This window comes from Peromyscus californicus, unplaced genomic scaffold, assembly GCF_007827085.1.
Source record: "Peromyscus californicus insignis strain IS unplaced genomic scaffold, ASM782708v3 Scaffold_18__1_contigs__length_77618521, whole genome shotgun sequence".
NCBI lineage: Eukaryota > Metazoa > Chordata > Mammalia > Rodentia > Cricetidae > Peromyscus > Peromyscus californicus.
The window spans coordinates 68,140,881-68,285,059 of NW_026294480.1; the positions used below are offsets into that span (position 1 = coordinate 68,140,881).

General features: G+C 39.1%; 1 long non-coding RNA gene, 1 other non-coding gene and 1 pseudogene across 5 annotated transcripts; all 3 read right to left on the bottom strand.

Annotated features, from left to right (window-relative positions):
- Positions 1-14,396: 14,396 nt before the first annotated feature.
- Positions 14,397-14,469, bottom strand: Trnat-agu (transfer RNA threonine (anticodon AGU)). The gene has a single exon. It is a non-coding gene; the product is annotated as a tRNA-Thr (tRNA).
- Positions 14,470-25,730: 11,261 nt separating this feature from the next.
- Positions 25,731-111,994, bottom strand: LOC128113745 (uncharacterized). Of its 4 annotated transcripts, none has more exons than XR_008219617.1 (6): positions 111,774-111,994; positions 110,117-110,617; positions 105,968-106,712; positions 96,833-97,050; positions 84,166-84,243; positions 25,731-28,284 (listed from the first exon to the last, which is right to left on the bottom strand). It is a non-coding gene; the product is annotated as an uncharacterized LOC128113745 (long non-coding RNA). The 4 variants fall into 4 exon arrangements; XR_008219616.1 differs by lacking the exon at positions 25,731-28,284 and adding an exon at positions 79,879-80,211; XR_008219614.1 differs by lacking the exon at positions 25,731-28,284 and adding an exon at positions 79,879-81,537.
- Positions 111,995-130,956: 18,962 nt separating this feature from the next.
- Positions 130,957-131,837, bottom strand: LOC128113290 (60S ribosomal protein L5-like; annotated as a pseudogene).
- Between the last annotated feature and the right edge of the window lie 12,342 nt (positions 131,838-144,179).

Sequence of the window (144,179 nt, forward strand, 5' to 3'; positions counted from 1 at the left end):
AGGAACAAATTCAGAAAATACTTAGTATACAGAGCTGGCAAGGCACATGGATATAGTGGAAGTTGTGAGTAGTGTTTAGTTTAGGAGGTGTGCTGTCTAGGTTTCTGTAAACTTGACACAGACAAGAGTCATTTGAGAAGAGGGAACCTTAATTAAGAGCTGCTTCCTTCAGATTTCCTGGAGGTGAGTCTGTGGAGGCACTTCCCTTGATTAACTACCGTTGTGTGAGGGCCCAGCCTGCTATGGACAGTACCAACTCCGGGAGAGTAGTACAGAATGGTATAAAAAAGCTGGTTGCCAAAAAAAAAAAAAAAAAAAAAAAAAAAAAAGCTGGTTGAGCAAGCCATGGGAAACAAGTCAGCAGGCATCTTTCTTCCACGGTCTCTGCCTCCGCCCCTGCTGTACATAGTTCCTGCCCTTGCTTCCCTTAATAGTGGATTGCAACTGAGACATGCAAGCCAAATAAACCGTATCCTCCCCAAGTTGCTTTTGGTCATGGTATTTTAAGTGGTTTAAATGCAAATTGCCCCAATAGGCTCACATACCGAATGCTTGGTCTCTAGTTGGTGGAATTGTTTGGTAAGGATCTGGAGATGTAGCCCTGCTGGTGGAGATGTGTCGCTGGGAGCCTACTCTGAGATTTCAAAAGCACATACCATTTTTTCCTTTTTTTTTTTTGGTGGGGAAAGGGTCTCAGTATGGAGCTCTGGCTGTCCTGGAACTCACTATGTAGACAAGGTTGGTCTTGAAAACATAAACAGAGGTATCCACCTTCCTTTGCCTCTCGAGTGTCGTGATTAAAGACATGCCCCACCACAGCCAGCTGCTCATGCCAGGTGTGTTAGCTCCCTCACACTCTGCCTGGTGGTTTTCCTCTCAACATGTAAACTTTCCACTGCTGCTCCAGCACCATGCCGGCCTGCCTGCTGCCATGCTCCCCGCCATGATAATCATGGACTCACCTTCTGAAACCAAAAGTAAGCCCCCAAATTAAATGCTTTCTTTTCTAAGTTTCCTTGGTTATGGTTTGTCTTCACAGCAATAGAAAAGTAACTGAAATTATGTTTGTCATATTGCTAGAAAGCAAACGAGGATTGGGGGTAGAGAGCACTGTTTACCTCAGTCAATCTATAGAACTGGTGGAATCTCAGAGTAACCCTTTGACATATGGAGATATCAAATAGCATGCTCTCATTGAAGCCTGTGAAACCATGACCGTCTTGAAGGCAGTTGGTCTTCCACCTGAAGATCTGTCAGGGGATAAAAGAGTCATAGGACCCTTCTGTGAAGGCAGCGAATAATAATAATAATAATAACTAGTGAATAATAATGCTTGTAAGTGGATAAACAGGAGACAGAGACAGAAGAAACAAATAACATTCTTATGAAGATCATTATTTTGCAAACAATGTAAGAGAGACTTCCTCATTTTAAAATTTTGAATGTCTGTCTTTATCCCACCTCAGACTTTCACTATGTCCTCCGGCAACTGACAATTTTAATTATAGCAAGAAAACAACAACAACAACAAAAAACCCCAAATTTAAAAATTTATTACACTTGATAGGTAAAATTGAAAGTATTCTCTTAGAGTATGATGCTAGCTATATCTTATTTGAATTATCAGGAACCATCACACATGTAGACATTGCAGAGAAGGAAATCCGTACCAGAAAATTGACAGCTTTGTGACTGGCTTGAAAGGTAGAAGTAAGATATATTTTTTAAAATACCAGAAAGTGGAGTGAAGCTTCCCAGATGCGGAAACTCGGTGATTAAGCATGCTGTCGATAGCTTCTGACAGTAAGCATGGGATGACAGCTTGGGCATCACTTGCACAGACATCATTGTGCCAGACAGATAAACACACACTGTCCAATTTCCCCACCAGGTTCGATGAGTTTGCCCAGCCCTTCCATAATCACTAAGATGAGGACTTTAATGGTATTTATTGTTAATTTAACTGGGAACGTCTACCTAGCATACAGCTGATTTTATAGTGAGAGATAAATCAGTGTGTGATACAGACATTGAAACTGTGGAAGTTAAGATATTAGCTTTGCATTGTGTAAACTTCTTAGCTTGTTTTTTTTGTATGATAGGGCTGAAATATTCTTTGCAACATTAGAAATTAACAACCCGAAAGGGAACTAATGAATGAAATAACAGAGATTGCTTGGGAACACTCAAGTTTTTATTCCCTGTTCTAACCACAATTATTTGTGTGGGAAGCCTCTCCAGATAAAGCATTTTCAAATAGCATCTGAGATTAGGCTCCAACCTCTTAACTGGAGCAAGGTTTGCAGGGGAGAACAGGGTAACAGCTGTAACCAGTGGTTGTCAGTCAGGTCCTGTGTCTTAAGATCACTGAGTGTTTGAGCAGCTCTGACACACACTTATCGCTGTTCTTCATATCTCAAGGTGTAGAAACCGAAGATCAGTAGAATCTGGGACAAGTAAGGCCACAGGGGGAACGGGGACTCAGACTCATCCTGCTCCGTGCTGTTCCCATGCTCTCCTCCCAGCGGTAGCGGGAGGCTGGGTCTCTCCCACTAGTTAGGGAAAACGGCCACACAGCTGGAACAATTCAGTGAACCGGAGAAACATCTATCTATTAAGAAATTTAAGCAAAATGAACTTTCTCGGGTGTTTGGGGGATCTCTCCTATTTGTAAGAATCATATGAATCTAAGACAGTATTTTAAATTAATCACGAGATTAATAATTAGGGATAAAATTTTATCATGCAATCCAACTTATAAAAGGGGAGTTGGGGGAGGAACATATAATTACATATTAACATGTTCTATAATAGCAATTGTGAATGACATTAAGGACAGATGAGCAATGATAAGACACTGACCCCTTCCCCTGTGAGCAGAATCACCACAGTTGAAGCTGTGAGGACTAAAGCCTGGGCTCCACTGCGAACACCACCTTCCTCCATACTGGACTTGTGCACTTCTCAGTCAACAAAAGAACTTCCCTCTTCTCTTTCAAACTTTCTTTCTTTTCTTTTCTTTCCTTTTTTTTTTTTGAGTGAATGTATGTGGGATCATTTTATTTAATACTTTTTTTATTCATTTTATGTACCAATCACAGATTCCCTTCTCATCCCTCCTCCTGCTACCACCCAGCTTTCTCCCCCAACCCCCTCCCATCCCCTTCTCCAAAAGGGTAGGGGCTCCCATAGGGAGTCAGCAAAGCCTGGTACATTCAGTTGAGGCAAGACCAAGCTCCTCCCCCCTGCATCTAGGCTGAGCAAGGTGTCCCACCATAGGTAATGGGCTCCAGGGAGCCAGCTCATGCACCAGGGATAGATCCTGAGCCCAGTGCCAGGGGTCCCTCAAACAGACCAAGTTACCCAACTGTCTCCCATATACAGAGGGTCTAGTCTGGTCCCATGCAGTTTCCACAGTTGTTGGTCTAAAGTTCATGAGTTCCTATGAGCTTGGGTCAGTTGTCTCTGTAGATTTTCTCATCATGATCTTGATGCCCCTTGCTCACAGAAACCCTCTTCCCTCTCTTAGACTGAACTCCTGGAGCTCGGCCTGGTGCTTAGTTGTGGATCTCTGTATCTGGTTCTGTTAGTTACTGGATGAAGGCTCTATGATGACAGTTAGGGTATTCACTAATCTGATTACTGGGTTAGGCCAGTTCAGGCACCCTCTCCACTATTGCTCGTAGTCTAATCTGGGGTCATCCTTGTGGATTCCTGGAAATTTCCCTGTGGAGGCCCACAGAGGTATCCTAGTAAAGATCTGAGATGCTTTACCAAGTAGGGCTGCATTAGAGGATGGCTTGACCACGTGTGTGGTTACCAGGTGTTTGCAAGTGTCTGCACTTGGCTGTGCTAGAGGGAGGTCTTTTGCTTTACCCCTTGGCATATAAAAAGCCCTTTTGAAGTGACAGAAGGGGCCAGTGGATATTGATCCAGGCCATCCCAAGGCTATCCTGTGTTTCTGTTTCTCTCCCCTCTATCTTTCTATCTAAATATTTCTCACTCCTCACTCCTCAAGAGTAGCCTGGGGAAAAAGTGGGAGTGGGCCTCCCACAGAGAAATGGGTAGGGCTCACACATTTCCCTAGCACCAAGTTTCTCCCTAACCCCATAATGTCTTCTTCTATCAAGATATCTCTTTCATTGCTCTCCCACTCCATCCCTCCCTCAACTTGACCATCCCATTCATGTTCTCATCCCCTACCCCCTCCCCTCTACTGCCCCCCGATCCCCAGTTTACTCATGGAGATCTCATCTGTTTCCCCTTCCCAAGGTGATCCATGTGTCTCTCTTAGGATCCTCCTTGTTTCCTAGCTTCTCTGGAGCTGTGAGTTGTTGTCTGATTATCCTTTGCTTACATCTAGTATCCTTTTATGAGTGAGTACATACCATGTTTGTCTTTCTCAAAAGAGGCACAGTCTCTACAATACATCATGACAAGAGGAACTTTTGTCAGCTCATGAAAGCTGAAACAAAATTGTGTTGATCTGACTAGTGACTAAGGAATTTTCAAAGTTTTGAAACCTTGTGGGACACTAATGATTGTAAGGTTGGGGTTACGGTTAGGGTTAGGGTTAGGGGTTAGGGTTGGGCTAGGGTTAGGGTTAGAGCTAATGTTAGGAGTTAGGATTAGTTTTGGGGTTAGGGTCAGGGTTAGGGCTAGGCCTAGTGTTAGGGGTATAGGATTAGTTTTGGGGTTAGTGTTAGGTCCAGGCTTAGTGTTTGTGCTAGCATTAGGGCTATGGTGATGGTTAAGGTTAGAGCTAGAAAAGGTCTTCAATCTGAGAGTTGAGTTGAGAAGACATTGACAGAGTTGGTCGAAGGATACTTGGGAGGATAGAGGAAGAAAACAGAAAACTTAAAGCATTTTAATTAAAATGTACTAAGATACTTTAAACTAAATCATTTTGTTATTTGTCCTAATACATCAAATGGAACACAGTGTTGCCCTCCTGGAGCACCATGGTTTTATCACATAGAACTTCTCAACCAACCATTACATAGACTCATACTAATTGGAGTTCCTTGTTCCTGAAAATTTGTCTTTTTTTTCTTAATTATTTTCCTTTTGACCTTCACATACATAATCTTTAGCAGTAATTTGTAACCTATGAAGGGACACTCTCCCACTTGAGTATGTGGCTCTGAAAGGCCTGCCACACCTTTAATCTCAGCACTTGATATCTCATGTCTTTGCTTAGGAAGGACACACGTTTTTAATCCCAGGAATTGATGGCAGAAAGCAGAAAGGTATACAAGACATGAGGACCAGGACCTAGAAGCTTTTAAGCAGTTCAACTGAGATCCATTCGGGTGAGTACTCAGAGGCTTTCAGTCTGAGGAAACAAGATCAGCTGAGGAGTTGGTAAGGTGAGGTGGCTGTAGCTTGTTCTGCTTTTCTGATTTTCCAGGATTTAACCCCAATATCTGACTCTGGGTTTTTTTTTTATTAATAAGACCTTTTAAGATTCATGTTACATCTAAGTATGCCTTTGAAGTATGTGTTTGCTTCTGACCCCCTTCCTTTCTAAAGATCTGTGCCTTCATTTTGTGAATATTCTGAACAATAAGTCAACAATAAGATACTAATGTCACTGCATCTGATTATATGTGAAGATATGTGTGCATGTGTATAGAACCTTAAGTAGCTTAATAACAAATATTTTCTGAGAAATGTGTTGTAGGATGTCTTAGGGCTACTGTAATGAAGATAGAACACCGTGACCAAAGCAACTTGGGGAGGAAAGAGTTTATTGGGCTTATGCTTCCACATCACTGTTCATCATTGAAGGAAGTCAGGACAGGAGCTCAAACAGGGCAGGAACCTAGAGGGAGGAGCTGAGGCAGAGGCCATGGAAGGGTGCTGCTTACTGACTTTTTCCTCATGGTGGCTTGCTCAATATCCTTTCTTAAAGAGCCCAGGACCACCAGCGCAAGGATGACACTACCCATAATAGGCTGTGTCCCTCCACCCCATTGATCACTTATTAACAAAGTTCCCTATAGGCTTGCCTACAGCCCAGTTCTCTAGGGGAATACTCTCAGTTGAGGCTCCCTCTTTTCTGATGACTCTATGTTGTGTCAAGGTGACATAAAACCAACCAGCATGAAGAGTAAAAGGCAAAGGTGTCTATTTTTTACTACCATTAGTCAATATGGTACCAGAAATTTAATCAATGTATCAAGGAAAAAGAAATAAATGTCATACAAATAGGGAAGGGGAATATCAAATACTCAATTTGTTTATTGTATGATTCTGTACATAAAAAAGCAAAAACATAGCCGGGCAGCTGCTGTGGAATAATGCTTTTGTACACTGGTTTAATAAAATGCTGATTGGCCGGTAGCCAGGCAGGAAGTATAGGCAGGATAAGCAGATAAGGAGAATTCTGGGAAGAGGAAGGTTGAGTGAGGAGATGCCAGCCCACTATCCAGGGAGCAGCATGTAATAGCACACAGGTAAAGCCGCAGAATGTGTGACAACATATAGATTAACAGAAATGGGCTGAGTTTAAAGGTAAGAGCTAGTCAGTGGTAGGCCTGAGCTAATGGCCGAGCAGTTGTAATTAATATAAGCCTCTGTGTGATTATTTTATAAAAGACTGCAGGACTGTGGGTGAGAGATTTATCCTGATTGTGGGCCAGGAGAAACAAAAAAACTTCTAGCTACAGGCAGTGGTGATGCACACCTTTAATCCTAGCACTCGGGAGGCAGAGCCAGGCGGATCTCTGAGTTCGAGACCAGCCTGGTCTACAGAGCTAGATCCAGGACAGGCACCAAAACTACACAGAGAAACCCTGTCTGAGAAAAAAAAAAAGAAAGAAAGAAAAGCAAAAACATTTCAATAGCAAAATAGGAGGCTATAAAAATCATAATAACCCATGGCTTTTCTATATATCTATAACAAAAAATTTGAGAAAGAAATCATGAAATCTATCTTTTCAACACTCCTCCCAATCATCTAGGAATAAATGTAACTAAAAATGAAGATGCCTATAATTTAAATTACAAAGTACTGAATGAAGACATTGAAGAAGACATTGGAAGGTAGTATGTGTTAAGGGCTGGGCTGATCCAAGACTTTCCCTGACCTGAGGCCTGGATGTGTGGATAAGCCCCATATTTCCTCTCTAAAGCCAGGAATATGCTTGACAGAGTCAGGAATGGCCTGGACCAGGACTCTGGGGGGAGCTATAATTTCAGATCTTGAGAATGGAACTCTTCTAACCATACAAGGCCATGGCTGTCAGTCCCAAGGCTGCCATGTGCTTGGTCTATAATGTTCTTGAGATGCTGTGTTCCCCTTGTACAACACGACCTTATTAACTTCATCTCGTTGTGAGATTTCGGCTGAATTTATCTCATTTTCCCATGGAAATAATATATTAGATGTAGTGCTTTTTAATAAGCTTGTTTGAGTAAGCCTCCTGAGCCACCCGTTCTGTTCTTTCTCCTTTATCTCTGATACTCTGGAATTTACTTCTCAGGACCCTGTCACTGAAGAATGACCTGCTGGTCCAGGTCAAGATTTCACTCCTAAGTTCATGGACTGGAAGAATTAATACTTACAAAAAATGCCCACACTACCCAAAACAACAGACTCAATTTATCCACATCAAAATACCAGTAATATTTTTCACAGATGCAGAAAATATTATCCTAAAATTTCATACAGAAACACAAGACTCCCAATAGTTAATGCATTCTTGACTAAAAGGGAAAAGTTGGAGACATTATAATACCTCAGTGAAGTCAGATTACAAAACAGCTTAATATTGGGATAAAAGAGGCACCCGAATCAGAACAGAAAGCTCAGAAATAAACCCACACATCTACAGCCAAATAATTCTTGACACAGGTGGCCCAAACACAGCATTGGAACAAGGGCAACCTCTTCTGCTAGTAATGTTAGAAAAACTGGATGTCCCATGCAGAAGGCAGAAACTTGGCACCTTATTTCTCACCTCATTCTAAAACTAAGTCAGTGTGGGTCAGAGATCTTAATGCAGTACCTACAACTCTGAAGTTACTGTAGGGAAGCAATACCTTTCAGGAAATAGAGCAAAATTAACAAAGTGGGACCACATTAAATTAAAGAGCTTCTGAACAAGAAAGGAAATAATCAGGAGAATAGGGAGACAACCCACAGATTGTGGCAAATATTTGCCAGATATTCAACAGAACATGATGCCCTGAGTACAGAAGGAACACTGAGCACTTAACAGCATAGTAAGTAACCCAATTAAAATATAGGGGAGTTGTCTGAATATGTATTTCTCAAAATAATAATATAAATAGCTGATAAATGAATGAAACATGATATATATATATATATATATATATATATCATTAGTCAGCATGGTCATATTATTAAAACTACAAATAAATACTATCTTTCCCCCAATTAGAATGACTACTACCAAAAAATGAATAAATAAATTTTTAAAATATGCTGACAAAGATATGAAGTGAAAGGAATCATACACTGTTGGTTTGGAATATAAATTAGTGCCGGCTGTGAAAAGCATTATGGAGATCCCTTGAAAAGCTAAAAATAGATACGATCTAGTGATGCCACTTTTGGTTTTATATGCAAAGGAAATGAAGTCAGAACACAAAAGAGATATCTGCATGCTTGTGTTTATGTATCATTTATTGTTGCCACTAAGGTGAAAAACAAACCAGCCTAAGTGTCCACTAACAATAAAATGGACAAAGGAAATATGGCATATAATCACAATGGAATATTATTCAGATATAATGAGGATGAAATACTGTCATTTGTAGCAAAATGGATGGAACTAGAGGACATTATGTAAAGTGAAATAGCCAAACACAAGGAGATGAGTATCAGTTTTCTCTCTATGTGGAAACAACAAAAGCCATTCTAAAGTACTAGTATCATTACTAGGGACTGAAAGGGTGGTGGGGGAGGGACAGATGGGGAGAAAAGTATGGATGCATATGATTTGTATGTACTGCATGCATGTATGGAAGGATTACAGTGGTCCTGTTTCTTTGCAAAAATTATTACATGTCAATAAAATGTTTTAAAGTGTGATACACCCACATGGTATAATACTGTGCATCAAAAAGATGTAATAAGTTATTGATAGACTTAATGTGGATACATCTCACAATTATTACTCTGAGTAAAATAATTTCATACTACGTTAATTAACGTATCTAAAATTCAAAAACAACCTATACTAATGTCAGGGACAGGATGAAGACTGACAGTGGCCTGGGAAACTGGACGTGGTGCTGCTGGGTGTGGGGAAAGAAAGGGTCATCAAAGCCAAGAGAAAGTTTGAAGGGTCGTCTACATCTTCGTTATCTACACAATTGTTTTCACAATCAAAATTATCTTCCAAAATTTGCATCATCAACTTCTAATATCTTATTGTTTAACAGTTTCCTTGGAGATTGAAGAAGATTGAAACATGCTCTCCTGCAGGAAGCTCCTTAAAAGGAAGGTAAACAATTTAAAATAGCTTCAGGAAGTTCATGAAACTGACCAGAGTCTCTAGGCCATACCCTGCCAGAGTAAACTGTAAACGCTGAGAGCGAAGTGCGGCGGAGCTGCCCAGAGTCAGACAAGCCAAGCTACAACGAAGACTCCAGGAGGATAAAGAAGACTCTGAGATCAGAACTGCTGCCCGGAAGAGGTTTAGATCAACTGAGGCACCTGGAAAGGGCACTCTGCAGCCTGTACCGCTGCCTGCAGGCTGTGTAGTGTGCTCTGCTCAAAGCTTTGTGGGGTGGAACCCATGCTGGGTGGGCTTTAGTGACGCAGCTGTCTTTGAGTCATTTCTGCTCCTGTAAGTGACTCTTCACCCATGTTTCCATAAGTGACCCCAATAAAACTCATTGGTTCACCAAGTTGGACTTTGGCAGTGCGTGTACTTTGGTCTGGTCTGTTATGAGCTGCCTATCTGGTGTGAGTAGAAGTGTATGTTGAGTCTTCCCAAGAAATGTTTTGTTACACAATATGTGTACACATTATTTTATGTACTAAATTTGTCCAAGAAATATTTTAAAATACAGTAAACAAAGAAGTTGCCTGTATCTTAAAATTTTTTTCTACTGGCCGGGCGGTGGTGGCGCACGCCTTTAATCCCAGCACTCGGGAGGCAGAGGCAGGAGGATCTCTGTGAGTTCGAGGCCAGCCTGGTCTACAGCGCGAGACCCAGGAAAGGCGCAAAGCTACACAGAGAAACCCTGTCTCGAAAAAACAAAAAAACAAAAACAAAAAAAATTTTTTTTCTACTAAATTTAGAATCATAATTCTTTTTTTTTTTTTTTTTTTGGTTTTTCGAGACAGGGTTTCTCTGTGTAGTTTCGCGCCTTTCCTGGAACTCGCTTTGGAGACCGGGCTGGCCTCAAACTCACAGAGATTCGCCTGCCTCTGCCTCCCGAGTGCTGGGATTAAAGGCGTGAGCCACCACCGCCCGGCTTAGAATCATAATTCTATTCAAGAAGTTTGCTTATCATTTTGTTGATTCATTCACTTGTTTAAAATGACACAAAAGGCTATACAGTAGTCAGTGAACATGTGACACCCTTCCGGCAACCTCCAATCTGTCTCCAATGACAAACTTCTAGCTACAGAATTCATGAGTATTTTCAAGGAGCTGATCTTGTTGATATCAAAATGAAAAAATTCATGCATAATGTGCACCCGTTTTCACTGTGACTAACACAGAGAACCAGTGCCAAGCTTCATTTTGGTTCTAGCTCTACCCAAGCACAAAGTGAATTTTTATAATGGAAGCTAACCTTTGCAATGAAATCAGAATTGGCTACTCTGCACTCCTATTTATAATGAAATGATACACAAGTCCCGATCATGTATCATACAGTGATAGTAATAGTCATTCTGGATAGTCATCTCTTCCTGGGAATAATGGAATTATACTCCAGAAAATGTCTTTATTTCATGCTCCTCGGCCATGCTCATAATTACAGTGCTTTAGTGTGGAAAAGCATTTTACTCACCCGCTCTCTTCCCTTCTTATGGTAGTAGCTTCAATATTAATGCGGATCTTTCCATCTACTGTAAAAAGTAAAAACAAAACAAAACACAGAACTACAACAAACACTTTGTGTCAGTTTGTATTTCTAATACTCCTTGTCATTTCAGGGTTACCTTATATCAATGTTAATCACGTGCAATGATACTGCTGTTAGATAATATGGGGAAAGGAGCCGCAGGGTGCTTACTGCTATTCAGCTGTGCTTCCTCTGTGCATTCTCAGCACCCTTTTCTTCCAGTCATTTACTATTTTCAGACAGGTACACAGTAGGGAGCTTCATATCTTCACAATACTTCGATATCTCAGAAACTGTATGATACAGGTGGGACTGAACATTCAGATCCTGTCAGTGAGCGAGTGTGTTACCCCCAGGTATGAAAAGAAGCATCTCAGGTCGGTTGATAACCACTTAAACGACTCTGGGTGCCCTCCAAGAACCTTGCCATCCAATAACTTACTTAAGAAAGGCAAATGTATTCTAAAGATTTAAAGCCCAGACTCAAGGGTAGTCAGAGCAGGCTCCATGGTGGTGGAGTGTAAGCAGAGCAGGTACCTCACGGCCTGTGCTTAAAGGGGCTTGCATTTGAATTAATGCTCTGGTGTCTTGAAAATATTAAAAATATTTGAACAAAGGGTTCCACATTTTCCTTTTAGATTAGGTCTTACAAATAATACAGGAAGTACTAGTTATAGATTAGATCATTTATAAATTATATGGCATTCTGATAATATACTTTATTATTCATGGAGATAATTATTGTACTTGTATCATAGGATTACACTTAAGAGCATGCAAGAAAAAAGACTTAGCTTAATAACCAGCAGATTATGAATACTGAATAACCTAAATTCGTTGTTTAATATTCCCCAACCAAAGATTAAATGTAAAGATGCATTCTTTCATATTTTTCTTCTTTTCCATATTAGCCACAGCTAAGTTTGGTTTATTCTTTCATTCTTTTTACTGTACTTATCAATAGTCACATAAAATACTGAGTGTGTTCTTAGATAAAGGTGTGATCATATTATACATACAATTCTGAATTGTACATCTTTAAAATGATTTTATGAGTTATCTCATTTAATTCATGAAAGGATTTATGAAATAAGATGCAGTTTTAGCTCCTATTTTCCAGCAGAGACAATAGTTTCAGAGAGTGTTTGAATTCATTTGGATTTGAATAAGGATCCATCTTTCTAATTCCAAACTATTTTAGCACAATAAAGATGTAATGCTACTGTGTAGGGATAAGCAAGGATGAGTTGATGAATTTGAGAAACTTGGGAAGCAATTAAAGATATGCAAGTGATGAAAAGGTCAGGAAAGCTCAGTTTTCACTGAGTGGACTGAATTGTTTGTAGAGAGAAGAGGACATGGAGGAGGAATGGAGTGGGTGAGTACCAGTAGGAGTAGACAGAAGAAGGTGGAGTGGAGATGATTGCATTTATGTGTGAAATTCTTCAAGAAAAAACCAAATACTTCAAGGAGGATGCATATTGTTGGGCAAAGATGAACTACACCTCAATAATCGTTAGCAAAGCAGTTAACTTTATTCAAAATTCAGCTTCTTTACACTCTCATTGAGTAAATGAACGGAAGGCATTGTTGTGAGGATTTAGGCATGTAATAAACATTATTGGAATGATTCATAAAATATATTAAGAAGTCAAGAGATTTCAGGTGTTGTTTATTGACGTTCTTATAATAGTCTACCATATGAATAGCACTCTTTGAATTCTAATTGAAGTTTTAGTTGCTGTAAACCTTTTAAGACAAAGATTAAATAATTGTATTTTTATGTTAAAGGTGCTGGAAATAATTTGTGCATAAACATGTGTTGTATTCCTAAGGAAAAAAATCCACAGAAATTAAATTAATGAATCAAGGAGTTTACAGAATTTTAAAATACTCGATTCAACGTGAAGATTTTTCCCTTCAAATAGTTTTCAAAAGGTTTAATTTACAACAGTTCACAATTTGTCCCCATAACCTTTACCTCATGGCATATAGTCATTAAAATGCAGTATTGTAGAAATTACATGTGCTAGTCAAAAATCAAAAACTCCAATCCCAAATCATCTTATTTTGGGGATTTTATAGTTATAGGCCAGACATACAGGGCCACTAACATCTCCAAATATTTACATGTGAGCTCCCTTCTTGAGCATAGCTCTCGTCTGGATTTGCCATCTTCACCTGGCAGTAACAAATGTGTTTCTACAGTTTGTTCTTTAATGCTTTAACATGCAGACATCCTTATTGAGTCATTTTAATACTTATATTTGGAGGTATCTGTGTTTGTGTGTGTGGTTTATGTGCATATGTCCGTGTGAATTAATGTATGGAAGTCAGGGGTAGTCATTAGATATCTTCTATTGCTACCTACCTTTATTTCTGAGTCAGAATTTCTCAGTGAACCTGCACGTTTCTCTTTCCTGGCTGCCCAGCAAGCCTCTGGGGCCCACCTATCTCTGCTTACATGTCTCCCAGTCTTAGGATCAAAGATGCCCACTGCCACACCTCCTTTATAATGTGTGTACTGGGCGGGGGGGTTGGAATGGTCCATTTTTCTTGTACAGCAGACACGTCACCCAAAAAACTATCTTCCTAGCTCCTATTTTCATGCCTTATGATGACATTTTAATGTAATTGCTTCCCACTGAAATGTTTGAAGTTTGATGTGTTCACAAACAGGATGATGAAAAGCTGTCACAAGCTCCAGAAAAGTGGCCCCCACACAAGAGTTTACACATGTTTGTTTATAGTCTGTGTGAACAGCTGTACATTTGGGGTAAGCCATTCCCTTGGCATGCAAGTACTGAACTACTGAGTTCTGGTTTGATAATGTTAATGTCATTGTACATTTGCAAGTATTCATATACAGTCCTATGAGATTACCATGTCTTTTCCCAAAGTTTTACTAGTTATGTGTCTCTTGAATGTCTGACATCTGATGTATATGTTAAAAGACATCCATCTCGTTCTATATGATCTTCAAATTACATTCTCATTTTAAAAATCTTTTCCCAACAAATCAGTTACAAGGCGCTGCTGTCCTACACTGAGCAGAGTATAGGGTTCCCATGCAAACTCAGTGTTCCCAGTCTCTTAAATACTTACCTATATCGTTAGTCTGTAATTTACTCTTTAAACCAGTAGAATGTATTCCGTTCTCTGCCTTACTATTGGTTAAAAACAAATGATACCTTTTCTAACTTTTAATAGTGCACGTCTAACCCCAATTTTTTTCAAATGAATTTTAAAGTGTGTTTGGATCTGTTAAAAATGGTCACTCGCTAACCCTGTGTCAGCATGGGGTTCTATATTTTTAAAAGTTGAGCTACCAGCAGTTCACTGTAAGGCTCTGCTGGGATACGAACCCAGGACCTCCTGTTTACTAGACAGGTGCTTTAACAGCTAAGACACAGAGCCCTTAGTGTTCTCTGTTTTCAGTTAAAATATCGCTTACTGTCTACTTGAACCAGTTTCCCCTTTGCTGAAGAGATATGCACACTCTGTGCTTATTAGTCAAATCAATTTTATCTTAAAGTGACTTAATATTGATAACAACGTTCTTCCGGAATAATTGCAGTGTCCATTCACAGACTGGGCCTTCACCGTTGCAGGAATACCTTTTTATCGAAAACCAGTAATGGCTCCACTTTTTTGCATATTCGGCCCCGAAGAAAATGTTGCAGTTAAATTTTATCTGCCAAATGATGAATGATCTCTCATCAGGTTTTTCATTTCAATTCATTGTATATGAGAGAAGAGTAGGGAATTATTTATCTTTAGCTTGAAACAAACTTTAGTCCTTTCTAGATCTCTACCCTCAAGCAGGTTGGTCTTGGCATCTTAGCTTATTCATGGGAAAATGTGGGTATAATTTCTGTTCTACTGATCAATATAGAATGAGATGCATTTGAGATCTTAAAACCTACAAAACCATGAAGTAAAAAAAAATAATATCAAACCAAAACAAAAAGTATGGAGTCCTTTTATTGTTGGCCAGCTACTCCTGAGCATGAGGCCAGCCCTCGAGTGTGGTTGATACACCCAGAGTCACTCTATTGGAGAAGACTGATTTCTTCCTTTCCCAGTGGGGATCAATTGTAAATAGCTTATTGGGTAGGAGTAGGACTTTGTGTCCACTTCTTCTCCTTGCTGGAATTTTGTCTGGTTCAAATTTGTGTTTGTTTTTATTTTCATTTTGTTGTTGTTGTTGTTGTTGTTGTCTTGAGGGGGAAGGACAGGAACAAGGAAGAGAGAGGGAGAGAGAGATGTGGGAGATGAAAGAGGGAGAGCAAGGGAGGGAGAGAGCATTAAGTAGGGTGGGTAGGGAGGTGGGCAGGATCTAGGAGGAGTTGGGGAGGGGAGAGAATATGACCAAAATGTATTATATGAAAAATGCGTTTTTAAAATAAAATTTTAGAATGCACAAAGTATTGGGGGCTGGAGAGATGGTTTACAGGTTAAGAATGCCTACAGAGAACCCAGGTTCCATTCCCAATACTCACACCAGGCAGCTCACACATGTCTATAATTTCTGTTCCAAGGGCACCTCATGTATACAGTGCACATAAAATCACACAGGCATATATACATACGTATAAACAAAATAAATAAATATCTAAAAAAACATAAAGCATTAAGGCAACAAACTCATCTTAATAAAAGTTACTGTTTAACTGGAGACAGGGATGCATTTGCTGTTTTCTATATCTACATAGTCACATTTTCTGGAAGAGAATTTGATATGACACAGATATGTCTTGGGTATTGTCCAAGAAGATTTAGTTTTGCTGGAGAAGCAAAAAGGATCTCATTATGAGTTAGTCCCATGACATGGACTCAGAATGCTTTCAAATACAGGTACCTTCCAGTGTTTGAATAGGGTGATAGAGGATAAAATTCATAACTTGAACTGATGTGACCCAAAGTTGAGCCTGGGGAATAGAAAATGAGATGAAGTTGTACTAAGGAAACAAAATCCTGGTTTTAGTTGTATGAAAAAGGAAAATCTTTTATTATTTTATTATAGAAAAGGAATGTTGAAATATATTACAAGTTGTCAAATTTTTACATGTCAAAGTCAAGCATTGTCAAAAAGTCTGAGTATGAGTGAGCACAAAATGGAAGCATATTCAAGAGGATTCAGTGTAGAGCTCCATTTCATTCCCTTGAAACACATATATCCTGTGGATACAGCACATTATGCCAGCCAGAATTATGTGTAGAAATTGCAATTAATAGGTCTCTACTCTAAAATTGCCAGTATATGTGTATTGTATATGCTGTGTCATGGAATTGCCACACCAACTGACAGGAGGAGAACATTTTACTACCATGACATGATATTTACTACCATGGGTGTGTTTACAAAGTGCATTCTTTAAATAGGTCCTAAGTGTAGATATATATTGCTTTTCAAAAAAAATATTGGTTATTTTAGTCATGAGGAGGTGAGTGATTGACAGAACTAGTATCTTGTGGGTTTCTCTTTGCATTACTCACCTATGGCGGTACATGGCTGCCACAGCACTGAGCAGTTTCCCTCTGGATTGGCTCCCACATTGTTGTCAATGTGTGCATTAACCGTGTTAATGTCATAAGGAGGAGTCAATATTTCAAATTGTGTGTAAATTAGAGTCAATACAACTAGACTTGGAAACTAATTCTGGGTTTTATGCACTGTAAAAGTTATTTGTCCCTTATAAGTATAAACTTTTACTTTTATTCTTTTGAAACAAGAGTGATACTACAAGCAGGTGTGAAAATGGTATCGATTAAATATAATGATATGTAAGTACCAGACAATAATAGCAGTGGTGTGATGAAGTAAGAAACTATGGTAGAGTTTAGTTGATGTCTAAACTTCACAACAACAAATAACAGTTCACATTTACATTGAAACTCTCTTTTCTTTGTTATTCATTTCTGCTATGGAATGCAAATCTAGTTCTGTCTGGTTTGAAACTCTATATCCTGTATGCACTTCCTGCACAGAGTAGGCATGGTTTTTATTCTGAGTAGATGGACAGGTTCTTTCTTCAACTTTGAATGGGTAGCTTCTAAAATTCAAAATAAAAAAGACACATAGTTCTGTAAGTTACTAGGTAATTACAAGTCTAAATCCAAGAACAGGAGAGAATCCTTAAGGCTCAATTTATTTAAGAGAATATTGAAATGTAGTTTCATACAACTGATGACTATGAGCAACAAGAAGATATCTGAGATGTTCCTTTTCTGTCTTAAGTCTCCTCAAAAGACATTTGTGATCTGTTCTGCCTCCAGAAACCAGGTTGATGTTAGTGTTCATGGTCTAAGCAGTCTCCAGCTGCTATGGGTAGGGAGGCATCTTTTTCAGTGGTACCAATGACTTCAGACTCATAACTGAGAATGAGAGACATTGAAGGCTTCTGTGCCACCACCACTTCCACTTCCAAAAGAGGAGGGGAAAAAGAAAGAAACAGCCCAGGCAGGACGCTACTGAAGAGAGTCCTTAAAAATTGCAATAAAGATGCTGAAGTATGGCTCTTCACAGTTGATGGCTTCTGGCGCAGGCTAGGGGTGGGACTCGGTTCTCTTCAAGAGGCTGGCTTTTAGGAGTTTGATCATGCTCCAATGAGTACATGGGCAACACAAATTGGACTTGGTAGATTTTTTCTTTTTCTTTCTTTCTTTTTTTTTTTTTTTGAGGGGAGTGGCACAAGGATGGGAGGGTGGACCTGGGAAAAATGGGAAGTGGGTGTGATCAAGGGTGAATTGTATAAAATTCCCAAGCAATTAATAAAAACATTATGTTGGGTGTGTGTGAGAATTTTAATAGTGGATAGGAGAGAGACACCTATACTGAGGGAACTTTCAAATCACAACTACATGTTGAATTATCAAAATGCTTGGAACCAGAAGTGAGCACTTCAGAGTCGGGGGATGGACCAACATCCAAAGTTCACGTTCATTTTTGTTTCACATAAGCCTTGCATTCACAGCCTTCTGGAACTTACCCACTATGTTAAGTGCACTGTGCTCTGCCATAGGAGGTTAAGAGTGGAATACTCTGCCTGTGACATTGTATTAGCACTCACAGAGCTTCAGGCCTTAGCTTTGGGATTTTAGATTTTTAGATTACACATTTTTAGTATCTGCTAGGTTGCTTTTCACTCTACCAGAAATATCTCTAGTGGATGCTGTCATACTGCAACCAAACTGACAAGATCAGTCTCTTCTCTCACTCAGGGAATGCCACTAGATAGTTTTTTTTTTTTTCAGTCCTTTTAATTGGTACAAACAGCACTATGCAGAGAGGAAACAATAAAAGAAGTTTACTTAATTGTTGTGAATGATGCTAAACAACTGTTTGCTAATACAAGAAATCTGAAAGTATCATGAAGTCTCTGGACCCTCCAGTTGGACTGAGCACAAGAAAACTCCTTCCACAAAACAAGAGAGAAGGTATAAAGTCTATCTGTCTATCTATCTATCTATCTATCTATCTATCTATCTATCTATCATCTATCTATCATCTAAATATAAATAGATACAGTGTATGTGTGTGTACATATATGTGGAGGCCAAAGGTCAATGCTGGTCTTCTATCATACTCCTTTCTCACTCTTTCTCTTTTTCTTTCTCCTTCATTCTTTCCTTCCTTCCTTCATTCCTCCCTTCCCACCTCCTCCTTCTCCTCCTTTTTCTTCTTGAGACTGGGTCTCACTCTGGCTGGCTTAAGACTCGCAAAGATCAGTCTCCTCTGTCCTCCAGAGTTGAGATTTAAGGTGGGTGCTGCCATATCCGCTTTTCCATCTTATATCGTGAGGTACGGTCTCTATTGAACCTGGATTTCTCTAACTCAGCGAAACTCTCAGTGTCTATTACCCAGTCTGGGGTTACAAACAGGTACCAGTGAGCTTAGGTTCCAAATTAAGGCCCTCATTCTTTTTTTTTTTTTTTTTTATAAAAAGCCAAGCATTTAATCTCAGCCCTCAGGAGGCTGAGGTAGGCAGATCTCTGCATTTTTTTCCTTTTTTTTTTTAAATTTATTTTAATTTATTTTGCAATACAATTCAGTTCTACATATCAGCCACGGATTCCCTTGTTCTCCCTCCTCCCGTCCCCCTCACCTTCCCCCCAACCCCCCCCCATTCCCATCTCCTCCAGGGCAAAGCCTTCCCCACAGACCGAGATCAACCTGGTAGACTCAGTCCAGGTAGGTCCAGTCCCCTCCTCCCAGGCCGAGCCAAACAATCCTGCATAGGCCCCAGGTTTCAAACAGCCAACTCATGCAATGAGCACAAGATCTGGTCCCACTGCCTGGATGCCTCCCAAACAGATCAAGCCAATCAACTGTCTCACCCATTCGGAGGGCCTGATCCAGTGGGGACCCCTCAGCCATTGGTTCATAGTTCATGTGTTTCCATTCATTTGGCTATTTGTCCCTGTGCTTTATCCAACCTTGGTCTCAACAATTCTCGCTCATATAAACCCTCCTCATTCTCGCTAATTGGACTCCCAGAGATCCACCCGGGGCCTAGTCATGGATCTCTGCATCCAGATCCCTCAGTAGTTGGATGAGGTTTCTAGCACAACAATTAGGGTGTTTGGCCATCCCATCACCAGAGTAGGTCAGATCGGGCTGTCTCTCGACCATTGCCAGCAGTCTGTTGTGTGGGTATCTTTGTGGATTTCTGTAAGGCCCTCATTCTTACACAGCCGTCATTTACCCACTGAACCTTCTCTGGGGAGATGGCTCATCTTTAGTCATTAATGAAAAACTCCTTTAAAGGCTTCTGTTAAAATTATCTGTGAACTTTTCAGATTATAAAGCCTTTTCATCTCTAAAAATAAAGTGGATAGCACTTTAGAATAGGGAGAAACAGTCTGTGACTTCACCTCCATGAACAAAGCCATTTGCTTCTAATGAACAACCATGGTGGCAGAAATTTGCATTTTGTTACTTTTATTTTTTTTCTTTAATGCTGGATGTCTTTTTCATGGAAACAACTGCTAAAATATAATCTGTTTTATAAATTTTTGAATCTTATGAATTATGAAGTATTATTTTTAGAATTATTTTAAATTGTAAAGTCTTATAAATATTAGGTTTTTTATTCCTTTCCAGGATGTACAAACTTCAACATTTCCAAGCATTATTATTAATAACATAAATTATCTAAAAGTATAGTTAAACAAATCTGGAGTCACCTCACATTCAACCCCCTCATGGTCTTTATTCCATGCAACAGAAAAGAATTGGTTTATTTATTCTTCTGGTCCTCGACTCTGTAAGTTATCTTAATAATAAGGTTACCAGGGTTCTGATTTGATAAATGAAGGCCCAAACTGCAATTTTATTACTTAAGTAAAAAGCACCATAATCTTTGCTGTTTTTTAAGGAAACACACAGTAGGTTCTCATGAGTATCTGTATGGATTTGCTGGAGCTCCATTACATTCCTTGCCCTTAGTGTTTGTGGGTGGAACAACCTGTTGAAACTGAGATCACCAGAGATGGAGAGCCTGTTGTCCCCCCCCCCCCACGTCACATATAAAGCAAATACATCAGATGTGTTTGTGAGCAATATTTTTCTCAGGTGTCCTAAGACGTCTTGGCCTATGAAAATATTTCACGAATGCACAGACACTCCCCACTTGAAGATTCCTTGTCAGGTAACCTGCTATTTGTCTTCGGTTCAGGATTCAGCATTGATGCTACAGGTCATTGCTTCCTGGTATACTTTTTCTTGTGCTCACACATTACTTTCAGTTTTTCAAAGAGCTTTTGCACACAAACAAAGGAACTTCTTTCTTGTGTGACTAATGTTGCTGCTTGTATCCAGATTAGAAAGGAAGGACATTGAAGTAACAAATGATAGAAAAATCATGTGAGTCCAGAATCTTTTGAACAGAATCAAATAACTGTTGTATCAGTCCTCCATATATGAAATGTTTTATACTGCATTTCGAAGCTGACTTCTATCATTTGAAAACTTTCAGATATCTTGATTATTTGCGCTAGTGAGGCACTGAGATGCTTTGCCTGACTTTCCAGCTTACTTACAGTGATACCTCTATACCCTTGGGGTAATAATCTTTGTTTTTATTTTTGTCTTTTATAAGACTTTGTTTTTCAGGAACAAGCAGCATATGGATCTTATTTATATCTTTCCTTCTGTAATATGTAATGGTGAAATCACTAAAATATACTAGTAGCCAGTAGTGATAGTGATCAACTCAGTTCCTTTTCAAGGTGGCCAGTATATCTTGAAACCACTTAACTATCATAACAATCCTAGAGACAAGCTCTTCTCCTGAGCCATTCTATAGATGAGGAAGCAGAAGTACAACACTGCTGTTCATACCCAGCATCAAATGAAAAACATAATATGTGTTTTGACTATAAGCTTTTTTAATAGAGACCCACGTTTTTCCAAATGTCAGCTTTCTTCAAACAGTGAAATTACTAAGATTGTGAGTCCAACATTCAAGCAAACTAAGACTGTCTTATTCATAAAACAAACTGGAAGCATGGTCTCATAGAGCTGGGAGGATCAATTTAATAATCTTAATCTGTGTAACTGGATTTATGGTGAGGTCTTTGATCCACTTGGACTTGAGTTTTGTGCATGATGATAGATATGGATCTATTTGCAGTCTTCTATATGTTGACATCCAGTTATGCCAGCACCATTTGTTGAAGATGCTTACTTGTTTCCATTGTACAATTTCGGCTTCTTTGTAAAATATCAGGTGTTCATAGGTGTGTGGATTAATGTTAGGGTCTTCAATTTGATCCCATTGGTCCACATGTCAGTTTCTATGCCAGTACCAAGCTGTTTTTATTACTATAGCTCTATAGTAGAGCTTGAAATAAGTGATCGTGAAGACTCCAGAGGTTGCTTTATTATACAGGATTCTTTTAGCTATCCTGGGTGTTTCGTTTTCCATATGAAGTTGAGTATTGTTCTTTCTAAGTCTGTGAAAAAAATGTGTTGGGATTTTGATGGGGATTGCATTGAATCTGTATATTGCTTTTGGTAAGATTGCCATTTTTACTATCGTTAGAAGAGAAATTAGGAAGTAGTCTTGACTGCATTGGCACAAGAGACCACTTCCTAAATATAACACCAGTAGCACAGACACTGAGAGCAACAATTAATAAATGGGACCTCTTGAAACTGAGAAGTTTTTGTAGGGCAAAGGATACAGTCAATAAGCCTACAGAATAAGAAAAGGTCTTCACCAACCCTACATCTGACAAAGGGCTGATCTCCAAAATATATGAAGAACTCAAGAAACTAGACATCAAAATACCTAACAATCCAATTAAAAATGGGCTACAGAGCTAAACAGAGAATTCTCAACAGAAGAATCTCAAATGGCCAAAAGACATTTAAGGAATTGTTCAACATCCTTAGCCATCAGGGAAATGCAAATCAAAACTACTCTGAGATACTATCTTACACCTGTCAGAATGGCTAAGATCAAAAACACTGAAGATAGCTTATTTTGGAGAGGATGTGGAGCTAGGGGAACACTCCTGCACTGTTGGTGGGAGTGCAAACTTGTACAGCCACTTTGGAAATCAGTATGACGGTTTTTCGGAAAATTGGGAATCAATCTTCCTCAAGACCCAGCTATACTGCTCTTAGACAAATACCCAAGGAATACTCAATCATACCACAAGGACACACACTCAACTATGTTAATAGCAGCATTATTCATAATAGCCAGAACCTGAAAGCAACCCAGATGCCCGTCAGCTGAAGAATGGATAAATAAAATATGGTACATATACACAATGGAGTACTACTCAGCAGAGAAAAACAGTGACATCATGAAATTTGCAGGAAAATGGATGGAACTAGGAAATATCATCCTGAGTGAGGTAACCCAGACTCAGAAGGACAAACATGGTATGTACTCACTCTTAAGTGGATACTAGATGTAAAGCAAAGGATAACCAGACTGCAACCCACTGCTCCAGGGAGGCTAGTTAGCAGGGAGGACCCTAGGAAGGATACATGGATTGCCCAGCAGAGGAAAAATAGATGAGATCTACATGAGCAAACTGGGGGTGGGGGAGTAATAGAGGGCAAGTGATAGGGGATGAGAACAGGAAGTTCAAGCTGGAACAGGGACAGAGTGGGAGAGCAAGGTAAGAGATTCCATGATAAATGAAGACATCATGGGAATAAGGCGAAATAGAGTACTAGGGAAGGTCCCTGGAATCTACAAGGATGACCCCACCTTAGACTACTGGCAATAGTCGAGAGGGTGCCTGAACTGGCCTACTCTGGTGATCAGATGGCTGAATACCATAACTGTCATCATAGAACCCTCATCCACTGACTAATGGAAGCAGATCCAGAGATCCATGGCCGGGCTCCATGCCGAGCTCCAGGAGCCCAATCAATGAGAGAGAGGAGAGATTCTATGAGCAAGGGATGTTGAGATCATATGTGGAAATACACAGAGACAACCAGCCAAACTAGTGGAAATGGATGAACTGTAGACCAATAGCTGAGGAGCCCTCATGGTACTGGACTAGTCCCTCTGGATAGGCGAGACAGTTGTTTAGCTTGAACTGTTTAGGGATCCCCAGGCAGTGGGATTGGGACCTGTCCCTGGTGCATGAGCCATCCTTTTGGAGCCTAGTGCCTATGGTGGGACAGTTTGTGCAGCCTTGGTGCAGGGAGGAGTGTCTTGGACCTGCCTCAACTGAGGGTACCAGGCTCTGCTGACTCCCCATGGGAGACCTTGCCTTGCAGGAGGAGGGAATGGGGGGTGGGTTACAGGGGAAGGCTAGGGGAACAGAAGGAGGGAGGAGAGGGGAATCTGTGGTTGGTATGTAAAATGAATAGAAAATCTCTTAATGAAAAATAATCTTAATCTGTTTGATTTCTTAGAACTTCAGTTGTATTTACAAGAGTGTCAATATAGTTTCATCTGTGAGAATTAAACTAATAAACATGTAAGAACCTAATGATACCAGGCTCAATTTAGATTATTAATAAACATTTTAATTCTTTCAATCTTGCCGACTGAATATATAAATCATATTCTTGTTCTTGACCTATACTGTGAATTTACATGTAACTCATTGTAATTTTAATCATCTTTGCACTTAACATAGATATGCTTATATGTAACATTTCATAATTGCATTAAATTAATTTCATAGTTTTATCATTAGTTGCAAATCTGTCTTTAATACTATAATTTTTCTCTGAGTCAACAGCAATCCAACTTCTTCGCAATTTACTTAAAAAAACTTACTTTGTCCCTATTCAATATATTCCTATTTATCTATGTTAGAGATGATGTCACATGGAAGTCTGAATATATTTCAGTTTTTGTTGAAAATTTCTTCTGCTATAGTAGCTAGAAAATGGAGTTTTTATTTTTGTTTGAATGTCCTGTACAATGTATTTAAACCAAACTCATCCCCTCTCTCAACTTCTTGTAGATCCATCACCCTTTACCTACCCAACTTCATGTCCTTAAAAAAAAAATTATCAACTACAGTTTGTGCTGTCCACATTCTTTTGGATATGTGGTCTTTCACTGGAGCATTGTGGGTCTATCAAGGGCCACATCTTCTAAGAAAATTGACTCTCTCTTTCCCAGTAGGTATCAGTTGCCAGTAGTTCCTCGGGAAGTTGTATGTCATAATGCTCACTTCTCTCCATGTTTGGATTTTGTCTGGTTTGGACTTGTGCATGCTGTCACAATTGCTCTGAGTTCATATGTCAACTGTCTTACTGTATTGAGGCAACACTATTTCCTGTGGTCATCTACCACCTCTGACTTTTGTACTCAATCCTCCTCTTCTTCCAAAAAAAATTCTGAGTCTTGGTTGGAGGGGGATGTGACATAGATGTCATATTTAAGACTGAATTTTTCCCAGTCTCTGTTCTCTGAACCTTGACTGATTGGGGGTCTCTATGTTAATCACTGTCCACTGCAAGAAGAAATTTCTCTAAAATTGGTAGGAGGCTAAGCCTCATAGAATGTCAGTATCACTGTCCGTAAACATTCTAAGAATGCTTCTCTAATACTTAAGTTAATAAAATGCAATTAGAGAGAAATGGAAAATTCACCAGATATTTAGTTTCAAAAGAATATGAATTTACAAATTTAAATGATTTCCCATACTGGTTTATTGATTAATTGCTTCTGCATCTTCATAATATGGCAACTTTCACCAGAGGGCAGCAATAGGTTGTATGTTTTTTAAGTCTTTTATTTCTTGATTTTGACTGAGAAAGAATCATCTACCCATTGAAGAATATTAGAGGTATAGTAATATAGTGAGTTCCTAATAATTGTAAAAGAATAAAACAAGCTATGGATAATATTAGCAAATTGTTGTCATGATTATTTCCAAAAAATAAAATAAGCCATGGATAAGATTAATAAATTATTTTCAGTAATTATTTTAATAACTACGTGTAGTCCTTTGAATATAATATGCACCTTCACTTAAAAGCTAAATAAACTTAACAAGTTTGTACAAATTTACCACATAATCCAATCTATATTAGACTCATTTTTTTCTCCTTTTTTAAAATTTATTTAAATTTTTTTTCCATTTTACATACCAACCACAGTTCCCCCTCCCTCTCCTTCTCCCACTGTCCCCCCAACCCCCCATCCACTCCTCATAGAGTATAAGGCCTCCCTTGAGGAGTCAACAAAGTCTGGCATACCAAGTTTAGGCAGGACCAAGCCCCCTTCCCCCTGCATCAAGGCTGAGCAAGATATCCCACCATAGGGAATGGGCTCCAACAAAAGTCAGTTCATGCACCAGGGATAAATCCTGGTTCCACTGCCAGGGGCCCCACAAACATATCAATCCACACAACTGTCACCCACATTCAGGGGGCTTACTTTGGTCCCATGCAGGTTCCCCAGCTGTCAGACCAGAGTCTGTGAGGTCCCACTAGCTTGGGTTAGCTGTCTCTATGGTGTTCCCCATCATGATCTTATACACCCTTTGCTCATGTAATCCCTCCTCCCTATCTTCAACTGGACTCCAGGAGCTCAGCCCAGTGTTTAGCTATAGATCTCTGTATTGGCTTCCATCAGTTACTGGATGAAGGTTCTATGATGACAATTAGGGTAGTTACCAATCTGATTACAGGAAAAAGCCAGTTCAGACACCCTCTCTGCTATTGCTAGGTGTCTTAGCTGGGGTCATCCTTGTGGGTTCCTGGAACTTTCCCTAGCTCCAGGTTTCTCCCTAACCCCATAATGGCTCCCTCAAGATATCTCTTTCATTGCTCTCTGTAGCCAGAAGATTTCCTGTGTCCCAGCCTGCCAGGACAAATCTCTCCCACTCGTGTCCCCCAAGTAAACAAAAGGAGGCTTATATTAATTATAACTGCATGGCCATGGCTCAAGCTTTTTGCTAGCTAGTTCTTATATTTTAAATTATCCCATAACTATGAATCTATGTATTGCCACATATTCCATGGCTTTACCTGTGTCCTATTACATGTTGCTCCTTGGAGAGATAGCTGGTGTCTCCTCACCTTTTTCCTGTCTCTCTCTTTGAATTTCCTACCTGCCTCCAAGCTGCCTTGCCATAGGCCAAATAGCTTTATTTATCAACCAGTCACAGCAACACATATTCCCAGCATACAGAAAGACATTCCCCCATCACTTCCCCTTTTCTGTCTAAACAAAAGGAAGATTTTAACTTTAACCTATTAAAATTGCATAATAACAAAACAGTTGTCAAGCAAGAATTATAGTTACAATATCTAGTCTATTTGTATTTAGCAAAATTAAAGAAGATATCCTATCTATCCTATATTTGTGAGTCTAAGATTTCATATCTACCTTATCTCTTTTCATAACCAAGGGAAACCATAATTAGAACTATCTAGTCTTCAACTACATCAAAGACCTCAGAAGGATATAATATTACCTAAGTAAACAAGAAATGTACTGTAAGCAACTTTCAAAAATATAGAATGGCCGGGCGGTGGTGGCGCACGCCTTTAATCCCAGCACTCGGGAGGCAGAGCCGGGCGGATCTCTGTGAGTTCGAGGCCAGCCTGGTCTCCAAAGCGAGTTCCAGGAAAGGCGCAAAGCTACACAGAGAAACCCTGTCTCGAAAAACCAAAAAAAAACAAAAATATATATATATAGAATGACAGAGACAGCTGCCTGCCTGGACAGTCATCCAAAATTCTTCTGCATCATTGGGGCATCCATCTTTAGCACATAGGCCTAAAGTCTCTCAGTCACTTTTCTCTGTGTCCCGTAGAATGTCTGGCAGTCTCTTCTGCAAAGCAGGAACCTGAATGACTATCTTGCCTTGCAAAGTTCAGTGGTCACCTTCCTATGGGTCCTGCATGTCCAGTTGGTACAACATTTTGTCAAGCAGTCCAGGCAAGAACAATTCCTTGCCCAAATGGCTATTTTTGCCAAGAAGAAGATAAACTCCATATGGAGTATCTTCCATGCCCATCTTTCTCTTTGAAGTAAATTGGTGCTTCAAAGCACAGTATCTCATTGTTCAGAAAGTCTAAGTTTTAACACATTTTAAATGCCATATTCTGTGGGCCTTTGAAGTGTTTGAAGATTACCTACCTAATTGAATTATATCTATGTATACCTAGAAAACTTAGCATGACTATAAGTTTGACTATCATAGAAGACTAATTATTAATCTGTATTTCTTAATTATCCTTTACAATTTAAATGAGCTGCACAAACATAACACCTTAAACAAGAGTAGAAATATACATACAATATAACAAAATTAACTTTCAATTTGTATCAATAAACTACATAGCAATGTAAAACATTTCAAATAAGTTTTGCTCTTTAAAAGTAGGTTCAATAATCTACCCTTTCATCCTATCATATATTTCTATATCATATCCTCCTTTCTTTTTTAGAAAGAGATTGACTATGACCAATAACAATTTGTAACCCACAACCTAAACAAAGGCAAACATCCATAATCCATTCTTGGGGAATGTGGGCGTAGTTTTTTAAGCTACTTCTTGCTGATAGAGGGTACTGGTAATCTTATGGAAACACAAAGAATATTTTAGGATTATGGTCAAGTCCTGACAGGAGTAGTCTGTAAGGCTGTATTCTCTGAGCCAGTTGCCTTGAAGCTGATTTTGGATGTTGGATGATCTGGGCCAAGGTATCATCAGAGACCTTTCAGGGAGTCTTGGCTGGTCAAACCATATTAGCCTGGAAGCAATCCACAGGTTCTCATCTTCTGTGGAAATAAAAGCAGAAACTCTTTTCCAAAGACATAAATTTCAAAATCAAGATACCTTTAAAACATACATACTGATTTAACTCAGTAACTTTTACAATCAAATGTCTCTCTGCTGTTAAAAATCCCAAAGACAACACAATCCAGATTCACTGTGTAATATCCATCTTTATGTGGCTTATTTTTTATACTACCTTTACTGTTTCTTTAAAGACTTTATTTTTTAAAACTATTTCTTTATATAACTATCTATATTCATTTTCTTCTCTCTTCCAAGCCTACATACATTTTTACACACATTGCAAACTATTTAAAGTCTTGTTCCATCTGAATCTGCCTTATTGTGAATCTGTTGCTTTAAACTGCAGCATTACTAGAACTGAAACGGTGGCTTTGGCTGCTGGCTCCGCCCACCTCACCTTTCCAATATGATGGAGGTAATTCACCTCCAGCTCTGGGCCATGTGTACCACCAACTCTCAGAAGCAGTGGATCTATGCTTCTATCAAAGCAGCATGTAGCCTTGAAACCTCTTTTTTTTTCTTTCCTGTACTAACAAAAGCTACATCTGTCACAGTGCAGGGCACTGTGCAGCTTGGAGATGCCACTGTGTACTGTGGCAGAAATCCGCCATGCTGCACTTAAGCCCACACACTGCTGCGAACCCGCCATACTGTAGCTCACAGCTTGCCTGAGAGACACAACTAGGAAGCTGTCTTTAGCTCCGTTTTAGAATCTTTTATTTTTAAAGCTTTCTCAGGTTTAGGTTGAAACTTTTGCCCCACATTTTGGCACCATTTGTAGCCAGAAGATTTCCTGTGTCCCAGCCTGCTGGTAGTTGGAACAAATCAATCCCACTCACATCCCCCAAGTAAACACACAGAGGCTTATATTAATTATAACTGCTCAGCCATTAGCTCAGGCCTACCACTGACTAGCTCTTGTACTTAAACTCAGCCCATTTCTGTTCATCTATATGTTACCACGTGTTCCATGGCTTTACCTCTGTGCCTTTACATGCTGCTCCCTGGACCACGGTGAGCTGGTGTCTCCTGACTCAGCCCTTCCTCTTCCCAGAATTCTCTTTGTCTCTTTATCCTGCCTATACTTCCTGCCTGGCTTACTGGCCAATCAGCTTTTTATTTATCAACCAATCAGAGCAACACATATTCACAGCACACAGATCGACATCACCCATCATTTCCCTTTTCTTTCTACATGTCAACATCCAGTTATGCCTGCACCATTTGTTGAAGATGCTTTCTTTTTTCCATTGTACAGTTTTGACTTCTTTGTCTAAAATCAGGTGTTCATGCCTGTGCAGATTAATGTCAGGGTCTTCAGTTTGGTTCCATTGATCCACGTGCTTATTTTTATGCCAATACCAAGCTATTTTTATTACTGTAGCTCTATAGTAGAACTTGAAGTCAGGGGTGGTGATGCCTCTGGAAGTCCCTTTATTATACAGGATTGCTTTGGCTATCCTGGGTTTTTTTTGTATTTCCATATAAAGTTGAGTATTGTTATTTCAAGGTCTGTGAAGAATTGTATTGGGTTTTTGATAGAGATTGCATTGAATCTGTAGATTGCTTTTCGTAAATTGTCATTTCTGCTATGTCGATCCTACTTATCCAAGAGTGTGGGAGATCTTTCCATTTTCTGATATTTTTTTTCGATTTCTTTCTTCAAAAACCTAAAATTCTTGTCATATATGTCTTTCACTTGTTTGGTTAGAGTTACCCCAAGATATATTATCTTATTTGTGGCTATTATAAAGAGTGTTGTTTCTCTGATTTCTTTCTCAGTCCATTTATCATTTGTATAGGGGAGGGCTACTAATTTTTTTTTAGTTAATCTTGTATCCAGCAACATTACTTTGTTTCTATTTTATTGATTTCAGTCTGTTAGTAAATTGATGGCTGAAACTGCAAGGAGACAGTTCAGCCCTAGAGGGCAAGGTATCCTGGATACCTCGAGCTACTCAGAACAAGAGCTCTGCCCTGAAGGTGTGCTAAACAGCTCCAGGTGTCTGGGACTGCAAAGAAACAGCCCAACCTTGGAAAAAAAATTTTCCTGACTTCTCGGGAGAGTCAGGCCTGGAACTACTTCAGCAAGGAAGGGTATCCTGACTCTTTGGGAAAGTCAGAGTATCCTGACACTTCGGGAAAGTCAGGATATACCTGGTGTGATGGGGGATGGTCTTTTTGCAGGACACAGCAATCCTGCTCCTCTCCTGGAGAGCCACAATCTCTGACTCAGTGTTATCAGCTCTCTCTTGCTCAGTCCACTATGGGATATTCCAGCAAGGTTCTTCTGTTCAGCTCCTCCTTGCTCAGTCCACTATGGGATATTCCAGCAAGGTTCTTCTGTTCAGCTCCCCCTTGCTCAATCTACTATGGGATGTCCCAGCAAGGTTCTTCTGTGCACCAGTGAATGAAGGTCTTCACCCAAAACTCTTTTGAGAAAGAGGTTTATTTGAGAAGGAGGAGTCCAGGAGAGTAGCTGCCTCTACCAGGGTGGAGAGAACAGCTCACAACTGACCAGGCAGGGTGGTTTATATAGGATGTCTAGGGGGTGGAGTCCACTGTGATTGGTTAGTTTTATTCTGCCCAGGGATTGGCCAGTTTTGTGGGCAAGGGGCAGAGATGGCCCTGATTTCAGGGCCAAATTATGGTTCTTTCACCGGCCTTTCTTGGCTTTTTGAAACTATCTCTAAGGCCAGGGCACATTTCTTTCACTGACTCTGATTCTAGGTGCCAAGAGTGTTATTTTAGTACTAGTTTCAGAGTCAGGGCATATTTCCTGGGTTCTGGGTTTGGGGATAAAGTGTTCATTTCTCTGGCTCAGGTCCCAAACACAGCCTGTGTTTCTTTCCCTGGTCCTGGGCCCTAGGGCCAGGATTCTGCTGTCTTGCTCTGTGACTTGTTGGTTTCACAAGTCAGTTGGACAGGGGCAGAGATGGCTCTGATCTGAGCTAAACTGTGTTTCTCTCACTGGCCTTACTTAGCTTTTTGATACTACCTCTAAGGCCAGGGCACATTTCTTTCACTGACTCCGATTGTAGGGGCCAAGATTGTTTCTTTGGTACTAGTTTCAGAGTCAGGGCATGTTCCCTGGGTTCATTTCTCTGGCTCAGGTCCCGAACACAGGCTGTGTTTCTTTCCCTGGTCCTGGGCCCTAGGGCCAGGATTCTGCTGTCCTGCTCTATGATTGGTTGGTTTCACAAGTCAGTTGGACAGGGACAGAAATGGCTCTGACCTGAGCTAAACTGTGTTACTCTCACTGGTCTTATCTGAGCCATCCTTCCCTAACTCTGGGCTCCAGGGTCAGGGTGGGTTTCTTTAGCCAGCCCCTTTTCCCTACACAGCCCTCCATTTGATTATTTCCTGTTTTCTACTCCTCCTGGGTGAATTTGCTTCTTTTTGTTCTAGAGCTTTCAGGTGTGCTGTTAAGTCGCTGGTGCGAGATTTCTCCAAACCCTTTATAAGTACTTACTGTTATGAACTTTTCTCTTAGATCTGCTTTCATGGTGTCCCATAAGTTTGAGTACATTGCACATTCATTTTCATTGAATTCTAGGAAGTCTTTAATTTCTTTATTTCTTCCTTGACCCAGCAGTGATTCAGTTGTTTCCATGAGTTTGTAGGCTTTCTGCAATTTGTGTTGTTGTTGGATTCTAACTTTAGGCCATGGTGATCCAATAAGATACAGGGGGTTATTCCAATTTTTCGTATCTATTGAGGTTTGCTTTGTGACTGAGTATGTGGTCAGGTCTAGAGGAGGTTCCATGAATTGCTGAGAAGAACGTATGTATATTCTTTTGTGTTTGGGTGAAATGTTTAAGTCCATTTGAGTCATAACTTCTTTTAGACCCCTTATTTCTCTGTTAAGTTTTTGTCTGGAAGATCTGTCTAGTGGTGAGAATTGGATGTTGAAGTCTTCCACTATTAGTGTGTGGGTTTGATGTGTGATTTAAGCTTTAGCAATGTTTCTTTTACAAATGTGGGCACCCTTGTCTTTGGGGCATAAATGTTCAGAATTGAGACTTCATCTTGATGAATTTTTTCTGTGGTGAATATGAAATGTTCTTCCTTTTGATTAATTTTAGTTTGAAGTCTATTTTGTTAGATATTAAGATAGCTACACCAGCTTGTTTCTTAGGTCCATTTGAATGGAAAATCTTTCCCAACTCTTTACTCTGAGGCAATGACTGTCTTTGAGGTTGAGGTGTGTGTTTTGTATGCAGCAGAAGGATGGATCCTGTTTTCATATCCATTCTGTTAGCCTGTGTCTTTTATAACTGAATTGAGTCCATTGATATTAAGAGATATTAATGATCAGTGATTGATGATTCTTGTTATTTTTGGTTTTGTTGTTGTTGTTGGTAGTGTGTATGTGTTTTCCTTCTTTGGGATTTGCTGCTGTGAGGTTATCTGTTGCTCATGTTTTCATGGATTCAGTTAACTTCCTTGGGTTGGAGTTTTCCTTCTAGCACTTTCTATAGGGCTGGATTTGTGGATAGGTATTGTTTAAATCTGGTTTTGTCATAGAATATCTTGTTTCCTCCATCTCAATGATTGAAAGCTTTGCTGGGTAGAGTAGTCTGGGTTGACATCCCTGGTATCTTAGTGTCTGCAAAATGTCTGTCCAGGACCTTTTGGCTTTCAGAGTCTCCACTGAGAAATCAGGTGTTGTTCTTATGGGTCTGCCTTTATGTGTTTCTTGGCTTTTTTTTTTCCTTTGCAGCTCTTAATATTCTTTCTTTATTCTGTATGTTTAGTGTTTTGATTATTATGTGGTGAGGGGACTTTGGTGGGGGGAGGTTCAGTCTATTTGGTGTTCTGTAAGCTTCTTGTACCTTTGTAGGCATGTCCTTCTTTAGTTTGGAAAAGTTTCCTTCAATAATTTTGTGAAATATATTTTCTGTGCCTTTGAGCTGCAACTCTTCTCCTTCTTCTATCCCTATTCTTCTTAGGCTGGTCTTTTCATATTCCAGATTTTCTTGATGTTTTGTGTTAAGAATTTGTTGAATTTAACACTTTCTTTAACCAAAGAATCTATTTTCTCTATCCTATCTTCAGCACCTGAGATTCTCTCTTCCATCTCTTGTATTCTGTTGGTGATGCTTGCATCTGTAGTTCCTGTTTGTTTACTCGGATTTTCCATCTCCAGCACTCCTTCAGCTTGTGTTTTCTTTATGGCCTTTATTTCAATTTTCAAGTCTTGAACTGTTTCCTTCACCTGTGGTTGTTTTTTCTTGGCTTTCTTGACTTTAAGGGATTTCATGATTTTTTTTTCCAATTTTTTGTTTGCCTTTTCCTCTCTTTTTTAAGGGAATTTTTCATTTCCTCTTTAAGGGCCTGTATCATCTCCATAAAGTTATTTTCTTCTGCTTCATCTGCACTGGGATCCTCAGGCCTTGCTGTTGTAGATCCACTAGGTTTTGGTGATGCCACATTGCTTCTTACGTTGTTGAATGTGTTCTTACACTGTGGTCTATGCCTCTTCCTGGTGCAGGTGGAGCCTGTGCCTCCAGGGATTGCTGATGCCTGGGGGGATGAGGGATGGTTGCAGGGGGAGGATGCTGCTGACCAATTGCTGGGGCTTGGATGGGTGGGGAAAGGGTATGGAATGTGCCCCCCACCCCCGTGCCTAGGGCCTAGAGAGTGGGGCTGTCCAGCCGGGAGCTCGGACACTCACCTCTTCCTCCAATCTATATTTGACTCTTAAAAAGAAGATATTCAACATGTATTTTGTGTTTGTTTAACATCAGTCATTGTGTGTCTTTTTTTTTTCTCCCACTGTGACCAAGAGTCTCAACTGTCGTTTTCCCATCATATGCAAAGACTATTACTCATTCTTATCAGAAATATTGACTTACTGGGATGGTGTTTATCAGCAGAATGACAAAAACGTGAAAATCAAAGCTCAAAGGGTAGCAATCCAGGGGAGAAGAAAATCCGAATGGAAGTAGTTTAGAAATCCTTTTCACCATACAGAGTGATCTAATAATACTGCTTTCTGTTTCAGGGTTCATTCCCACTGTCCTCTCCAATATAAATCCTGACCTGAGGCAAAGAGTGCAAAGTGATCTGTTTTAGTTCTCTACTACTTGGTGCCACACTTCTTGTACAGCTGCCCAGGCAGCAGTTTAAAGAGACCAGGTTTCCAACTGGAATGGCCTGTAGATTGCTTCAAATCCTAATACTCATTTTGCTCACCATCCTGTTTAGCCAGGCTTCTCTCCCGTTGTCTGCTAAATTTCAGTGCAGACCTTCAGCTTTTTCAGCCTTTGTCACGCCCTTCTGCACTGCGTTACAGTTTCTGTGTGTTTGTAGCACAGCGTCACATATTAACATTGAAATGGCATCAAGAAATCCTTTCTTTCAGAAAGTAGGTATCAAAGCAGACATTCCTAGTTAAGTATCAAAGTGTCAGTTAATTATTCTTGTCATTTCATTGTACTTTTTCTTCTTACTATGATGACTAGTAGAATACTTTCTACAGACTAACATGCTCTTCGCCTAGACTGTGCCCTTGGCTTGCCTGTGCATGTCTTCCCTTCTCGGTTATACTTCTTTCCTATGTACCATTTTATTCCACATCAAAACAAACCTCTCTTGCACAGAATGCATGGGAGTGAGATGTGGTCAGCCTCCAGATCACCACTGGAGGAAAGAGACTAAGCATTCTTTCTCAAATCAGAGAACCCCAGGAGCTATCTAGTCCCCTTTAAGCTGTTAGAAAAAGAGCCATTTATCCTGTAGAAACAGGCTTAGGAGCTTGGTTTTGAAGCCCATTTTCTCTGCCTTACTTTTCTGAATCATCTTCTTCACTGTGAGAATATGCCATGTCTGCTTTTGAAGTGTTTCTGGTGCAAAAGCCTGCAGCATGAAATGTTTCCTTCCATGGAAGATGTGAAATATAGTTTAAAAAAGTATTATGATTAGCATTAAGTATATTAGGTATTAAATGACTTTTTCTTCTTTTAAAATTACTTCCCAATCACATAACCACTAGACACATTGATTTCAATTGAAAAAAAAAAATTGTTCTAACAGGCAAACAACTACTTTCAAAATTAATAATTTATTTTATTCATTCCATTTAAAGGTTCAGAATTTAGTGCTGTAAGGTGGTACTGTTTGTAGCTGGTATTTCAATGCAATTGAATTCCTTCCCTTGATATTCTCTTTCATAGTACTGACAATCAGGAGTTTGTATTGCAAGACAAGGAAGAGGTAGCATTTTGTTATCAAATGTCTGAAAAACCTTCCTTCTGGCTGGAGTTTGTAAAATTCTATGCAGCACTAGAGAAAAGATGGTTACAAGGTCAAGGTCCTGAGCAAAGCTGCCTAAGGACTGCCCATTTGTCCACGAGGTAGTTATTTCAGTTTCCTGTGAGTTGAATTCCTTATCTACTAAATGCCCTCAGTTTTTGTTTGTCAAATACAGAAAAGTCCTTGAGAAAATGCATTATGCGTTACCGTGCAAAGTGGGCTTATCATTGAGAAGAGCGTGTTAAAGGGCTCATCTTCCATCTTTTGTGCTCATAAAACCAATCCATGTTCCTGGAAATGTCTGTGCTGCCAGGGCTGTAAAGAAGGATGTGCGGCACACCAACTGTTTTACTAAGTAAATGTGTGCCGAAGTTCAGTTGCTGAGGAAGAAGTGTGAGACTCTTACCTGATGAATCTGTGGAGATAAATTGATCCATAACCAAAGAAAGCGATTTTTCAGATGAAGAAACAAAAACGTGTTAGAGGGTCATACTTCTATTTACCAAAACTGAGGCAAAGCTCAGTATTTCACAGGAAGGTCGGGGGGGAAAAAGACAAAAGCAAGAATGTGAATTTGTTTTACAAATTTGTCTGATGTTTATATGCATAATGAATGACCCACCTAACAGATCTATTTTCACACGTAACTACAAAGGTTGGTAACTGTTTACATAAGTGGGCAGAATAATTCCAGCAGAGTAAACATTAGGCAAGTGAGGTAGAGATTGGATCATAAGAAGAGGTTGGGAAATTGAAGTTATGATAGGTAAAATCACTTATATTAGTCACAAAGGCCAAGTATAATGACATATATATGCATGAAGAAACCATGATGAAACCCATTCTTTTCTATTAAAACTTAAAAGTGTGTGTGTGTGTGTGTGTGTGTGTTAGGTAAGGATAAATCAGCCTGAGCATCAATTATCTATATAGTTATACTAACAGAGAAGAGAATGGGTGTAGATTGTGTGCCTGACAAGTGTTCTCCCTGCTTATGTTTCCAATGGCCAAGTAAGTTTCTAAGGTATGAAAATTGTGGTATAAATTTATATAAATGGCACAGCATAGCAATGTACAGTTTTCCACAAAATATTATATAAACAACAAACATTATTACTGTACACAGGAAGAAGAAAAAGATGTTGTTGAAAATACGATATCAAGCCTGGTAATGATGCCACACACCTTTAATCCCAGCACTCAGGAGGCAGAGGCAGGTGGATCTCTGTGAATTCCAGGCCAGCCTGGTCTACAGAGCAAGTTTCAGGACAGCCAAGGCTACACAGAGAAACCCTGTCTCAAAAAATCAAAAAGAGAAAGAAAAAAAGGAAGATATCAAAACTAGTTAATAAAACTTTGATATATGAGAATTATTAAGAAAATATCACTACTGGAAAAAGTATTAATTCTGACAGTACAGCTCAGCATGTCTGTATTAACCAAGAGTTCTAAATCTAGAGTACAACACACTATGAGGCATATGTCCAAGGAACAAGACTATACAAAGGAAAAAGACCATTATCCATGACAAAACTCAAAATGATAACAAATGCACATGTATGTTTGATACCATAGTAAACCTGGACTGTAAATCCTATAGGAATTTAAAAGTTTATTCCAAATTAACGTGAAACAAAAGTGTTGTTGACCTATTTTACATTTAATTGGTTTGAAAGCAATGTACTATGATGGAATGTTAATTGCAGTGTCTAAAACACTACTTGTTTTTGTGCTTCAGATTTCTGGTTTCAAGTTGTGAACAGCTTCAACGAGAGCAAACAAGGATCCCTGACAGTGTTAGAATTTCAACTATCCAATCAGCCATCATTTCACTCTAAGTACTTTACCTTTGCATCTATTAAAGGAAAATCTGCCAGATCAAAGATGGCATGTCAGGTGTCCTATAATTAAATGTCAATAATAATTGATTGGTTGGTTGAAATCATATTGCCAATAAAAACAAATTATAATTTTTTGATTGATAACGGTAAAATTGGATGAGAGTACTATAAATGTTGATTTCTTTCAGAATGTAAAATGGAGTATCTGCTTTATTCACATCATTTGACATAGTAACTCTATTTCTCTATTGCAAGGTAAAAATACCTATTATTAAAATATATCTCATTCAACTTTATCAATACAAAGTAATATTTACTATATGCAACTAAAATTTTCAAATAGAAAACTGATTAAGGAAATATTATAGAATATATATTCTACATATATATAGAATATACATGTGTGTATATAAGTCTTTGTTATATATATATAGTTTATATATATTGTATCCATATACATATATAATAAAGGAATGATAAAACTATGAATACAAATTATTGTTACCTCAAGTAAGGGAAGGCAAATTTAGGAGACAGAAATTGATGTCTCCAGTATTAAATGGCTAACTTTGTGAGAGGATAGTCAAAAATTCCAAGGCATTTTAGATTTACAAATACAAAAAAACAAAAACAAAAACAAAAACAAAAGACAAAAAAAAACCCAACCAAACAAGTAAACAAAAAAACCCTTAAGGTCTTGAATGAATGATAAGTGAGGTTTGTTCTGAACCAAACATATATTTATTCTGAACCATTCCTATATTTATTCCTAAAAGCCAAGGGGAAGAAAAATGCGATACATTTTAAAAATGTAAAAATATATTTTAAACTCACTTGTAACAGACTAGATTTTTTTAAATTTTTTTATTTTTATTTTGCAATACAATTCAGTTCTACATATCAGCCACGGATTCCCTTGTTCTCCCCCCTCCGGCCCCCTCACCTTCCCCCCAGTCCACCCCCCATTCCCACCTCCTCCAGGGCAAAGCCTCCCCCAAGGACTGAGATCAACCTGGTAGACTCAGTCCAGGTAGGTCCAGTCCCCTCCTCCCAGGCCGAGCCAAGCAATCCTGCATAGGCCCCAGGTTTCAAACAGCCAACTCATGCAATGAGCACAGGACCCGGTCCCACTGCCTGGATGCCTCCCAAACAGATCAAGCCAATCAACTGTCTCACCCATTCAGAGGGCCTGATCCAGTTGGTGACCCCTCAGCCATTGGTTCATAGTTCATGTGTTTCCATTTGTTTGGCTATTTGTCCCTGTGCTTTATCCAACCTTGGTCTCAACAATTCTCTCTCATATAAACCCTCCTCATTCTCGCTAATTGGACTCCCAGAGATCCACCCGGGGCCTAGCCATGGATCTCTGCATCCAGATCCCTCAGTAGTTGGATGGGGTTTCTAGTACAACAATTAGGGTGTTTGGCCATCCCATCACCAGAGTAAGTCAGTTCAGGCTGTCTCTCGACCATTGCCAGCAGTCTGTTGTGTGGGTATCTTTGTGGGTTTCTGTGGGCCTCTCTAGCACTTTGCTTCTTCCTATTCTCATGTGGTCTTCATTTACCATGGTCTCCTATTCCTTGTTCTCCCTCTCTGTTGTTGATCCAGCTGGGATCTCCCACTCCCCAAAGCTCTCTTTCCCTCGACCCTCGCCCTTCATTACCCCCACTCATGTCCAGGCTGTTCATGTAGATCTCTTCCATTTCTCCGTCATTGGGCGATCTCCATGTCTTTCTTGGGGTCCTGTTTTCCAGGTAGCCTCCCTGGTGATGTGAGTAGCAGTCCAGTCATCCTTGTTCCACATCTAGTATCCTCTTATGAGTGAGTACATACCATGTTTGTCTTTCTGAGTCTGTGTTACCTCAATCAGAATGATTTTTTCTAGATCCATCCATTTGTCTGCAAACCTCATGATGTCATTGTTTTTTTTCTGCTGAGTAGTATTCCATTGTGTATATGTACCACATTTTGTTTATTCATTCTTCAGTTGAAGGGCATCTACGTTGTTTCCATGTTCTGGCTATTACAAACAATGCTGATATGAACATAGCTGAACAAGTACTCTTGTGGTGTGGTTGAGCATTCCTTGGGTATATGCCCAAGAGTAGTATAGCTGGATTTTGGGGGAGATGGATTCCCAATTTTCTAAGAAAGCACCATATTGATTTCCAAAGAGTTGTACAAGTTTGCATTCCCACCAGCAGTGGAGGAGAGTTCCCCTAGCTCCACATCCTCTCCAGCATAAAGTGTCTTCAGTGTTTTTGATCTTAGCCATTATGACAGGCGTAAGGTGGTATCTCAGAGTTGTTTTGATTTGCATTTCCCTGATGATTAGGGATGTTGAGCAATTCCTTAAATGTCTTTCAGCCATTTGAGTTTCCTCTGTTGAGAATTCTCTGTTTAGTTCTATAGCCCATTTCTTAATTGGACTGTTGGGCATTTTGATGTCTAATTTCTTGAGTTCCTTATATATTCTGGATATCAGTCCTCTGTCAGATGTGGGGTTGGTGAAGATCTTTTCCCATTCTGTAGGCTGTCGCTTTGCCTTGTTGACCATATCCTTTGCTCTACAAAAGCTTCTCAGTTTCAAGAGGTCTCATTGATTGATTGTTTCTCTCAGTGTCTGTGCTACTGGTGTTATATTTAGGAAGTGATCTCCTATGCCAATGCATTCAAGACTACTTCCTACTTTCTCTTCTAGCAGGTTCAGAGTAGCTGGATTTATGTTGAGGTCCTTGATCCACTTGGACTTAAGTTTTGTGCACGGTGATAGATATGGATCTATTTGTAGCCTTCAACATGTTGATATCCAGTTATGCCAGCACCATTTGTTGAAGATGCTTTTTTTTTCCATTGTGCACTTTTGGCTTCTTTGTCAAAAATTATATGTTGATAGGTGTGTGGATTAATGTCAGGGTCTTCAATTCGATTCCATTGATCCACATGTCTGTTTTTATGCCAGTACCAAGCTGTTTTTATTACTGTAGCTCTATAGTAGAGCTTGAAGTCAGGGATCGTGATGCCTCCAGAGGTTGTGTTATTGTACAGGACTCTTTTGGCTATCCTGGGTTTTTTGTTTTTTCATATGAAGTTGAGTATTATTCTTTCCAGGTCTGTGAAGAATTGTGTTGGTATTTTGATGGGGATTGTATTGAATCTGTAGATTGCTTTTGGTAAGATTGCCATTTTTTACTGTTAGTCCTGCCTATTCATGAGCATGGGAGATCTTTCCAGTTTCTGACATCTTCTTCAATTTCTTTTTTCAGGGGCTTAAAGTTCTTGTCATATAGGTCCTTCACTTGCTTGGTTAGTGTTTCCCCAAGGTATTTTATGCCATTTGTGGCTATTGTAAAGGGTGGTGATGTATCTCTGATTTCCTTCTCAGCTTCTTTGTCCATTGTGTATAGGAGGGCTACTGATTTTTTTGAGTTGATCTTGTATTCTGCTATGTTGCTGAAGGTGTTTATAAGCTGTATCAGTTCCTTGGTGGATTCTTTGGGGTCGCTCAAGTATACTATCATGTCATCTGCAAATAGGGAAAGCTTGACTTCTTCCTTTCCAATTTGTATCCCCTTAATCTCCTTATGTTGTCTTATTGCTCTGGCTAGAACTTCAAGTACTATATTGAATAAGTATGGGGAGAGTGGACAGCCTTGCCTCGTTCCTGATTTTAGTGGAATTGCTTTGAATTTCTCTCCATTTAATTTGATGTTGGCTGTTGGTTTGCTGTAAATTGCCTTTATTATGTTTAGGTATGTTCCCTGTATTCCTGATCGCTCCAAGACCTTTATCATGAAGGGGTGTTGGATTCTGTCAAATTCCTTTTCTGCATCTAGTGAGATGATCATGTGGTTTTTTTCTTTGAGTTTGTTTATATGGTGTATTATATTGACGGACTTTTGTATGTTGAACCACCCTTGCATCCCTGGAATGAAGCCTACTTGATCATGGTGGATAATTGTTTTGATGTGTTCTTGGAGTCTGTTTGCCAGTATTTTATTGAGTATTTTTGCATCAATGTTCATGAGGGAGATCAGTCTGTAGTTCTCTTTCTTTGTTGTATCCTTGTTTGGTTTAGGAATCAGGGTAATTGTAGCCTCATAGAAGGAGCTTGGTAATGTTCCTTCTGTTTCTATTGTGTGGAACAATTTAGAGAGTATTGGTATTAACTCTTCTTTGAAGATCTGGTAGAATTCTGCGCTGAAACCATCTGGTCCTGGGCTTTTTTTGGTTGGGAGACTTTTAATGACTGTTTCTATTTTGTTAGGAGTTATTGGACTATTTAAATAGTTTATCTGGTCTTGATTTAACTTAGGTATGTGGTACCTATCCAGAAAGTTATCCATTTCTTTTAGGTTTTCCAGTTTTGTGGAGTAGAGGTTTTTGAAGTATGACCTGATGACTCTCTGGATTTCCTCAATGTCTGTTGTTATGTCCCCCTTTTCATTTCTGATTTTGTTGATTTGGATGCTCTCTCTGTCTTTTGGTTAGTTTGGATAAGGGCTTGTCTATCTTGTTGATTTTCTCAAAGAACCAACTCTTTGTTTCATTAATTTTTTGTATTGTTCTCTTTGTTTCTATTTTATTGATTTCAGCTCTCACTTTGATAATTTCCTGGTGTCTATTTTTCCTGGGAGACTTTGCTTCTTCTTGTTCTAGAGCTTTCAGGTGTGCTATTAAGTCACTAGTGTGAGATTTCTCCAACTTATTTATGTGGGCATTTAGTGCTATGAATTTCCCTCTTAGTACTGCTTTCATAGTGTCCCATAGGTTTGGATATGTGGTGTCTTCATTTTCGTTGATCTCTAGGAAGTCTTTAATTTCTTTCTTTATTTCTTCCTTAACCCATTGGTGATTCAGTTGAGTATTATTCAGTTTCCATGAGATTGTAGGTTTTCTGTAGTTTTTGTTGTTGTTGAAATCCAACTTTAGACCATGGTGGTCTGATAGAACACAGAAGGTTATTCCAATTGTTTTGTATCTGTTGAGATTTGTTTTGTGGCCAAGTATGTGGTCAATTTTAGAGAAGGTTCCATGGGGTGCTGAGAAGAAGGGTATATTCTTTTTTGTTAGGATGGAATGTTCTGTAGATATCGATTAAGTCCATTTGAGTCATGACATCAGTTAAGTCCTTTATCTCTCTGTTAAGTTTCGATTTGGGAGATCTGTCCAGTGGTGAAAGTGGGGTGTTGAGGTCTCCCACTATTAATGTGTGGGGTTTTATATGTGATTTAAGCTTTAGTAATGTTTCTTTTACATATGTGGGTGCCCTTGTGTTTGGGGCATAAATGTTCAGAATTGAGACTTCATCTTGGTGGATCTTTCCTGTGATAAGTATGTAATGCCCTTCTTGATCTCTTTTGATTGATTTCAGTTTGAAGTCTATTTTGCTGGATATCAGGATGGCTACACCCGCTTGTTTCTTAAGACCGTTTGATTGGAAAGTCTTTTCCCAGCCTTTTATTTTTAGGTAGTGTCTATCTTTGAATTTGAGATGTGTTTCTTGTATGCAGCAGAAAGATGGGTCCTTCTTTCGCATCCATTCTGTAAGCCTTTGTCTTTTTATAGGTGAATTAAGTGCATTGATATTGAGGGATATTAATGACCAGTGATTGTTCATTCCTGTTATTTTTTGGTGGTGACGTGTGTGTACTTTTCTTCGTTGGGGTTTACTGCTGTGACTTTATGTATTGCCTGTCTTTTCGAGGGTGTATATGACTTCCTTAGGTTGGAATTTTCCTTCTAGTGCTTTCTGTAGGGCTGGGTTTGTGAATAAGTATTGTTTAAATCTGGCTTTGTCATGGAATGTCTTGTTCACTCCATCTATGGTGATTGAAAGTTTTGCTGGGTATATTAGTCTAGGCTGGCATCCATGGTCTCTTAGTGTCTGCATTACATCTGTCCAGGTCCTTCTAGCTTTCAAAGTCTCCATTGAGAAATCGGGTGTTATTCTGATGGGTTTGCCTTTTTAAGTCACTTGGCCTTTTTCCTTTGCTGCTCTTAATAGTCTTTCTTTATTCTGTACGTTTAGTTGTTTAATTATTATGTGGCGAGGGGACTTTTTTGGGGGGTCTAGTCTGTTTGGTGTTCTATAAGCTTCTTGTATCTTCATAGGCATTTCCTTCTTTAAATTGGGAAAGTTGTCTCCTATGATCTCATTGAATATATTTTCTGTGCCCTTGAGTTGGTATTCTTCTCCTTCTTCTACCCCTATTATTCGTAGGTTTGGTCTTTTCATGGTGTCCCAAATTTCTTGGACATTTTGGTTCATGACTTTGTTGGCTTTAGTATTTTCTTTGACTGATGAATCTATTTCTTCTACTGTATCTTCAACGCCAGAGATCCTCTCTTCCATCTCTTGCATTCTGTTGGTTATACTTGCATCTGAAGTTCCCGATCGTTTACTCAAATTTTCTATTTCCAGCATTTCCTCTGTTTGTGTCTTCTTCATTTTTTCTATTTCCCTTTTCAGGTCTTGGACTGTTTCCTTCATTTGTTTCATTGCTTTTTCTTGATTTTCTTTCAGTACTTTATTGTTTTCTTCCAGGACTTTATTGATTTCTTCTAATTTGTTTGCCCTTTCCTCTAGTTGTTTACAGCGTTCTTCCCATTTTTTTGTCTTTTCCTCTACACAAGCCTCTACCTTCTTCATTATGTCATTCATAAGGCTGTTTTCTTCTGCTTCTTCCAATTTCTGATGTTCAGGTCTAGGTGTTAGAGGAGGACTAGGTCCTGGGGATGCTGTATTGCTATTCATTTTGTTGTATGTGTTTCTGCCTTGACGCCTGCCCATCTCATCGTGGTTCGTTCTTGGCTTTATCCATGCACTTGGTTCAGACAGAGCTGACAGATTCAGGAAGTCTCTCTCTCTTGTCCAGATGGGAGCTCTCTTGTCCAAATGGGAACACCGGGGCAGGATGGGAACTCTTCTCTCTCTCTCTCTCTCTCTCTCTCTCTCTCTCTCTCTCTCTCTCTCTCTCTCTCTCTCTCTTCTCTCTCCTCCAGAAGGGAAGTCTGAGGCAAGATGGGAGCTGGGGGCCGGCCTCTAAGTCTCAGGAAGAGGCTGGGGGCTAGGGCAGATGGGTGTGGGGGCAGGGCGTGGAGATTGCAGGGTCTGCCGGGGGACTTGGAGAAGGGGATCCTTCCCAGTGGGGCTAGAAGGGAACCTGCCCAGTGGCCAGAACCTGGGGCCAAGTTGGGCAGGTCTTCCCTGGAGTGACTGGTGCCCAGGGATGGGGTCCGGGCCTAGCCAGGGCACTCACCTGTGCTCCAGAAGGGAAGTCCGGGGCAAGATGGGACCAGACTAGATTTTAATAGACGTTTGTTATGTTACTGTGTTAAATGCTCCTGTTTTTTTCCAGTTTAAGTTTTTCTAGATCATATTTACTTACTGAGAACAAATGCTTAGAACTGATTAAATACTGGTATCTAGAACAATGGTCTGTACATCAATGAACTTTTATAAACATAAAGAAAATAAACTAAACACACTAAAGTTGACGAGCCTTTCAGAAAGCTCTTGACCCGTCTTCACGGCTGGAAGGCATATGTGAAGCCAAGACCAACCTCGCGTTGCACGGCCACTGGTAAGAGCCCAGGCAGAGTCAAATAGTGACGAAACATGTTTCCTGCTAGAGAAGCTGTTTGGCATTGACCCAAACAAGTGAAACAGTTAGGTTTCGAACAGGAAAGGCAAACGACCAAATGCTTTGCTGAGCTGTTATTTCTGCCAAAGCTGCACAGAGGAAGTATAGATTAACACACTCGGCACCGACATGCCGTCAATGAGTTGAGCCGGTACAAACTGGGCATGACTCACCACAGAAACAAATTGATTAGACACTGGGATGGCATCATTGCATGCTCAGCTGTCAACACTCTAGGAAGCTCAAATAGAATTAGAAAAGCATTTGACCAAACTATGTTTTATTAAATATTTGGCCAAAAATCTTTAATCTACTAAAATTGTAGAACATTTTCTACCATCTTTTTAGCTTCAAATATTAGGCATAACATCATTAGAAATGTACAAATGGCAAATTCTATTAAGCTTGAAGGATATAAGCTGAATCAGGTAAGCAATACACTTTACAGAATGGTAGTGTATATATTTTTCCATAATCCAGTGTTTCCATTCTAGCACATCATCTGTTATCCATACAGGCTGTATGTATATACTCACTGGGTTTCACAGTGTATTTGTTCTAGATTTGTTTGACCAGTAATTGAAAAGAAATCTTGTCAGCAAGCAGTAATTTAGCAGAGCCCACTGTTTCAGGATTGTCAACTAAATTTTTCCCCAAATGGAGATAGGATCTCAAATATAGTCTCCATGCTGGATTTGAGCTTGCAATCTGCTGCCTCAGAATCCTAGGTGCTAAGATTATAGGCGTGTACCACCATGTCCAGCTTCCCTCTGCCTTATTTCTTTATTGAAAAAAAGGGAAATATTTGAGTGGTTATTTATAATTTCTTATGAATCATTTTATAATCAAAAGATTTGGGTTTAGTTTTCTTGAGTACTTTTTTTTTTAAGACTCTGCTTGTCAACAGTAGACACAAAATCTTTGTGGCAAGATGAAACACAACCCAAGGCTTGAAACGGAAATTGCTGAGTTTAAATCTTCACATTAGAAAATTCACATAAATTCTCTGAACTTCATTTTTCTAACATGTGATTAGAAAGAAAAAGGCAGCCGACCACGCTCACGGGGTTCTTTTGAAAACAAAAAAATAAATGTCTAATTCAAATAAGTAAAACTTTTTATTCTTGTTTTTTTTATATTAAGATAATGAACTTGAAACTAAAATCACCTTCCAAACCAACTTATACCACTTCGTTTACTTAGAAACACTAAATAAACTACTCATTTGAGCTTAGTCATTGAACTGGGACACAGTGAATGTTTTCTTCCAACAGTCAAACTAGCTGTATCTAGGTGTCTGTATGCAGAGACTTAAATATATGCAGAGCTTTGTGGGCTTGAGGAGACACTGTGTTGTAAAGGAAAAAAGAAACAAGACATAGGGAATTCTGACATAGGATTCCATTTCTGTAAATCATGTTTTAAAATACGTATAGGTTTTTTTTAAACTTTAAAATACTCAACTAATTTGTCCTTATATAAAATAATAGATAAGTGGAAAGCACACACACACAGAAAAAGTTCTCATACACTTACCACATATAGCACTATTGGCCATATTTCTAATATAACTACTACCACCATTTTATAAAGTATATTTCTAGGTTATTCCCAGTGATATAAATGAAATAAATATATGTATCTTTAAAGCAGGATCAGAGCAGATATTATTTTTGTTTTTATTTTATATAATTACCTTCATCGTTGAGTTATATGTCATTAGCATACTGAGACAGGGACCAATCGAGTAAACCCATGATTTTAATGACTGGATAGGTCCCAAATCACAGTTCAGTGTAGATATTCTTTCAGAAAGAGTCATTAGGTAGTTTTGTCATGTGATTGCCATAGGGATACTTAACAAACTAAGACAGTTACATGACTAGCTGATGTAACTGTGTGAGACCACTGATGCAAAGGCAATAGATACATCATTGGCTGAAAAATCATTCTGTGAGACATGAATATGTGGTTTCACGTTTATTCCTGGGTTTTCAGATATTGTAAATGATATTGCAATGTTCATTCATAGTTTCATCTTCAGGAATCCATATGATAAATGGGGAACATTTCTGCTACTTGTAAACAATGTTTAGTCTCAACCATGCTGGGCATTTTTCTTCTTTAACACTATTTGTTTCTTTATGTGTTGTGTTTCTGTGTGTGTGAGTGCCCCTTTAATGTCAGAAAAGAGTGTCAGATAGCTTGAAGGTGGAGTTACAAAGATTTTGTTCTCAACATGGGTACTGAGAACTGAACTTCATTCTTCTGATAGAGCAGTAAGCACTCTTACCTAACTAACCCCTAAACCATCTCTCTAGCTTCTCTTAAACTCTTTGATGAGAGCACAGATGATAGGCTTGTGACTATGATTACTAGTAAAGTGAAATGTTTTTATCTTATTTTACAGCTTATTTTCATAAAACACTTCTTATTTTTATAAGTTGCTTATTCATATCCCATACCTATAATGACTGTCTTTATTGCTGTTCTATTGCTGTGAAGAGATACCATGACCAAGACCAAGGGAACTCTTGTAAGAGAAAACATTTAACTGGGGGCTTGCTTACAGTTTCAAAGGTTTAGTCCACAATCATCATGGTAAGGAGCATGGGAGCATGGACAGTACTAGAGAATTAACTGGAAGCTAACATCCTGATCTCCTTTTTTCAAAACTGTGCTGTGCTTGAATATGGCTAAAGTAAAATGATCTGGGCCAGACTCTAGAAGTCCTGGTCCAGCATCGGCTACAATAAAATTGGGCTGAGCTGAGTTTCATTCTTGTCTCTTTGTGGATCATTTCCCCCCCCCCCCCTGCTTGCTGTGAAGCCTGCAGGGGAGTCATCACCATATAAGGCCCTTAAGGAAGAAGATGGACCTTTTAACTTATTTTTTGACAACATGCATGTTGTTAACCTACTCCACTGGCTCACCAGATCCTTTGTCCGGTTAGATGAAACTCCCTGCCCCAGCCCACCACTCATGAGAGCTTCCAATTTAATCAAAGGAGGGAGGTTCAATCTCATACCCCTCTACCTGGCCCTATATCTGAGGAAAACTCCTTGGCTGATCAAGTTGCCTCAACAGGAATTTTTTTTAATTTATTTATTCTATGTGTCTTTTACATCATGTATCTTGATCTCATTCATTTCCCTGCCCCTTTGCATCCACCCTCAGTCCCTGCATACCCTCCAAATAAAACAAAATTTAAGAGAAAAATAAAATAAAAAAGGGAGAAACTTAAAAATCTGGTCATGGAAGCTGCAGTGTGACACAGTGAGTCATGCCGTGAACCCCTTTGTCCATATATTTTTACTTTGCCAGAGTTCATTGCAGAGAGTCTTTGGTCTGGTTCAGGCCTCTGGTTTCTACTGCCCTATTGATGCTGGGCACTTGTTCGGGCTCCTCCTTGACATCCTGTTGTTGCCCTGTGTTGTGGAGATCCTGCAGCTTTGGGTCTACATGTCAGGTCCCTTCACCTGCTCCAGCAGATCATAGATGGGGTGGATGATGGGGCAGACCAAGTTATAATCTTGGGTCTGGACCTGGGCAGCTGTAGAGTTGGTCCCCAGGTGTGAAATGGGGACAACACTCCCATGTTTACAACTTGGGGGCTGGCTCACCCACATCTGCACTCACAGGGTTGGCTCTATTGTGCTGCCCTGACTTTCCCGAGTGTTGCAGCGGGTGAAGGTCAGGGGTAGCTCGCCTGCTCTTTTGACCACAGGGCCAGGTCTCCCACCTGTCCCAGATGTTGATGGGTGTGGGGGAGGAAGACAACTTTCCCCCACCCATGCTGCCACAAAACAAATAGTTAATGGGGACAGTTCTCCCATGCTCACAATTTTGGGGCTGACTCACCCTCACCTCCACTAACAGGTTTGGCTCTATTATACTGCCCTGGCATGGTGCAGGGCCTGCTCTCCCAGGCCTCAAAGGGAATTTTTATAGTCACCTTTAAACAAGCAAAGACTTTTCACTCACACACCCATGTTAACCTTAGAGGATAACAATCCCGATTGGCCTATATTCCTTTTAATCGGCTACACTGGATCATAAAAACTTGCAGCTCATGTGCCTCACGAATTACCACCCCTGCAATATGACAAATGGGAGTTAACCCCCAAGGCCTCAAGGTCAATGCCCTCTGGCAGATTGATGTCACCCATGTACCGCAATTTGGCTGACAAAATATTTTTGTTACAATAGACACTTAATCCCACTCCATATGAGCCATAGCCCAAACTGGAGAAACCGCTAAGAAACTTATTTCTCACATGTTCTCCTCATTTTCCATCATGGGTCTGCCACAACAAATCAAGACTGATAACGGCCCCACCTCCACCAGCATTCATTTTGAAGCCTTCTGCTCAATATAGGAAGCTACTCACCATAATCTCCAGGGACAAGGTAAATTTAAAAGGCACACACCAAAGCCTCAAAACCCAGCTGAAAAGGCAAAAGGCAACCTCTTATCCCCTAATGTTCAGTTGGCAATGGCCCTAACAACACTCAACATTCTTAATGTATATAAAAACACAAATGTGCCCCCATTATCCTTCGTTGGCATACACCACAATCGACTCCTGAACACACACTTGGTGAGATGGCGGCCCCCGCTAGGTGGGATCTAGAAGGAACCTGCTCCCCACACACACACATAATGGGAAGAGATTCTGTTTGTATGTTTCCACAGGATCAGCCTTGGCCTATTTGAATACCCACACAAAATGTCCAACACCTCCCCGCTGACCAAGAAGATGACTGGCCTATCACTGACAGGAAAGACAAGGAGGAGACACCTGCAACTTGAGGAGCAAGATCACCTGGAAGGACATTCATAATGTTGTGGTGACCACACAACACATGTGCCCTCCTCAAGTCTCTCTCTCTGCTATTTTAATGGCAGTTTTTGTTACACTACAGGCCCATCCTGCCACCGCTCAACTCTCTAATTTTCTTCCTGACACCTGTTGTTCAGCTGGAACCTCCAGTTCACTCCTGCTTGATCCACAATGTCCCATTCTGGTTTGATATTTTATTTGTGCTTTAACCAATAAAACTTGCCTGGGGATCAGAGGAAAAAGCCAGCCACTATATTAAACATAGAAGTCAGGCAGTAGTAGCACATGCCTTTAGTTCTAGCATTCCAGAGGCAGAGATTCATCCGGATCTCTGTGAGTTCAAGGCCACACTGGGAACAGAACCAGGTGTGGTGGCACACGCCTTTAATCCCAGCACTAGTTAACCATAGAGGTCTGGAGGTCTATACAGACAGACAGGAGGTGATGTAGCTGGGTGAAGAGAGGAAGTAAGATGGCAGGGCACAGAAAGGTATATAGGTGTGAATATACAGGAAGTAGCTCTCTCTTGGGCTGAGGATTTCCTAGGGGTAAGAACTTGTGACTAGCTTATTCTATTCCTCTGATCTTTCAGCTTTCACCCTAATATCTGGCTCTGGGTTTTCTATTAATAAGACTGTTTAGCAATTGGTTTTACACCATTCTTCTATTTCCAAATCCCACCCTGTCAGAGAGTCTCCAACAAAGGAAAGACACCAAAAAGCCCACTTCTGCATTCTTGGTGGCTGTGGTAGCTCTTCCCCTGAAGTTGCTAGTAGCCCAAGATCCCACATAAGGTGGTCAGCTTTTGACCACACTTGGGCACAAACCCAGCTTGTGGAGGACATGTCATTACCCCTCGTCTACAGGCTATATAAGCTCCCTGCTTCAGTTCAGGTGTAGACTTCTCTGACCCCAATCTCTGGGGCTGGAGGGCTCACCTGGGAGTTGCTTTGCTCAAATATACCTGTTCTTTCACTTTTCCAATTCAGCTCGATCTGGCATACTAGGTCAGCAGAAAAACCTATTATTTTGTTACAGAAAACCTATTACTCACCACTGGCACTTTTCAGTTCAGGAAACCTATGATGGCAAGAACCAGATCAGTCAGCAGACTGCCTTAACCAAGGATGCCAAAGCTCTATTTCTATTTCTGTCTATCCTAACTCCACCTCTGTGTCTCCCAACCCCTTTCTCTGCTTCTCCTAATGACAAGGACCGCAAAGGAGAAGTGGGCTGCCTCACAAATCAAGATCATTACCCTTGTTATTGGTCCTATAAAACTGAGCTCAGCTCTCACAGAAATAGCCTATTTCAGAACCTAAGTAACTGCCTCACCAATCTATTAGATGACCCCTGGGATGAAAGATGGAGAACATGGGAGAACTATATCCCAGCAGTTATTCTGCACATTCCTCTGCTGATGTTTATATCCTTGAACAGCTGGTGCAAGCCTCCCAGTCCATGCCAACCCACAAAATTGTTGTTGAACAGGAGACACAACTGAGAAGAAACGCTCAGTCCACCCTGTCCTGGCTATAATACATTGAATGTGCCACTGACCTGCTGCCCCTCATATCCCACCCCAATGCCTCTTGATGTTTCTTTTGTGCCTCTTTTCTGTGTCCCTACTGATTCTACCTTGCACAGTTCCTCCTCAGACCTGGTTCTCTTCTTTAATCAATTCTTACAGGGGGTCTCCCTGTTTGAGGGCCCTCTACGTCTATGCCTTGTGGGGACCACGGAAACATCCCATACCCATTGTATGATGAACATCTGTTATCAGCCTCAGATGTGTCAACCCTTCCCTGTTCCTCTGGTACAGAGGGACTATAAGCCCCTTCACCAACTCAACCTTTAAAGATTGTTATGTTCTGGTTATAACTATTCCCCAGGTATATCTATAGGAAGAAGATGAGGTGATGCTTCTACTCCACAACTCTACAAAACAGACAAGAGAGATTTTTATCCATCTGCTGGTCAGACTTGGACTCACCCTCTCACTTAAATTAGGGGGAATAGCAGGAGCTGTGTTGGTATAGACCCACCACCTGGCTTGGGACTTCAAGGACAAACTAGATCAAGCCATGGCTACCACCACAGATAGCCGAGGTGCCCTCCAATGACAAATGACCACCCTTGCCTGAGTGACATTACAAAACAGAAGGGCTCTGGACCTCTTGACAGCAGAACAGGGTGGGACTTGTTGGTCATCCTGGGGAGGAATGTTGTTTCTATGTAAATGAATCAGGATTGGTTTAAGAAAATATTAAGACCCTCCTCAACCTCTACAACAATTTGAGGTCCCAATACGCCTTCAGTGACTCTGTCCCCTGGTACTCCAATCCCCTCAGTGCTTGGCTTTTATCGTTGATGGCCCTGTTTGCAGCCATTGGAACCCTCCTTCTTCTCACCCCATGCCTTGTGCAGTTTCCTCAAAAACACAAGTTACTAGTATAGCCAGTCACCACCAACCATGGTCTAGTACAACATCAAACTGTTCCCCAAGACTGTACCAACACATGTGATGAGATGGCCCCATTATGAAAAACAAAGGGAGATGTGGGTTCCTCTCGAAAATTATTAAAGACCAGCCTTAGTGATCTTCTTCCCTGGGGCCCGGAAGAGAAGCTGCAAAGGGCACAAATAATTTTCAGGAAAAGAATCTAAGTACACCGAGCTCTTAGTCCATCTGCTTTATTCTTCTGGGATAAAATCCTGTCTACACAGCTTCAGTTCTGCTCCCCAGCTCCTCTGCATCCTGGGACCTCCAGTGCGCAGTGGCAGATTGCAATCGGAGAACCCACATAAAATGAATGAATGAACGAACGAACAAACAAATAAATAAATAAATAAATAAAATATTTGAAGCAAGATGAGACAAAAAAAAAATCTCCAAATGCCATCAAGTTTGTTTAGGTTGGCATGGGGACTGCCCTGAAGTGTGATGGATATACCCAGTGAGATCCAATTGGAGAAAACTTACATTTCCCTGGATAGCAGATATCAGTTGTAGACAGCTTCTCAATTTGGGGTGAGAGCCATGAACACTCCCCGCTCTCAGCACTGGGGACCCCATCTGGCTTGAACCTGTGCAGGCCCTGTGTCTGCTGCCACAGTCTCTGTGAGTTCAGGTGAGCCTCAGTCCTGTTGTGTCTGAAGCTACTGCTTCCTGGGGTAATCCATCCCTTCTGGCTCTTACAACCTTTTGTGTCTTCTCATCACACAGATCCCTGAGACCTGAGGGAAGGGCCTTGATGAAGCCATCCCGTTTGGGACTGAACATTCTTGATGGGTCATCGGACACAGCCTGCCAGTTTCTATTTCTTAGCTTCTTCCTCATCTATTTCAAGTCTTGGCTCGGGCATCCATGTATCTAAGAGACCTAACTGGCCTGCTGTCAGAAGCAGCTCTCTTTCCTTTATCTGATGTGGTTTTTCTTCATGGTATTCCTCACCATCTGATTTACTTATTTATTTCTCTTTCTCCACTTCCTCCCATTTCTTCTCCTCTCTCCCTTCCCTCTCCCTGACCATGCTCTCTTCCCCCTCCTCCACCTCTTCCCTTTCCCATCTTTTCATCACTTCTATTACACCCGGGAACCATGAGCACACGAAATTTCTTTTGAACAATGTTTTAGTTATTGTTGTGTTATAATAACAAAACACCTGAAGTGGATGACATGAGGGAGGAGAGATTCATCTGGGCTCAGGGTTCCAGAGACTCCAGATTACAGCCACTTTGACCCCGGTGCTTGAGTGGAACGTCATAAAGTCTAGTATGGCAGAGGAGATCCGTTACCTCATATCAGATAGAAGCAGAGGGAGGACAGGCAGGAGCCAGGGACAAGACAAGGTCCCATCTCTCTCTCTCTCTCTCTCTCTCTCTCTCTCTCTTTCTCTCTCTCTGTTTTGTTTTGTTTTTTGAGACAGGGTTTCTCTGTGTAGCTTTGCGCCTTTCCTGGAACTCACTCTGTAGACCAGGCTGACCTCAAAATCACAGAGATCCACCTGCCTCTGCCTCCCAAGTACTGGGATTAAAGGCGTGCACCACCGCCGCTGCCCGGCCAAGGTCCTATCTCTTAAAGTTTCTAAAACCATCCAGAAGAATACCATCAGTGGAGGATGGCGCATTAAATAAATGAGCTCATGGACACAGGTCCTATTCAAATTGAAACACCTCTGAAGCCTTAGAACTCAAAATAGTGCCTGGCACTTACTACGTATGCAATAGTATTTGACACACATTGAATGAGTCAATGTATATAGTAAGGTAAAAATACACCATAGGTTATCTCCATCATTGTTGGCATTCTAGTCAGTAATACTTCCAATTTTGAACAACTTCACAAGGTTTGATTTAATTATCAGTGTTGAGAATTATCAAATGTTGAGAATATAAACATTTAAAAGGCAAGAACTGGTGGGATAGAAATGGGAATATAAACACTGTGGAGCTGTTACTACAAGATTCTCCTCCCTTCAGGTTTGAATCCCAGCTCCGCTGCTTCCTAGCTAAATGGCCTTGGCATGCGTATACTCACCCACCTACACATCACAGACACTGTATATTTTGTTGAAAGGAGATAAGACAATTGAGGCCACTGCTGGACATATGCATAAGTATCTTATTTCTCCACTTGTGGACTTCGTACGAATATTTTCTGCCCTTATGTTTGCAAGTTATGTTTTATTTCTCTCGATTTTATATTCTGCAAAAAAGAAACGAAGTTAAAGGTAAAAGAGAAAAATTCAGCACAGGAGCCCTGGAAAGCATTAAGTTCTGAAAGCAAGTTTCTTGTGCCCAGAGTAAAGCTATCTAGAGGATCAGTCACCCAATTGGAGAGTGAATCCAGCTGTACAAACACTTAGATTGGAAAACATTGAGTTAATAAAAAACAGAAACAAACAAACAAAAAGAACTTGGGTCCTTAAATGTTTGCCTTCCTTGAGTAAATCTAATTTAAACTCTGCCCTTGCCTTTTTAGTATTTTTATTATTAACATAAATCCAGTGATTTTTTTCTCAAAATATTTGTATATTTTCTTCTCTCTCTCTCTCTCTCTCTCTCTCTCTCTCTCTCTCTCTCTCTCTCTCTCTCTCTCTCCCTCTCTCCCTCTCTCCCTCTCTTTCTTTTTTTTTTCAGGACAGGGTTTCTCTGTGTAGCCCTGGCTGTCCTGGAACTGACTCTGTAGACCAGGCTGGCCTCAGATTCACCGAATTCTGCCTGCCTGCCTCTGCCTCCTGAGTGCTGGGATTAAAGGCGTGGGCCATCGCCACCCAGTGTGTATATTTTCTACATTACATTTGGTAAGAGCACTGGATGGTAATATTGCTGTAATAACTGGTAACACAACCATTTCTGTCACCCATATGTGAAATGTGTATTGTTCTATTTGATTGCGATGATCACACAATGTCTACCAGTCTCTAGTAATTCCCTGAAGAGTCAGGAGCAGCACTCAGCAAACATTTGTGTGTGCTTGAGTGCATGTGCATGCCTGTGTATACGTGCATGAGTGTGTGTGTGTGTGTGTGTGTGTGTATACAACAATGAAGCAGGATTACTTGGAATGTCATCTCTCTTTCAAATACTGTTTTTTTTTTGTTATAATCTGTTTCTTAAAAGTAAATTTCAATAAGGAAAAGATTACCATTTCCTATGTAAATTACTTGATGTGATTTCTTGAATATAATGAACACTTAACTAAAGGTGATTCCTGTCTGCCATGACCCCAGGCATATTTATTAGTTGTTCACTATCTAAATGTCTCCTCCTGAAATTCAAGAGCAATCAAGACTTGGTATTCAATTTAACTGAGCAAAATATTTATTTTTAAGGACAGAACATACAAGAATGATATGCCATGATTTTCCCTCCACTCTGCCCTGAGGTTTACTTTATTGTCAGTGCAAGTCGTACAAACAGGAAATGACATCTAATGGAATGCTCCAACTGTACTGAGCTGGCTAGGAGATCAAGCAGGAAGCTGGGACTCTGATACCTCTTTGGGCAGGAAGAGTCAGTAAGAAAGTATGTTCTCAGCTGAACCCAGGGTGATAGGCAGAGTTTGCAAAGGGAGACAGGAAGAAGGGTGATGGAAAATCTTGGTCAGGATACATTTGCAAATCCTCTATTAACTGGATATGGACCTTAGATATGTTTCTGATTTTCGTTTCTCCAGAATATCTTCAAATGTGACTCCAGTCCTTTGCAAACAAATATCAGGAGTTAAGTTTGAGGCAAACATTTTGTCAAATTTCATATGTTTTTCTTTTTTTTTTCAGTATTGAAGGATTTGATTTTTTTGAGGAGCGGTAGTAAATATGGAAAAAATAAAACATATATCCAATATTTATTATAATAGAGGCTAGAATTTTCTATTTTGTCACACTCTAGAGAAAAATACGGTGTTCTACTCTACTTCCTATTATTTTCTTTTTTGTAAAAAAAACTAACATGAAAAACTCCTTTAAATCATCATATTTTTGTAAAGTATAATTGAAATTAACTAAATGAAAAAAAACTAATTGTTTTCGGCATTTGAAAATGTTTGCGCTTTTTCTGAAAATGGAATTAAGTGCTCTCAGCACCACCAGAGAATCATCCCTGCGTGTCACAGTGTAGGAAGCAGTGGATGAAGGGAGTGGATGCTGGGACTTTCTGGATCCCCAGCTTTATTTTATTTTAATATGTGTCATCTTGTAAAAATTCTCTATCTTAACTTTAAAGGAAAGGTATTGATGGAAGATTTAGAGTGGGTTGGGGAAAAAGAATGAGAGAGGCATAGGGATTGGGGGAAATTTATGGCTGAAACTGATTCTGAGTGAAAATTTAGAGTACATGGCTAGCATGTTTTGTGCTTCCTTTCTTCCAGGCAGGAAGTGACACTTTAGATTCCCAGAGATGCTGGAACCACATGCAAAAAAGGATGGGCAAATTTGTCATTCAGGATTTATGAAGGATATTTTTTCTTCTCACTGACTAAAAAGAACAAATCAAACACTAGGTTTCCAATTCTGAAAATTAGTAGACTCTGGAGAGCCAATTAAACATTATTCCCCTATCTCAACTCTGTTTTAACATCCTTCTTTATTGCATACTGTTTCTTTCGCTCACAAGGCAGGAGATGGTGTTATCAGGCTAATTTGGGGACAGTTATCATTATAATGTAATTTTTTGCAATTATGTGGAAGACCAGGTGGCAAGACAGCATGGCTTTGCATTGCCAAGGTGCAAAACAAATTCAGTGTTCAATCAACCTGAGAGAGAAAGGACAATTCTCATTTGCATAAACATGTAGCCACGGGAACGAGATGCACAGAGGTATAAGGGGAAAGAGACCTATTTTACATGATGTGCATAGAATATTTGACAGTTTAGATGGGAGGCGTCATTGATGTGGGTTGGAATGGTACGGTTGGTTGCCATGGATATGGTTTTCCCTACTGGCAGTGCAGAGATTGGCAGGGATGGATGCTGAAAAAAAAAAAAGAAAGAAAGAAAGAAAGAAAAAAAAAAGCCTAACCCACTGCAACACTCCGGCAGCCTCCTTCTCTGCTTTTGTTGGAAAGCTATGTATCGTTTCTGCACTAATGACAGCTCATCAAGTATGCAGTGTAATCTAGAAACACTGGTACTTCTGCAATAAATCATTCATGTATAATGTATATGCATTTACACATTCTATGCACATATATATGTGGTGATCTACATGTATATATTCGGAATAACATGTATGCAGAATAAAAGATTAGATTCAGGAGAAAAACATTTACTCTTTTCTATTTAATATAAATTTGGTAAATCCTTATATACCAGGATTTTTTAAAGATTAAAAAAAGGTATTTTTTAAGATAAACAATATGTAAACGAACTGAATTATTATTTTAATGAGGGAAAGAGGATTGCACAGTATGCTTTTGTGGACGGAACAAACGATGAAAGGCAGAAGGAGTGGCTGGTCCTGGAGCCCCGGCTCTGATTATTTGACCCTTCTATTCACTATATGGCTGCGTTATGACTAGGAAAATGGTGTTCATCCATGAGAAAACAAGGCCATTTTTATTTCCTTTGTAGGACTTAGTACAACATTTACCATAGCATAAAGCCAAACAGACTATTTATGCTGCATTTCAGAACAACTGAAGGTACTTAGATTTCTTTTTATAAAAGCTCACTCATTCATTATCCTGCTTTCATACACTTACTGAGAATCCTGCCTTTACTAAAGATTGCAGGGATGTCCTTTGTCTTTAAGAATTCATTCACTAACATATTATGTGAGAAGGGGCTGAAGGTACTCAGGCTGCCTGGTCCTGCAGGGTGAGAACTGAAGGCCTTTGTCTGTGCTAATGGGCAGCTTTGCATACAGCCTTGTATTCTGGTGCCCAAGTTCTTCTGACCTTGTGCATTTCCCCTTAGCATCTTCTAGCCTGTGAAGGAATGTTGAGTGGCCCGGCACTTTTGTAAGTGGACTGTCCGTGAGATAACTGGAAACTGAGGAACGAGGAGCAAGCAGCAGCTGCTGTGCAAACAGCATCCCTTCTGAAGCATGCCTTCTGCATGTAACAATTACCTTTCCTGTTCATAGAGCCAAATTATGACAAATAATTATAAACAACTCATATCAGTTTGTGCATATTTAGGCAAATATGTAGCTGAAAGAGTAGTTAAGAGAGCGCCGTGTCAATCTGTCAGGAAGGTCTTTTACACAGAAAGAAGATGGCCATGTACTGACCGAAGCAGGGTGATCACATATTCCAAGCTAGACTAACTATAGAGTAACACTGTGTCCTAACAGGAAGAGAAAAGCAGAATGAAGAAATTCTGCATCAATCTGCAGTTTCCCTGTACTGAGTACTGTTTGTTAAATATTTATTTTTTTATTGATAAAGCTATGAAAAGCACTCGTTACTTTTGTTCATCTTCTTTCCAATGAAAGGCATACTCGTGGGTCCGCTCCTGTTAACAACCCATGCTCCTACAACTCAGAGTCCTGTGAGCTCTCTTAAATCCTCCTCACAACTCACTGTACGCATCATCAGCATCATTTCTGTGATAAACTAGCCAGTGGCCTGGTCTTCAGGTTTGAGACCAGCTGTAGTCCCACTGTGTTTATTGATGCAGTCTCGATGTTTCTGAGTTCGCCTCTGTCTGTGCCCCGTGAAGTGGTGGGCTCTTATTTACTACTCAGAGTCGCTTGTATCTGTTCCTGCATGGTAGGTAGCAATAAATATTTGTTGTGAACGAGTAAGGGAGAATGAAAGGCTTTGACTTCGTGTTTCGTCACTTTTCAAGTTTTTAAGGATGAAATAAGAACTTTAAATTTACCCAGATACATGAGTTTATTCTCTAAGTCAAACCTGTAAATAATGAGATTCAGTACAAACTCAGAAGCATTTAATGAGCACAAATCTTTTTTTTTTTTTTTTTTGGTTTTTCGAGACAGGGTTTCTCTGTGTAGCTTTGTGCCTCTCCTGGAACTCACTTGGTAGCCCAGGCTGGCCTCGAACTCACAGAGATCCGCCTGGCTCTGTCTCCCGAGTGCTGGGATTAAAGGTGTGCGCCACCACCGCCCGGCTGAGCACAAATCTTAATGCAGAAGCCAAGATATGTACAAGGTCAGTGCAGCTGTCCCATCTGTCCCAGGTCCCTGTCCCTGGATAGGCATTCTTTTTATATATATTTTATTGCGATTTGAAATTTTTTTTAGCATCTATTAGTTTTTTTTTTTTTCTTTTTTGAGACAAGGTGCCTTTAACTTGAAACTTGAGTCTTCCTGCCTGCCCTAGCCTCCCAAGTATGAGAACTGCATATGGACGCCCCTGATGCCACACCCCTGTGTCATCTTCTAGTTTTCTTCTTCACATTTCTGCTTCTAGTGTGTGTCATAGTCCTAGCAATGAGGAAGAGTTAAGCAACGCTTGGAACATGCTTGCCATTGGCTACCCGTCTGGAGACAGTGGCAAGAGCTGAGCATGCTCCTTTGTCTTGTACTAAACAAAGAAGTGCTGGAGTACTAAGTACCTCACACATAATGACAGAAATGGTCACGAGGAGCCAGGATATACTGTGCATAGAAACAGAAGGCGTATCAACTGCATTTCCATTTTGAAGGTAAAAATGCTCTTTCATCATTAAAAATCAGTTTTTAATTCTAAGGAAATAAAGAAGTAAGAGTGTGGTTATTTTATGAGCAGAGACCTGATTATTTCATGCTGTGAGTGCGATTCTTCAATGGTCAGAAGGAGAGTTCTGGAGAGGTCTACTTTTCTTGGGCAAGTGTACACTTGCCTTAATCTCACTCATAAACCAGGAGACAGTCACATGCACTGGGTTTTAAATGTGTTCATTTCAAATCAAGCAGGAGGCCTGACTCACACACACAAGTCTCAAGATTAGCATCGCTACATCTTTATTGCTGGACATGTAGATTGGTTCAGTTTCAGACCCTGCGATGATTTCAATATTATGTCCCTTTTAAGGATTTGTTTGTTTTTGCTGATTTTCATATCTTTGGAATTTTAGTTTAGTGACCCAATAAAATACAAATTTATACCGCATCACCTTCCCCCATGACAAGAGATATTCTCCTTTCTTGAAATACAGACACTGTTCCTTCTTTGAAAGGAGAAGGAGGCAGCAGGCTGTCGTGTGTTGTGATCAGGCTTATAAAAACAGAGAAAGCCAGAGTTCGCTTCCTAGGTCTGTTGTTAGAGATGGACGATTCTCTTCTTGCGTTATTTTTCTCACTTGCAGAATTATGTGCTTTGATCTTCATCTGCACACCTGGACTCAGGGACACCGGAAACAAGGCTTTCAAACTGTCACCAGCTACAGCCTGGGGCTTTCCTTTGTGAGCTGTGGCGTCAGGCTCTGTCTGGAGTGACGGGACATGTGCTCCACTGTTCTCAGTGGCACTCCTCTCCCAGCACAGGCATGGCAAGCCAGTGCTCAAAGGCCACTGTGGCTGGAAGTTGCTGTCTTAGACTGGATGGAATCAGTGCATGGTTCTGAGAACTAATGATACGCTCTAGTCAACCTGTTGCAGTAGTTTCATCGCTCCCATCTCAGGGTTTCACTAAGATGCACTGCCTTCTATTCCTCAACTCTCCCATCACATAAAGTTAAAGATCCTTTTGTCTTCTGTTTAGGCCATTCCTTTCTTGAGATGCCTGAGCATTGGTAGGAGGAAATGTGGGAAGCATTTGCAATTTGAAAGGAACTGCAATTCCCAATGAAGACCTCTTGTCTTTATAATGGCTTTTCTTCCTTCTGGTAACATTTCATTGACAGTAACTTTCTAGACAGTGAACTTGTCACCTAATTTCTATAATTAAAATGACCCCATATCCTTGCTATCAGATTTGCTTCCTATTAGGTTACTTCTAGGAGAAAGGAAGAAAGAAAAACAACTTTACATTAAAGAATTACTAAACAGTGTCTTCTTTTGTTTTTTTATCTGGCAAAAATAATGAACTTTTTTTTCAGGGCTAACCTCAAATTCTTATTTCTCTGGTCTTGGAAATTCCACATGCCATTTTCTCACTGTATCTTTGTTCCACATCACCCATGATGACATCAAACCATGTGCCAATATGAACTTACCCTTATCCAGTCTGCTCTATAAGATGATGCCCTTCACCATTCAAATTAAACCTGAACCCTGGGTCACTGCTCCTAAGCTGCTATTCATCAATTTTTTCATGTTGTCATGTAACCATGCCGTGGCTTTTTCTAATGTCCTTATCTCTATCATTAATTTTGCCTTCTGATGTAGTGGTACTGAATGATATGATTTACAACTTAATAAAATGAGTTTTTAAAACATTAGATAAACTAGTAAATCAATTTTTATAAGAGTCAGCAGTCTGGCATTCTGAAGGTAGACTTAATTTACCTCCTCTGCCTGATTTCATCTCAGGTGAACTGAATGGCGCGGAGGATGCGGTGCAGGGAACAGCACAGTCATGCATAATACATAGCAGTTGAATTCAATTTGGATGGTTCTCCTAATGGTGTCCAGGAGAGGACAGGATGGAAGTTGAAACCTTGATAGGTGTGTTCAGGCTTTGACTTTGAAATCTGTTTCCTACTCTTTTCGACCTTTCTGCCTAAGAACAAAACGTATCTCTAGGGACACAAATCCTGTAGTGACTTTTTCTTGTTTTTTTGTAATACACAGATTTTTTTTAAAATGTACTCAGATAAACTAATATAATTAAATTAACATAATAAAGGATATTGGTACATAATTTTATCTGTTTCCTGTCCTTGGGTGGGTACTTAACCAAATCCCCTGAGGCAGTTGTTCATAACCTAAGTTACTGTCCTCTGGGTAGACATGGTTATGTGCTTTTCCTGCTCATTTATCTGTCCATTTAAGGGCCTGAGATACTTCCATACTTCCCTAAATACATCAGTTTAACTCTAGGAATCTATGACTGCATAGTGGTAGACTCCAAGATAACAAATAAAATACAATCTATTGAAAGTCACATTTTTCTCTGGGAATGTGGCAGATCTGTCTATTTTCTTAAGACCTGTTGCTTGTGTCTGGATGGTCTCATCACCAGGCAACCAGGAGGCACAGCACTAAGAGGTTTTTCTTGTTGTTTGGAGACAGGAAGGTGTTGCTGTTGTCTGGGCAACTTAGCTGTGTTGCTCAGGATTGCTTCAAGCACTTAGACTCAAGTGGTCCTCCTGCCTCAGCATTCTGAGTAATATGGACTATATTGCAACTATAGACACAAGCAGCAGACTCCACGAAGGAAATTTTAAGTAGCTTAAACGTCGTGGTGGGGGTGTGTCTCTCACCAGCTCCCCCCATTGACCACCCCATACTGCACACATGGAATGTTAAGTGGAATTTCCAAAATTACAAAGGTATGTTTTTTCTATTCTTAATTTCGAATATCTATGCAAAAACTCTAAATTCAGGTAGGCAGTCATTATTTGGGTAAAAATGAAGAGGAACAACAAATAGCTGCACATTAACACGAGCGTGTGACTGGTATGCTTTAGTGAAAACACCGGAAGCGGCCCTTGTAAGGGCGGTGTGCTAGGAAGGCACAGTCCACGGAGCTGGGCAGCTGCTGGCACTCCTCTGAGGGGTTTGGATACTTTATAAATCAATAGTTTCAACATTTCTTCCATGGTCAAAAACCAAACAATTGGTGAGCCTTGTTAAGAACCTCATTGGTGATGGCGTAAATAAGATAGGACCAAATTAATGGTCAGTCTGCATTTGGACTTTTTTTTGCATACTAGCTTCTGGGATCTGAAAGAGCAATATCTGGCATAGATAACACAGATTTTTTAAATTTTTGAAACATTCAAATCTCAGTGTCACCATAATAATTATATCCATGAAATATTGATGTTAATCATTCATGGAAACAAAGATATATTTGATGTAGGGGAAGTTTGAGTGAATGTAAACTGATTATCTCATCAGATTATCGCATAACAGAACAACTCAATATCATTAAAACGTGAAGAACTTAATTTTTGGCTGGATCAGCACTCAGGATGATATTGTCCACTGTCTCCAGCAAAGTTCTAAATGGTGTGTCACATAAGACTGTACAAGGCGTGATTCACAGAGCCGAGTACAATAGCCCAGCTAGGAGGCAAGCAACAGACAGAACAACAATTAATACAGAAGAACTTAGGTTCATAAAAAACTTCCGTAGTGCAGACTAAAGACACCCTGCTTCACTCTTTTCGCTCTGAAGGACAGGATGTGGCACTCAGAAGAAGGACAATCTAAACAGCGCTGAAACTGGGGTCAGATTAAGCTGTCTGAACGTATGTTTCCCAAGGTACTAATCACGGAGAAGGTGATATGCCTTTTCCTCTTAGGACAAGATACTGTGCCTGATGCTATGTCTCATGTTCCTAGTATTAGGTATTCACACATTTTAACATACTGAAAGTTCTAAGGAGTCATGTAGGAAATTACGTAATTTTTTGTTCAGTGGTTGATTTTACATATTTAATTAAACATTAGTCTTTTATTGTTTCTTAGAAATTGTATTTTTTTCCATTTGGAAAACTCTGAATTTAAAAGAAAACAAATCATAGGATTACTATGAAATAGCAGCTGAGGCTAAAAAAGCTAAGAATTGGTCTGTTTTGGGAAATATACATTTCTGAATGACAACCAAAAATGTAGTTGGCCCATCTAACTTGTCTATGCATGGCTTTTAGTAATGACTGTCTTCTTAGGCATTTCACCTACCCTGATAATTTTATTATACTTTTTATAAAATCACAACAGACATATATAAGGGAAGAAATTATTATAAATATATAACTATTAATAATATCTTCAGGAAATAAATGCACATCCTTCAGCAGCATATAATCTGCTAATCCCCCTTCACCAACGCAGTTCTGATTTTGAATTTGTCCTTGAGAGCTCAGTGCTTATTGTGAGAAGAATTTTATGCAAAATCAATGGTATAAACTGAGATATTTTTGTCTAGGCCCACTCTGTCTTTTTCAGGATAAATTGTATTTTCTAAAGGCTTACTTTTAGGCAACAAACAACCACAAGCATGCTTATTTATAGCATGTTGTCCATGTCCAACATCAAATATTTCATGAATAGATGTATTTCAATTATTTCATGATAGAGCTATCAGGATTGTAACTAAGATATCTTTGCACTACTTTCTGTAATGCAGACTCTCACAGTGTCCACACGCTTTGCTTAGAGTAATTTTGAAACTTCATCATTACCTACTTAGGACCATAATGGCAAAGAGAGGGCTTAAGGGTAAATGTTCAAATAGAATGAAATTTATAAAAGTTTTTATTACCACTTTGCTGCTGTCCTCCATCGTGAACATTCACCAAGAGCAGACCTCAAACTTTCCTGGGTTTTCACCCATGACATTTTTGTTAAATTTTGCTAAAAGGCATGTTCTGATGCAGAAGTTTGGGGATTAGCATCAAATTCTACATTTCCGATAAGAGCAATTATCAAGAGTGCACAGTCCAGTTTTGCCAGTCCTGAGAGCTTACTATTTTTTAACTCACTGTGGTGTCTGGTACAAGGATAAGAGATTTCTGTCAAGAATGTCTTATTCTGCGGGCTGTCCTCATCTCTAAACACAGCTAGAGGGGCATTTGTTTGAAAAAGTGGTTTTTGTGTTTGCTTATTTTTCTTTTTTTTTTTCAGATAAGTTGCAGATAATTTCAAGTTTTTGAAAAAGAGCAAGAAGTTATTCGTAGCGAACCTATAATTAGGGCTGTCGACTGAAAGTGAGTCTTGGATTGACATATTGCCCAGGTTTGAGCCACACTGCCTAAAGCAAGTAGACCCTGGCATAGTTGGAGCTGAGAGTTTCCATAGCTGCTTAGTCTTTAAATCACTGAATGTGAGAAAGCCACTCGTGGGAATGGCCAGAGTGTAGCAGGGGCACTCTTCAGGGAATGACCACTTCATTTTGCTACTAATGAGGCGGCAATGCCAAGCTACTGTGGATTTTACCCAAGGTGCCATGTAGGCACTTTTTAATGAAGTCTCAGACATATTTTGCATGCCTTTACCCAGCAGCCTAACCATGCTTCAAAGTTTCCATCTTTTGATTGATCTCACTCATCTTGTTTGGGGGCGCGGGTGTAGAGGTGGGGGGAAACTTCAGTAGCTGGTTGGAGGCAGATCCTACAGAAAGCAATAAACTTCAGAATTAAATAAGAATCTAATTTGTGCGGGCTAACTCTTTTTGATAGTGTTAATTTTTCCATTCTATGTATACAGTTCCATGACTGTACCTTCCTTTGCGACAGACCACTCATTAGCTATAGCCCACAGCAGTTAATTTTCTGCCTCTCCCTCCCAGCCCTTCACTTTATTTGTTTAGCTGACAGGCTTTTGAAGCAAGTCTGCTAAAGCCTGCAAGAATTCCTGGCTTTTCTCCCCTTTCATTCTTGTTATTATTAGGAATATGGACAAGATGCTAGTGTGTGTGTATTCCATCTGAAAATTGTGCAGGATTTTCTATCTCATGGGAAAGAATCAAATTGCTTCTTAATCGTCCAGGACTCAATTCTGTAACTATTCATAGGCAAAATTCTTGTTAGTGCCAAGGGGAGTTTTGCCCTCATTTAAGGTTACAGGATCAAGTGGTAAAAGTATTTATAGCCACTCATTCTCTCCAGGAAAATAAGTTAAACTTGATATGTGAAAATGGCTAAATACGCTGCAGATGCCTGTCTGTTTGCTTAAACAGTTTCTCCTAAAATAATTCAGTGAAAAGATTCACAGAGAAGGAAAAGGAAAAGCAACTGGGAACGAGTTCTTTACCTCATAGCCATTTCCTTCCCCACTTTGCCTAATAAAACGTACATTTCACTTGCAGGACACAACTAAATATAAAAAGTTCCGAATTCCTCAGCCAAAGGAAGAGGCCATACTCTAGTGGTTTCTCTTTCCTAAGTCTCATGGGAAAGCGGGAAATGTTACTAGCCTTTTGAAGGTCAACCACAATCAAACGGACCTAGTTTGAAATCTGTTTCCTTAGCCTTATCAATACTCCAATCCCTCTGTGATTGATTCAGGCTCTCTCAGCGTGTTTTCCCTTTCCCCCATTTGCACTCCACAACGCCTGTAAAACAGTAGAAACACCAGAACTCTATTCCAATTTCACAACTATCCCTCTGTGAAAAGTGCTTTTAAATTTCTCATTTATAACTGAGTGAGGCGAATTAGTTATTCTTGAGTTTCTTCTTGATGAAAATTCCCAAGATGCACAAGGCTCTAAATTTTACATAAATATTTGACTTTATCTACATAATAGTGAAGCTGTAAAGATTAGAGCCAATCAATACTTTTTCATTTTTTTATACAACTTGCTTATTTCCCCAGTTCAATAACTAGTTCAGTCCCAAGAAGAAAGACTTTGTATTAGACTGTTGGCTTTGTAGAGTGATGTTGGTAAGTGACTCTCTTAAGTCAGAAAGTTGTAGTTGACTTATCGGTAAAATAGAGACATTGGTCTCTATATTAAAGTATTGCTAAAACATTAAACTAAGTAAGACTTCCTATGTAACATCCAAAGAAATGGTAGCTGTGTGAGTTGTATTGAGCTCTGTAAATGCAGGCGGCAGTAGAAAACATTAACATTGATTTGGGTCTTGGTAGACTTGGGCACTCTCTTGCTCTCTACCGACACTCTGCCCTGACAGTACCCTTATTGTTCAAGAATACATTGCTGGGTTTTTGCCACCTAATGTACAAATATCCTTTCCTAAAAAGGTTTTAATAAGCCTGATAGTTTTCAGCAGTTTATTCCAAGAGTTCTTGCTTATCTCTGACTTTGCTAATAACTAGTCAAACTTTTCTTCTGGTGTCAGTATTAGATGTACTTAGAATTAATTTAGATTCTTTTCAAGGACAAACAAATTGATCTACATGGAGAACTAGACCCTTCAATTTTATTACACAAAATCTATTAAAATGATGAAATATGACTTTTGTGTTAATATTCAAATCTACTTCTTAGTAATTTGACTAAGGAAGGAAAACAACAAGAAATGAATTTTAAAAGGCATCAAAGGAGTAATAATTATTTACACGCAGAAATTTCCCTTGGGTTAAGACTACTATGTGCTCTTTTCCAATTCAAAATGTGTCTGCAATAAATAAACCTAACTGATTTCTTTTGTTTCAACATTTTTATCATAATTTATATTTTCAAGTTCAAACTATTTTCCTCCTAAGTAGCCACTAGGGTCTGATCTTCAGGAGGCCATGGGATCCTTTCCATCACAGGAGAACCTGACAAGAAAGACAACTCTATGTGCTAGTATTGACCACTTGAGTTTCGGTTTCAACCACCAAATCTCTTTAATGAGTTATGGCTTATGCTTCATATGTATTCCATCAATACTGACATTTACCCAGAAACACCTATGTTGTTGTAGCTGAATTTTACACACACAAAGATGACATGGTCCATATAGCATTGAAAATATTACAATTAATTTTACATTTGAAAACACCAAACTATCAATGATAAATTAATGTCCAAGTATATTTGCTAAGATAAATCTCTCCCCAGAAAGGATGTTGTAAAATTCATAACAATTTTAGAAAAAAAATACTGTTATCAATGAACTTTTCAGGTGTATATGAATAAGAGTATTGGCACATGATGTTAGAATAAAGATGTAAGATTTAAAATTAAGTATATTATATGATCAATTGATGTACATATTCCTAAAGGCATCTTGAACTATCATTACATTTTATTACTGTTGATTTTATCTTAAATAAGGATTGCAAATCAAGATGCTTTCAGGGAGCCAGCAAGCATCATAACTATGGGGTCAGAAACTCAAAAGCTGAGAGGTGTAGGATCCTGACTTACAGGACAGCATGTGCTTTATCTAAAACCCTTCACTAACAATAAAAACATAATCAAATTAAACATAGAGAAAACACTGAATTCTCCTAAGTCACTGAGTATGTCAGGTTCACACAGTGATTTGGAGCTGAGTTTCTGTTTTCATTGGGAGATAGTCATAGAAACAAAATGCACAGGAAAGTTATCTGAGACGTGAGGATGGACTAGCACTGAGTAGACAGTGATTTAAATTCACTCGGATGTCGTGAGTCTCCCAGGGGAGAGCTATGCCACTTTTTTTAACAAAGGAAAAGGAATTTGGGACACTGGTGGTCATGTCTTGATCTTTGGCCCTGGTAATGAAAATCCCAACAATGAAGTCTCCTGGGGGAAAGATACTACCTTCAAAAGAACATGCCTTTTGTTTATTTCTTGTCCTGTTTGGTTTTGTTTCACATTGTATTTTGTCACCAAAGATATAACTGAAACAAATATGGAAGATAAATTTAGTCATCATTCTGCACAAGGAGCTGGTCAAAGCAGATAGATGGTCAAAATGTGTTCTTGCCTACATGGTCTCACCAGCATACCCATTCATTTTGACTTCACCAACTAAGTTATTTTCCTAATTGCTAATTGCTCATCGTCCTGACCCCCATAGCATCATCTTTATCGGCTCAGGATATTCCCAGTCATGTTTTTCATCGGTCTCATCTGCAGTCTCCTTTCCATTTGTACTTTTGTTTGTTCGTTTGTTTCACTGAGTTTTATGTGGCTACATTTTAGTTGGATGAGATTCTAAAAACACGAGCTCAATAAATCTGAGCCAAGAGCTTTGAGGTCATCTGGAGATGTGGCTTCAGATCCTGGCTCTCCTTTCTCTAGCTGAGGGAACCTTAAGAGACTTACTTGAACTCTCTGAGTTGTAATCTCTTGATCTGCAAAATGCCCTTGAACACAATTCTCTTTGGGTATTGAGAGTCCACTAAGACCTGAAAAAACTGTGGCCTGTAGAGTAGAGAGACCACCCACATATGTACACAGGCCTTTGCACACTCCTTCTGCCGACTACTAACAATCACAATGGTCTTTAATACTTTCACCATAATCTCTTTGATTACTGGAATCAATCTAACTGTTCTCTCTGGTCAGAAATAAAAACCTTTGTTTTTTACTAGTTTAGTACTACTAACAATTAGTATTTTGTGAGGCTACATGAGCTACAAAGGTGGTGCCAGAGGAAGTTAGCTCAAGTTGTTTATGCTGAGATAAGATACCTTGGTCAAGAGATGATGTCAGTGCATAAACAGCTCGTAAACAAGAAAATGAGTAAAGGGTGACCCTTAAAATGATTGGTTGGTTCCTTCACCCCCTCCTAGGGTTCTGAGGATTTTGCTATAAAAGAGGCTTACTGCCTAACAAGAAATGAGATCTTGCTTGACTTGACTCCCCGCTGCTGCTGCTGCTGCTGCTGCTGCTGCTGCTGCTGCTGCTGCTGGGTCTGATTGTCTCCGGATAAGAGGAAGGCTGGGAAATGAGCAAGCAGTGCACTTACCTTTCCTTGGTTCCAGGCCACCTCTTCAGAGGTTACCTAAGTTCCTGGTGGGGCAAGACCCCACAGTATTTAAGTCAATGACCCACAGGAATTTGAGAAATCAACAGCTAGTCAAGAACATGAATAACATTTCTTAAGAATGTGAAAACTAAGCCGGGCATGGTGGTACACACCTTTAATCCCAGCACTCAGAAGTCAGAGGCAGGTAGATCTCTGTGAGTTTGAGGCCAACCTGGTCTGCAGAGTGAGCTCTAGGACAGCCAAGGCTACACAGAGAAACCCTGTCTCAAAAAACAAAATAGAACAAAAGATGGGACGACTGTACGTGATCTGCTCAATACTTCTTGGTAGTGGGTAAGCAAGCTCTATAGAGCACTAATGCTTTCCTGAGGGAAGGCAAAGGAGGGTCTGGCTACAGCTTAGAGAAGGGAGGCTAGAACTTTTTAATGAGGGAGTCTTTCCAAGATACGCTTGGCAACTAACTGTAAGGTTGCCAACCACAGAGTTGGACCTAAAATATGATTAACACATTTAACTGTAATCAGTGATCATCACAGTATTAAATTTCATGATCAGAATAGACCTTTGCTGTCTCAGTCAAGTGAGTAAATCCTGGAAAATTACCAAAATCCGAACTTAATAAAATTATATTAGTCACCTTGCAAGGTGTCATCTCAGAGTTACACTGAGATCAAAGCCCCAATCTGAATGCATCAAACCAATTGCAAGATGCAAGCAGCTGTGAGTCACAAAGAACTGATGGAGATAAGACTGTGTGGAACTTGGCTGCTAAAGGAGAAAAGGATTTTTGCCTTTTATAAGTCAAGACTCGGGAGCATATTCTTCTTGTGTAGTAACTGGTCTCCCAGACTCTGGTCTATGTTTGGTGCTTGTACACAATCATCAATAGACAGTAGAGACAACCTAGCAAATGTGATAGGCTACAGTTTAAGCACAATCTTTGAGAACACTGATCAGGTAACCAAGGTGAAGTAAAATAATAATAATAATAATAATAATAATAATAATAATAATAATAATAGCCCTGCCACTAGTTGGCTGCAGCACTCAGGAGAGTGCCCATGCATCTCACCAGGGCAATATACTAGCTGGCCCTGGTGGCACAGGTGTGGGTGAGCCAGCTCTGCAGACATGGAAGAGCTGGCCCTACCTTTTACCTGGGCAGTGTGGAAGAGCTGGCCCTGGTGGCATGGGCACAGGAGAATGGACACACTGACCAACTCAGCTGTCACCCAGGCCCAGATCTAGGACTTTGAGTTGGCCCACCCCAACATCTACCCCAACCATGACCCGCTGGAGTACATGAAGGCGCTGGCCCTGCAGAACCAGAGCTGTAGGGTCTCCACGATAGGTGGCCACAACCAACTGTCTGAGAGGAGTCTGACTATAGCTCCAGTGTTGATAGTGTAACAGAAGCCAGACTCCTTGAAGCAGACCAACAACTCACTGCAATGAACATCTGCAAGCAAAGCTGTTTGGGCAAAAGGGTAGACTGGGTGACATACTGCAGCTTCCACTGCAAGAGGTTGTTTGTTTGTTTGTTTGTTTGTTTGTTTTTCTGTAATTTGCATTTTTATTTTTTATTATTTTTATTATTTGTTTTATTCTGTGGGGGAGGTTACAAGGGCAGAAGGCAGATAAGGAGGGATGAGGAGATGAGGGGGATTGGGGTGTATAATATGAAATTTGCAAAGAATCAGTATAAATATAATAATAGTAGTAGTGGCAATACATTAATTCAAGAGGTATCAAAAATTACCTGGCCTCATACTCATAACTGAAATGTTAAAAATTGTTATCTAGTTGATAGCAAAGGATAGCTTCAAGGGCATAAATTGCCTCATATATGATGCATCCTGTAAACCACTATACAAATCAAACATTTATTGAACAATTACTATTATAAGCACACAATGTAACAAGCACTTTTGGGGCTCCTTGGATAAATCAGAAGTGAGAAAAGGAATTTGTTCTTGAGGCTGTAAAAATGACTCAGTGGTTAAGCAAACATACATTCTTGCACAGGATCCAGATTCACTGAAAAGGTCTGACATCGTCTGACCTCTACTGGTTCCTGTGCCCATGTTACACATATAGTTGCATGCAGGGACACACACATACACATAAAATAAAATAATAAAAACTAAGTCTAAAGCAGTGTTTCAATTAAACAAACAAACGTGCTCTTACGGAAACTCTCCTCTCAGCTGGGGAGATGACAACAAGCAACAGACAGCAAAAGGAAAGTAAGTGTAAATGCCCCACCACATGCTAAAAGGGATAGAGGTAATAAAAAAAAAGGAGGGCTGGATGAAACTGCCTGAACAGGAAGAGCACTGAAAAGTTAACCAGGGATGCAAGGTTAGAGTTGGTCTCTTTGTGAGGGGTGATTCTTGAATGATGACTGAGAGGCCACAAAAATACCCCAAGGAGAGTATTGCAGGACTAAGGAACAGTCCTAAGACAGAAACACACAACAGAGCTTAGACACAGGAGTTACATGCCTTGATTGTTATTTTAAAAACTTTTAAAACTGTTGCTCTAAAAATAAAGTGAAATGGCAATGACTACACAAAATGGAACCAGGCAAAAGATGCTTATTGTAATCTTACAAAGAACTGTAACTTGGTCCATAATAACAGCAATACAGGTAATTAACTATTTTCTAGGTGTATCAGATAGTACAGTCAACAAAATTTTTCTGGTGTGTTGAATAACGAAGGTAAAAAACAAAAGAGAAACCAAGATGGCTTGATGGTTTAAGGGCTTGATTTATTGAGAAAGGGTGTGGATTTGGGTCATGGAAGGCTGAGTTTGCATGTACTAAATTTAAGCTCTCTACTATACCTCCAACTAGAAATGCTGAATAGGCAATTAACTATGTGTCTAGGAATTTAAACTTAGAGGACCAACATATCAATAGCACTTAAATGCATGAGACTAGAAAAGATAGATCTCATGGACTTAAATAAGAAACTGACCCATGGATAGTACTGATAGTTGTTTGCTGGAGTTGCTGAGGAGCCAACAGAAATATGAAGAAAGAAAAACCACTGACATAAAAGAAAATCAGTAAATGGTTGCATTCCAGAAGTCAAAGAAGAACAAGCTTAAAAACATCTTGTTAAATATTAATAATAAGATAAAAATCAAAAATGGCTAGTGGAGCCCAGTCATCATCTGAGAGACTTCCTGTGGCAGCTGATAGGAACAGATGCAGAGACCTACAGCCAAACATTAGTTGGAGCTCAGAGAACCCAGAGGAAGAGAGGGAGGAAGAATTGTAGGAGCCAGAGGGGTCAAGGACACCAGGAGAACACAACACACAGAATCAGCATAGCAAGGCTCATAGGGGCTCACAGAGACTGAAGCTTCAATCATTGAGCTGGCATGGGTCTGAATTAGGTCCTCTGCAAATAGCTGTGGTTGTTTAGCTTGTTGTTCTTGTAGGACTCCTAATGGGGGGGTGGTGAATGTTGTAGAATATTTTTTTTAAGATATGTTACATTTGTTTATGCTCTGGAACATTTAATGATGCAAAGGTGTACTGCATTCTTTTATGTTGCATTTGTTTAACTCTGTGAAGCTGTGTTACTGTGCCTATCTAAAACACCTGATGGTCTAATAAAGAGCTGAATGGCCAATAGGGAGTGAGGAGAAAGGATAGGCGGGGCTGGGAGGAAGAGAGAAAAATAGGAGAAATCAGAGAAGACAAAAAGGAAGGAGTGAGAGAAGGAAGAGGGTAAAAGGGGCCAGCCACCCAGCCACCCAGCCACACAGCCACCCAGCCACCCAGCCACCCAGCCACCCAGCCACACAGCCACCCAGCCACCCAGCCACCCAGCCACCCAGCCACACAGCCACCCAGCCACCCAGCCACACAGCCACACAGCCACACAGCCACCCAGCCACACAGCCACACAGCCACACAGCCATACAGCCAGCCGTGGAGTAAGAGTGAAAGTAAGATATACAGAAGTAAGAAAAGGAAAAACCCAAGGCAAAAGGTAGATGGGCTATTTAGGTTAAGAAAAGCTGGCAAGAAACAAGCTCAGCTAAGGTCAGACATTTATAATTAAGAATAAGGCTTCATGTTTGTTTTATTTGGGAGCTGGGTGGCGGACCCCCCCAGAAGAGTAAAGAACAAAAACAACCAACAACATTTTAGTGTTCCAATGTGGGCCCGTAGAAAGCTGAACAACAAGTGAGGGTGTCTATGACTCTTTTGCCTGCTTGTGGGACCCTGTTCCTCTTACTGGGTTGCCTTGCCCAGCCTTGATATGGGGGTTTGCGCCTAGTCTTGTTGCATCTTGCTATCCCATGTTTCAATTGATATCCCTGGGAGGCCTGTTCTATTTTGAAGGGAAACAGAGGAGGGGTGAATCCAGGAGGGAGAGAAGTGGGGGGACTGAGAGGAGTAGAGGGAGGGGAGGATATGGTCAGGATGTATTGATGAGAGAAAAATAAATAAAAAGAAAAAACTGGCTAGTGGATTTAGTAACAAGGTGATCATGGCAAGTAACAGAGTAATCTGTAGGGGCAATGAAAGATCAAGACAGCGACTTACCCCAGGCCCCAAAATATAAAAACTATAGAGGAAAAGAAGAATCAAATAACAAGGAAACCCAGTGACTACCAGAGAGACACTGGCAGGAAGCATCCTGTAGCTGAAGTTTTCCTGTGCCCCGCCCAGTCCGCAGCTGCTCAGACCCAAGTAAACACACAGAAGTTTGTATTAATGAAAATTGCTTGGCCATTAGCTCAGGCCTACCACTGACTAGCTCTTACACTTAAATTCAGCCCATTTCTGTTAATCTATATGTCACCACATTTTTTTTGTGTGTGTGGCTTTACCTGTTGCCTTTACATGTTGTTCCATGGATGGAGGGCTGGCATCTCCCCACTCAGCCTTCTTCCTCAGTTCTGTTTTTCTTTCCCAGAATTCTCCTTGTCTGCTTATTCCACCTATACTTCCTGCCTGGCTACTGGCCAACCAGCGTTTTATTTATGAACGAATCAGAGCAACACATTCACAGCGTACAGAACATCCCACAGCAGCATCCCTATCAGGAAGAGTCAGGCTTCTATCACAGTAAGAAGGTGAAAAGAGTGCTTAGAGAGAGGATTGAAGATCTAGAGATTGAGTGTCTAGGCCTCCTTTGTTCCCTAAGGATGGTCACAGTTCAAAGTCATAAACCTTACCTTGACAAGTTCATATATCTGTAGGTCAAGTTCAGACTTCTAAGTGTCACTAGAATCTACAATCCCCTTTTGATCCCTGAGAATTATGGAACCTGGAAGAAGCATACCCATTGCCCGCCTTTGGAAATATCTTTTTATGATTTAAATATAGTTTGAGTATGGCCCTCCAAGGTTCCTGTGATAGAAGGTTGTTCCCCGCTGTGACAATATTGAAAGGCAATTGAACCTTTAAGATGTAGGTCTTAGTGGGAGGTAGTTGGACAAGGCAACATTGTTTTGTATGGGGTTTATGGTAGTATCAAGGAGTGAATTAATTCTTGAAAGAGCAGGTGTGTGCAGAGCAAAGCTGTCTTCTGAAGTCATCTATTTCTTCTGCTGCTCTACCATGCTATGATAGGACGCACAGTGCCAGAGTGGGTGTGAAGTTCTTGGACCTTCAAAATGATATGCCGAATAAAACTCTTCTTGAGTAATACCTTGCATCTAGTATTATATAACAAAGTTTTCTCTGGTGATAAGACAAAAATTCCCATAAGCATTGTAGCTCTTCATTGTTCTCTATAATGGAACTGAGGATTTCTTAGGAAATGACACGTAATTCCAAATGTTTGTGAGTTATTAATAAGAACTGAAGACCTTAGAGAAAGAGTAGCCTCAAAAAGGTTTTATTTGTGGAAGACATTTCTTCAAGGAATAAATTAGGGAGGTAACCACAGGAGAAATCAATATATGTCAAGTTACTTATACTCACAAGCCACTTTTCACTCAGCCTCACAATGACAGTGCAGGAGAATTAACATCTCCAGCATAAACAGATGATCTACTTGACTATTGGTTCTCAGATGTCTATCAAGCTTGATTCCATTGTAGGAATTTTCACGATTGTTTTCTGTGTACATTTGAATGTTTGCAGTGGTTTATATTCTGCTAGAAAAAAATCCAAATATTTTGTAAGAGTCCCTGTATATTATTCTAAAGTAGCTACTATAAAGGCTGATTTTTAGTGTTCATGGATTGGCTGCTTTGTCAATTCAGTCTCCTTCATTGGATGATTGTTAATGTTTACTCTGTATAAGGCACCATATATTTCTTGTATTACGTTTTCCATTCTCTGTCCAACTTGGGTGGTAGAACCTAATTTTATTTTCATCTTTAATTTGAGGCTGTTTATATGCCAAGGCTAAGTGTAAGGAAATCCCTAACAAGAAGAGAAAAAAGGTCTTTTCCATGATAACTTTGATATTTAAAAACATTGGCTATGTAATACTTTTATTTCAGTTATTGAATATGGCTTAATATTTTAGCAATTTACTCTAATTTAGTCATTCAACCAAATCACTCAAAGCTCTACGCAGTGATTAAGAAGTTCAGAAGTCAGACAGCCCTGATTTAGAACCTTGTTTTCATGAATGTGAACTATGCAAATTTAGGCAAATTTCTGACTCTTCGAAGATTTGGCATCTTCGTGGATTGCACATGAATAATAATGCCTACTTCACAGGATTCCTGAAAGGATTAAGATAAACACTGTGAAAACCTTGTAGCACAGAGCCTGAAACACATGCATGTCACTAAATGTTAACTATTATTATTATTATTATTATTATTACTATTGCTACTTATATATTAAAACAAAGCATTGTGGACAAAAGAAAAAAATTAAGGAGACCTGTTCCCTAACATCAAGAAACATATGCCTCCTTGGAGAAATGCACACATATAGCTATATTGGGCAATGTAAGTACCAAAAAGCAATCTATGTCAAGGGCAGGGGAGGAAGAAGCCCCTAAGCAATGAGGTAAAGTTTGGGTTGAGTTACACTGTTCATTCATAGTTCTCCACTTAAATAATAGCCCCAAGCTGAGTGTCAGTAAAAGTAAATCTGGCAGTTATAGGGTGAGGCTATAGTAATGGCAGCTACCCAGGCCAGGAATGGAGTTGTGGAAATCTAGGGAAGCACTGTGCCATCAGAAAATAAGGAGTTTCAGTGGATTGAAAGAATCAAAGCTAACGCATGAAGTCTGATGAGGAGCTGTCAGAAGCAAGTTAAGATGTCAAGAGGTACGCATTTAAAGAAAAGGACCTATGTTTAGGCCTGTGTGTTCTTGCTCCCCTGTACTCCTCAAAGGGCCAGGGTGAACTTGACAGGCACGGTACTCTTACCTCAACTCTCTGCCCTCACCCCACTGTAGTGTTTGGGGCGGAGTCCCCGTGAGACTACATGAGAGAGGCCGCAGAGGTGGAAAAGTATGACAGAAAAATGCTCTTCCTCTTTTGAAGAAATTTGGGATTCGGGCAAGAAAGTAAATCTTTTGTGCAAGGCAAGTCGATTTGAATCAAACGGAGAATTTAAAGCTCAGTTTGCAGTGTGACTCAAGTTGTGTTTCAGAGTTGCACTTTGTAAAGGCTGTTTTGCGTCCTTCTCTTAGCCTCCCTGCCCATTAGATGTGGTTATTTTTGTCTTGGGCTCATTAAACAAAGTACTGGCAGGGTACAGGCTCTGGCTTCTCTTGAAAGTGACTTCATCTATTGTAACCGTGTTGTGCGATAATGTAACAGTAAGCTTCCGTCAGAACTGAGCTCTAAAATAGGCCGGCAGGACCTCCCTTACTTAGCCCTGAGAATGTCACCATTGTGGAGCAGTTCTGACAGCAACGGCAGGGAAAGCCACAGGTGGGGCTTCATCCATTTGTTCTCCTCTGGAAGAACGCATAGCACAGTAATAGTAGCTGAAAGCTCTCTCAACGACAGCAAATGCTCCGAGAGTTGAAGCTTTATTTCAAAGACTAGGGGCACAAAGACTAACTGATTAGAAAAGAAAGGGAAGCCCGTTTAAGATTGGAGGCAGGCTTGCCTCCTGGGTAAAGCACAGGAATGAGACCCGCCTAGACTGGATGAATTCCAAGTCAGGTAAGCTAGCTAGGCACTAAGCCTAAGCCTTTCACTTGTACGGGAGAGCTGCCCCCATGATTTTGATGTAGGCTGTCCTTGTAGCCCAAGGATGACTAGTTTCAATGAAGCTTGCGTGTGCCGAGGAAATCCGGAGGGAGTTCCACTTAGGAGGAAGCCCCAAAGACTGAAATCATCAAGGCAAGAACATCAGTGGAAAAAGGGCATCAGCCCATTTTGGCAAAAGCAGCGCAGATTAGGAAAAAGGTGGGTCCTTAATCAGCTGGAGGCAAATTTTATTATTATTTAAAGTGATGCAGACAATTAATTGTTTGGCTGCAATATCTTTTTGGATGAGACTGCAGCAGCAGCCTTTCAGATATGTCAATTTTATTCATAAGAAGCAATAAATACGAGGCAATTTATTTTTCAAGCCACTTAGCTTTAAGACATCCAATATTTATCAGCCCTTTACATTATGAGTAGTAAAAAGCACATTAAAACAAGTAAGTGAGAGCTGAGAAAATGAGTCTTTTTTCCAACTTTGATCAAAATTAAGACTCCAGTTTAACATTAGTTTTCTGTAGCTTTTAATTCCAGGGGATTTGTAAAAATCTCTGCCCTCCACCCAACATTCCCTTTACCTCTGTAGCCAGATGACGTTTTTTCCCACTGATTCCATGTGTTTATTATGAGGTTTTCCTTTTTAATCGCTGCTTCAGCCACAGAAGAAGATGGCAGACACCAGTATTAGTTATCAGTACTTCTGAGTGAAATCTAGACCATGATTCATATAAGACAATGGGAGCCATTATATTGTGTCCTCACAAACAATGGCGTTTCTGTGCTTCCTTACTTTCCCAGAATTGAGTATTTTTTAAAGTGTAATGATAAAATATTGTGATAGGTGGCAGCTCCTTTCTCCTAACTGCACTAAAAGCAAAACACTTACTCCTAAGGAATAGCTGTGGCTTATACAAATACAATTTTTTTTCCTTTTCAATATAGAGTAAGCCACTCTCCATTTAAAGGAGCAGCCTGTGTACAATCACAGTCCCTGGTAGTCTGCCAAACACAATAGGGCATTAATTAACATGTGCCTGGGGATTCATCAACATGCTCAGTGCTAGCAAGCAACTGGAGCCTTTTTCCCTCCCCTTTTCCACTCTCCGCTGTCAGCATTCATGGAAGATCTACTCTAGTATGTAAATCAGTTCTTGCTAAACTCCTTGTAATGGAGTCCCTTTATTTTTCAAAGCTGTTGTCAGAGCGACTCCCCTATCTTAGAAAGACACTCCGTCTTTTTCTCTTGTTTAAAAATCCAACTACAGTGGGCAAAAATAACATATTTGTTTACTTGTCATGAAGACTGCACTGTAAATAAATCATCTGATAAATTACTTCCCCAATATGAGCAGAATGAGATTCATTTCCCTTAATGCTGTACCAGTGGGAATGGCAGAATTGCGTTCCCTGTTAGGGTTACTGTGCGCTGGCCCGCCAGCTTGTGAGCGCTGAGAGAAACACTGTGAGGGACCCTGCACCCAGCTTTTGCCACCTACTGCAAGCAGGTGAAAAACAAAATCACAGGAGTGAATTGGATTTCAGTTAGTTCTTAGATGTTCTTTGTACTTTTCACTTTGCTGAACCTTTCGCACGGATTCCATCACCTTCTGCATGTTCTTTGTTGTAGGTTCACGTTAGACCTGGGAGAACCAGGCTCTGGACAATAGGAAACCTGTCTTCTTGAAATAAAGCATAGAATGAAAGAAACAGAAAATAGTGTCCATATCGTCACTTTAAAAATAGAGCATGTGTTTCAATTTCATCTGAGTTCTACATAGTAAAATTCATGGCTACTTTTTTTTGACATAAAATAATATGTGAAAAGTGCTTAGCAAAGTACTGAAGTGAATGCCTAATAAACGACAGCGGAAATCATTCTTGAGAGTAGAGTTAGATGTGTTATTATTATCATTTATTGTCTTTTACAGCCCAGAAATCACAAACGTTATAAAAATCACAATGTAATTTTTATGTTTTAATCATTTCTGAAATATATCAATAAAACGCTTAGTTTGGGGAAGTGGAGAAGATGTAGAATTTGAAGGCTCAGTCCGACCCTCCCAGCTGCTCCCTAAGTGTGTGTCTTTCACGTTGGTGTTTAAAGAAGAGAAGCTTAGAGATTCAAATATCGTATTCTCCCTTTCCATCCTGTTCGACCATCACATGACCTTGAGGAAATTATTTAACGGCGAAAAGACTCAGTTTCCCTTTTGTGAAATGGGAGACGGCTGTAAAAGGACAAATGAGATGATGAGTGTAGAACGTTTGCCAACACGCGGCCTGTAGAAGAATGACTGAGTGGTAGACACAATTCACCACAGATCTTCTTTCTCCTGTGTGAAAAGACAGAGGGAGGGTTCTTCGGTCCAGCCCAGCGGCAAGGCTGCCTTCTTTTCCCCTAGGGAAGAAGGTTGTCCAACAAACTAGTGCTCTGAGAAGCTGAGGAGGCAAAGGGTCCATTGAGTCCTAAGGGACACTGCTTTCCAGCATTCCTCCCCTTATTTATACTCTCATAAGCAGTCAGGGAAAGCCAATACCTCCAACTAGCTTCATTAGAAAGGGCCCAAATGATGACTTTTAGTAAGTACAGATTTCAAAATTTTAAATTTAAATGTTAACAGAAAAACATCTCCCTATAAATATACATTTTTCTCTTACTAGGAATTTCTTCGAAAACATTTCCATTTTATAAGCATCCTTTTTACCAACCTTCCCTCATGATTATTTTTTTCAAAATCTTCTTTGAAATAATAGATAGTTTGAGACAGTGTTCATACAATAGTTCCTTGAAACATGAAAAATTAGTTATAATACCATACAAATTGTTTTTCACTGAGGATAATTTTTGTCAGTAGATGTGTTGATGTTTCCATGAATTAATTTTCCCTACAACTCTACTTATATCATATTTGAATTTTGCTGTCTTAAGTAGGTTTTACCTAACATTTATTTCTACCCATCATAGGAAATTTTAGGATGATTTTATTATGAAATTAAATATATTAAAATATGTCTGAGCTTGAACTTCTTATGGGAATAAGGTTAGTCTCTGTGTTCTTCATCCACCACTTGGGCTGTGGCAACTAAAGTCAGCTCCATAGAAAAACGCTTGCAGAGGAAGACTGTCATTCTTTTGTGAGAAAACAACACATCTCTTGTTCTTCACATCTGTTGCTACATTTTGGGTTTTTTTTGTTTTGTTTTTCGAGACTGGGTTTCTCTGTGTAGTTTTGCGCCTTTCCTGGAACTCACTTTGTAGAGGAGGTTGGCCTCAAACTCACAGAGATCCTCCTGCCTCTGCTTCCTGAGTGCTGGGATTAAAGGCGTGTGCCACCACCTCCCAACTCTGTTGCTATATTTTAAAGAAAGTCCCTGAGCCTGAAGGAGCTCTGCTCTCCGTGGACACGGGCCAAACAGACAGTACCAGGATAGGGGGAAGCAAAACTTTGGGCATGAATGACTTCATCTTTGTTTTTCTTTTCCTTTCTTCTTTCCTTCTTCTTCTTCTTTTTTTAAAATTTAGAACATGTAAGATGTCTAGCTGTGTAGATCTGCTGAAATGACGATTTTAGTGTTAATTGAAGAGATAGTTTATGATGAGACAGAGCTGTTCATTTCCAGTTTGGAGACGTGCTAGGGGAATCACTTTCTCTGTGCTTATGGATTCAGACAGAAACTGGTCAGAAGAAAGCCAGAGCCGAGGAATCTGGACTTTATTCTGTCCACTGGTGCTTCTGCAGTTGTCTACAGGAATTACAGTTTCTTTTAACACCAGTGTCTGCTGAGGACATTTATTAGAAATACTAATATGGAGAACTATATGCCATCACCTCCCTAATCATCTTATAACAGATAACTAGTTTTTTTTAAAGAGACCCATGAATCCCATATTGTTATTTTCATCTCCATTTTGCAGATACCTGAGCAGAGACACTAAATATTTCAATACCTTGCCTAGAGTCTCCCAGGTGGGCAGCAACTGAGGGGTGCTGTAATTCCAAACAGTTCTGCTCCAGTATCGACACCCCTTCTGCACTCATGAAACACTCAGTCTGTCAAATAAGGAACTGTGTGTCTGACAGGCAGGGTGCTACACAGAAGCCTGTCATCCATTCAAGGTCACCAAAGTACATATCTGCCATCCTTTCAGGCCAAAAATGAAGCTAGGATTAATTACAGAAAGTGCTTTTTGAATCAACCAACAACAAATCAGAATCCATCAACATTAATTAACTTGAAGTTAAAGTCCTCCCAATTGTTCTGTATCTTGTTAAAGAATATGTAACATCTAACCAGTTAAGACTAGCAGTGACTTTGAATTCCATATTATTTTGAATGAACCAGCATTGGTAGCACAAAATTTTATTGCAATTGCTAATCTCAATATGTTTGTGGATGTTATGAAAAATCACTGTTGACACCAGCTGATTTGTAACATGGTTGTGCTTTGAAGCAATCATCAAGATTCCCCAGTTTTCAGTCTTGGAAGAAGAAATGGCTATGTGGCCATCTCTGCTTCTTATGGGTTAGGCAGTCAATTTCAGTTCCTCCCTCCCCGTGGATTATAAAGTAATAAAAGGGGAAGGGCTAACACTAGGAAAGTTTTCCTCAAAATCTTTCCAAATTTATTCTGAAAATATTTCCCATGGCTACTATTCAATATTGATGGCAAAGATCTGGTGATCTGCTGGCATAGGCTTACACATGATGTGCACAAGGACAACATGGTGGTTTTGATATCTGTCTATGTAAATGGACATGGAATAGATTGGAATGGACATGGAAAAGATATGGAATCTTCCCAATATCAAAACATAACACACATGAAAAAACCATAGTTGAGAAATAAGACATCATGATCTAAAACAATTTAACTTCCTTTGATGTCTAATTACTGCTTTTTGGGTAAAGATCCTAACCTCTGGTTAGAGATGGCAAATTAAAGGCGGGTTTCATCACCTGAGAACTGCTTGCCGCTCATTGCCTCCCTCCTCCTCCTCATCTTATTCACCGGAGTACATATGTGCACACATGTGTACCCACAGTCACCTGTAGACGTCATATCTATAAATCACAACTTTCTGCCAAATACTGAAGAAGTGGTAATAGCTGAATGAATAATTTTGTCTACTCTGACAGCTAACTTTTTTTCACGTGCCTTCTCACCACCCAAATTGGCCAAATCCACTGACTGACTGATCTTTTACAGTAAAGTCACTAGTTGTATACTAAAACTATCTGGGTTGGAGATGATTTAAGCTACCCCTGACCAATTCTGAGACTTTTCTTTCTTTGCTCACTCCTGCCCAGTCCTTTCTCAGACATTCGTTCCTGTCAGAATGCACTTGAAGAGTTCGTAAGTGGAGAGTGAGTGAATGAGAGAGTGGGGTGTTCTGAAACTCCTCTTAGCATACCTAATGCTCACCTTCCTAGTGCTGCAATGGGCACAGCGGGAAGACTCTCATGCAGCCTGCGCAGTACATTTTGTGCAGACAGAACTTAACGTGAAGGACGGAATTTCTCGCTTGCTTTCAGACACATACTAATGGCACAAGGGAAGCAAGAGTTAGGAACTATACAGAGGTTAGAGGCAGGTGACCCCGTATTGCCGCAGAGGAGTCCTATAAAGAAAATGGCAACTGGTAGGTTTTCCGTTGGATGCTACCAATGGATGATGCTACCCGTGCACATATGGGCGGCACTAACTGAATTTGGTGGGTTGTTTAAAACAACAACAACAACAAAAAAAAGACATTGGAAGGGAGCATGATGAGTAGGGACAGGAGGGCCTGAGGGAAAATGGGGTAGATGCGATCACATTTCATTACGTATCTGTACAAAATTCTCAAAAATTTAAAAGAAATGTCAACATTGGGAAATACCTTAATGCTGATAATCTGTGAGCAGAGATATCAGAAACATTACTGTGTGGAAATTTCCTTTTTAAAAGCCAGTTAATTTCAAAGACGCTAGTAGCAATCATCTTTGACCCTTTTCAGTGACTCAATTTGTTTATCCCATTCAAAGTTTTAAGATACATCTGTGTAAATCTCTGATGGTAAATGTTTTATTGCCATTTTTGATTAAGCATGGAATATTAAAGAATATCAGCTCAACGGAGTCTAGTCCCCCATTGACATTCAAGAGCTTTCTACTATAAGATCAAGGTTAATGAAAGTTACCTCTGCAATTCCTCAGGCACTTGTGGTCGAGCAGTTCATTTAATTTCTATTCAGTTGGCATCCCCAAGTGGAGTTCTGCTGGAGAAGCAGAAGACAAACTCTGGATGAACTAGAAGCTAAGACACACAGCAGGTCATGAAAAATTGAAATTAATTTCTATTTGTCATTTTCCTAATTAACATTATACTACCCAAATGGAATATTATTTAAATCTTTTTCACCCCATTGGAAATTTGCTCTGCCCCCATAAAGCATGGTAGTTCCAGGTACTTACAAACTTAAGGGTCATACCTTTGCACCAGATAAGAACAAAATAAGACTAACTTTTCAAAATCTCCAGATTTTTAAGTTTAAAATCAGGAGGCCAAGCCATGCATGCCTGGATTTATTTCATTTAAAAATCATATTTCAACTTACCTGCAATTTATTCTTAATCAATATGCTTAGTCACCATGAATGAGAATTCTCCTCCCTCTAAGATAATGACCCCCGCAAACAAACACTAGGCTGGAGGGGCCATTAATTTTATTTTATATGGAGACATAAAAAAGATCACTGTACAGTGATTCTTCTTGGCTCTTTAACAGAAAATATGCCTCATAGACAACACCTACAATGTAATTATAAAAATGCACCAAGGCCTTTGTACGCAGTTAATCAGAGCTAAAACTGCCTGAGAACATTAGGAACTACTTTTACAAAGATCTGAAACCTTAGGTCAAGTCAGAGGTCTTAGTGTCTGAATTTTACCACAGGCTTGGCTGCAGCCTGGAAGGCCCTGACGGGGCTGCCCGCCCCCTCCGCTAGCCTTCTGTGTACATTTCTCTTCCCTTCAGCTCTTACTACCCTTCTTAGCCTTCAAGCACATTACCTCTTGTCCAGGGCCTGGGTTTTTGTGCTGCCCACCATGCGTCTCCACAGTTCCTGCACGAGTGTCTTTGCATAAATGTCATTTTATCACAATTGTCTTTCCTGGTCACTTGTAAAAGAGTACCCACACCACTCTCTGCCTACCCCTGCTGCAAGCTGCAGGAAAATGTAATGGAATTCAGCTACTATTACAAAAGCTACTACTTGGAAAAGTCAAGGACTTTTCCAAAGGTCAAGCCATGGCTTAAGAAGTCTTGGTGATAGTTTAGCTTCTATATATACATATATATAAATATATATAAATAATATATTTTATATTATATATAAATATAATATATATATTAGCTGGTTCCTACAGTGATTTTCTTGTAATGCTATGAGTGCTTCCAAGAACTCCTAGCAGTTTATTTATCTAAAATACCTATCAAGCATCCAAGGTCAAACGAAACAACCCCTGTCTCCTAGGTCAGGAGGATAGCTTCATTTCTTGTGCTATTTAGGGTGAGACCCTCCTTCCTTACAGCCTTACTAATAGTAATTTCTCCTAATTTCTTACCTAACCACTTCTAGGAATGTAGATTGAGCACATAAATTCCCTTCTTGTCTAACCAATCATTAGCACTCATTTGGGTTGTAAAAGAAAGCCTGCTGGTCACTGCCTGAGGAAAATTCTCACCTGCCTTTATGACCCCATAAGAATTCAAACCTGGTGACCTTGCTCTGCCAGAGGATCACTATGACTGGGGTTTATAACTGAACACCTCAGAGACTGGGGGGAACTGAAGTATAAGGAGAATGAAGAGAGGATATTGAGGATATTTTGGCTGGAGAGGATTATTGACTAGAGAACTGGAGGTCAGGATGGAAGATGAGGAAGAGCCCAATGGGGAAGTACTAGCTGGGTAAGAACGAAATGAGAAGGACCTAGACGAAGCAGAACCAAGATGAGAGAATTAAGTTAGAACTTAGAGGGGACAGCAGATAAATGTAGAGAGAGATCAGGCAAGAAAGGAGCTAGGCATGAGAGCAGAATAGAAGCTGTGTAGAGAGAGAACTGACACAGAATAAACAATAAAGTGTATAGACTAAGGAGTTTAGTGTATATGCATTCATTTCCTTTCATCAAAGCTTAAATTATCAGCTGGTTGTAGATTCTTCCCAGACCCTGGGAGGGGACTATCGAGGGGATGGACCCCCCTAGTCCCCAGTATATCCCCACCTGCTTTGTTTTTCTCTCTACCACGATTTTTTAAAGATTGTGTCCTTCTATCCACCACCATTAAAATGTGAGACCGGTGTGGGCTAGTTTTGCTTGATGCTATTTCTTTAGCCTCCAAATGAATACTTCAGTCATCTTAGTGGGCCCTCAAAATATATCTGTTGAATGAGTGGGTAGATGAGTGAGTGAATGAATGAATGACTGGCTTCTCTTTTGACCCTTTCTCCTAAAACTGTACTTTTCGGAGGAGTACAGTTAATAAGAACCTGTGTTCTTATGTGTACATTTCAACGTGACACTGAAGTTTGGCTCGTGATTCCATGGTTTATGTGTCATGATGCTTAAAGCCAGGTAGATAGCATTATTTTTGAATTTCATTCTTCTTATCTGAAACATCATTATTGAACCACCCATCTTATTGAAGTTTTTAAAAATGCAAGCCTTTGCCTACCACATAGCTGCTATATTCTAGGTAGGCACTCAACTATTCAAACCCCTTATGGCATTAATCCTCTAACTCCTAAAGTATGGGAACTCATTTCAGTTTTACACTTGTTAGTGTGTGTACACACTAACATACCTGTATGTGCTCTTGCACACGTGCAACTGAGCATGGGCAGGGACCAGGTTGAGGTAACCACTTCTCTTTCTACAGCGTGGGTTTGAGGGGATCAAGCAGGTAGTCAGGCATGGCAGTAAGTATCCTTACCCACTGAGCCATATTGCCATGCTGTAACTTGCAACTGCAATTTTTTTTTTTTTATTTTCTGAAACAGAAAGGACTGCTTCCAGGTACTTCTTGATTGGGTGGAGAGCAAATCAACACTGGGGGTTTAGAAATATCTCCTTTTCAGTCTGCGTAAGAACTTCTTACCTATTTGATATCATTGGATGAAGCACCCTCCTGTCTTCACCCAGTAGAGTGTCACTCTCATTGCCTGAGACAGCAAGGTCCTTGTGTCTACCCATTCTGGGTAATGTCCCAGATGCTCCAGATGTAATCCACCTCTGTGGTGCTGCCACCAAAGTGCTAGCCCTGTCTTCTGTGAAGCCCAGTCCTTTTACTTCCCAATATTGCTCCCAACCTCTCCAGGTCTCTGTCACTTTTCTGAAGGGCATGATTCAGAGCCTCCTAGTCCTTGAGGGATCTTCTCCTTAGTAGCAAATTTATCACTCCCAAAAGGCTGAGATTTTCTGGGCTCAAGCACTGAGGAAGAATTTTCTTTTGAATTACTAGAAATTTGACAAGTTTCTGAGTAAAGAAGGGAGTTGGCAGTTTCCATGGAATGTGTGAATGGGAAATTGGTGCATAATTAAGACTAGGACAAATTATTCCACTAATTATCTCATCAAATTGAATTCAATCAGGATGCTACAATATAGTGATGTTACATGGACCAAAACGTTCTTTCCTCTACAATGTGTTTCATCTTTCAATGCACAGTCTACATCCTAGATTGGAAGTTATATGTCAACTTGTTGAGGTTGTATGTCCTATGTTTATCTGATGTTTCCTGTGGTCAAAGAGATTAAATCAGGGACCATGATCCAGGACAGCAATAGCGAAACCAGTTCAGTACTGCTTCTGCAGCACCTCAGATCATAGCATGCAGAGTGGAAAAGGCTGCCCCTGATCATTCCTGAGCCTGGGATTTGCAGCTTCCCCTTCTGTTAGAACCTAAACTCTTCTCAAGACCTCCTCTTTTTGCCCTCTAAGAACCTGATGACTTCCTGCTATGGGAAGCATATTTTTCTTATTGACCTTGTTTCTAATGAACTGAAGTTTCTCCAAGGCAGTTTCTTGTAGATACTCAGCTGACCTTCAAATTCATACCATTGTATCTGTGAACTCTTGCAATATGTCTTAATGCTTATTTAAAGTTAACTATTTATAAAGAATGCCTTGCATACAATACCATCATTTTACAAGTATTTTTAAAATTAGTATACAAAATAATGGCCTCCATTATGATACTTTCAATATATATGTAACTTTATATCATTTCTTTTTATTCGTATAAACCTTAGTACCTACATAAATGGCAGTAGCATCCTGATTTATATTTCATATGTTGTCAGACACAGAATATTGTTTATAATAGCTATTTAATCAGTAATTACTATGTGTTATCACATTGGCATATTCCAGACCATATCTTTTGGAACTAGTCTAGAAGAACTGGAAATGATTTTCTTAAACTTGAAGGTTATATACAAACTTTTGCCAAGGCAGCCCATACCCAAACATTTATTTTCAGAGATCAAGAATAAAGCTGTGGATACCTAAGGAACGAGGAAAGGAACATACTGCAAGTCAACAAAGGACTAAAAATACTCACCAACTGGAACTCCAACATTGTCATGGTACTCAGTGAGTTTTATCTCACACACACACACACACACACACACACACACACGCACACGCACCAGAAAGTAGGACTTCTATGGCAGAATTCCAATAAGGCAACAACCAACTCAAAGAGACAGAAAGAAATGCAAAACCATAGAAAACAAAGCAAACAAAACAAAACAAAAACCTAAAGCCAGGAAATAGCAGGAGGCAGGGGGAGAGGGAGAGAGAGAGAGAGAGAGAGAGAGAGAGAGAGAGAGAGAGAGAGAGAGAGAGAGAGAGACTGTCCTGCAGAAGGCACCACAACAATGAGTCAACCATAATCTAATGGGAGAATATCTACATCTTGGATAGAAAAATTCCATGAGTTTATGGTAACAAGAAAGTTTTTAAGTCACAAAATTTTTAAGAAGCATGACTACAAACTAGGTATTCCCAGTCTAATTAGATGTTTTGGAGATTTACGTAAACATTAAAAAATTAGTAGAACTATATTTCTTAGAAAGCAAAATTAATTTAGACTTTTATCTAGGTTTAAGAATAATGAATACATGAGCCGGGCAGGGGTGGCGCACGCCTTTAATCCCAGCACTCGGGAGGCAGAGGCAGGCGGATCTCTGTGAGTTCGAGGCCAGCCTGGTCTCCAAAGCGAGTTCCAGGAAAGGCGCAAAGCTACACAGAGAAACCCTGTCTCGAAAAAAACAAACAAAAAAAATAATAATGAGTACCAGACTAAAGCATACAATGAGATTTGAAGATGAGATACATAACCTTTCTACTGGTTGTAATATATGTCATTATATTACATTCACAAGGATCACAAATTTTTTCCCTTGTTAGATTGTATTTCTTGTTGTAACAGTTTTAATACAATAGAAACTAAATTTGTGTACTGAAGTCAGTAGTCCCAAGCCAAAGTGTATCATCTAAATTAATGACATTACTCTCAGGTTTAAGAAAAATAAAATGCTTTCCTAGTTTTAAAATGACCAAGATGGTACCATATGCAAAGCTTATATATGGAAGCATCTCTACTATTAGATAGGAATGAAAGGTATCAAGATAAATTTATATATGGTTATAAATTTAGTGTGTCGATATAAATTTATCATTCTGTTTTCTTCCCTCTTCTCCATTGTATCCACTTACTCTAAATTTGAGCATGGATATAATTCAATTATTTCATGTCAAATTATTTGTTGTAACTGTCATAATAGTTAAATGCTTGGCAACTAATTGAATAAAATATATGTGGTATTAAATGAATAGAATGCATTAGATCTGTTATTTACCTGTACAGTACCCACAACTGACCTGATTCTCCATAAGAATAACATGGGCTCATTTTCCAATTGTATTAATCTGTTTTTATCAAAAACACACTTAGAGCTGAAATTCACTGTTGGTATTGTTCATTTCCTCTGTCTCAAAAGTTTCATTAAAAAATACAATTGAGCTGGGCGGTGGTGGCGCACGCCTTTAATCCCAGCACTCGGGAGGCAGAGCCAGGCGGATCTCTGTGAGTTCGAGGCCAGCCTGGACTACCAAGTGAGTTCCAGGAAAGGCGCAAAGCTACACAGAGAAACCCTGTCTCGAAAAAACAAAACAAAAAAAAAAATAAAAAAAAATAAAAAATACAATTGTGAGCCGGGCGGTGGTGGCGCACGCCTTTAATCCCAGCACTCGGGAGGCAGAGCCAGGCGGATCTCTGTGAGTTCGAGGCCAGCCTGGTCTCCAAAGCGAGTTCCAGGAAAGGCGCAAAGCTACACAGAGAAACCCTGTCTCGAAAAACCAAAAAAAAAAAAAAAAAAAAAAAAAAATACAATTGCTTTTGTCTTATTTTCCATAACAAATAATGATATAAGATTTAGAAGGGGCTACATTTATCTTTTTCATTAGCCACAACTTAAGTTTGTAAAATGTAGGTGCCTTTTCAATTAGCTGTGAATACGTGAGAGAGGGGATAAATCTGAATTGGTCAGTGGAACTTACAGAACACTTCATTTGAGGACTACTCATTCCTTATGAACTAAAACAAATATTTTAGTCCTGATAGCATGCCCAAATATCAACATTTAGAAGTGAATTGTTTTCACTTTAGGTAGGCTTGCAAAAGCCCAAGTAATATCTTTCCATCATTTTTGCTATAGTATATGAACAAGACCTCCTTCTGCTTTCAAGTGAAGGCAAATTTCTCCTGGATTCCCGTACATCTCAGAAGTCATTCAAAGTATTTTTATAAAATAACATTATGCAATTTCCACTAGACTTAGAGTCACAGAATCATTATTGTTACTATGGAGTTTCTTAACAATTGAGTCCAGTTCCCAAGTGGACATGAATATTTGTGTGTACAATGTATTGTCGGTGATTTCTGTATTCTGATTTAGTTCTGACAGGAGAGAAAAAAACAGAATTAAAGTGAAAAAAAAAAACCCTGTAGTAGTATAGGAAAAAAATAGATAAATTATACATGAGAAGAAAGGAGCGATACTTTATAAGCCATACAAATCATAATTCTGATAGACACTCTCTTGCTTAGAAATTCCCTTGTAGCCTATAGAATCACAGCCAAACTACTAGCAAAACCATCATGTGCTGGCATAGGTGCACACTTTTGATTCCCTTGTCTTTCTCAAGTGTGCTAGGTTACATCCAATCCAGCCACCCTTTATCACAGACGAAAGCCCATTTTCCTACCTTAAGCTTTTTCTCTTGCCTTCTTCCTGTCTAGGGTGAATCATTTCTATCAGATTTCTACTCCCCATCTTTCACTGATATCCCCAAAGAACACATCTTTCTAAGGGGTGTCCAATCATGTTCTTCTGTATGGTCTTCCTTAATTAAGCCAAGGAAATCTCACTCATACATTTTGACAAAAACTTTGCTTCCTGATCTAATCACACCTTCCTACCTTTTATTATGGTTGAGATTCTTACGTATTTCCTGAAATGGTAGAAATTGTAAAGATAAGGAGGTGTTTATCTTTTTTACTTTTATATATTTTCATAATCCTGGCATAATTCCTTACTGACTTGTAGGAGATCAAGAAATATTTGGTGCATTCAAATGAATTGAATTAACATTAGCTCCACAGGGAATCTAATAACCAAAGTTATATATTTTACTGTATTGATTTAATAGACTTCTGTTTTCTTCCTTTCTTTGAAGTGTATCTGAGGAACACAAAACTACCAAGAAAAATTGAGAAGTCTTAAAAATTAGCCATGAACATATTTCAAATAATTGTGATCGAACGTTGAAGGTATCAGACAGATGAAGCTGGAGTCAGCATCCTGTGCTCATAAAAGTACACACTCAAAATGATTGTGAAAATGTGCCAAGTGGAGGGCTTTGGGGCCAGTGGTTTAACAAGTTAGTTACATTGTCTATCCTTTGCAAGCCATACACCTTCATGTTCCACCTTGACTGAACTTGAGGCTCTTGTCAAAAGCAGCTCTCCCGTGTGAAGAGACAAAGTTGTATAACTTCTTTAATAACCACCTCTTCCTCTGCAGGGAGCTGTGTTCTTCCACCGGGACAAATGCCTGCTAATATTTTATATATTCCTGGTCAGTGACTTAAAAAAATAAAAAGCCTATCCAATTGCAGTCTGCCATTCAAAAGGAATGTTTCTGCAAAGAAAAAGATGTGAAAATGTAAGCATTCAAGTGAAAATTCAATCCTTCACAGTACAGAGCCTCTGTGAAGTTTTTTAAATGACCCTTTTTATCATGGTGCCATGTCTGTACCTTTCTGAACAGTGAGACCTGTAAGAAAAATAGATGTATGTATACAAGTGGTTGAGTAATGTATTACTCATATGTACTTTGTTCTTTTTGGCAAACTGACCTTATCAAAGGAAAGAAAGCTATACATTGTGACAAGCTGAGCCTTACCAGAAAGTCTGAATTAGGAGAGTGAGTCCTCTTATCTGGATTAAAATGTGATCAGAACCAAAAAAAAAAAAATTAGTAATAATCATTTAGTCTCTCGAGAAGTGGGGATACTGGGAAACTGAGTTCTGTTTGAATTAAAATCTAAGCTCTTATTGTGCATATAATTAGCCACCAGAATGGCTGCCTTAAAGAACAGTAATTATAACAAATACTTACCCCCTTTAATACACATCTCTTCTTTGATGTTTAAATAAACAGTTTTAAGCTTTTGATTTTCTATATTTTATAATGAACTATTATAAGAGGATGGTGACCAAATATCCATCACTTTGTCAGAAGCAAGTGCTGTCCTGCTTTGATTCCATTTGTTACATTTAAATGCAAATTTAAATTATGTCATTAATATTACACAAGGATTAGAGAGCATTGGTAGCTATTTAATAAATAAGCCCCTTAGATCTTGTATTTTTATAGGGATGCTTTCCTTATGATGATTTAAACTATTTTAGTGCAGTTATTGAATTGTTTCAAAAACCAGTTATTGAAAGGGATAAGAAGGAAATTTATTACTTTAAAAGTAGACACAAAGACCAAACTTGACAATCTCTGAATCTTTTGTGATAGGCAACTTCTTTTCAAATGAGTTCACAAAGATTAGCAAAACCATCTGGAATGGGTAAAGGCAAGGGGCAAAATGCTATCTTATATAGCACACAGGTACATCAAACTAGAGGTGTTTTTATTTTCAAGAAAAAAGTGTACGAGTTTCTATTGCCCAGTTACTGTGCATATGGGTTCACGAGATCTAAATGTGTTTGCCCAATTAATTACTCTACTGTTCAACAATGATGGCCAATGATCCAAGCAGTCTTTTCCTCCTCAGACATAGACGAAACTCGTGCACACAGGATGTCTTCTCTGTAGAAAATGATCCCAACAAACTCTATAATTATTTTTTTTCTTTTGAAATAAAGCCATCAATTCAATTATATTTCAAAAACAGCATGTGAGAGAATATATGGAATAAATGTCTCTGCAATCCTTTGGAGAAAGCTAGAAGATGGTTTCCTCTACACCACTCTTGCTGGTAACCAACTTCAATATTAAAAAATAATGGCTGATCAAAACTGTTCATCATTATCCTTAAATAGTGTGTTGGTTTGCAATAGTTATCTTCATTAATACAGATGAAGGTGTGCTCTTCCACGTTCAATTATACGTGCTATCTGTCCCTCCATGCTGGTGAGCAGATAACTAAGCTTAAGAAGTAGCAGATCAAACAAAGAACCCTAGTGTAAGGACACACAGGAGTCAGGTAAACTGGCCTAATTAGCACTGTAATTAGTTCGTGTGATTACTAAAACAAAGCAGAACAACACAGGAAACACTTGGAAAGGAAGCCTGGTGGCGCCCTACCCCCTACACCTTGTCTCTAACTCAGCGAAGAGCCCTATCATACGGTCTTCTGAACCCCCTGGCTCCCCAGCCTCTAGATGCCAAGTTCACGCCCAGGCCTAGGAGTTAAAAGATGCACAAGGTTTACATGGCTGCTATTGTGACATTAGGATTTTAGCAGAGTGAAGCCTCCTGGGTAAGCATGGGAAGGGGAAGGGAAAGGCAGGCCTGGGCTTCTTTTAACACCACTGTATTTGCTTAGCTTGTGTAAATGTTAAGTGTTAATTCATATACTTCTATTCACAGGCCTCCATCAACACCATTTATAAAACACAAGTCCCGGGGTGGAGTCCACACGCCTAAAGGGGTTTCTTTAGAATTTTATATGTAATCGTCAAGGCTTCTTGCTATTTGATATAGAATTCTGCCTAATTTTAACCAGTTTCAAAAAAGAAATAGTTACAAAGCTTCATCCAGAAAAGATGACAGAGAACATCAGTGAAAATCTAAGGGAAAATAACCATTGTGGGGAGATCGAGTAAGTGAAATTGATCTTGAGCAATTATAAAGAAAATTCTATTTTATAATACTAACAATTAAATGATACTAATTCCTTTCATTAGAAGCAGTTTTTACTCTTTATTTTATTTGGTCTTTGCAATTACCCTGAAAATTAGGAAGATGCTTTAATCCTAATTTCACAGAATTAAATGACTCAATGGTGCCAAGTTGGAGAGTATAGAGTCCACATAGCACAATCCTTGGACTTCCAGGTCGGCCAGGGTCTGTTGGTCCCTGCTAGCTGTACATGGTGTTCTCGTTTTTTCCTGGGCCAGTGAGACACCAAAAAGCTTTGCTGCTTTCATTAGCCTTGGTCTATTTTAATCTCAATTGTTGTTTTCAAACGTAAACTGTGTTGTTCAGTTAAACTGTGTTTTGCTCAAATTGTTATCTTTCAACTTCGACGAGCATATCATGTATCAATCATTATTGAAACAAAACTGTATCCACAAAGGAAAAACATTTTAAAATATTCCAATTAAAGTCTGTATAGACATTAAGGAAACTGTCAATACTGTCTTGTATTCAAATCTTAGACAAATTATCAATTAGATAATTAGATTAGATAATTAGATTAGACTCAATATCGATTCTCAGAGTGATTGCATTGTTCTTGTGACAAGAATAGGATTTGGGGGGCTCTGAGATACTGCAATGCCACTTTCTAATGCTTATGTCTATTTATCTTCAGAAGAATTAGATTCGTAGTGAGGATTGCTACAACTTAAAAGGCACATCCATGTCATTAGGAATCACAAAAACAAGTGACACTATTATACTGTTGCTTTTCAGAACGGTTAGTGAAAACTTGGTAAATAGTTACAAAATGTTATTTGAGGTCCCCTAAGGACTAATCAGATGCAGAGAGAATGGTTTCGTTACAAGCAAAAAATAAGATTCATATCCTCTGTTATACATAAAAAGTTTTAAACAAATATACAACCAACATATGCTTGGTGTCTGCCACAGAATTAAGTATAAAGCAGCTTGCATAACCATACAGGGCATGATAGGCAAACCATGGGGAGTTATTTGGAGCAACTACTGGGAATGCGAAGGCTGGTAGAAAGAGAACACAGACCCTCTGCCTCTAGTTTCTCATCGCCTCTTATGGAAAGGATGGAAAGGTCAATGTGGGGGTGCCTGGGCTCTTACTTAGCAACTTGCTCTATGATGATGTGAAATAGTTGGACTGAAGTGATTGATTTGTAAAGGTGATATTGATGACACAGACCCTATGCTCTTCTACCCAGTCTTTAGATTTAAGTGGTGTAAGAAATGGAGAAGGGGAAAATTCCCAACCCAATTTATTTTAAATTTTCAAACTGGAAAAAAATCTTAAGCAGTTTTTATTAAGTGATCTTTAAATGTACTGCAGGAGGCCCACACATCAAGTTTCAAAACAGAGTAGAAGATGGTGGTCTGGCAGTGTGGAGCTGAATGTGATGTCCTGCACTTACCAGCCACGAATGGAGCATGGTCAGACTAGTTAAATGAAGTAAGATTTTTTTTTTGAGGAAAAAAAATGTAGATCAAAAGACATATGACTCCTACAAGTTGAGGTACAAAAACATTTCAGTACTCTATGGGGCAAACTAAAATAGCAGATTATACAAATTATAAATAAAACAAAGCTGCAATATTGCATATGGAAAATGATCCACTCACTTTTTATGCATTCTGCTGGTTTCATTATTGTGTGTATCCCTTGCCTTTCCAAAGCAAGGCTTCTAGGATCCCCTGAAAATGCCTTTAGTTTTGCAACTGAACATGTATATCTTTGAGATGGTCTATAACTTCTGTCAGGTAAACAAAGGCACTTATGACCCTTGGGGTTGCAATTCACTATCTTGTAGAAAATTGATAACAACTTCCCGGAGATTTTCCTTTTAAAATTTTCTCCATAAAAACAATCAGTGCTTCACACTTTGACCTTACCAGTCACCTCCCAGCTGTCTTTCTTTCCATCCTCCAACCTGTTCTCCATAGTAAATATTAACAGCTGTTAGACAAGCTATGAAAAAGTCCTTATCATATTCTAAAACCACTAATAAACACTAACCTGATAATTTTCACTTCAGGGTCGAGCTCGGACTTCATGTTTTAGCACTGAAATGCATATTCCTGGATTCTTTACTACCTCAGCTGATAGTACCTGACATTTATAGAGTAACATAATATGCCAGGGACTGTGCTGTGTTCTTTAAATAAAAAAAAAAATGGACTCACATACTCTACCAAATGGCCCTGTAAGACCTGTCCTGTTACCATCATAACCCAGATGTACTGTATGGAGACTCCAGGAGTAGAATATCTGCCTCGATGTACAAAGCCTCTAAATGTCAGCTTAGAACTCAGCCCCATGCAACTTACCCCGACGAGCGTCTCCAGCAGTGATGTTGCCTCCTGCCTTCTGAATGCATTGATGCAGACATTCTTCTTTAGATGGCTGGGTATTCCACTTGAAACAGAGCACATTTGTGAGTCCAAGCTTTGTTCATATTCTGGTCTCTCCACTTCTCCTAGGCTGACTGAAATCTCTCTTCTTCTGTAATACGTTCATTAGCTCTTCTGTCTTGGAACCCTAAGACCTGCAACAACCACTCCATCACATCCCATGTGTTACTCAGACACAATTTTGCGTTATGATTTTTCTCTAATTGGACAGGAAGACACTGGTGGGCAGGGCTTTGATCTTCCTCTTTGGTTCTCTCATCTTTAACACAGTTCAGTGACTTTCATTGAGTTTGCATTCATAAAATACTTATTGAGGGAATAAATTAACATGAACTCTACAGAGTGTCATGTTTGAAAAGTGATACTATAATTAGTTCTCTAGCATTCTATTATGTCTTGATAAAAGATCCTGTAGATGGTGGCGGGTGGGTTTATGAGATACTGCACCCTTACTGAAACTGGCTCTCTGTTTTTTCACTTTGCCAGAGGTAAATCTGACAGACAACAAGAAACTCTGTATGTGTGTTGTGTGTTGTGTGCATATTTATATAAATATATAAAATACATACATACATATATATATATATATATAGAGAGAGAGAGAGAGAGAGGGGGGGGGGGGGGAGAGGGAGAGGGAGAGGGAGAAAGAGAGAAACAGAGACAGAGAGAATGAGTGTGTCTAGCTAAAAATACTGTTTTGAAAGATTTTTAAAAACCTATTGCCATTCTCTTAAATAAATTTCAGTACAACTAGATTAGTTGTGTGTGTGTATGTGTGTGTGTGTGTATGTGTGTGTGTGTGTGTGTGTGTGTGTGTGTGTGTATGTGTGTGTGTGTAGGTCAAAGGTAGATGTAGGTGTCTTCCTCAGTTACTCTCTACCTTGTATCTTTTTTTTTTTTTTTTTTTTTTTTTTTGGTTTTTCGAGACAAGGTTTCTCTGTGTAGCTTTGCGCCTTTCCTGGATCTCTCTCTGTAGACCAGGCTGGCCTCGAACTCACAAAGATCCACCTGCCTCTGCCTCCCACCTACCTTGTATCTTAAGACAAGGCCTCTTGCTGAATATGAAGCTCACAATTGACTAGACTCACTGCTCAGCAATCCCTAGGGATCCTTCTGTTTCTGACTTTCCAGGACTGGGATTATACTCTAATCTCTTCTCCATCTGGCTTTTACAAAACTGTTGATTTTTATTTTGTTTTATGTGCTTGAGTGATTGCCTGCATGTTATATATGTGTTCCACCTGTGTGTCTGGTGGCCACGGAAGCCAGAAGAGGGAGTCACTACAATTTCCCTGATCTTGAGTTGTGAACCACCATATGTGGGTGCTCGGATCTGAACCCAGGTCCTCTGCCAGAGAAGCAAGTGTTTTTCACCACTGAGCCATCACTCTGGCTCCGTAAGTCTGGTTTTCCTCAAGCTTACAAGGCTAGCACTTGACAGACCGAGTCTTCTCCCAAGCCCCAACTCAACATTTTTATTTGTTTGTTTGAGACGTGGTTTCACTGCATAGTCCTGGCTGTCTAGAACTCATTATGGAGACCAAGTTGACCGGGAACTCAGGGAGGTCTCCCTGCCTTTGCCACCTCAGAGCTGCTATTAAAGGCCTATGCTTCCATGCCTGGCCACCCTCCCAGTTCATTCTCAAGGAAAGGATCTACTTATTGAAGAAATTCTTCTTAATCCAGAGCCAAAACTTTGTTTGAAGTAGGTTCAGAGGCTCCAGGCTCCAAGTTAAGTGGCAGCTCTTGGAAATAGTAAGATCTTTGCGTTCTTTTTAGGCCTTCTTTAGTCCCCTACTTGTTTGGGCTACTGTCTGATGGCCCCATTTGCATTCTTTCACATCATGTACCCCACTACCATCAGACAAAAAGGTAACAAGAGACGGAAGAGCTCTCGAACATGCTTGAAAAGCTAATCCTCTCAGCCAGGCAGAACCTTCCTCATGGAAACTATGTTTTTTCTCTTATATGCACAGAACACCTTGTGTACCTAATAAAAACACACATTATCTACCTAGTTATTCAAACTTTGGACAAATGTGATATGGGAGATATTTTGTATAACAAATCAGGCTATAGCCATTCTGAATAATTATCATATGTGCGTATGTGCCTGCAAGAGAATGCTTTTACTATCAGAAAACCTGCTTTGAAATGTCTAAAAGTAACTTACTTCAGAGCATCTCATCACTCAGTGATAATATCCAGAACTTAGATGCATGGCTCTAAATGACTCAGCTTTCCTTTTAATAACTTAAAATGCAAGGCTTAGGTTAAGTCAAGAACACTTAAATACCCACAGATAGAAGGCAGATACTGAATGTATGAAGTGTGCTTGGTGGAAATCTCTCTGAGAAGTACCAAGTACTTGGATACCAGACCAAGTTGGAGAAAATATGCCCTGTCTGAAGAGAAAAGCCATTGGTCAGTCCCAGGTGAATTTAGCATGTAAGAAATAAAATACCATGCTAAAAACAAACAAATGAACAATCAAAAACCTTAATATGTATATGTTTTTAACTATTTTTTTTTAAACTGTAAAGGACTAACCTGTGGAGTATGAGATCTTGCCTAGAAACTGTCATTTTCTACTGTGGACTGAACATTACATCCTTCGGTATCTGAGTCATGTAATAGAATATCCACATGGATATAAAGTTATAATTAGAGATGAGAGTCCCAGACTCTGGACCAATCCAGAAAATGTAAAACACACAGTATTTTGTAAAAGTTTAGTGGTGGCCTGATCATCTTCAGCAATGACATGGGGATTAGTAACAGAGCGGAGTGTTACGGTTCCCATTCTAAGAGTGGAAAACAGACTTGACGAGTTGCAATCACCTGGTTCATTCTCCCCTCTTGAACAGGGGATCTCTGGTTTAGGAGAATCCACTAAATGCCCTGAAAGGACTTTATGTAATGTTAGTAGATATGGAAGGGTACTATAGAAACACACAAAGAAACAGAAAGCTTCCATTTCAAATCCTTCAGATTTGAGTGAAGATAAGGAGCATGCATGTGAATGAAGCTGTTTGTGAAGACTGGTGTGTAGGAATTCATGCTGAGCAGTGCTAACACAGAGAAGGACCAAGTCAAGTGAGGCCCATGATCCCAGACTTGGGAGGTGAGTGCCAGCATTGTATTAGGCCTTGAAGAAAGTCTGAGGCCAGACAAGGCAGAAATAAACAAGCTCCAGCAAGCCCATTGTATCTTGTTTTGGAGACAGGAAGAAGAAAGTAAGGGATGTCCAAGAACATCCAGGTAAACAAGGTAAATGACAGCAGATGTGAACGAGGGGACCTAAAGGGTCTCACAGTTCCGAAAATGGAATAATCATCCAGAGTAGGGCAAAAATAAAACTTACCGAAAGCGTCCATTTGAGTCTGTTTTAATATTGTATTCGATCTGGTTTGTCAGAATTGTCAGTCTTATTTTAACCAAAACTTGAGATACCTGGCTAAATGTCATAAGTATATCACTCTTAACAATTCAACAAAAGAAACATTTAAGAAAATCACAGGCTCAATAATCAAACAACACAAGTAGAGAGCACAGAGTAAATTTTGATTACTATTAGTAATCAACAAGACATGGAGAAGAGATGTGTGAAGAAAGCAGGAAAACACAGATCCACATTTAGTTTGTCATTTGATAGCCTAGTAACCAGGGAACAGTGACATGGGCAAGTTGTCCAGATCTTATCAGTTTCTTTCCATGTAAAGCATACATGGTTCATATTTTATAGATTTGTTCTAAAGATCTGTAATAACAAAACTTGAGCGAGAATAGGTAGCATTAAGTAGTAGCTATTATTATTAAAATAATCATAATCAGTCCTCTGACAACTGTAACTTCCCTTGTAAAATTCATAAACACCCTACCAATGAATCAATTCCTCATGCAGCCCAAATATCTTTATTAGGAATCTGAGGTCTAGAATTGTAAAAAGAGTCATTTCCCAAATTTCTTCACCATTAGTATTAATTTAGACATTGACCAGTTGAGAGAGAGTCTTAACTGCCACTACATATAAATGTGTGTAGACATAGTATACAGATATATGTATATATGAACAAATATATGTGTATGTATGTATAAACAAACGTTTGCAATAATTTATATTACTATGTTTACACAAAGAAAAAATTTAGAGAATTTCCCCTAGGATTCTTAGAGAAAATTAATCTGCTGATTTTGAAGCCTTGCTGTTTTCTACCATGCCTTGTTGCGTCCTGTGTTTTGTGTGAAGGCAGCTGCTGCTGCTGTGTGTAGCACAGTTCTCTACTGTCAGCTTCACTGCTGAGCAGAGAGAATGAGGTACTGCTGCAGCCTTGCTGTGAAGCCTAAAAAGGGACACAGCCCAGGAAAGGGGAGAAGAAGGGCCCCGGGACCGGAAGGCCTACTTTTCAGTGAAGCTGTAACTGAAGTACACCGAACCAAGGTCATTTATTAGGAGACTTCTGCACAGCAAACACACTCCTACTCAAGAAAGGGAGGAAAGGCCACTCTTGATTTGTGTTTATGAAACTGCAAATCATTCTTCCATAAAATACAGGAAGTCCTCCCTAGAGTGCATAATGTGAATGCCAAAAGTCAATTAATTACATTTAAAACTACAAATTAAAAACAAAAAAATCACAAATCTGTATCCATATTAAAAAATTCTATCAATCATCTATCTATTTTCTGTATATAAACCTGCTGTAAGTTGGATAGAAAGCAAGAGATATAAAATGTAACACTTGCATAAAATTGTTTTCATCTGGATTTAAGTCTAGCATCTAAAGAATGAACTAAAAAAATCTCATCTGTGAAAATGCAAGATTAAATTATTCAATAGTTTCTTTATCAAAAATATTTCAGACATTGTTCAAAGTATCCATTTTCCCACTCGGATAGAATAAGATTGTTGACTTCATTTCATTCAGAAAGAACACAAAAGGGAAATAGGGAATTACATGTCAGCCTATCACTTTTGAAATGTATACACTTCGGCTGTCATAAATGGTTGATTTTCATTTGCTTTTTAATACTTGTGAATTACTGGCTTTTCAATAATTCTGAGTATCAAATACACCTTTTAAAATGAGCCAAGTGGAGAAAGTTATTGCTTTAAGAATTATCAGTTATACGTATTCTCTATCACTATTTTTCACTCCAGAAAGCTGCAAACATCTGCACTGATTACAATTAAAAACAGTGTAAGAGATTATCACTCCAATTATAGCCTCCTGGTCTAATCAAAATTCAGCCCTGTTCCAGACAGCGAGCGATGGGTGTGACGCCCATATGCCTTGTGCTCTGCACGGGGACCTCCCCAAGTTCTGCTGCTTTTTCTCTAATCAATGAATATGTATAGTTGTCCTGAATTTGTCTTTATCAGAAAGTAGCAGTTTATGTGGATAAAATTTCAAGACTCTTGAAACTCTGCTTTTCCTTTTAGTTTATATAAACCCATTTGGAAGAAATAAAAAAAAGCACTACTATTGTATTCAACAAAGAAGTTTCTGACTTTCCAAGTTTTTTTTTAAGTTATTATTTTAAGAACTTCACTATGTTTGGTTTACATATTATTATTGTAATACTATTCTCTCCAAAATGGATAGAAAACCCGCTAGATCTGAAATATGCTTACATTAAACCAGTAGTTATTACATAGGAATAAACTTTACAATTTTAATTAATTTTAGTGTACAAAATAATGCATCTCATTGTGACATTTTCATACACACAGAGACATCACTCACCCCACTGCCCCCCCCCTACATTCCTCCTCACTTTATTGCTGTTTCTCTGATGTTAGAAGTAAGTTCTTTTTATATATGGAAATAAAACAGAAGTGGATATGTACCAATTATTAGAAAATATTAAGAACAAATAGTTTTCAAATTATATTCAGATATATTATATTATATATAAACTGAGAATATATTATATTCTCAATTTCCATGAGAAAGTTATAATTAAAGGTAAGCTAAAAAAAATCAACCACTTTATTATAGCAAAATATATAGATATACTAGGTAAACATTTCCTGAATGTAGATAGATAGACAGACAGACAGACAGATAGACAGATAGATGTAGATATAATCAGTAAGCATTTTGTGGTTAAGATTGTTATGTTGCCATTCAAGAAGTAGATAAAAAGAGGAAACAGCATTCTACATGGCATATTTTTTCTATAGTTATTTAAAAGGTGAAAATTTAGATTTGGCATCTTTATGCATATCTATACTAAAATTTGGTACAAAGTTTGATAATCAAAGAAACAGTTTTTGAAAAGCATCCATACTTTAAAATATGTGTGCGTTTGTCTAAGTTACATGTTGAAAATATAAATTTTCAAAAAGAATACAACTAAGACAAATGTACCAGACCAATGTTCACATCGTGTTTCAAATTTCTATTTATAATGGAACCACTGAAATAGAATGTTCTACTATATATATCATGTGTATATGACATATGATATATATGATATAAAAATGCCAAAAGTGAGGGAAAAGAACCAATAAATTATTTCCTGTTGCAATATTACTTGAAATATTTGAAGTACTGTGTTTGCTTATTAAATCCTTTTAAGTAAACCTTTTTTTTTTTTTAATTCAAAGCCTGAATGAGCATTTGAGCACCACTCCAGCTTACATTTCTTACTGATCTCCAACCACAATAAAATTTGTATGGGTTTTATGCCACGAAGCTTTCAAAATTCCTGTTTCATGGGAAAAAAAAGAGCTGAAGCTTTCCCCGATATTTTATCCTCTATCTAGTGACATAAAATCGCTGACCGAAATCATGCAGAGGTCTATTTTAAAAAATTAGAAATCAACTTTTTTGTCTCCTTAAAAGACATCTTGATGAAACATAAAAGTAGTTGCCCACCTTGTCCAAGAAAGCCATATTCTTAGAAACAATAAAATAGTATCCAAAATGTATGAATCAATGAAATAAAAAAGGATTCCTAAGCTTTCTAAATAAATCTCAACTAGGAAAAAAAAATCCAGTGTGTGCCACTAGTTGAAGTTGACTTATTAGACGAGGTATAAGCTGCACGCCTCTGTACACGTGGTGCATAACGACACTTTAACGCTATTTTGCAAAGTGAAAAAAAAAAAACTACTTTAGCTTTTAAACAATTTGCAGGTCGACACTTCGAGTGCCGCTCACAGGGCGGCACGCCTGCGGGCCGACGAAGAAGAGAATCCAGAACATAACTGATTTAGGTTCTGTGTGCTTCCAGGACGCAAGAAGTCCGTTCTTTGACGCTCTGGCCTCTTTTAATCTCATCCCATGGGTGCTGGGGAGATGGTGCATTTAGAGGAAAGCCTCAAAATACCAAAAGAAAACAAAGGTGTGAAAAACAAGCCATGTTTTAAGTCTTTCAGAAAACTGAAAATCAAAACATGAATTTGTGAAAGAAGGGGGAGCGCAAACTAAGAAAGGAAATAGAAAACAGAAGGAAGCTTGAAAAGGCTTGAGGGAAGGAGAAGAGAGGAAAGGGCTGAAGGAAGGGAAGAGAGGGCCAGAGGAAGACTAACTCCACCCAAACGAACGTGGTACCCAAGACTTAAAGTCAGGTTACTGAAACTGAGGAGATATTTTATTCTAAAAGTATTCATGTTTTTCCAGCAAAATAAGCATCATGTTTCTCAATTGTTTGAGTAGAGGTGGCTACTCCTCTCTGCCCTTGCCCCCGACACCATCTAAATCCGAACAGGGGTTGCTCCCTGAGATCCGCGGGTCTGGGCGAGACTTCGCAGACGACCACTAGATGGCATGAAAGCACTGTATTGGACCTGCAGCCGCCTTGCCCAGCGCGACATTGAGGGGTTTATTCTCTCAAGCTGGGAGCTCAGTGTTAGTCCTGTAAGGTGCCTTTTCTTTGAGAAAGATCTTTCTGTGTCGCATGACACTTTTCCAGGACACAAAGGGAGTATTCTGCCCTCCCTCCAAGCACATTCAGAAAATGTCGGATTAAATTTGGAATAGTGAAAATCATGTCGGTGTTTGCTGGGGTTTCCTGAGAACTTTACTCTCTTCTCTTTGGGGGATAGTGTGCTATTTGTTATGTAGCCTTCCTCAATGGGTGGACAGAAAAGCCTCCCCAGCGCTGTGCCTGAGCTCAAACACCTGCAGACAAAGTTTGCGTACTCTCAGTCATCTTCCTTTTTCATGATTTTTTTCTTTTCATCAAAAATTCTCTTTGTTTTTCTTTATCTCATGTTGTGGGGGCCTCTCATTAAGGGCTATAATGTGAAATGCTGGACTTAAAGCTGTTCTCACAAAGGAGACAATCCCCTCTGAGCATCCTCTACCAGCCAGGCAAAGCATGTCTTTGTTCGTGCTTCTCAAATGCAGTATTTAAAGTTTTTGCTTGGTCACTAGGCATTTTCTGGTTTGCCCCTCCACACCTGCAGACACTTTTTTATATGTGGTGTGTTTTCTGTTTCCCAAGATGGCTATGAAGCATATCGCTCCCCGTACCTCCACACCAGTAACAATTACCATATCCCTTCAGACGTTAACACTATTTGCCTTCACAAAAGGTCCATTGTAAAGGGTGTTGTGATCTTTGGGTGAGTCCCTTAATTTAAAATAATGGCAAAAGGAGAAAATTAGGCCTCCGTGCTCAGCAGTGTGTGAATGACAAATCTGTTGTAGGTGAGGTGTATTTTTAATATTCCTTTAAAAATCTCATAGAAAATTTACATATGATCAAAAACAGTATTATACATTGGCAAGCTGAAGTGCATAATTTATTTCATGTGCTGCCGATATAGCTATGTCTCTATATGTCTAGTGGACTTTATAGTTTGATAGATACGAAATCATACCAGTTTAAAATCTCAAAGATTTCTAAAATATTATTCTGCTACCTACCCTTGAAAGGCTTTCTTTCCTTGTATAGCCTGTAGAGTGTCCAAGAGTAAGATGTATCATCTGAAATATTTTCTTAGCTCTGATCCATAAATTTACTAAAACTGGAGATTCTATCAAGGCATCTAATTAAAACATTTAGTGAAACAAAGATCCAATGATGTAATCGTACCTCTTTAAAATGCAAATGTTAGGAAATCAGAGGGCACCATGGTGGCAAAACTTGCTTTACAGGCAGCGTTATGTGTATTTTCCCCTCTGTGTGGCTCTGGATTGAGGAAATATCAGTTAATTTGTGGTGCTAACATATGGCATGGCTAAAAAGTTACATCTTCAATTTTTCTCATATTTGATAATAACACTGTCTTTACTTTGGATATAACCCCCCAATTCCAATGACTGTTATAACATGTAACATACCAATATGATTGATAGAAAGAGAGCTAGGATGAGACACAAATCAGGAAACAGGATCCCTATGCATGCACAACTGCATGTCCCCTCTTGACTGTGTTAACTTGAGAGACATAAAACAAGACTGATACTCTAGCACACTAAGACAATGTCTTGACATGTGGTTACAGCTTCCTTAAAAAGACTGTGGGTTTCTGCTTATTTGGCCTTGCTTCTAAGTATTTAACATCTAAGATGGTGATGAGCATAAGTCACTCTGCCTGGTCATGCACTGGGAGAGCGTGAACCCCGCAGAAGCAGAACGCAGTTCTGTCTGAGCCCTTGCAGAAAAATAACAGTTTCTTGTGGGGTTTGAGAGGGACATTGCTCCACAATGGTTCACAATTATTCTAATAGAGACCTTTTGGAAAACATTTCAAAAAATACTTAAACTCTGCCTGGGAATGTAGCACAGTGGTAGATTCCTTGCTTAGCAAGCTCTGGCTCTTGGTTTGATCTCAGTCCTGCAAAGCAAAAAACAAACAAAAAATGTTTTTTTTTAACTCCTATGTGAATTAATGATTATAAATATTCCCCAAGTTAGAAAAAGTGACACTTCTAAGTGTTTGTGGTGGATGAGAAATAGATACAATGACACAGACTAAAATTTGGTTTATTCTTTTGGCATTCAGAGTTGGATATAATTCTGATATTATTTTATGCAACGCAATCAAATATAAACATATGAAAGCAATATTGTAAGTGCTTTTGTATTTAAATGCAGAAAAGTTCAAGTCCCTTCGTAAGAACATTGAGCAGAGTTAACTAGTATCTGAAAGGACTGGTTATGCATTACATCCTCATTTATCCATTCGTATTCTGTAACGTTAACTGGCGATTATACAAATACATTCTTAAAAATCTATTAACCAGGCTCTACCTTGATTCAAAAATGTTTGGTTTTCAAAATATGTCTTATTTTGCTTTTCTGAAACATGATTTTTTTTTCTCTCTCTCTCTAAAATGGGTTTGGCTTTTTGAGTAAGCAATTAGTTTACTATAAACAATTTAATAATTAAATTTTCAAATTGAACATCATAGTCACCTCCATTATGTTAAACAGTAAACATTAAATAGCACAGTCATGATTGCACAGACATAAACTCCCAAGCTCCTGACCCTTAGTCTTTGTCATAGCCCATGAAGGAGACCCTAGGAAACCACTATAGATTGCTAAGTTTCACTAGCAGGGGCCTAACAATAATTTTGTAACTATTAATAAAACCAATGTGCTTCTTCAAAAAAAATATACATTAGCCTTTTGTTATCTGGAGCACCATAAATTTGAACTACATTTTTATAATAAGAATCTGCAGTTGGAGGAAACCAAGAATAAATTTTTTAAGGAGGCCATAGAGAGTATTTGTTTAATGGGAAATGCTGATGACAGTTTCGGATAACTGAAATACTTACCTCTTTAGGGTGTGAAACACAGAAGGAACAGTTTTTAAAAGATTTCATCATTGACTTAGGGAAGGAATCCTAACTTTTTGTTGGTAGTATCATTCAATTCCTTCACAGAAACTTGTCATTTTTCCCCCAAACTAATAAAAATCAGTTTCTCAATATGTGAATTTTGCTTTCCAAATTTCTTCACAAAATGTCCCCTCACAATGCACTGCCCAGGCATTTCATTACCATCCTGGTCAAACTGAGTGGTCACCAAGTCAAGCTGAGAGCGCACACACATGCCCTTCCTCTGCAGTCCTTCAGCTTGGGAACACCCAGCCTCGCAGCGGCTTCAGGACTGCCTTTCTGCTCCTGTGGAGACCAGTGTCTGACCAGGCCACAAACACTGGAGGAGAGTACTGGCCTCCCCACTACTTGGTTTTCCAAACACAGGAGGCTTTTTGCTTTTCTAATTATGCATTGAGTGATGGTTTATAAATGTGTAACATTCTTCAGAAAGGAACAGGGAGGAAGAAAGAGGGAAGGAGAGGGGAGGAGAGGAGGAGATACAAACTGGAACCCAGAAATCTGGCAGAATACATGGTCTGAAGGCCTGGCCTACCCTTGAAAGCTCGAGGTAATAATAATTCAACTCTGTAATTTTTTTTTATTCTGCCATTTCTTTTCCTTTCTCTTACATGGACATACGTTCACAAGCAAGCTCGTACAAACACGCTCACACAGGCCTGCTCTCCAACCTGCAGTGAAAGGCTAATGTGTGTGGCTAGGCTTAGGAAGGACCATTTGCCCTGGCACTGGTAATGACAACAAGCCCCACCCACTTTCCTTAGGCTGTATCCTGCCTTACAGTTGACGAAAACGCCCCACACAGGAGGCTCACATTAAACAAAATATGCTGTGTTCTGGAAGGAAAGAGAACCCCCTGCCTAAGTTTCATGCATGTGTAAGTGCGTGAGTGCATGCGTGCGTGTGTGCTCGCGCACATATGAATGTAAAGTGTGGCAAATGGGCTCAGACTCAGAAATCATGATGGAAGAACAGTATGAAATATAAACAATATGTGAACTACAGTAAGAGCAATTAACTGAATAGTTGACACAACATAATTTAGATGTCATCAAATGTGCTTCCAATTCTCTTATCAGTCTTCCAGATTTCACTATTGATTGAATGATCACATGAGATGTATGCCATAAATACATAACTCATGAGTGTATTCTGGAGGAGCAAAATGAAAGAAAAAGAAATCTCCTAACAAGAGTCCAGTGGCTTAGGTAGAAATAGAATTCAAGACATTAAAAAAAAAAAAAACCCTCAACACCCAACACCCAATTTAATCCTTTAACCACTAGGCCACACTCTTATTGAAAATGGTTAATAGAAACAACATTGCCCTTTTTGTACAGCTGTAGGTGCCCTATTGATCTGTATCACATAGCACTTAACACTGGATGATTTGGCTAGGAAAAGCAATGTTCACTGTTCCATGGCGAATCAGGCAACAATGCTCAGATTTGCTATAGAACCAGGAAAATAGCCCAGGAGATAGAGAAACAAACAATCTCAAAGAATAAACCTCATCTGCATGTTTTTTACCCCACAAGAAAGCAATGTAGTTGAGTGCAACTGTATTAAAAGTCAAACTCTTTATGCCTAAGGCAGATGTGGATCATGAGAATGGAAACCTAATAAACCAACAGCTGAAGGCCACATTATTGCCCCCCCTCCCCTCACTCATTTAGAAAATGACATGTTTTTCTTCACAATGTTTTCCCCTTCTCTCTCTTTAGTGGCAGAAATGCTGAATGCTCTTGACATAATTCTTCGTTCACCCCTGACAGTCATGTTTTTGAATACTATCCCCGCAATAAAACACCTGACCTCCAGTCTTTCAAATGGCCATTGGCTTGGGTTTCCCCAATTAGCTGGACTCATTTGGAAGTATCCAGAGGAGCCAGGCACTTCACTACTCACTAAAAGCAGCATTATGCACGAATGCATCGTTTTATTCAGGTCAATCTTATTTTTTCTCGGGGATTTCTTTTTTTCTCTATGGTTGGAGCACACACACACACACACACACACACACACACACACACACACACAAAAGGCTTAAAAATAATCTACAGGGACCTAGAAATACCAAATAATACCACTTAGAAGTCATATGAGGCAACATTTCTAGTTCATTGAGAGCTAGCTTTTCAGTGTTTCCAGATTACTGAGGGAATTATATGGAATAGTATATATAGCGAGCTTATTCTATTTACCTGTAAGTTAGCTACATGTCTACATAAGGCAGTGAAATGCACATACACATCTGCCCAGATATGCATCAGTGACATTTTAGTTTCTAGGTCAAAATATTTTGGGGTTACAGGTATCTTAAATTAACAGATCAGCATCAATATCCCCTTAGAGAGGAAATATGTACCTCCGCATAGAAGAGTGTGCTTACCATGCGTTTGTGTGGTGACACATGGGGACTTCATTCCAGGAATGACTTTTCTGTTCCTGTAAACAAAGGCCAACTGGGGCCCCTGAGACAACTTTGGCGATAGGATATGGACATAGCATCTTCAACATAAATATGAGAGAAATGAAATGTATTTTGAAGATTAAATACATATATTTTAAATGATTCTGAACTAAATTCGCCTTTGCATATCTGATACAGCAATCTCCACTCCTTTTATTTTGCATTTGATATTTTTCAATAGTCACTGCATTTCTCAATAATGGGATAATTTTCTTCACAAATCCTTTAGAGTTTGTGCTATGCAATTTTATCATGGTCCATATTTTTATTCTCTCCTAAAAAGGCTAAACCACAAGATTTCTTGATAGATAATGCTGGAGATAAAATATGAAGTCCATACAATTGGAAGTAGACAAATAATGCAGGCCAAAATGAGCATCTCTTCAGAATACAAGGTTCCTTTTGACATTTAAGCAGTGACTGCATGGAGGGAAAGAGAAATTGAATTTAGCTGATGCAAATGAAATTAAAACGAAGCTGGTTGTCACATCAAACTGATGTTAACTATGTAAATGTTTTCTGTTTATAAAACTACATTTTAAAGTGTATAATATTACAAAAATAATATTTTTCACATTATTGAAAATAGAAATTTAAAAGATAGACTGTGAAACTGTTTAAAACTGTTTCCATTTACCATGTCATGTTTAAAGGACTACGAATCATGACCGCTGTGCACATGGAGCAACCGTAATCAGCACACACATACATGCATGCACATGTCAATCGGCTCACATGCTTTGCTGGCCAGGCAAGATCCCATTACATCATTGGTTCAAATGCATTCATTCTCTTCAATATTGTTGGCTGTTTCAGGTTAACTACCAAAATCATTTGCCTGAGAAGCGAGATTTAATTGTCTTACAACTACCTCTGTGCAGTACAATGGGGATTACAAGTACCCATTGATTATACTATTGGGCAGAATAAGGGACTCTTATTCCAGCATTTCCCATTCATTTTGTCGTTGCATTCTCTTTGAAAGAGACCAAATGGGTCCCAGCAGGTGAAAGCAAAGAAACCTGAAAGGCCCCCTTTGATGAATGACAATACCACAACCACCCTACCCCCCCCCCACTTTTGGAGATTATAAAACCTTATTAAATCATGCCCTGTTAGATATTGATTGAGAGGGGCTAAACTAAACCCAACAATAGCAGCATGGATCAGAGAACACTGCTGTCATCAATGGGCACTAAACACAGCTAAGCTTTCCAATCCTTTTTTTTTGGGGGGGGGGCACTTTTTTTTTTTTTTTACTATTTACTTTTGTTTAAACCATTATCCCAGAAAGTCATACAATTATAGTTGCTTTGTCAGTCAAGAATAGGTCTTAGCTGTCTAGCACTTCATCGTTTTGAATGTAGCAGTGTATTGCCCAAACAATATTGTACTTGGTTAAGATTCAGTATTATGATGATTATTTGGGGGGGGTGCAATTCTAGGTAATTATCATAATTATTCTTGACTCTGGGACCCCTTTGATGACAAGACTGCTTTAAAGTAAACCACTCGGACATAACAACCCAAGATATTTGAAAAGCGATTGCTGCCAGAATCAGAGTTGAAAACTCACCCATATTTTAAGGCTATCTTGATTATCAGGCTGTTTGCGTTCCTGGGCTGTCTTTCCTGCCATCTGTGAGCACCACGGCAAACAACCCCTTGATGACAATCACTTCAGCAGAACTTGAATCTGTCTGCTTCAGAGGAGACTTCTGTAATAAGCCTCGGTGCTAATTAACTGTCAGCCCTTAAAAAAATAATAAGCCAGCAGACTGCATTTTAGAAAAACACTCTCCCCCCAAATTTCCAAACAAGAATTAAACTTCTGTGCCAGGCTGTAACTTCTGCTCCCTGTCGACAGGCCTTGCCCAGATTAAAACTGTTTACTTTAAATAGACTGCTTATGATAAAGGTTTTCATTTTTTCTTGACTGCAGGTAAGAATATTTGCCCCTTCCCTCTGGGTAACTATTTGATTCAATAATTTTACATTCCTCCCCAAAGCAAAGAAGATAAAAAACTGGCAGATGAGGGAAAGGGAGAAGGAGAGGCAAGAAAGGAAAGGAGAGAAAAGTACTCAGGTGGGGAAAAAAATAACACATTTTGTGCAAGAAATTGTCATTATTTCATGGTTAACAAATACCAAACCAAAACAAGACAATTAAAAAGGCACTGGCACAACTGAAAAATCACGTTATGTGAAAAGCCAGATATTGTCATTATTAGTTTAATATCAAAGATAAATAATATTCAGTCCAAAAAATCATTTTTGGAAGTAGCATCATGGCACTTAAGAAACAGCAGTCATTATCTGCAGTGACTCTAATTATACTAGAAGACTTACAGAAATAAAGCTTGTATGAAATAAAAATAGAACTTTAAACATCAAATTTAACTCAGTGAACTGACTTTTACTTTGTGGAAAAAATATTAGTAACCACCTTTTTAAAGAAAATATTTCCTAGAAAAATTACAAAACATAAACACTGAAGTTTTATTGTATTTACTTAAGATCCATCTCAGAACTTCTCCCAAATATACATAGAAAATCAAAGTTTTTAAGTTCAGTTCAGTAATCACAGAAAGTCAGAAAAGTACAAAACTAGTTTGTTTTAGGAAAACTTTCCTTTCATCATATTGTTTTCCTCAACTAAGTTTTAATTGCATTTATGCATTAGATTTTATTATTTAATTACATAGGACTTAGTGAAAATTACCTTACTGCTTATCGATACTTTCCACCATGGGTTTCCTGAAATTGTGAGTGTAACTTTTGAAGTTAAGCATGACGTATCTTCAGCAGCTTTAAACCTTTGGCATTAAAAATATGATCTATAAATCTTACTTTCCTGTTTTGATGACCACATCGCCCTAATACTATACTCCAATTGAAAACTCAGCATTTGAAGTTAAGGCTACTACTTTACAATCAGGTTATCCAATTACTATATTAAACAGTTGCCAGGCCGTGTGTTAGATGGTAATTATTTTTTAAAGTGTGACTCTTTGCATACATTTCTAATATGCTGCCAGCCAGTTCAAAATTTCTCAAGTTTTCCTAAGTTACTTGATACAGGCTACACATACTTAGGCATCAAGTGCATTACTAATCTTATTTTCCCTCTGTTTAATACTTTCAAATGTCTTTTAAGTTATACCCATCCTGATTTACTTGGTTCCTCTGTTGGCTTGTGTTTCTAAAAGAAACTCAGCAGCTACTTTTTTTAATGAACCATATATTTTTAAATCCCTCATCAGATTGCACTTTTAGACTGCCCTGTCTCTGGCAAGTAACTACAATGTAAAATAAACCAAGAATTTAATGCGAAATGAATGTTTTTCAACTAAATGCCCATAAAATACATGTCCTATTTTTTCTGCTTCAAAATTGTTTTAATTTTAATTCTTTCATGTTTATTGGGAACACCAAATAAAAATAATTCAATTTAAGGAGTCCTTTCAGTCCCCTCTCTGCTTGTGAGAGTTATTAACTTTATTTAGGATGTGCCCTGTACTTGTGCTACTGTGTACGTGGAGAGATCCCAACTGAATACATTTTCAACTATTGTGTTTAAAAATTTCAGTGACGTCGGAAATTATTTTGGTTTCAGCATTAAATAATAATGAAAATTTCAGTCCCTATTACCGTCCTTAGTATTGAAATTTAATTCTGCCTTGTCATTGTGCTGGATAGACTTTTGTGATCAAATTACATACAATACAAAACAGGTCTGTTGGCCACTTCTGTTCTCTAGCTTAAATCCGTGTGCTTACATCATATCAGCTAGCTACTCTGCCTAAACTGTAACTTATTTTTCACTTTGAAACATACCATAAAATTATTCCAGCCTGAATTAGAACTACAGTGAAAAAAAAAAAAGAAAACTGATTCCTCTTTTACTCAGCTATTTTAAACTGAAGCGAACATAGAAGCCATCCTGTTTTATAACTTTCTTCCTCTTTCCGTGGCCATATGAAGTTTATTTCTGCTTCTGTGACTCATTGATCCAAGTGCTAGAAAATAGGTTTTCTCTACTTCACTAATTGTTTTCAAAGGCCAACTTGTAGGAGTCTAGCAATTGTATTTATAAAGCATTGCTCTCCTCTCTTAGGAAAACATCACCTCCAAGACTTTTCTGTGCATCTGACATCAAATTAAAATTGAATAATTGCTTCAAATTGAATAATAAAATCATAAATCTCTAAATGTTATTAGCATCTGGTTCACAAATAGCTTCTGTTGGATTAAATATGATTTTTCCCTGTGATATTTGTCATATTTGTGTTATTGGAGTGTGGGGAGAGCTAATTCTCACTTAATTTGAAGTAATACTGTTGCAAAAATAAATTTTTGTTAAATGAGATAAACATTGGATTTTCCTTTAGTTGATGACAACATTTTACTCATGTCTTTTCAGATGTTTCTAATTCATAATAATGTTCATTTGTGGAAGAAATCTTGGTGATAAGTTTCAATTGTCATTTCTGAAGTTAATGAATGCCCAACATAGAGCTCTCTTCATGAAGTTTATCTTTCCCAAACTTGTCTTTTCTCTGTATTCTATTCCTTGAAATATTTAAGAAAATTTAATTTCTAGGGAAGAATATCTAATAGTTTGTTTCATTTTTATTTGAAGATTGTTTTACTCACTCTTTGGAGTTTTCAGATGAAAATATTTGGATGAGCAGCAAGATTCTTTGGGATGGAAATAAGCTGTGAGTGGGCTCTACAGTTTCATCAGAACAGCTAAGAACTCTGTGAGTAGAAGCTAAAGGCTTTCTTTTGACCCGGTAAGATCTACTTCGCGATCAAAGTATATTTACAAAGTATATGTATCAATATCCTCATCCAGCACAGATAAATTGGAAACATCCACTAGGGCAGTTCTGAGATGCAGCCCTTTGCTTAAAGGAAGCATTTGAGCAGTTAAACAGCCTTTTAAGCTCTATATATTCAAGTCCTAGGTCCCACTAAGGAATCTAATAGTAAAACTAGTCATCAACACCTTTTCTTTGTCTCTTTTACAGATTATTGACCCACTTCAGTGAGCTTTTAAAGTCACTATTCTGAGAATCTATGTGTGTTTTATTGAGTTTATTTTATTGTTCAAAAAAAGTTGTCAAAACAGTTTGAAATTGCTTTCAAAGTCAGTTTGCTAGCTACTCAATAATATTTCTATTTTGTAATCATATATACTTTTGACATCGAGAGCCAAAATATCTGTGTCCACCAAACTGATATGTTTCCCCATATCAGATTTCCTCTGTTTGGCAAAGGTTTTATCACTATAAAAATGCTCAAAAGAATGGGAGGAGCTTCTGAAGTCAGCAAAAGATTACATCCAAGGCTGGTTTGAGCAATGGTAGCATCTTTGAAATGAGTGTGTGATGAACAGCAAGGTGATCATTGGATGTATTTGACTTTGATGATTGGTGTGTTATTATTCAGTTGTTTTAGTCAGTCACACACACTGCTCTGTTGTCATACATCGAACATCCGTTCTGAGACCCCAGTCCATCTTTTTTAGCTCTACATGAATCAAAACTTGGAAGCTTGTAGTAAATTGCCACACTACCTTTGGGTTTAGGCCTGGTGAAAAATAAATCCTCTTTGTTTATATGCCCAAGCAAAGTTTGTGACCAAGATTAGCATGTTGAACAATAGTTAATACTCTTCAGATGACACTGAATCAACACATATAAATCATATGTTAATTTAGGTTATCTCAAAGTTAGAGAAATGTTAGATCTCCAAACATACAAATTTACACTAAAAATATGAAATATAATGAATATATATACATCCAAATTCAAAATCTTAAAAAAAAACATAAACCATATGGGTTGGGCAAAGCCCTGATTTTAATATTTCATATCTTAATAAGTAAACAAGCAACAGACAAAAGTAAGTGTCCATACTGGTGTTCTCCCTTGGTCAGTAAATTATGATTTAAAATAGATGAATAAGATCAGTCACCAGTTAATTTTAATGATATTTTATATAAGTATTTTTCTCTGAAATTTTATAATAGAGTAGAATTATGTACTTCTCAAATTTTGTACTTGGTTTCCTCTTTCTTTCCAATAAATTTACCTATTATAAATGAAGATCAAATGTCTATGAAATGTATTTTCCTCCCTGAAACTCTGTTATTGTTTGCTAACTGTAATCTATTAGAGTGAACTAGATTCTTGGTCCATTTGGTATATGTACTTCCTAATTAGGCATGGCAGTGCAAGCTGTGGACTTGAGAATCTCTATGTATAACATGCTGAGTCTGATCTTGGTGAACTATTCTTACAGGAGAAGAGATGAAAGTGAACTCAAGTTTCTGTCTTAGTTTAGCAGTGATAGTGTCTCATAGCCTTAGCCTGAGTGCAATTTCTTCACTTTCCTAAACATCAGAAGATGCCCAAAATGAAACTGTAAACACCATGACCATGAGACTGCATTGAACACATGCCAGGAGCTTCATGGCTTTCTGGTTGATGGATGAATGCATTGTCTTTTATGTGACAGCTGATTTTCCCTTATGTATCCCATTTTATTACTGAAGGTTTTTAAGATAACTTTGGGTTGTCATTTCAACTCCCTGTGTTTCTCTATCTGCAGAAATTAATTTTTGCTGCCCTGAAACCTCTTTGTGATTGTTCTTCGGCCAGTTAGTAAAACATATGGATAGACCATGGCTTAGATCTTAGAGACTAGTTCTTTCCAGCTTTGCTTCTTGAATAAATGAATTCTTAAATCAGTTCTTCCTCAAACTTTTAGTGAAGACACTAATCCCAGCCCCTGTGGCCATGTTATCCCCATTTGCCTTGGATAAGAATCCGTTGTTGAATCATTTGAATGGCTCATGAAATCACCCATGAAACACCCATGATGGGCTTCCATGGCAACATCCATTGCTGGATGAATGCTGGACCACTGAGAATGTTGTAAGCAGTAAACAGGGAGGTCTACACCTGGGCTTCCGTGGCAACATCCATTGTTGGATGAATGCTGGGCCACTGAGAACATTTTAAGCAGTAAACAGAGAGGTCTACACCTACTGTCCTAAAATGCTGAAACAACTAACACACTTGGTGGCTAGGAGAAAATCTGAGACTAGAGAGTGATGGTTTGGAGTAGGACTTCCCTTAGGATGCTTGTCTTTCTGAGATGAGTGCACAGGGTGGTCACCTGACCTGCCAATGGTCATTTACCTGCTGAGATGTCTTTTGCTAGCCACATAAATTCCCTGTACAGCTCCTTCATCCAGTCTTAAAATTCTCCTGACTTCTTCCTTTTGATTTTCTTTACATTTCCTTCTTCTTGTTTGTTTGTTTATTTTTACAATAGTTTAGTAACTGTTAAGCATTGCTGTATTAACTATGGCTCCAGGGATGACTCAGGGTGACAAGGCACTTGATGCCTGACCTGACTCCCTGAGTTTCATCCACAAAACCCACATGAGGAGAAGAAAGCATTGACTCCTGCAAGTTTTCATTTGACCTCTGCCTGCACCTTGGCATGTACACACACACACACACACACACACACAGACACACACACACAGACACACACAGACACACACACAATAATAATAATAATAAATAATAATAATAATAATAATAAATAATAATGATAATAAAAGATAAAAGCAAATACAGTTTACAGCATATTATACACAAGCATTGGGGTGGTTCTCAAATCTTAAATTAGATTGTTGTCATGGTAACAGAACTGCAAACATTATTTGTGGTGGTAAGAGATTTAAAAAATCTTTTTCTTTTATTTATTTATTTGCTTGTGTGTGTGTGTGTGTGTGTGAGAGAGAGAGAGAGAGAGAGAGAGAGAGAGAGAGAGAGAGAGAGAGAGAGAGAGAGAGAAGAGAGAGAGAGAGAGAGAGGAATTTGTTCTCTCATTTCACCATTCACACCCCAGGGAATGAACTTAAGTCATCAGACATGGTGACAAGCTCTACCGCGGAGCTGGGTTATCACAATGGTCCCTCATAAAAGGCACTTTTAGCTTACAAATGTAATGTCTGTGATTAGCTCGTGGCTTGATTAGCTCCTGGATCTCTCTCTGTAGCCCAGGCTGGCCTCGAACTCACAGTGCTGGGATTAAAGGCGTGCGCCACCACCGCCCGGCCTAGCTCCTGGTTTCTATACAGTGAGGATCCTTACACTTATGTTTCCTTTTAATTACCATTTATTTCTAAAGAAATTTGGTTTGGACAGAGTAGGTGCTGAGGAAACTTTATTGGAGACCTTGTTTGACGTGAAAACTTCCTAGGAAGTAAAACTTGAATCGTCTGAGAAGTGTCCGTCGGCTGGATACACGTTCCCTCCTGGTTGTCAACTGGCGAGACTTTTCCCTTTCCACCGGCAGTGTGTGCTGGAGCGTACTGTTAAACTTCTGGATCGTCCCTCTTTTGGTAAAGTGTTGCCGGGTTGTGCCTCTCCTTCTTGTTCTAACTTGTAGGTCCTATCTGGCCCAGAAGGTAGAAAAAAGACTTGATGTAATAAACCTAAGCTTTCTCCTCCAGAAGGTCACCCTCACCCCTGTTAGTGCTGATCTTTTACCTCAGTTTAACCAAGTCACTTCGACCTTGCTTCTTGGGTCTGGCCAACCATTCTTGTCTTTGTCCATAACATAGTTCTGCCAGAATGATTCTCTCTCTTGCTCTTATTAAAGCTATTTGGGACTAAACTGGTTTTTGAATGAGTGTCAAATGCAATGGAGATGGAGTTTATACACTTGGTGGCTAACTGTCAAGTCACAGAAATCCCTGGTAGATGTCCCTCTCTACTGTCCGAGACCATGATCACTTGCTGAATTCTTCACTCTGGTCTCCTTCATTGACAGAGACTCACCACATTTCCAGAGAAGGCAGCTTTCCACATTTGTATCTCAATCAGAATGTGCTCCCCCACCTCTCCAGGTAAAGGTCTGGTGCTATCACAGACCATCACATCTGGCATTGATAAAGTTGTAGTTGCCACATTCTCCTGCACCTGGCTAATGGTAAATTATTTGCTGCTTGGACTAAATTTAAGACATTAATAAACTTCAGCTTAGAAAACTTAAGTCTTGTAGCAGACACACTGGAAGCAAGAGGCCAGTGACAGAAAGTTAGCTTTCTCTCTTAAAAAGAATGTTCCAGCACCATAATACTGCAGCCAATTCCAGAATTTTTCTCAGTTTTCTTGCCATGATTTCCAAGTGTGTTGTAATGATTTTGAGTAACACAAGTACTGGGCTCCTGTCTCCTTATGCTTTCATGTCTGACTCTATAAAACGTGGTTGGAAGAGTGGATTCTATATTTTTGAAGAAATGAAACCAAGAACATTTGTTTATATGCCAGTTATTATATTAGCAATAATAACCTACATACCCGGACACTTAAGGGCAAGTTACAGCACCTGGTTCTTCTGTGCAGAATCATTTGCCATCTGCATAACATAGAATGATGTTTCTAATTAATACTAGCTCATAGCTGAGCTATGCAGGGAGAATGGAAAAGATAGTGTTTGTAAAAGACCTGTTTCCTAATCACATGTGAATAGTGCTGCCATTACTTTGTGCTCTTTTGAAATGATCAATAGAGAACTGAGCATTCCCCTACTCATAATTGGCAGCAAGAGCAATGATGGACATTATTATTTCTATTATTTATGTTTAGAAACAAAACCCTTTTCTATGATTTTGGTTTCCTATGCCATCCAATGTTCTCAATCACAACGCATCTTATGTTTTCTCCAATGAACATTTTACTCAATCTAATCTAGACTTTAGCAAATAGTATATTTCAGGAATATTTTCTTATGGGACAATATTTGAGCAAGGGTATCAAAGAAATTCTATGCAATAAAATGGCCAGGCATTATTGTATTAATGGCTCAAACAGTAATTTTAATGGACTAAGCACTAGTTACAGTTGACTGTCTATGCCTATGGCTGGCATCTAAGTTGCCATCTATCACACTATTCTGGACAAATTTTGAGCATGTTATGTTACTAAGCTCCACATGGATATCTTTTGGGGTGGTGAATGAACCACCACCTTGGTCCCACAGTCCCCAGTCATGCCTCTTCTTCCCAGAACTACACTTCTCCACTGGTGAAGAAAAGAGTCGGGGAGCCAGTGGTCACCTGCTTTGTTCTCACTGGTTTATTTCAATGGGTTTACATTTTGAACAACGAACCCATTTGATTTATAATGGTCTACTTTTTATTCAAAAATTTTAAAGTGTGTGTGTGTGTGTGTGTGTGTGTGTGTGTGTGTGTGTGTGTGTGTGTGTTGTACTAATACACATACATTCATGCCACAGTCATAGCCACAGCCACAGCATGCTTGTGATGGGGGGGGGTCTCTCCTTCCACCATCTGGGTCCCAGGGATAGAATCGGGTGAAAAGTTTGACAGAAGTTCCCTTTACTCTTATCTCACCTGCCTATGTTCTGTTTTATTATTCACAAAGGTGCCAGTTCTCATTGTCACATCTCTGGCACCCACACTCCAACAACAGCAGCTGGTAGGGATCACCACAGCATCTCCCTAAATCCTGACTGCCATGATATGCTTAGATTCACTGTGGAGAATCAAGCCAACTCATCCTTATGGGAAACACATAAAGAAGGGGTAGTGGAAGGGAGAAAGAAAGAGGGAGGGAGGGAGGGAGTGTGGAGGGAGGAGAGAGAAAGAGAAGAGAAGAGAAGAGAAGAGAGAGAGAGAGAGAGAGAGAGAGAGAGAGAGAGAGAGAGAGAGAAACACTTTACCTTGAATAGCTTATATGCCCAAATAGGAAGTTAAGAATAAGTGAGGTTCTTCAGATCACTTTGTGATTTAGGAGAGGAAATAGTTCCCATTGGAAAATCACATACTATTGTGTTTTTGTATTGCATATTGGAAACATAAAGGTTTGGCTTATTATCTATTGTTAAGGGAAACTAGCACTCATGCTCCAGTGTTTACATCCAATTTCTGTATTTTTGTCCAGAAACTTTTATGTCTTTGAAAGTCAATTTATTAATAAGTAGAAGTTAGGATGGTTTTATTCATTTTTAAAACTTCCTTGGAGTATAGATTTAAACATTGGGCATTAGAATTAATTTCAGAAAAATCTTGCAAAATATAGTTATCAAATCAAGCTATTGCTGGGCAGTGGTGGTACATGCCTTTAATCCTGACACTCCAGAGGCAGAGGCAGGTGGATCTCTGAGTTCAAGGCCAGCCTGTTCATTAGATTGAGTTCCAGGACAGCCAGGACTACACAGAGAGACCCTGTCTCAAAAAACAAAACAAAACAACAAAACAAACAAGCAAAAAAAAAATCAAACTATTTATTGTATTTTTTCCTAAAGATTAATTGTGTACAGAAAAAAAGTCTTTTACTTTATATTTTTATCAGTCATTAACACAACTACCATGCTGCGATTTTTCTCCTTGGTGGCTTTCTTTAAATAGATGTACCAAAAGAAATGTTGTATGAGTCAGTTTCAAGCTATCTTGCTTGTTCTGTAATTAAATAATGCCACTCTTAAAGAGCGAAAAATACTTACTGTAGGAATTTGCTCTTAAGAAAAAGAGCCTTCATTTGAACAAAATGCAATCAATGCAAAAATTGGCAGTTTGAGATTTTATTATATGGATGATTGTCTCAATTTTCATTTAATTTTCCTGGTGAAAAACTGGATTTCCCCCCACCGGTTTACTTTGAGATCCTGAATAAAACATAACCTGTTTTATTTTCCTAATCTCTAAATAAAGACAGCACTTACATAGACTATTTTGAGGAACAAAATATTAATGATGTTAAATTATTTTAATTAAAGTAAAGCAGCTTTATGAAATAAAGATATTAAAATATCAATTGCTCTGTGCTTCAAATCATGCATTAGTCTAGCCTTTCAATTATTTGTTCTGTTTTGGATAAAGAACAGAGTTCATGATGCCCTATTAGCTATGAAGTTCATATGAATGTTATTTGGTTTTGTAATGTAAAAGAAATGCTCTGGTGCGTTTCAATTTATAGGAAGTAACTTTGGGTTTGTGATTTCAATTATATTATATTTTTAGTTTTTATATTATTATATTATAGTTTTATTATAGTTTTATTAAAAATTCATTAAATAAAAATATACAAACATTTAAGTGTGAAACAAAACTCAAGAAAAACAGAAGACAATACTCCTTAATAGAGAAATCTAATCCAGTGGGAATTGTAATTTTCCTCACTTCCTGTCCTACATTTAAGCTTTTCAAGTTTACCCTCACCTGTCCCTGCCCTACATCTACTAAACCTTATCATTGAGCAGTTAGTCAACAGTGGTTCTACATTATCCCTTCAAAAGGGGGATGGGATAATCCCTATAATTTAAAAACACTGCTCTGTGTCCATCCTACCAGCCCTGACTGGGTCGTCAAACTGGCATGAGCACTTTCTAGTTCAGCTTCTCAGGGTTTGTTCGTTTGTTTTTTTAATTAAAAAAATTATGCGCATATGTGCATTTCAGTGTGAGGGTTTATATATATGAGAATCGGTGCCCTTGGAGGATCAGATGCTTGGATCCTCCCGGAGCTGGATGTACAGGCAGCTGCCCAATGTAGGTGCCGGGATCTAAACTCTGGTCTTCGGGAAGAGCAGTATGTGCTCTTAGTCACTGAGCCATTTATCCCTCTTTGACTTTTATTCAAAGATAGAGGAAAAGAATAAAAGGGAGGTGACCTTAAAAGAAAAACTGTAAAAATGAAGGAAAGCAGAGAATTACAAAGTCCTTCTCTGTGTCTGCCCCTCTCTCCTTCCCTCCCTCTCTTTCCCTACCCACCGCCACCACTTTCTCTCTCCTCCCTTCTCTTGTCCTTGCAGGTTGCCCAGGCTGGGCTAGAACCCGCAGAGCTTCCTTACAGTGTTCCTGCCTCAGCTGACAGGATGGTGGTTTCTAGGCATACAGCTCCATGCTCAGCGGGAATGCCATCTTTTAACTAGTCCTAATAACCTGAAATGTAAGGAATGGGATTAGGACAATAAAGAAAAGAATCAGAAGTGAAATCCTCTAAATAGCATTGACTTCACCACGCTTGAACAGAGTCCATGGCTTCTAATCCTCTCTGTCCCACTCCAGCTGTGTCCCCTTGAACAAATTACTAACCCTCACCTGTGAAAAGGGGACAGTACAGTCCACAGTACAGTGGGGATTAATGAGACAACGCATTTCCCATAAGAGCTTAAATGCCAGACAAGAGACTGACTCCAGCAGTAAAAGCCGGGTTTTGCCATAGTTCAGAGATAATTTCAGCAGCGTTCCAGCTTTTGGGAGGCTGAGGGAGAAGGATGACACGTGAAGTCTGAGGCCAGCCTGTCTCCAAAACAAAAATGATGATTTCATTCCTAAAATACCACAATAAATCAGGCTGCACAGATTGCTGGGGACAATGTGTGACTTTTCAGAGAATCTAACTGATAGGCTGCTGAACTTCAAAGGCTCTCCAATAGCCTGGCCTGCGAGAACTTGGCGATTTTTCTTCTGTGGAGAAGGTGTCAGTATTTAACCAATGATACTCAGAAGGTTCTGTCTTCCATCACCACCTCAGGAAATTAACTATGATGTAATGGTATGTAACACAGAAGCAAGATGACTACCTGGTACATGCAGCAGGGCCACTATCGATGCACATCAGCTTCCTAGGTGGGTTCTGAGAACCATAGCCCACTGCCAGCTGTGCGGGTCAGGTGCTTTCCTTTGAAAAAAGGCTGCTTTTCGACGATTTTCCCCTCCAATAACAATTTTCAGCTGAAGAATTTGTATGATGCTCCCTGGCAAAAGTGTTCAAATATTCACTTGAATCTCTGTATCTCTATTGGTGAATCACTATTTCCTCTGCCCAAAAGGATGTTTTTTTTCCTTTTTCAATTGAAAAAAGATTTTTTTCACATAATGTATTCTGATTATGGTTTCCTCTCCCCTACTCCTGTCACATTCTCCCTATTTCTGCAGCTACCCCCAAAACCCATTCCTTCATTAAAATACAAGAGATAGCTAAAATAAAAATAAAATGAAAACTGACCAGCCAGACTAGGACACAACATGCAAACGGGAAAAAAAAGAGCCAAAGAAAAAGCACAAGAAACACCTATAGACTCTCTCTCTCTAACACACACACACACACACACACACACACAGAGAGAGAGAGAGAGAGAGAGAGAGAGAGAGAGAGAGAGAGAGAGAGAGAGAGAGAGAGAGAACCCATAAATACAAAATTGGAAATCATACATATATGTGTGTGTGTGTGTGTGTGTGTGTGTGTGTGTGTGTGTGTGTGTGTGTGTGTGTGTGTGGTATGGGCAAACTGTCTGTAAGGTTTTAAAAAAAATGCCCAGACAAACCATTGTGAGGCAGGAAACCTCCAAAAATACCATTGAGTTTCTTTTGTGTTGACCATCTACTGCCCAGCATGGGTCTGCCCTTATATCTGGTTTGCATACCCAATGAGACTCCTTGGAGAAACCTGACCTTTCCTCTGTAACTGGTTATCAACTGGAGATGACTTCTGGGTTACAGATTAGGGGCTTGTGTCCACTTCCCCTGTCAGCACTGAGCCCTGTCTGGTTTAGATCTACACAGAGCCAGCACATGTTGTCATAGTCACTGCATAGTTCGTATGAGCGTCAGTTCTGTTCTGTTTGGAAGGTACAGTTTCCTTGGTGTCTTCCAGACCCATTGGCTCTGACAATGTTTCCACCTCCTCTTCCACGGAATTCCCCGAATGCTGAGGAGAGGGATTTGATGAGGACATCCCCTTTAGGACCAAGTGTTACAAGATCTCTCATTCTTTGCACATTGTCCAGTTGTGGGTCTCTGCATCTGTTCCCATCTGCTGCAGAGGATGTTTCTCTGATGATGGCTGAGCAAAGACACCAATCTATGAGTATAGAAGATTATCATTGGTAGTTACTTTATTGCTAACTTCTTTTAGTAGAATGGCAGTATTTAGTTTCTCCCAGGTCCATTGTCTATCTAGTCTTAGATTCTTTATCACCCAGATATGTCAGGCATGGGTTTCATCTGATAAAGTGGGCTTTAATTCCAATTAGACAGTGGTTGGTTACTCCTACAGGATTTGTGCCGCCATTGGACCAGCATATCTTGCAGGCAGGTCACCATTGTAGATCACAGGGTTTGTAGCTGGGTTGGTGTTTACCTTTCTCCCTTGAAAGTGTGAGGCATACCTTCCAGTAACATTAATAATAGTCAGTAAGGGTGAAGGCTCTAAGTAGGCACCAACTTGACTTCTCTGTGTTCAGTGAGTTATGTAGCTGTTGTCTTCAGCAATATGGCCTTACCATCAATTTGCAGAGAGAAACCAATAAATAACCTTAGCAAACCAATAGCCTCTTTTGTTTGGGGCTGTTTGTCCATGGAACTCCTTTGACCAACAGCTCAAATAGATGTAACCCATTCCTGGCATTAGAAGTTTCATTTAGTGAGTGAGAACTGTCTAGTTGGGATTTCGTCTCCACTGTTATTTGGTGAGTCAAATTTAGATTTCTCTCATCTTTGTGTATATTTTTAAAGAAGATTATACTATATTATGTTACATACATCCCCTCAAATGACCCTCAGTTTTAGCTGTCTTTCTCTGTATTCCCACTATTATTCCTACTTCTCTCCTGTTTGATCCTCCATTTCCAGACACATACACACACACACACACACACACACACACACACACACACAGATCCTGTCATCTACCCCTAACTATCTATTTCCCCTTCCTAAAGAGATCCTTCCCTCTCCTCTAGTCCCTTAGTATATTTCTAACCTTCTAGTTATACAATTTGTAGCCTGCTTCTCAGACTTAATAGCTATTTCTTTTGGGGACTGGGTTACCTCATTCAATATGATTTTTTTCTAGATCTATCCATTTACCTGCAAATTTCATAATTTTGTTTCTTAAGAATTTAGTAATATTCCATTGTGTATACACATAATATTTTCTTTATCCATTCATTTGTTGATGGATATCTGGGTTGTTACCCATTTCTGGCTACTATGAATAGAGCATCAAAGAACATGGTTGAACAAGTGTCTCTGTAGTAGGATGTAGAGTCCTTTGGGTATATGCCAAAGAGTGATAAAGCTGTATCTTCTGATTAGTTTTGGTTTGAAGTCTGCTTTATCAGATATTAAAATTGCTATGGCGGCTTGCTTCTTGGGTCCATATTTACTGAGCATATCTTTTTCTGTCCTTTAACCTAGAGGTGATATCTATCCTTGAGGGTAAGATATATTTCTTAGATTCTACAGAAGGATCAATACTGTTTTCTAATTCATTCTGTTACTCTGTGTGTTTTTATTGGGGGAATTGAGACCATTGATATTAAGAGATATCAATGAACAGTGTTTACTGATTCCTGTTATTTTGTCATTATGGTGTGGATTTCCCATTGTCTTTTGATTTGATGATCTGGGATTACTTATCCTTTGTATTTTCTTAGCTATAGTTAACCTCTTCAGGATCAAGTTTTCCTAGAGCACCTTATGTAGAGATGGATTTATAGTCAGATACTGTTTAAATTTGGTTTTATCATGGAGTATTTTTCTTTCTCCATCTATTGTAATTGAAAGTTTTGTTGAGTATAGTAGTCTGGGCTGGCATCTGTGGTCTCTTGGAGTTTGTAGAATATCCATTCATTTAGGCCTCTCTGACTTTTAGAGTCTACATTGAGAAGTCAGATGTTATTCTAATGGGTTGGTATTTACATGATACTTGGTCTTTTTACCTTGCAACGTTTAATATTCTTTCTTTGTCTTGTATGTTTAGTGTTTAGTGTCATGATTATTATGTCATGGGGAATTTCTTTTTAGTGTTCTGTGTCTTCTTTTACCTTGATAGGTACTGCTTTCTTTAGGTTAGGAAACTTTTCTTCTATGATTTTGTTAAAAATACTTCCTATGCCTTTGACATGGGTTTCTTTTCCCTCTTCTATTCCAATTATTCATAATTTTGTCCTTTCGTAGTGTCCTAGATTTCCTGAATGTTTTGTGCATTTTTTTTTAGATTTAACATTTTCTTGGACAGAAGTCTCCATTTCTTCTATCTTATCTTCAGTGCCTGAGATTCTCTTTTCCATCTCTTGTATTCTGTTGGTGAGGCTTACCACTGAGGTGTTTTTTTACTTCCGACATTTTTCATTCCCAGTTTACCTCAATTTGAATTTTCTTTAGTGATTCTATTTCTACTTTCATGTTTGAAATACTCTTTTCATGTCATCCTGTTTTTATTTTCACAGAAATCATTAATGAATTTATTCATATCTTCTTTAAGGTTCTTGAACATATTCATAATAACTATTTTGAAGTCCTTGTCTTGTGCTTCAGCTATATTGAATTTTTCAGAGCCTGTTATAGTAGGGTAGCTTACTTCTGGAGATATATTTCTTTGGTTTTTACTGATTGTTTTTTCATGCCAGTGTCTAGGCATCTGGGTTTGGGATGATTCTAGGTGTTGATATTTGGTCTTGTCTTTGTTGGATGAGTATTTTGTTCCTTGGTTTCTGTTGCCTTGACCTGACCTTAGAAGATTGTGGTAGACGTGGGTTGCTTGGTAGGAATGCTCCTGAGTCCCTCCCTGGTTTGGCCACTGGGAATTTCCAGTAGAATGTGTTTCTAGGTATTAGTTGCTGACAAGAGGGAATAGGGATGGACTGAGAGGGTCCACAGAGAGGAGGAAAGCTGGGTCTGCCACAAGAATCTGGGGATTTCTCAGGGAGAAGCATCAGAAAGGGAGGATAGGGCTCCACAGATGGTCTGTTACAGGGTTAGGGATGAGACTGGGGAGTTGCCAGAAGGACTTTTAATAAGCTGTCTTGATGAGTGTCCTGGGTGGTTTTGTGTGTCAACTTGACACAAGCTAGAGTCTGTAGTGGGTAGCCACTCCAGCTTTGATCTGGAAGTTCCAACCCCCATTGAGGCTTCGGCAACTGTCACGCCTACAAGGCGGGGCCAAGGGAGGACCCTGGAGACCTGAGGTCTGGATGGACCAGCGCTCTCTCTGTTCCTGGACCCTGGATGGTGGAAGCTGACCGAGCAGAACTCCAGAGAACACCATTGGACTGTGATACACCTTCCCCAGACCCCGTGACCTACCTATCCCTTCATTTGTAAGTTACCCACTAAATAAATCTTCCTTTTAACTACGTGGAGTGGCCTTAATAATTTTACCAATATCTGGTGCTCACGTGGGGCAAATTCCAAAAATGTCATTCATCATACAGACAAAAAAGTTTTTAAATTCTTGTGAGGTAATGTTGTCGGCCATATTACAAGAATTACTCAAAATTTGTTAGTCAATTTTAAGATATAAAATTATCAAGTACTTTTACTTGAAATAAGACACTGTTTTGTCAATCTTACCTTTTCACAGTTTTGGGGGTGTAGTAGGACTTTTTAGCCAGAAGGAGGTGTTGGTATAGCGCTAAAGCAAGTCCTGTTGAATGCCTTGGTTGGCATCAGAGTGAGGCTTAGAGAGGCCTGGAAGTCTCCACGCCCTGAAGCTCCAGGGCGTGGAGACTTCCAGGCCTCTCTAAGCCCCTCTCTGTCTCTACAGACTGCCAGCAGGCACGGCTCCAAACCCCCGCCAGGGACCAGGGACAAGGGACAGTGCCCTGTCTATTTTAATTAGGTGAAACTGCAGAAGCCTTGGGCTAGGGCGGGGAGTCAGCACTGGGGAGGAGGTGGAACGCCCCACTCACAGTGATTTCGCTGGTCTGGGGTTAAACTTGCCACGGAACTGCAACAGGATTAGCTCCTTTTCAGGAATGGAACCGTGTAGGATTTTTCTGGTTTTACTGAACTCTGTATGCGGTAACCTGCAGCTTCAAGCACCCGCCAGCTGGGGAGGAAGCTGAGGGAGGGAGCCACCCAGGCCTTTGGAATTTGCCCCACGTTGGGTGCCAGATATTGGTAAAATTATTAAGGCCACTCCACGTAGTTAAAAGGAAGATTTATTTAGTGGGTAACTTACAAATGAAGGGATAGGTAGGTCACGGGGTCTGGGGAAGGTGTATCACAGTCCAATGGTGTTCTCTGGAGTTCTGCTCAGTCAGCTTCCACCATCCAGGGTCCAGAACAGAGAGAGTGCTGGCCCATCTGGATCTCAGGTCTCCAGGGTCCTCCCTTGGCCCCGCCTTGTAGGCATGACAGTTGCCGAAGCCTCAATGGGGGTTGGAACTTCCAGATCAAAGCTGGAATGGCTATGCACTACAAGAGTCATCAGAGGAAGGAGCCTCAGCTGAGAAAATGCCTCCTTGAGATATAGCTGTAAGGCATTTTCTCATTTAGTGATCAATGGGGGAGGGCCCAGCCCATGGTGGGTGATACCATCCTGGGGGTGCTGGTCCTGGATTCTATAAGAAGGTAGATTGAGCAAGCCATGGAAAGCAAGTCAGTAAGTAGCTCCCCTTCATGGACTCTGTATCAGCTCCTGCTTCCAGGATCCTGCCCTGTTTGAGTTCCTGTCCTGACTTCTTTCGGTGATGAACAGCAATGCTGAAGTATAAGCCTAATAAACCCTTTCCTCCCCAACTTGGTTTTTGGTCATGATATTTCATCACAGCAATAGGAACCCTACCTAAGAAAAATTGGTACCAGCATAGTGGGGTAATGCTGTGACAGACCTAACCAGGTTTTGGGGAGGATTGTGGAAGGACTTTGGAACTTTAGGCTACAAAAGCCATTGAGTGTTGAGAGGCTTCAGTGGGATGTTCTGTGGGAACTTGGAAGATAATAATGTTAAGAGCAGTGCAGAAGATGGAGACCTGACTTACAGATTTTCAGAGGGATATTTAAAGACTTTATCAGGGTCATTTGTTATTTTGAATTAAGATCCTGTGGTTCTGGTTAGCTTGGGCTGAAGAATCAGCTGTGATTAACAAGACACCAAAACTACTGAATTGAAGCCTTTATGTTACTGGAACAGTTGATGCTGGAGGCAAGAAATTGGTAGTGATTAAGAAGAAACAAACTTCATTAGTGAAATCTCCTGGGAAGTATTTCCTGAGAGCACAGAGATGTTATATTCCAGAGATGGCCAAGGTTGTACCTCATGCTGACTGCCAGACTTGGTAATGTGTAAGAGTCACCCAGGGTACTGATTTTAAAGACATGAAGGGGTCATGGAGAGCAACTGAGGCTTGGCACTGTGAGAGGCCAGGAGAGACCATTGGTGAAAGTGCAGCCTCAGTGGCAGTTGAAGGCCCAGGACTGAAGGGATCATCCAGAGAAGTTGACACTTGGCACCATGAGGAAAGCCTACAAGAGATTATTGATAAAAGTGTAGCCCAGTTGCAGCAGAAGACCCTGGCGTTCTGGAGATGCTGGTACCATGGGATGACCACCAAGAACAGCAGTAGCAGTGGAGTGGAGCCAGCCAGAGCCTAGAAGATGAGTTGTGTGTACTGCGGAGGGCAGAGCTGGAGAAATGACCCAAACCCTTTGGAGGAATCCAGAAGATCGTAAGTGGATCCCAGATAATGGATGGTTGGAATTTTGTTTTGATTTGGTTTGATTGTGATTGTGCCCTGATTCTTCCCTCTTGAAGAAAGAACATATTTTACTGGAGCCCACAGTGGAGAGACTTTAATTTTAAAAGCTTTGCGTTTTTAAAGAGATTGACTACTTTAAAGGAGCTAAAAAAATTTTTTTAGCTTCTTGGTCAATAAGTTTATCATCTTTATGAAAAAAAAATCTTCATAAAAACTGCTTTAGCTCTCAGCAGTCCGTTCCTGAGCTCTGAGGAAGCTTGCCTTCTTTTGAACAACCTGATCTTTCTTCTGGGCAAGAGACATTTTGGGTCAGTTCCACCTCTTCTTCTTCACTTCTCTCTTGGGCTTCTTCTCATAGGCTGGATGCTCTCAGGTAGCAGCATGAACTTTCTTATACATCTCCTTCATTGTGTCTGGAGTAACATTGTTCTTGATGTACTGAGAGAACTGTTTCCTATAAGCATCTTCATCTTCCTCCATGAGGTAATGCAGGTAGTCTGTGACATTCTGACCCATCATGTGCTTACGATGTACTTCTGCATTGAACTCCTTGCTTTCAGAATCATAACCAGGGAATTGTTTGATACTGAGGAATAGACAAGCCTCCATCCACAGCCCCTTTGAGGGCCCCAAAACTTTATTGTAGTTCCTTGCAAGACCTGCATTCAAATAATAAGGCACCAGGCTGACCATCAATGCTTTCCACATTGTATTCACCTCCAGTCACCTCCACTTGGCCTTCATAGATCTTGTCCATACCAAACTTCTCAAAAGTCTGTGGGCCAGCAGCAGGCCAGTACAACAGGCTGCATCGTAATTTGTCAAGCCAACTTTCACACGTTATTTTGGCAGTTTGTGTGCATATGCTGCACAGACTATCATATCCCCTTCTGTAAGGCCATACAAAATCTGGCAGATGATATCTCTGTTAGTTACATAAACAATCATTCTGTATTTGGGTGTGTTGTACTTATTTTTGTCTTGGATTACCAGTCATTTCCACACTAGTCAGTTTTACCCTCTCACCACCTTCTAAATCTCACTTGGTATCTCTTAAAGTAGGCCTTCATCTTGACAACTTTCACAAACCCCATCCTGCAGAACAGAAACCCGTAATTATGGTTCCACACAGACCTAAAGCAAAGGCCCGGTGGCATTAATGTGTTTGAATTTGTAAAGACTGTGGGACTTTTACAGTTATTTAAGATCGTGGGGATGAGTAAGAAGGAAAGGTTGTGGCTTAATAGTGATGTGTTTGTGTGCCAAGTTGACAAGGGGTCAGTTGTATTGGGTGGTTTTGTGTGTCAACTTGACACAAGCTATAGGGTCATCAGAGGAAGGAACCTCAGCTGAGAAAATGCCTCAAGATCAAGCTGTAAGGCATTTTTTCATTTAGTGATCAATGGGGGAGGGCCCAGCCCATGGTGGGTGGTACTACCCCTGGGCTGCTAGTCTTGGGTTTTATAAGAAAGTAGACTGAGCAAGCCATGGGAAGCAAGCCAGTCAGCAGCTCCCCTCCATGACCTCTGCATCAGCTCCTGCCTCCAGGATCCTGCCGTTTGAGTTCCTGTCCTGACATCTTCACTGATGAACAGCAATGCGGAAGTGTAAGCCAAATAAAACCTTTCCTCTCCAACTTGCTTTTTGGTCATGATATTTCATCACAGCATAGAAACCCTAACAAAGACAATGAGAGAATTTTGAGCCTCCTATTATGGGCTTTTACCCAAGATGGCCTTCAGGACTCCACATTAGGCAAAAATCCAGAGACTCCAATTGTGGAAACCCATGGCTGATGTGAAGGTCACATCTTACCACAAGGACACAGAGGTATGGGGAAGATACCACATCGTATGGTTTGACCAACTTAAAGAACAGCTAGTATAATTCAAACCTATAATTATTATTTGGGTTAGAAAGGGGTTTGTCCACTTGCCACCTGCTTTTTTATCATTCAGCAAATGTCATAAGAGACTGTCAATCACATCATCCTCAGGTTGAAAAATTTGTGTTTTCAAATTAATTGCAGTAATAACTCAAGAATTATGTTTTGTATGTTGTTTTATACTCAAGAATCCTTAAAATCTTTGTTACAATTTCTTTAAAAAAATTTTTCTCCTTGTTTTCTTTTTAAAAAACCAGAAAAGTAATTAAACTCCCACATGCTCAAATCAAATCAAAATTCTGTGACCCAGGAGATTAAAATAGATTCTGAATTCAGCAAATCTCCTTTCACTGTTACTGAAGTACCCATGCAAAATACATCAGTGGCAGGCACAGTAGTTTAACTCTTCAATAAATGTTTGTTATTACAGTATTTTTGGTAACAAAGTTAAGGACACTGTTTAAAAAGTATTTACATGTTTTAAGATAACATAAGTTATTAAGATTACATATTTATAATTGATATTTTTTAAAATATACACACACATGAAAGTGCTGTCTCAAATATGTATATTTCTAAAAGAAGAGAGCTTTACCTAAAGATGAAAGAAATGTGTAGTGTGTGGGTCCAACAAAGCATGTGGCATGTGGATCTCCAGGCCTCCTGGTTATACATTAAAAACATAAACTGAAAACTGGAGTTAGACTCTGATCTCATTTGCATCTGTTCTCTCCAGGACCAGAGCACTCTGCCTAGTTTTCACTTTGGTTTCATTGACCTGAACTCACATATACCTCCTGAAACTGGAACAGTTTTATTACTGGGAGAGTGGTTTGGGGACATGGAATTTAGTGTGACCAGGTGAATTACAAAATGTCAGCTCTTTTAAAGCAAACAATGCTGCAGTTAACTCTGTATTCATTTCATTACTAATCACACTTGATATGACGGGAACAGTGCTGTGCTTCTGCCTGATCTCCCCTTCAGCTTTTACTGTGTCTGTCTCTTGTTCTATCAGCTAATTAAACACACAAGCCTGTGAGGAGACCACTGGTAGATCTACAGTGAAGACTTCTCCACAGGTCTGATGTTGGACGTGTTTGAGGGGCACAGAACCACCCCTCCAAGAAGAAACATACATCCATTTGTTAGCTGTTAGCTAGTATTAGTTATTTTTTTAAGCTGACCATCCACATTTAATAGTTTATCACAAACATTTGTAGGGGAGAAAACTGAACTTACAAAACAGGCTAAATAATCCACTAAAATATTATTTCTCCAAAAGAAGAGTGAATAAATTTTTAAAGTAAATTCTTACTTATTGGGTAAAGTTGAAGAAGGTATATATAATTTCTTTAACATAAAATGTGTTTTTCTACATCTTTTCCATGAAGACATATGGTTTGTTTCACATTCTCTCTATTAACAATGTTCTTTGTATCCTCGTGATTTAAATCAATCTATTTGTTTTCAGGTATCGTAGCTAAAGTACAGTTAGAATGTGCAGACGTATTTACTGTTGACTATACATGTAATTAATTAGATCTAGGGCACAGAACTTTCTGCATGCTATAAATCACTTTTGATTTCAACAACTGGTGCTACCCATCCCTTAGCAACCTAAATGCTATTTGACTTCTCACTGCAAAGTAACTGAACAAAGAAAGAGCTGGACAAATGGTAGAAAAACTACCTAACATCACTCTTATCAGAATGAAAATTGTTTTGAAAAGAAAACCAATTCCAGCTTTTCTAGTTAGTGCAATCATGTTCACACCTTTATTTCAGGAAAACATTTCCCTGCCCATTCTATACATGTACATAATCTATAAAGTTGATGTCCTTTTGGTGCCTTGATTCCATCAGATGATTTTTTTTCTTTAATTATGAAGCTTTATATTTCGACATAAAACAATTGATTCTACATGTCATTAACTGAGCCCATATATCACAGTATACAACATCACAAATTTGGTGCCTGGAGGATTACTTAATAGCAGATCAACAGATAACTTTTGTTGATACTAATAACAAATCTATCACTGAAAATTATAACCATAAATATTGAGTACTCAATTTTTAAACATCACAATCTTTGCATAACTTACTTAATAACACATATTGAACACAGAAATGTTTTATATCTAAGAAAAAGAGTCAATATTTTCAACATGCTTATGTGGGATAGACCTAAGACACTGCTGAAGAATTTTAAGCTTTGAGTTTACTTTTCAATTTATTGTACATTTTAGAGAGATGCTGTTCTTTGTTGTTGAGATTCCCACTACATCTCATTATGAAGCAGTAAATCATACCTTCTTAGATGTTAGTACATTCTGAAGGAGGAGTCATTGACAATGAAATCAGCCACCAGTCACCCATGTTATAGGAAAGCCATAAAGAAATAAAGGAGATTTCTTTGTTTGTAATATATTTTACAGCAGATACTTTCACTGTTAGACAGTTTTACTATTGGTCTTGATATGATTTTAGGTGATCATGAGATTTTCCCACTTCAACTACTGATCTATATTGTCTGACACATTAGGAGAGGAAAGTAGAGGTCGACTTAACAGAAACCCTGTGGTCCCACATGAGCTTTGAGAGACTTCCACCTAAGTTCACCTGCAGCATTTTTTGCCCCTAGAATTGTAGGACAATGTGCCGGAATTTCTAGGAAGCGTCGGAAAACTTAGGTCTATTCTAATTCTAACCTTCTCAGATCTGTTATTACACAGTCTAGCTCTCCCAAAGACATGAGAAGAAAATAAGTTGAAAAGCTCCCAGAGAAAAGACTAACTTGGATTCTCACACCATTTACAAAGAAACCTTTGAGAAAGAACATCCCTTGGTGGCTCACTTCATTAAGAAAAGTGCTCTGTATGGATCCTAGTTAAACTTACTTCCTGGTGATTCTCAAACGCTTGTGTGTGTGTGTGTGTGTGTGTGTGTGTGTGTGTGTGTGTGTGTGTGTGTGTGTGTACACAAATTACTTAATTCTATTAGTACAGAACTTCTAATTTTCTAAATTGTTAGCAATTTGAGAGTCATTCAGAGTTAAGGTAACCAGAAACACCAGCAAGTAGGTATGTTACTGCTGTGTAAAAGCAAGCAAAAAGTTATCCTTCTTGTACATCCTTGCCTTGAAAAATCTATTTTATACTTCATCATATTTAAGAATTTGTCATATTTAGTGTGAATTACATATTTGGAGTGCTTTATTTTATAGAGTCTCATGCATCCCAATGTAGATGTATCCAACCTTCCCATCAAACAATAAACACAGAACCAATGCAAAGAAGAAAGCCAAGAGGTCAGAGCCAAGAGCCAAAACCTTACCCTTCCTCCTGCAGTGGTCCTACCTCTCCGAACCAGAGCTACCCCTGTGTTAAAGTCTTTATATAGAGTTCCTGTCCTGCCTTCTCATTGGTTGTAAACCCAACCACATGACCGCCTCCTCACAGCCTGTCTGTATAGGCCTCCAGGTTTTCCATGATTGGTATTAAGATTAAAGGCATGTGTATCCAATAATGGCTGTATCCCTGAACACACAAAGACTTACCCAGCTCTGCCTACTAAGTGCTGGAATTACAAGCGTACGCTACCACTGCCCTGCTTTCCTATGGCTTGCTAATAGCTCTGACCCCTGGGCAACTTTATTTATTAACATACAAATAACATTTTAATACAAATAAAATATCACCATATTTCCCCTTTTCTATTTTAATAAAAAGGAAAAAAAGAAAAAGCTTATAACTAATATAAGAAAAACTATATACAAAAGGACAATAACTATATACAATATATACAAGTAATAAATACCTAAACAATGTCTAGTCCATTTGTATTTGACAAATTCAGAGAAAATAATTTCATTATCTATCCTATTTTGGTAAGTCCAAAATGTATCCTAATTAATCTTCAACTATAACTAACTAACCTTCAACTATAACTAACTAATCTTCAACTCCCTCAGAGACCCAAGAAGGAAATAATATTAGCTAACAAAAATAAAAACAGGAAGTGCACATAAGCAACCTCCAAAAAATTTGTGAGTTGACAGAAACAGACAGCTGTCTGGACAGTCACCTGAGGTTTCTCCGAAGTGCTGGGGCATCATCTTCAGCCTATAGGCTTAGCATATCTGACAGACTCATTTGTGAAGCAGGATGTACACAAGGTCAACAGTTCAACCTCACATTGAGTGAGAGTAGTCCATGTACCAGAAACACCTGAATTCCACCAGTGTCATGTCATGATTCAGGATTTCAAATTCTGGAAATTGCTGATGGTTTTCCAACTCAGCTGTCCATTCTTCCTGGCTATGTATATATGGCTTCATCTCAGCATCCCATTCTTCTCCATATCCCTCCATCAAATGCCAGTCTACTATTGAGAGGCGTGAGCTTAGTTACTCTTCAAGAATAACTGTTTCAGCTGCTGTTCCATTGCACATCAGAGGCCATCGGCCCACTGCCTGTTCAGTGGCGCCCAACGTGACAAGAATTCATTAAAAACCGATTGGCTTGGCTTGGCGGCAGGTCCGGTTTCCAGCCTGGGCGGCCCCGCTGCCTAGCTTGGGCCCAGGCCTGACTGACCCGCAGCTGGAACTGCTACAAACAACTCAGACCTGCCCCGCTGAACAGGGCCCCTGCCTGTAAAGCCAAGGCTTGACTCGGCTCAAGCGGCTACTCTCTCTCTCTCTCTCTCTCTCTCTCTCTCTCTCTCTCTCTCTCGCTGGATTCACACCTCGAACACCAGGTGGCTGTGAAATTCCCTGGGATTCTACTGTTCTACCCAGACTTGGTAAGTCAATTAACATATCTATTTAAAAGAGAATTTTTTTCTACATTAAAAAAAAAATGGGCTTTATGTGTACATTGGAAGAAAATTGGGCTTTGTTTGAAATTTTAGGCACTCTGACAATGGAACAACTATATGAAAAGATTAATATTGATCGAATTATTCAGTTTATTACTTTTCTTATCCTCATTTTACTATTTAAAAAGATGGTCAACTTAAGTGCCAGGATAACAGTCTTAGAAAAACTTGTTAAACCGGTAAAAATGAATTATAGAGAAATTCAAATTCAGACAGAAGAAATAAATAGTGAAGTTGTTTCAAAATTGGATCGTAAGGTTACAGAAAGAAAGCCAGTTTTCACACAATCACCCTTAATTTATCCAGTAGCCGTACAGCAGCTACCTGATGAAGAGAATGAACAAAATACTTGGGTTCCAGTTGAAATGTTAGACTTACGAAGATTTAAGGAGGCAATAGCATCTTATGGCATGCACTCCCCATATGTAAAGCAAATGTTAAACACCTGGTCAACTTGTAATAGGATTATACCAAAGGACTGGCGGGAATTGGCACAGGCTGTTCTTGAACCCGGACAAAATCTCCAGTGGAAAATGTGGTTCAGTAATGAGGCTAAAAATATAGAAAGACAATGGAGGGATAGCGGAATACAAGTCTGCCAGGATCAGCTTATTGGCGAAGGCCAATATGCTTCAGTACAAACACAATGTTCATATGATGTCCAAACCCTACTTCTATGTAAAACGGCAGCTTTGAATGCATGGGACAGAGTTGAAGAACCAGGAAAAAAAACTGAGTCATTTACAAAGGTTATACAGGGCCCCAAAGAATCTTTCACAGACTTCTTACAAAGATTGACTTCAGCAGTACAAAAAATGGTCCCGAATTCAGAGGCTAGTCAGATAATAATTGAATCTTTAGCCTTTGAGAATGCAAATGCAGCGTGCAAAAGAATAATTAGGCCGTTAAAGGCAAGATCTGCACCTTTGGAAGATTGGATTAGAGATACAGTTAATGTAGAGGCTTATGACCATGATGATATGTGGGTAGGAAAAGCAATTTCAAAAGGTTTGAGCAATGTTAGATGTTTTGGATGTGGAAAGCAAGGACATTTGAAAAGGGATTGTAAACAGGTCATTCCTAGAAATAATGTTTCTTCAAGGAACACTGGCAACAGAATGCCCCTTCCTTCTGGAGTATGCAGAAGGTGTGGTAAGGGAAAACACTGGACCAACGAATGTAGATCAACAAGGGACAGACAGGGTAACCCTCTGCCTCGAGCTTCGGGAAACTCCCAGAGGGGCCTCAGGCAGGCCCCCACAGTAAATCCAGTTCAAACCTTTCCTGCAGTTGTAGAGGAAACCCCTACTCAAAGCAACTAAATAACCAAATGTCTATTGGAATAAATCATGTTAGTCGAGATGATGAAACAGAGAAAATAGGAAATACAGGAAAAAACATAAAGAAAATTTTTTGGCAAACTTCTATTAATGAACAAAGACCAAAACTAACAATAAAAATAAATGGTGTTTTGTTGTCTGGTCTGGTAGACACAGGTGCTGACATTACCATAATTGCACCAGAATTTTGGCATCCAACTTGGCCTCTTCAGGAGGTAAACATTCAACTCTTAGGAATTGGGACATTATCTAGAGTGAAACAAAGTGTAAGATGGCTTGAATGTATAGGTCCAGAAGGACAGAAAGGAAAATTAAAACCATATATGGCTAACATAGCTATGAACCTGTGGGGTCGAGACTTGTTACAACAGTGGAATACTCAGATTAATATCCCTCCAATCTCAGAAACAAATCATAAATTAGTACATGTTTCTGAGAGAAATATTAAAAGATATTATTCTAATGAGTGCTCACCAGCCATCCATGTCATACAAGAACAGGGCACAACAACTGATAATCTTCCAAAAACATTAACAGCTCTACCTTTAAAATGGTCAACAGACAAGCCTGTATGGGTTCAGCAATGGCCTTTAACAACAGAGAAACTCCAGGCTTTACAAGAGCTGGTGGAAGAACAGTTAAATGCTCATCATATTGAAGAATCAACCAGCCCTTGGAATTCTCCTGTATTTGTTATAAAAAAAAAATCTGGTAAATGGAGAATGGTAACAGACCTTAGAGCAATTAACAAAGTAATTCAGCCAATGGGCTCTTTACAATCTGGAATTCCTTTACCTACTCTGTTACCAAAAGGCTGGCCTCTCATAGTTATTGATTTAAAAGACTGTTTCTTTTCAATACCCTTACAAGAAAAAGACAGAGAAAGATTTGCTTTCACAGTGCCTATTTATAATAATTCTCAACCGGTTAAAAGATTTCAATGGAGGGTTCTCCCACAGGGAATGTTGAATAGCCCAACTTTGTGCCAATATTTTGTAAAACAGCCATTAGAAGTGGTATGTAAAAAATTTCCTAAATCTATAATTTATCATTATATGGATGACATTTTATTAGCTGATTCAAATGCAGATACTTTAGAAAGAATGTTTGAAAAAGTAAAGAAAATTTTGCCTTGCTGGGGATTACAAATTGCTTTAGAAAAGGTACAAAGAGGAGATTCTATTAATTATTTAGGATATAAAATAGAACTTCAAAAAATTAGACCTCAAAAAGTGCAAATTAGGAGAGATCGACTACAGACTCTTAATGACTTTCAAAGATTATTTGGAGACATTTCTCATCTAAGAACTATTGTTGGGGTAAAAAATGATGAACTGAATAATTTGTTTAAAACCTTAGAAGGTGATAAGGACTTAAATAGTCCAAGAGAATTATCTCCTGAAGCTGAGAAAGAATTGGCCTTGGTAGAAAAGAAAGTACATGAAGGGCACGTAGATCGTATTGATCCAAAGCTGGATTGCATTTTGGTTATTTTACCTTCTAGGCATTCCCCAACAGGAATATTAATGCAAAGGGAAGATATTATATTGGAATGGATATTTTTACCAAATAAACCAAATAAAAAATTAAAAACTTATGTGGAAAAAATCTCTGACTTGATTTGGAAAGGAAAATTGAGACTTCGTCAATTAGCAGGAATAGACCCAGCAGAAATTGTCGTACCTTTAACTAAGGAGGACATTGAAAAATTATGGATAGAAAATGAAGCTTGGCAAAAAGCTTGTAGTAATTTTTTGGGAGAAATTAACAGCAAATATCCCAAAAGCAATAGAATTGATCTTATAAAGAGAGCTGATTGGATCTTGCCTCAAATTGTGAGGAAAAAACAAACAAGGAAAGGCAGGTTACAAATCAGAAAATTTAAGTAAAGTGGTTCAAAGTCCTTATAATTCAGTTCAAAAATCAGAATTGTATGCTATTCTGTTGGTATTAATGGATTTTTCAGAACCTCTCAATATAGTAACTGACTCTCAGTATGCTGAAAGAGTAGTATTACATATTGAGACTGCAGAATTTATCCACGATGCTTCAGAATTAACTTCATTATTTATTCAATTACAAGATACAATCAGAAAACGGAGTCATCCTTTATATATAACTCACATCCGATCCCATACTGGTCTGCCAGGCCCTCTAGCACAAGGCAATGATGAGATTGATAAATTATTGATAGGAAATGTGCTGGAGTCCTCAGAATTTCATAAAAAACATCATGTAAATAGTAAAGGTTTAAAAAAGGATTTTTCCATAACCTGGCAACAAGCCAAAGAAATAGTAAAGAAATGTCCTACTTGTTCCTTCTACAATCAAACACCATTACCAGCAGGATGTAACCCAAAGGGTACTCAGAGGAATGAAATCTGGCAGATGGACGTGTTTCACTTTGCAGAATTTGGAAAACTGAAATATGTACACCACACTATCGATACTTATTCAGGATTTCAATGGGCAACTGCTTTGAGTTCTGAAAAAGCTGATTCTGTAATCACTCATTTGCTAGAAGTTATGGCCATTATGGGTATACCTGCACAAATCAAAACTGATAATGCTCCATCATATGTCTCTGTTAAAATGAAACAGTTTTTTGCTTATTATAATATAAACCATGTTACAGGTATACCACATAATCCTACAGGTCAAGCAGTTATAGAAAGATCAAACAGAACTCTAAAGGATATGCTAAATAAACAAAAAGGAGTAACAAAAACCCCCAGAAATAGACTACATAATGCTCTATTAACTTTGAATTTTCTCAATGCCAATGAGAAAGGAACAACAGCTGCAGAGAGACATTGGATAATAGAAAAAACTACAGAATTAAATCAACCTATATACTTTAAGGATGTGCTGACCTCAGAATGGAAACCAGGGTATGTGTTACGTTGGGGACGAGGTTTTGCTTTTATTTCTACAGGAGAAGATAAGCTGTGGGTACCATCAAAATTGATAAAGGTTCGATTTGAACAAGAGAGACCTCTTAATTAGAGGAGGTGATAGTTCATCAACTATCGTAAACATCCAATTTAAACTAACTTACACCAGTAACACATGCCTTTTCATTTAATCAGATAACTTGTCAAAAAGGAACATCCCAAAAAAACCTTGGGAAAAGGTTTTTGTTTTTGTCTTTTAGGAGAATGAAGGTTAACGAATTTGAAGAACACTGGACAAATGAGACAACTGAAGAAAAGGAACAAATCATCTATCCTAAGAAACAGAGTGAAATGGCGTATGGGTATGTTATCTAAAAAAATTTTATGTCTTCCTAAATGTTTGTTTCTGCTTTTCTTTAAAGATTTAACACTATTTAACTTCTAATAGTCCCAGTTCAATTAAAATTTAAAGCTGACTTTGGAGTTGGAGAATGGCTCTCTCCTTCTTTAAACTCAAGCATGTTGTTAAAAGGAAAATGCAAACTCCCTGTATCATGCCAGAGGAAAAGAGCCATCTTCTGCTATGGGACAGGAGAAAAGCCAAATTAATTAAGGGACTATTCTATTACAAATCTCAACTCTTTGATTCTATTCTGATAGAATATACTTCATCATATTTAAGAATTTGTCATATTTAGTGTGAATTACATATTTGGAGTGCTTTATTTTATAGAGTCTCATGCATCCCAAAGAAGAAAGAAGTCATCTTCCCCCCATTCTACAGAAGCAGCAGCTTGTGGCCTTGGGATTAACCCTTGTTAATTCACATCTGAAAAGGATTAATGAAATCAGAATTATTTAATATACAAATCAATTCCCCATGTGATTTTGATCCACCCTACTTTAAGAAACAGCAATCTAATGAACTTTATAAATAATTATTTGGTGTATCTACAAAGTTCTTGATTTCAACTCAGATATATAATTATAGTGGCCTGTACTAATACCATGGAAAATCTGAATAAATGGCACACATCTCATAATCTTTTAAAGCCAATGAATTATTGTGGGTGATTTGATTTTTAAAAGAAAGTTAATAATACTAATGCCGTTCATAAGCTATTTTATTATTCTAAGGGGCACAGGTACATGTTTAGGAACATCTACAAAAGTAGAAATCTTTTGTTATAGCAAAAGTGAAAAAAATTTAAACTATGTGGGCTTTCCTATATTTCAGATACTACATTAGAGTCTAAGAATAAAGTATTAGTAATAAAAACAAGCCCCAAAGTAAGCATATTGAGCTCAATGGGCTACTTAATATTGAAAATCAGAGGATCAAAGAAGCTAGATTCTGTAGTGTAGACTATCAGAAAGGAGAAGACACCACACCATGCATATCCTACAGTCTGCAAGGGGATTCCTTGAGCATCCACCACAGAGCCAAGCAACATGTACATGGCTGGATACTACCTAAGGGAGGGAGAACAACAACAGAAAAGACAGTAAGTAAGAAGGTCAGAAAGAATCACTCTCCCACCAAACCGTAAATGTAGTCGAAAGGTTTCTCCAGTCCCTCCTAGCCCCGCGGTCCCACAGCCACTTATAAAATAATCACTCAGAGGCTTAGTATTATTTATAAACTGTAAGGCCTATGGCTAAGAATTATTGCTAGCTCTTTCATCTTAAATTAACCCATTTCTATTAATCTATGTTTTGCCATGTGTTTTATGGCTTTACCAGTCTGCTGGCATCTTGTTCCTTCAGCAGTGGCTATCGTCTCTCTCGTCCCTCCTCTCTTCTTGTTGTCCCTCTCCTTGGATTTCCCGCCTGCCTCTAAGCATCCTTGCCATAGGCCAAAGCAGCTTATTTATTAACCAATGGAAACAATGTATGTTCACAGAATACAGAAAGACATCCCACAGTACCTTAAAGCTTTATAATTTATGAAGCATTAAAGGACAGTTTCCATGTAATAAAGAACAAAGAATGTCAAATTAACCAGTCTCTGGTCTTAAACCATATGTAAGATACAAATTGGCTATGTATAACTTGACTTCATTCAGTAGCGAAGTTGAAGAAGACTTAAAGATTAAAAATTGTAACATTCAGCAGGGTAAAATTCACAACATATATATCTGGTTAAAAACAAGGAGAATTAGGATCAACAGCAAACAACAGATGTTAGAATTACCGAGAAAAGATGGTGAATATCATGAATTATATGTATTCAACATGTAGAAGAAAAAACTGAACAAAGTAGTACATATAACCATGTGCATGCACGTGCACACACACACACACACACACACACACACACACACACACACACACACACACCCCAAAACAAAGCAAAAAATGAATTTAACTTACAGAAGTGAAAACAATACAGGAAAGGAGAAATAACTGGAAACAGACATGTTATAGATGGAAAACTAGTGA